Source organism: Aotus nancymaae, unplaced genomic scaffold (genome assembly GCF_030222135.1).
Source record: "Aotus nancymaae isolate 86718 unplaced genomic scaffold, 86718_ANA_hifiasm-v0.15.2.pri h1tg000008l, whole genome shotgun sequence".
Taxonomy (NCBI): Eukaryota; Metazoa; Chordata; class Mammalia; order Primates; family Aotidae; genus Aotus; species Aotus nancymaae.
This window is the reverse complement of record NW_026988419.1, coordinates 46,135,840-46,264,305: the sequence shown is the minus strand read 5'-3', so window position 1 is coordinate 46,264,305 and position 128,466 is coordinate 46,135,840. Positions and strand designations below refer to the sequence as shown.

Here is a 128,466-nt window from a genome sequence, read left to right as displayed (position 1 = left end):
CTTTGGTCATTACGTAGTAATTTACCTTCATGTTATTTAAAAATACCTACTTTGTTTCAAAGTAATTAATCTCAAAGTTATTTTACTACCTTTCTCAGATATTAGAGTGTTGAAATTGAGTCTTTAGGGGTTACTGTTTAGTTAATCCTGTATTTAGAATATTAATTAGTTACCATAAGTTATTCAAAAAGTGTCAACTGATCTATATTATTAGTAGCAGTTTTCAATTTGGAGAATAATGCTCTTCACCAGAGTAATATAAATTATTTTTGATCTTGTGTAAGGTACATGGTAAATTTTTCATAGAATATTCTGGTGGCTTATACTTTTTTTCATCTTTGAACAATGCAGATAAAGTTGTTTTTGAGATTATGAAAACATAAACATCTTAAAAATTCAGGGATATTAGCACCTAGTCTGCAGACAAATCAATAATTTTGACTTTTTTGGTATACTTTAATGAGGAAATAAAAACAAAAAATTATTAAATAAGTAAATTTTCTATTTGATAGTAATACCGATTTCGACTTTCTGACTTGCACCTTGACTACTAAACCAGAACCAAGCACTTCACCACCATATGGTGCTAAATTACTAGCACCCACTGAACCAGAAAGGTCTTCTCTCAATCATCCCACAGGTATTTAATAATTCTCAACAAATAGAGATGACATACCAGTAACTAACTTTTCTTTATTTCCAGTGGACAGCCCTAGCTTTTTGAGGGAACCCTAAACAGCTGCAGTATAGTGGTGACTCAATGACAGAACTGAGAATCTGGTTTATTTACCATATAGAAATAATCCCTTCTGCTCATTTCTAATTCTCCAAATCTACTCTTCACCCTACCAACTCCCTATCCTCTCCCAGTTGCATGCTGTCTTGGTCACTGGATAAGATTCATTACTTTATCACGTACTGAATGATAAATTAGTTTTACATTGCTGCTACATCCTTGTAAGGCACTTTGGATTTTACAGTCCAAATTACATGTAAAATACCATATTCACAGCTTCTATGAATTACCTCATGGACATCTTTGGGGGCCATTTTTTTTTGTCTACTGAAACCAGGCCAATTGTCCCAAAGAACTGATATTTAGAGTTTCTTTTAAATAAACCTAGAAATTGATCCTCGCAGTCTTAAAACTTGAAAAATTTACATTTGTGTTATCTGAGTTCCTTTCTCGGGAAAGGAACCAGCAGACCTCCCAGAGAGTATCAAGGAACTGAAACTTAACAGATCATGTCATCTGGACAATGAGATCTCAGACCTCTTACTTGTCATGATGGCCTAACCAACCACCTGTTTCTTGTTGACCAACTCCTCTTCCTTACTCTTCCCTAATCCCTGATTTCCAACAAATAGTCCTATTTCTTGCCTGCTACATAACCTTTAATTTTAGTTTAGTTTTTGAGGAACTGCCAAATTGTTTTCCACAGCAGCTGCACCAGTTTACATTTCCACCAGCAATGTATGAGGGTTCCAGTTTCTCCATGTCCTTGCCAACACGTGTTTTCCATTAAAAAAAATTATACCCATCCTAATGAGTATAAAGTTGAATCTCATTGTGATTGATTTGCATTTTCCTAATGACTGTTGATGTTCAGCATATTTTCATGTGCTTATTGGCTATTTTTATAACTTCTTTGAAACAAATGACTATTCAAGTCCTTTGCCTATTTAAATATTGTTGTGTTGTTTGTCATTTTGTTTTTAAGTTGTAAGAGTTCTTTTTATATTCTGGCTACTGGACCCTTATTAGATATATGATTTACACATTTTCCCCTCATTCTGGAGGTTGTCTTTTCACTTTCATGATAGTGTCCTTTGATGCATAAATGTTTTAATTTTTATAAAATCCAATATATTTTTTTCTTTTTTTTGTTGCTTGTCCTTTGGTGTCATATCTAAGAAACTATTGCTGAACCCAACATAATGAAAATGTATCCCTATATTTCTTTTAGACATTCTATAATGTTAGCTCTTATATTTATGTCCTTGATCCAATTTTAGTTAAATTTTGTAAATGGTGTAACGTAAGGGTCCAACTTCATTACTTCATTCTCTTCCATGCAGCTATGGAGTCCCCTAACATGCACATTCCCAGCTGAGACCAAACAAGAAGATGCTCTTCCTTCTTGTTCAGCTCTTAAACTAGAAATGTGTCCTTTCTGTGGTCTATTTAGTGCAATATTTTTCACAGTTGTGTGCTTTTTTTCCTGGGGATGTTGTTATTTAAAATGGCTCTCCAGTATAGTGCTGAAGTGCTGTCTAGTGCTCCTAAGCACCAGAAGGCTGTGATATGTCTTACAGGGAAAATACAAGCGTTATGTAAGCTTTGTTTAGACATGAGTTACAGTGCTGTTGTCTGTGAGTTCAGTGTTATTGAACCAAAAATATATATAATAAACATGGTGGCTTTAAACAGAAACACACATAAAACAAGGTTATATATTGATCTGTTGACAAAAATCTTGTGACCAGAGGTTCACAGGAGCCTAATTTTGTATTTTCCCTAGGATCAGTGGTTCAGTGTTTGCTAATTCAATGTTTATGGTGACTTAATGGAATATTGACTACTGAGAAAAATGAGAAGTGATTGCATATAACACACATTTTCTTTTGTAAAATTTTTTTCTTTTTATCTTCCAATGAGCATCATGATCTAGAAATTGTATATACGTAGAAGTATATATAAACAAAACAGAACAACCATATATAAGTTTAACAAAATAAATAACAGGCAACATTTACTGAAGAGTTCCTATTTTGGGCAGATATTCTAAGTATTTCACATGTTATTTTATTTTGTTAGCTTTTTTAGGTTCTATTATTTCTCCCACTGTACAGTTGAAGAAATCGATGCCTAGAATCTCATGTAAATTATACAACTTGTGAGTGTTGATACCAGAACAGTATGATGCCATGGTCCTCCACCCTTAACCAATAGTTCTACCTCTTAAAATTATTTTATTAATTTAATCAACCAAGTCATCAAATAAGCAGTGTCAGGTATCCTGGTAGGAGCTGTTGACATAGCTGTGAACATAATGGTCCTGGCTCTTTTGGGACTAGTGGTGAGTAAATGCCCATTTTAAATAATAAGATCATAATGGGAAATATGGGGTGCCATGCAAGCTCACAACAGAGGCATCTAATCAAACCAAGTGTGTCAGGGAATGAATCCTGGAGGAAGTAATATCTAACCTGAACTCTTCAGGCCCTAGGGGAGCTTGCCAGTTAAACTGGTGAAGGAGTAAACTTCTAGGCAGAGGAAATCACATATTTTCAGGTCTAGGGGCAATTCAAATCTAGTTCAAAGGGATAGAAGAACCTCCCGTGTGTGTGTGTGCGTGTGCCTGTGTGTTTGTATGTGTATGCCGGAAAATTTAAAAATGAACCTGAACCTAGGTAGTCAGGGGACATATTGCAAAGGGCTTTGTAAGTCATGTTCAGAATTTTGGACTTGTCCTAAGAGTAATGGTAAGGTACCAGTAGGTTTTAAGTGAGGAAGAATTATATGTGTATAGTTATTGTGCTTTGCTTTCTGATGGCTCTTGGGGCATTTTTCTAAAAATGATGAATTTCTAACCTTAATGATTACATTGCATTTAGCATAAACTCTATCATGGACTATGTACCTGAAAATAACTTGTTGGATTAACTGCCTTTTTAAATTCCTTTGTAAAACACACAGACTAACATTTATGGCAAATGTAGCTATCAGCTTACATGTTTTGAATGTCTGCTTATGTTTACTCCTATCAGTTGGTTGTGCTTGTGCCAAAAGTCAGTTATATTTTTTACAAACTTTTTTATTTTTGCCAGTTCTATGTGTTATAAGGAATAGACACAATATGGATTTGAAAGAAGTAAATTTTTCCTATTAAAACTAAGTTTAGGCCAGGAGCGGTGGCTCATGCCTGTAATCCCAGCACTTTGGGAGGCCGAAGTGGGCGGGTCACCTGAGTTAAGGAGTTCGAGACCAGCCTGGCCAACATGGCGAAACCCAGTCTCTACTAAAAATACAAAAACTAGCTGAGTGTGGTGACATGAACCTGTTATCCCAGCTACTGGGGAGGCTGAGGCAGGAGAATCACTTGAACCCAAGAGATAGAGGCTGCAGTGAGCTGAATTTGCTCCATTGCACTCTAGCCTGGGTGACAAGAACGAGACTCTGTCTCAAAAATAAACAAATAATAATAAAAATAAAAACTAAGTTTAATACTAAGTTTGTGAGAAAATTCTACAAGTTTGGAGAAAAAAACTGAACATAGAAGGACTTGGCACTCTAATTGTGTAGCAGGAGTCTTTGAGAACTTCCATTTAAACTAAATAAACCTGCAAATCATAGTGGTGAATCAAAATTGTGGTTTATGACCTCAAATTCTAGGATGTGGTTGAATACGCAAAGAAAAATTCTTGGCCCTATACCAAAATATTTGTAAATGAATATATATTTATTTATTCTAGGGTAAAATAAGTGGTTTACAATACACTTAAGATGTATTGACTTTAGTCTCTTGATGAACTTTTTTGATTTGCCAACTACTAGCCCCAATCACATCAGATAATATGGCTTTTTTATATTGCACAGAAATTAAGTATAAACTACACGAATAACGAAGCACTTAAAAACCATTTACATACTCTTGACTGACACTTATCTCTTGAAACAGTCCATAGTATTGAAAGATTTGAGGTCCACCCTTTACTGGTGTCCATGAGCCAGTGGCCTTGCCTTCAGAAGGTCTGCTTCTACTATGTTAAAAATAACTTGGCTACCCCAAGGCAGGATGACAGAAATCCTGGCAGCCAGCATTCCTTTCCTTCTGATCCACCAGTCAGTTTTTTGGAGCCATTTCCATTTTCTCCTTTCTTCTCTCCAGGAGCAGAGGTAACTTGGAAGAGATTGCAATAAAAACAGCTTGATGAGACTAATGGAAACTTGCTGCATTCAGCTCTGGAGCCCCCTCCCCCAAAGGTTCCTGCTCACACAAACCAGGGAAAGTCCTGACGGAAGAATGATGTTTAGCGTGAGGGGCCTCATTTTAGCATCTACTTTTTAAAAAATTATGTGGTCCACATAGCTTACTTTTGTTTAAAAAAAATCACTAAAAAGACAATATAAACATAGAAGTTTCAAACGGTGTGGAAAGGTAAAATCACACACTATAAATGTAGCCTTTGGCAAGACACGGAGCCTCTCTGATTGCTGGTGTTTCCATTTGCAAAATAGGATAATGAAAGCTAATTTATAGAGATACTCTGAAGATATAATGAGATAATATATGCCAAATGCCTGTTGTTATTTTATTTATGGTTATTGTGTCAGTCCATTTGCATTGCAGTAAACTTTGGGTGACATAAAGAAAAGTGGTTTACTTTGAGTTGTTCTGCAGGCTGTACAATGGAAGTGTGGTGCCAGTACCTGCTCTGGTGAGGCCTTAGGAAGCTTACAATCATGGTGGATGGTAAAAGGGAGATAGTGTGTCACATGGTGAGAGATTAAGCAAGAGAGAGAGAGAGAGGAGGGAGTTGCCACACTTTTAAACAACCAGATCTCTTGTGAACTCAGAGGAAGAACTCAGTTATTACCATAAGGAGGGCATCAAGTCATTCATGACGGACCCTCCCCTATGACCCAAACACCTCCCACTAGTCCCCACCTCCAACATTGGAGGTCATATTTCAATATGAGATTTGGAAGGGATAAAACATCGAAACCATAACTTATAATACACTATTTTAATTTGGTTAATCAAAAAAATAATTTTCCAGTACTGAGAAGTTTGTTGTTTTCCAGTATATTGAAAACACTGGAAGGCACAAGGTAGGAATGATGAGGGTGGAAAGGGACAATGAACTACGATGGTAAATGGGGCGATGTCACAGCAAAGGACATTTATATTGCACTATGAGATGTCCCACAGGTACTCCAAATACAAAGAGACCACAACTGAACAAGCCGAGGCTCATTACTCCAGGCCAGTTAATCTTAAGGTCGTAAGCAGCCACCTAAGATCTCAATTTATCGACTTAGCTGTCACACTGGGCACATCTCCTCCTCTTCCCAATTAACCATATCTGCTTATTGTAGGCTTATGTACTGTGTCTCTCACTCTTTCCTTCTCCTTTTCAGTTGCAATGACCTTTGGAATCTCCTCATGGGTTTTGGCAAACACCTCTAAACTGGCATCTTCTCTTCCAATTTATCCCCCTCTAAGCCATCTACCATACTGATAGCCAGGATCAAACTTAGCCCCCTCTAAGCCATCTACCATACAAAGTGATTCTTCAAAAATGCACAACTGGGCTGGGAGCAGTGGCTCACACCTATAATCCCAGCACTTTTGGAGGCTGAGGCAGGCAGATCACAAGGTCAGGAGATCGAGACCATCCTGGCCAACATGGTGAAACCTCGTCGCTACTAAAATAAAAAATAAAAAAAAAAAATTAGCAGGGCATGTTGGCACACACCTGTAGTCCCAACTACTTGGGAGGCTGAGGCAGGGAAATCATAGAACCTGGGAGGTAGAGATTGCTGTGAGCCAAGATCGTGCTACCGCACTCCAGCCTGGAGACAGAGTGAGACTCTGTCTCAAAAAAATAAAATGCACAATTGATAGCAAGTCTCTTCCCTGATTAATTTCTTTCATTATCATCTACAGTGTAAATTTCAATTTCTTTATGCAGCATCCAAGGTTATTGTAAGGGCTGTTCTCGCTGAGTGTAAGATGAAGAAACTGAGGCCAGCACAAGAAGATCTGATGCGAAGGAATTTATTCAGGCCCCCAGACGAGGTTCTGCGGTCTGACAGGAGGGGCTGGAGAAGTTGCTCGGACTCCTCTCAGACGTGGGGTTTTATAGGGAGTGGAGGTGTTTGATTGGTTGTGCCCAAGGTGAGTGAGACAAAATGGCGGGGAGTGGGGCCCGAATGGAACAAAATGGCAGGGAGTGGGGCCCAGATAGGACAAAATGGTAGGCAAGGAGTGGGGCCCAGAGAGGACAAAATGGTAAGCAGGAAGACAAAATGGCAGGCATGGAGTGGGGTCCGGAGAGGACAAAATGGTAGGCAGGGAGTGGGGCCCAGATAGGACAAAAATGGTAAGTAGGAAGACAAAATGGCAGGCACGGAGTGGGGTCCAGATAGGACAAAATGGTATCAGGTAGGTCCCGGCGGGGCTTTTTTTCCCCCCGGGGGGGGGGGAAGGGGAGTGTGAGCTCCTGGCAAGGGAAGGAGGTGTTTCCAAGCTCCCTGTGAGGGGAGGGGGTGTGTCCGAGCTCTCCGTGAGGGAGGGGGGTGCATCTGAGCTCCCCGCGAGGGAAGGGGGTGTGTCCGAGCTGTCTGCAAGGGAGGGGGGAGCCTCCGAGCTCCTGGCAAGGGAAGGAGGTGTGTCCGAGCTCTCCGCCAGGGAAGGGGGAGCATCGGAGCTCCTGAGAGGGAAGGGGGTGTGTCTGAGCTCCCCGCGGGGGAGGCGGGGTGTGTCCGAGGTCTCCACAATGCAACCAGCCTTACAGTTATTACAGAAGTTAACAAATGTTAAGTACTTGAACAGTGCCTGGCACACAGTAAGTACTACAGAAATGCTTGCCATTATTATTTTTTAATGACGTCTCCACTCTCCTCTTTAATCTAAAACACTGTCATTCCTCTGTTAGAATCATTGCTCACACTTTTCCAAGCCCACTGTGCTATTACACACCTCTGGGCTTCACACACATACACACACACACACACACACACACACACACACTCTTCCACGTTCCTGATCCTGATTTCTCCTTTTCTTCTGTGTGGAAGTCTTGTTTTTTGTTTGTTTGTTTTTTGAGACAGAGTTTCACTCTGTCGCCCACGCTGGAGTGCAGTGGCATGATCTCGGCTCATTGCAACCACCACCTCTCGGGTTCAAGCAATTCTCCTGCCTCAGCCTCCCGAGTAGCTGGTATTACAGGGGCCTGCCACCGCACCCAGCTACTTTCGGTATTTTTAATAGAGACGGGGTTTCACCATGTTAGTCAGGATGGTCTCATACTCCCGACCTCAGGCAATCCGCCTGCTTTGGTCTCCCAAAGTGCTGGGATTACAGGCGTAAGCCACCGCGCCTGGCCAGAAGTCTTCTTCTTTTTCATATTCTACCTCCCTGGTGTTTCATTCCCCTTCACACACAAGATATTTTCTTCCATTTCTGAGACTTCTGGACGTGTAATGCTTTTCTGGTTGCGCCATCACATTGGGTTCTAATCTATTTTGGTGTATCTTTTCCCTAATATATTGTGAGCTCTTGGAATGCAGGGTCTGTATTTTACTTATTCCAAGCACCTGAAGAAATGCTGGCACAGGGTAAGCAACTAGTATTTAGTAAGTTGTTGTTTTTCTGGTTTTGGTTTTGGTTTTTTTTGGAACAAATGAAAAGTGTAGGCTACATTAGACAAAATGTAATTAAGAATATTTTAGATAAGGAAAGAAATTCCCACTAGGGCAGAGAAAGGAAGTTTAGTCAAAATCCGGAGCGCTGCAGTTTAACATCGAGCTAAGCCTATTTGGTTGAGATCCTGGCTTTTTGATCCGTTGGTGCCACGTTATGTGCTGGATGGCGGTAATCAATATACCACTTTCTCTGCTACTTTGGGCTCAGGTGGAGAGAATTTTACTCCCCTTTCTGCAGATTCTCCCAGTGCCTCAGTAGGGAGTAGAGGCTATGAGGGTCTATCAGGTCCCAGAAGGCCTCCTTTTCCTGTTTCCTCTAGGGGCCTCCACCGGGGCTTCAGCCCCAGCATCCGCGTCCTCTCCGAGCAGCCCGGCCCCAGGTGGCTGCAGCGCGCGGGGCCTCGGGCCCCGACTCGCCCCTCCCCACCCCTCCCCGCGCGTCACGTGCGCGAGGATGCGAACTCCCCCTCCCTCCTCCTTCTCCCCAACCGCCTCCCGGGCTTCCTCCTGCTCCCGGTGAGGAAGTGCTTGGCAGACGGCGCGAGGGGGAGCGAGCGAGCGGGCGCTGCCGGGAGCCCGCAGCCCTGGCGCCCGCCGCCGCCCGGAGCCCCGCAATATGCCGCCGCGGCCCTCTGGCTCTCGGCCATGGCGAGGCTCTGCCGGCGCGTCCCTTGCACCCTGCTTCTTGGCCTGGCCGCGGTGCTGCTGAAGGCGCGGCTGGTCCCCGCGGCTGCCAGAGCGGAACTCAGCCGCTCCGACCTCAGCCTCATCCAACAGCAGCAGCAGCAGCAGCAGCAGCAGCAGCAACAGCAAAAGCAGCTGGAGGAGGCTGAGGAGGAAAGGCCAGAAGTGCCTGGGGCATCCTCCACCTTGACGGTTCCAGGTAGGTCCTGGCTGCCCTGCCCGGCCTTTCAGGCCCGGCCGGTGATCTCTTATGGCCTCGCTGGCTTCCTCGCCCCTTCCTTAGCCATCCCCATCCCCATCCACTTGCTCGTCTCTGTCACCATCCCTCCTGATCTCTCTCCCTAGACTGGCTGCCCAGCCTTTGGTCCTTAGATCTGGTGTAGGGAATCTTCCCTTTGGGTAATGAGCTTTCTGGGCAGCTCAGCACTGCAGTGGGTTGAAGAGGGTTGGAAAGCTGGGGGTGGGTGACTACCTGGGTTGATTTGATGATCTTTTTCGTCTCCCTCCCTTCTTCCTGAATTCTGCCCTCCGCCCTGGGAATGACTATACACACACAGACACACACGGTTCTTAAATCCCTTACGCATTTTGTTCTCTATCCTTTTCTCTCCTAGAGACTGAGAAATCTTGCCATGGACACCCACACACCCCTTTCACCATTTCTCCATGCCTGCTGTATTTAAATTTAGCCATGGAGAGAGAAATCTTGATGTATTTTATTATTTATTTCTCTTTTTCCTTATCCCAGGAAGGTTTAAGGGTTCATCTTATTGCAAAGAATGCCTTTAGTACAATAAGATGAAGCAAAACACAATCAAATAGGAGTTTGTAATTGAAGAAAAGGGAAAAGGAGAGGAGGACACATGAGGTAAAGTCTGGAGTGGCGTTCCTACAGCAAAAACCTATGCCTAAAGAGGGAAATCTCCTTACTCGTTAGTAGAACTTACATGAGGCAGATTCTTGACACTGTTCAATGAAGGTGTAGAAATACGGCGGCTGCAGTATAGGTGGCTATCACAGTTCCCCGGTTCCTGTTTCCCACCATTAAAGCTCCATGGCTAAGCAAATAGTGGATGATCCATGTATATTGCATCTCCCTACCCCCCAACCCACTTCGCTTCCCTGCTGTAGATGCTGTCTGTTATTTGGAAAGAAAAAAAGCCTTCAATTTTCTGGCACGAGGGCTTAGATTTTGTGAAACCAAAGTGAATTCTATTATGACATTTGTTTTTGTTTTAAAATCCTGCCTGGTAATATTATATGAGTGCTGAAAATTAGATTTTAAAGAGTAGAGTCAGCATCACATTTTGTATTGCTTGCTCATCATCAAAAAGCAGTACATAGGCATGCCAGCTGTGATTCATGACACAGCCAGGATGATTTAATTTATCAGAGTGCTCTGAGCATAGGATGAAATCACCAAAGTGTGCAGGAAAGCATGTGTTTCTGACACCCTCTTACACCAATTAATAACACTCAAGTATGGCTAAAAGTCTTGAAGGGTATGCAGTGTATGATGGTTTTCCTACCCAGCTTTTAATAACTGAAAGTGATAACAACATGGTTTGGGTGAGGCTGCTTTTAGACATGCTGTTCACTAAACTGAAGGAAATTGGATATAGCAGATTGATTGACCTCATTAAACGAGATACTTCATAAATTCGCTATGAAGCAGAAGTCTAGGAGAGTGTTTGTGGGTTTTATGGTTTGCAGTATATTTTTATTTCCATTTGCTTTTCAGGAATATTAAATGGGTTTTGACTACTGTAATATATATGTTATGATTAGGGTTATGAATAACTGCAATAATATTAAACCTGAATCGAGTATGCAAATTAAAATGTTTGCTTTCCAATGTTTGTGAGGGCATATTCTGAAAAGGATGATTGTCTGGGAAATTAGCAGTTTTTGTTTTATTTACCTATTAGATTGAGATAAAGGAACCACTATTCAATAGATCAAGCTAGAACCTGAAAAGTAACCTATAATGACTCTTCTTCCTCAAACACTCTAAATTACCCAAGCCAATGGCAAATGAGAGAGGAATTCAACTGACTGCTGTTTTAGTTATTGTAATACCGAGTCTTATAATGCAACACAGCTTATAAACAAATGAAGTTAAAATATTCCTCTGAATGCATTGTGATCTCTCCATTGAACTGGTCTTCCTGTTTCAACCTTTGTTTGCCTACTGTCTGTTCTCCTCACACAGCTAGGGATCTTTTAAAGAGACATTAAATAGGATCATTTCTGCTCACAATCCTCCAATGGCTTCCCGTCTCTCTCATACTAGATGCCCGGATCCTGAAAATGGCCTACAAAGGTCTGGATCCTTTGTATCCTCCTTTCTCTCTCGTCTCATTTAGCCCTTACCCTAATTCACTCCACTTGTAGCCACACTAGCTCTGTTTTCTTTGGCTTGCAAGAGGACCCAAGTGTTTGGCCTTTGCACTTGCCATTTTCTGTGCTTGGAATTCTGGAACTTCATATTTTTCAGGTTTGCTTAAGTGTCTCAGTAACTGAGTTCTTGACCAGGTGTTTAAAATGGTAATCTGCACACCCTTTTTGCCCTTACCCTGATTGATTTTCCTCCATGGTACTCACTATTCTCAGCTGTTCTAATAAGCCTGTTTTCCCTTGGTAGAACATAAGCTCTGGGAAAGCATGGACTTTGTTTTGTTCACTGCTATATTTCTAGTATCTGGAAGAGCACCTGGTTGGTACCCATAGACATTCAACCATTTGTTGAATGGATGTATGAATGAATGAATCAGTCAATCAATGTGCTGGCATCAAGGATCACTTTCATTTTCTTAGTAGTTGCTCTTCTTCACTGAATAAATTCTCCATTGGAATTTAGCTGGGGATGTATAAAAATAAATGTTATGTAAGAAAATTTGTAATTAGAAGTTATAAAGTATGTAAATTTTGGATCTTTAATTTTAGTTAATTTCAGTGTTTATCTTATGCTGACTATAGAAAACTGATTGATACCAGTACTTGGGCCTACTTACTAGGTTCTGTCAAGAATTTATTGTTTTTTGTTTGTTTGTTTGTTTGTTTTGAGATGGTGATGTGATCATGGCTCACTGCAGTCTCAACTCCTGAGCACAGCCTCCTGAGTAGCTAAACTACAGGTGCATGCCACTGCACCCAGCTAATTTTTTTTTTTTTTGTAGAGATAGGGTCCTGCTTTATTGCCCAGGCTAGTCGCAAAGTCTGGAACTCTGGGCTCAAGCAATCCTCATGCCTCAGCCTCCCAAAATGTTGAGTTTACATGCATGAACCATAATTTGTTATCTGAATATACTTAATCCTCTTATGACATAGGAGGGTTTTAACATGTTATACCTTTAAATTGCTGTGATTAAGCTTGAGTTCATTCTTTACCTCTGTATGATGCTTCCGATTCTTTGGACATACCATATGAAAAACTGTAGGACTTTTCTCAGGCAAAATTTAGAAAACGAATATGATACATTCAGTGATTGATATATGACTAAGCCTTATCAGTCCATAGTAGAGAAACTGACCATTGCCTTTGCTTAGTATTCTCTGGATTTTATCATTCTAAAAATGTATGGCTCTTTGTATTGCTGAGAAACAAGAAAGCAAGATTTAAAAAAACTTGAATGTGAAAATTTTAAAAAATCAGTATTTTTAAAAAGTACATTTCCATTTTCTCATTAACTTATTGAAACACCATCTTCAGAGAGCAGTGAAAATAAACAATAAGGTTGGTATCCATCAAATCAGTTGTTTTCTTCAGTGTATGCAACAGCTCTCATTTCTCCATCTGTACCAGTATTTGTTAGAAATAAATATTTGAAGGTCCTGAGAATTAATTTGGGGGCTGGTGGTAGTTGAGACAACCATATTATATTCATTCTGATGGCCTATTAGATGGGAGGCATGCTGGGGTTGGGGGCGAGAGGAGCTGGGGAAAAATAATGAGCTCCATTTAAAATTCTCTATGTGAAGCAGAGACACAGGGGATCTCCAGGGATCATAGAAATGTCTTTTCAGTACAGAGAGAGCTTCTTGAGAGTCATATTTTCATGGTATGAAAATTTTTGATTGCATATTTCAGTGATATCTCTTTTTAAACTTTTTATTTTGAAAAATGTTAAATATATAGAAAGTAAACAGGATAGTATAATAAAAGTCTGTACCTGTCACCCATCTTGAACAATAGTCAAAATTCTGCCGTTGTTTTTTTCACCCATACTTCTACCTGTTTCCACTACATGGTATTTGTTTTTAATTTTTAATTTTTATGGGAATATAGTAGGTATATATATTTATGGGGTACATGAGATATTTTGATACAGACATAAAATGGGTAATTATCACATCAGGGTAAATGAGGTATCTGTCACCTCAAACATTTCTTATTTGTGTTATAAACATTTCAGTTATACTTTCAGTTAAGTTAAAATGTACAATAAGTTGTTGTTGACTGCAGTTACCTCGTTGTGCTATCAAATAGTAGATCTTCTTCATTCTACCTAACAAAATTTTATACTCATTAACCAACCCCACTTCCTCCCCCATCCCAATACCTTTCCCAGTCTCTAGTAACCATCATTGTAATCTCTATCTCCATGAGTTTAATGGTTTTAAATTTTAGTTCCCACAAATGAGTGAGAATTTGCAAAGTTTTCTGTTTGTGCCTTGCTTATTTCACTTAATGTTCTCCTGTTCCATTTATGTTGTTGCAAATGAGAGGATCTCATCCTTTTTAATGGTTGAATAGTACTCCATTGTGTATATGTATCATATTTTTTTTTGTTTGTTTTGTCCACTATCTGTTAATGGACACTTAGGTTGCTTCCAAATCTTGGCGATGGTGAATAGTGCTGCAATAAACATGGGAATACAGATATGTCTTTGATATACTGATTTGCTTTCTTTTGGGTATATACCTAGCAGTAGGTATTGCTGGATCATATGGTACCTCTATTTTTAGTTTTTTGACGAACCTCCTGCTGTTCTCCCTAGTGGTTGTACTAATTTACATTCCCACCAGCAGTGTTCAAGGGTTCCCTTTTCTCTGCATCCTCATCAGTATTCGTTATTGCCTATCTTTGGATAAAAGCCATTTTTAACTGGGATGAAATGATATCTCATTGTAGTTTTGGTTTGCATTTCTCTGATGATCAGTGATGTTGAACAGTTTTTCATGTACCTGTTTGCCGTTTGTATGTTTTCTTTTGAGACATGTTTATGCAGATTATTGGATTTTTTGCCTACTGAATTGTTTGAGTTCCTTATATATTCTGGTTAAAAATCCCTTGTCAGATGGATAGTTAGTAGATATTTTCTTCCATTCTGTAGTTTGTCTCTTCACTTTGCTGATTGTTTCCTTTGCTCTGCAGAAGATTTTGATGTGATCCCATTTATCCATTTTTGCTTTGGTTGCCTGTGCTTGCAGGGAGAGTTTCCTCAGTGTTTTCTCATGAGAGTTTCCCTAGTGTTTTCTTGTGATGGCTTCCCCAGTGTTTTCTTGTGATGCTTTCATAGTTTGAGGTCCTAGATTTAAATCTTTAATCCATTTTGATTTGATTTTTGTATGTGGCAAGAGATAGGGGTCTAGTTTTATTCTTTTGCATAAGGATATCCAGTTTTCCCAGCACTATTTATTGAATAGACTCTCCTTTCCCTAATGTATGTTCCTGGCACCTTTATTGAAAATGAGTTCACTGTAGATGAGTAGATTTATTTTTGGGTTCTCTATTTTGTTCCATTGGTCTCTGTGTCTGTTTTTATGACAGTTACAATGCTGTTTTGATTACTATGTCTCTGAAGTATAATTTCAAGTCCAGTAATGTGATTCCTCCAATTTTGGCTTTTGTTTTTGCTCAGGATGGCTTTGGATATTTGGAGTCTTTTGTGGTTCCATATAAATTTTAGGTTATTTTTTTCTATTTCTGTGAAATACACCATTGGTATTTTGGTATAGATTGTATTGAATCTCTAAACTGCTTTGGGTAGGATGGACTGGGCTTTTTTTTTAATAGGCCCTTTTAGAGGTAAAATGTACACATATAAAATGTACATATTATATTTTAGTCTCTTGACAAATAGATATACCCATGTAAATATCACCCTATTAAGATGTAGATGTCTATATCACTTTAGAAAGTTTCCTCGTACCCCCTTCCCAGGCAATTCCTGTCCCTCACCCGGAGATGCCTGCTGTGTTTATTTCGTTTTCATCATAGATTAATTTTGCATTTTATAGAACTTCACAAAACGGAATCATATAGCATGTGTCCAGCTTCTTCAGTTTAGCATAATTTCCATAGATTTAATTCATTTCGTAGCACATTTAGTAGTTTGCTGAATAGTATTCCATGGTATGAATTACCACAGATCAGTTTATTGATTCTTCTGTTGATGGATATTTGGGTTGTTTCCAATTTTAGCTATTCTGAATGAAGCTGCTACATTCTTATATAAATCTTTGTGTGAACATGTTTTCATATCTGTCGGATAAATGCCTAGGAGTGGAATTGCTGGGCCAACTGATACACTTTTGGAGTTAAAAATGTTTTTTTCCCCAATATTCTAAGTAGCTGAAACCTACCTATCTTAACAAAATAATTACTTAAAAAATAATGAAATTTAATATTTGGTATTACTGTATACTTTTTCTTAAAATAACTTAATTTAAACTTCTTTTTAACTTTTTTTTTTTTTTTCCCACATGGACTCTTGCTCTGTTGGCCAGACTAGAGTGTAGTGGAGCAATCTCAGTGCACTGCAGCCTCCACCTCCTGGATTTAAGTGATTCTCCTGCCTTAACCTCATAAGTACCTGGGATTATAGGTGCCTGCCACCATGCCAGGCTAATTTTTGTATTTTTTTTTAGTAGAGACAGGGTTTCATCATGTTGACCAAGCTGGTCTCAAACTCCTGACCTCAGGTGATCTGCCCACCTCGGCCTCCCAAAGTACTGGGATTACAGATGTGAGCTACTGCACCTGGCTAACTTTATTTTTTAATTGTATATATTATAGTAAAACAACATGATGTTTTTATAGGCTTATACATAGTGAAATAGCCACCATAGTCAAGCAAATTAACATATCCATCCTCTCACATAGTTGCTTTTTTTGGTGTGGTAACAACACCAAAATCTACTCTCACCAAGTTTCCAGTGTACAGTACAATATTCTAACTATAATCCTCACTGTACCTTAGGTCTCTAGTCATACACGTCTAACATATCTGCTACTTTGTACTTCTTGTCCTACATCTCACCATTTTCTCCTGCCCTTGGCAGCCACTTAAATCTCTCATCCATAAAAGCACTTATTTACTTACTTTTTTCTTTTCAAGGAATTTGAAAAATCAATAGGAAAAGTGGGATTAGAAATTAACTAAGTAATCATGCCTCAAAGGCCATATTCCCAGATGGGGTAATTATGATTTCTTTCCAGGATTTTAATAACCAAAAGGAGTTATTTCTTGGTGTTGATAACAGGTTGAAAAACATATGCCATTGTGTTGAATTTGAGTCCAGTTTGTTTTAGTAGCAGTTTTACAGTGTTCTTAATGTGACTAAGTAGAAACTGTACCAATTATTTTTCTGAAACAAAGCTCTTTCCCCAAGTATATAAATATTGAACTTGATTCTCTTTCAATGTTCTGTCTGACTAGGTTAGCTCTGGTATTGTTGTCATTCATTTACTTGGCTTAATGTAATGTTTCTTAATTTTCTTTTGTCCAAGTTGCCTTAGCTAGGAAATGGATACACTGTTTTCCATTCACTACTGGTAAAGTTTGCTTTGAAATACTTATCAGGGGCTGGACGCAGTGGCTGACACATGCAATCCCAGCACTTTGGGAGGCTGAGGCGGGTGGATGACAAGGTCAGGAGTTCAAGACCAGCCTGGCCAATATGGCGAAACCCTATCTCTACTAAAAATACAAAAAAAAAAAATTAGTCAGGCATGGTGGCACATGGCTGTAATCCCAGCTACTTGGGAGGTTGAGACAGGAGAATTGCTTGAACCCAGGAGGCTGAGGTTGCAGTGAGCTGAGATCACGCCATTGAACTCCAGCCTGAGCAACAGGGTGAGACTCTGTCTCAAAAAAAAAACAAAACAAAGAAACTTACCTGGAAGAGTCTAAAACCATGAGAAGTATGTGTGGTAGTGAAATGCAGTCCCACATTCTTGAACTACAAGGACATTTTCTGAGAAATGCATCATTAGGTGATTTGGTTATTCTGTGAACATCATAGAGTGTACTTACGCAAACCTAAATGGTACAGCTGCTACACACCTAGACTATATGGTATAGCCTGTCACTCCTAGGCCATAAATCTGGACAGCACGTGACTATACTGAATATTATAGGCAATCGTAACACAATTTTAAGTATTTGTGTATTTAAAGGTAGAAAAGGCAAAGTAAAAATGGTATTATACTCTTATGGGACCACTGTTGTCATATATGTGGTCTGTTGACCAAAACATTAATTGGTATATAACTGTGTACGCTTAAGAAAACAGCTCAGTTTGCTTTGAAGATTCTGTCTGGAGATTCTTTAATTGGCCTTTTGTGTCAGCACAATTCACATGTCCAAGACATATCAGATTCTGTGCCATTTAATTTTTTTTTCTTTTATGATTGTTTGTGTCACAGTGACTAGGCTGTATTCTTACATACTTGTTAATAATGTCTGTGAATATAAGGCCAGTTCATTTGGGCCTAAAATGAGTGAGTGATTCAGAGTACCATTTCATGTAGGGCAGCAGGTGTCAGGGAAATGGTAATCACTTTCCATCATGATTAATGTGTCAAATATGCCTCAGGGACCTAGTGAACCAGAACTGTAACATGCCTCAGTAATGTATTACTCTTCAAACCTTGAGTTGATAATGCCAGAGTTCTTCATATTAATGTTCTATATCTTACACAGAAGGTAAGATTTAAAATTAATTTCATTTATATGTGACATTTCAATTTCTATTTAATATGGTTTTTTTCCTTAAGCAGATTTCTATATCATAACAATTTAGGGGATAATTTAAGATTTAAGTAAATGTTTAATTTGTCAGTATAATCACTTCTTGTACTTAGTTCAGTTTTTTCCTGTTCAGTAAAGAAATATTATTTATAAATTATATATATCTTTATATATATATTTATGTTATATACATCTATATATAGTTATAAATTATAAATAAATCTTTATATATATTTATAAATTTTATATATATATATATATATATATATATTTTTTTTTTTTTTTTTGAGATAGAGTCTCACTCTGTCCCACAGGCTGGAGTGCAGTGGTACAGTCTTGGCTCACTGCAACCTCCGCCTCCTGGGTTCATGCGATTCTCTTGCCTTAGTCTCCCAAGTAGCTGGAATTATAGGCATTGAGCCACTGTGCCCAGCCAAATTACATATTTTTAATTCACTTGTTAGTTCTGCTGAGAGGTAGAACATTTACTTGGCTACAACAATAGCAATTTTGTATCTGTGGATCCCAAATACTAGCTGGGTTTTAGGTGACCAGTTGACTGGTCAACTGGTGGAAATGTTCAGCTTCAACTCATAGCTCATGCCGTGAGGTCCCTGGGCTCCAAAGACACTATAGAATTCCATATCCTTTGTCTGTTCTAAAATAAAATAAAACCAGTGTTCATGCTTTTATTCCCACTGACCTATTTCTCTGCATTTTAGTAACAGGAACGTGATACAAACAGAAACAGGATGGGTAGATACGTGATTTGTTTTTCCTAATGGATTAGCTATAACCAGGAGTTAGAGACGGCAGATGTCCTGGAGTTTGACGCATTCCACCCTTGCCTCCTTTCCTGTGTTTTGGGAAAGGGTAAAAAGATGTCAGTTATAGCTCAGTATAATTAAATGAATTATGTTTCTTTAAAACTTGAAACATGCTGCTAATGTTCTTTGACATTTACATGAGTAGTGTTTGTTTATAAATGTCTGGATGACTGAAACAAAATTACCAGAAAAAGCCATTTATTGTAAGAATGAAATAGATGAAGAACATGCTTTTGTGTAAGGGGAGAAAATGTCACCAAAATAATGGGCATAGTAGAATAACAAACCATTCATGGATCAATGATCAGGGTGTGTCATGCAAGGGATTATGGTTAATTCAGTTTGTAAACTTGAACTTAAAAAACCCATCTACTTATTTATATTTAAGTGAACTGGTACTTTCCAAGTATTTGTGATTAAAGACAAATAACTTCTCTTCATAAAATAAGTACTTCCTAGCATATATTTTTCAGTATATTTGTGCTGTTTGATTCTGGAGGTTTAGCAGAAAAGCTATGACTTAATACTTCCAAAAACTCCAGTTTCTTTATATTAATCAAAATTTGACTATAAAAATTTTATACTATTATATGAAACAACTAATCTAATCCTATTTACAATGAAGCAATGCCTAATATTGATTAAAATATATAATAATTTTTTAAAAACAAAAGTATTCCCTTCCTAGGTTATACTATTCTTTATAATAAGCTTTCTTGGAATCATAGGCTCTTAAATTGAGAATGAGGTAGAAATGGCCTTCTCTTATGTGCTTTTCTCTGGCAATGTTAGAAAAAGAATGTCCTTAAAAGACATTCTTTTAAGGTAGACACCCTTAAAAGAAATTGTGGTAACACTGGCAGTTACAAAGTCTGATAAAACTGTTAGTTAGGGATAATTTGCTGATTTCCTTCATAGCAAATATGATAGGGTGAGCTTGTTCATAATTGAAAACTTTCACTACCAATTGCTTCAAGTTTGAATCACAGAAGTCAAAAGAATGTGTATTTTAAAATTGCTTCTGTACCCTAGTATAATATTTCAAATAGGAAAGAAGTCTATGCACCAATAAAGCTGGGCAAATGTAGGGTGTAAAGATGTTGGAAATGAAGACTTTGGAGGCTCAAGAGAAGAGAGAGGGAGTCAGGTAAGTCAATAGTCCGTGGAGGAGGAAGGGCCTCACAACTAGTGAATCTTTTTTTTACCCCATGTATATGTAAAGGACTCTCATTCCTTTCTACTTTATTGCTGCAGGGGAGGCAAGCCCCAAAGTGGGGCTTAGCCTGTGAAGGTTCTTGGCTTTGTGCAGGAAAGAATTCAGTGATGAGTCAGTGGTAGGGTAGAAAACAGCAGTTTTATTAAAGCATCAGTGTTACAGCTCCTATGGTGTTATAACTCAGTGACTGCTCCTGCAGTGCAGGACTACCCCATAGGCAGAGAGTAGCAGCTCTGGGCAGTTTTGCAGTCATATTTATACTTACTTTTAACTACATATATATTAAAGGATGGTTTATGTAGAGGTTTCTAGGGAAAAGGCAGTAGCTTTTGAGTTGTTGGGTCATTGCCATGGAAAGGAGCGGTAATTCCAGGGTGTTGTCATGGCACACTGGTGGGCATGACTTATGGAAAGCTGCTTCTGCCCTGTCCCTGTTTTAGCTAGTCCGCTGTTTGGTATGGTGTCCAAGTCTCGCCTCCCTACCTCATGGCAACCCAGAGGTTCTAGGGAGCCAATAGAAGGGTGTAGGGGGTGTCCTGAGAACCCTGAAATTAATTAGACAATCTGCAATTATCTAGTGTTCAATGTGCTTTGAGATTTTCAAAGGCATCTCTGACCTGTGAAAGGGGTCAGAAAACCTACCATGGTTAATTAAGCCTTTGTAAGTGGACTCAATAAGAGAACAAAGGTAACATTCAGACTCAAATAACAGATCAAAAAACATTGTATTTTCCTAACATGTGAAGGGTTTTTTTGTTGTGATTGTGCAGCTATGATGGGTAAAATTAGCAAGCAGGACAGCAGTATACCCAGTCCAACCAGAAGGCTCTAAACCCTTAAAAGATGTGATTGCTTAGAATGCACATATCTCAGTCACTTCTTTCAATGTTGGTTTCTCCATTCTGTTGGTGGAATGGTTGCCAATATGTAATAAATATCTTCTGATAATCATATGACTTGGAATTGTCTCATATCCAGGTTTTGTTATATAATAAACAGGTGGGATACCTTATACCTGAAAAAACCCCTTTGTTCAGAATTCATTGGCAGTCACTCCAGAAACTCTCTGCATCTTGGCTTTTGACTCTTCCACTGAGAGATAGTCACTGAGATTAAGTTAATAATCTTAATATGGGCTCTGATGATTTTCCAGTCATCTACTCCCTTCAGGCCTGATTATATAAACCTCAGTCAGTTTTAGCAGATGAGGGCATACTCTGGTTGTTAGTAATTCCCAAAGAAGGCATTTAGAAAAACCTAAACCTTTTCCTCCCTCCTGAGATAAGTATTAATCTTTGGTCTCTAAGCTGTTTTGGGGTCAAAATAGTAACTTCAGCCTATAGTGATTTAAATCTGTAATTTAACTTGCTATTTTTATTATCAGTGCTGTTCTAGGATTTTGGAATTAATATCATCTCTAAACTCAGTGAAACCCATATGTTTCTTTTTTTTCATTCACACCTCTCATGGTATCATTAATAACTGATTACATTGGAAATGCAAGAGACTATCAAAATAGCAGAGAGCATTTCTGTACTTTAAGGCCTAGCTCTGTCTTACAGAATTTGTCTTTCACTTGGAAATCCAAAAGGAGAAATTTGTATCTCAGCACATTCTGATGTTCCAAAGATAAATAATAGCATGTGTTGAGCTTGGAAAGCTTCAGCTTTAGAGAAGAAGCTAGGGCATAGAAATGAAAGTGAAAAAGATATAGACACCCCTGATAAATCCCAGCCCTGCTCTGGTGATTGTGCTTTCTGTATGTGAGGACTGGCTTAAAGATCAGGACGCTATGCAAGGACTGTACGTTGACTCATCATGGATCTAACAGCTTTGAGATAGGTTTGACAAAGACAGATGAAAATATGTTGGCCCAATTTACTCTGCTTTCTTCCCTATCAATACTCCTTATCAATAGTACAGTAGAAAGTCTTATAACTCAAATAATTTGCAATTTAATTATTATATATCAAAAATTATATATTAATATTATAATCTTAACATTTGAAACTATAATATACGGGTCATTAAAGTATCCTTACATTCTGAAACATGAAAGTAGAAAAAAAGTTGTATTTCTATTTAACATTCTCTGACTCTATTCAGTCTCCTTTCCCCGAGGTGATCTCATCCACTCCAGTTGCTTTAAATACCATCTATACACTAAGACTCCTTAGAGCTCACTACTGAAACTATCTACCAATTATTTTTATATCTTTATGTGGATATATCACAGGTATCTGAGTTTAATGTCTAAAACTGGACTCTTGATTGCCAGAATAAATATTTCCTTCCTTATTGTTATTAAAAACCAATAAAGTGCTCCAGCAGCCAGTGAGTGAGAGTAGTGGGTGCTGTGCTTGCTACTAACTTTATAATCCTCTTCATCTAATCAATCACCAAACTCCATTTAGGAGTCTACATCCTAAATATATTCCTCATCTGTTAATTTTTTCCCATCTTCACTGTCTCTGGTCTAGCTCAGGATACTCTTAGCACTAGCTCATATTAGCACATCAGCCAGCCTCCTTATGTCCATTCTTGATGCTCTGAAATCCAAACTCCCTAGAGAAGCCTTGGGGGGAATTGTTCCCCACCCTGCCCTCCCATAATGATTATTTTAAAGTACACATTTAATCAGGTTTCTAGTTACATTGAGAACCAAGTCAAAAATCGTAATGTGATCTGTAAGGCTTTGCATGATTTACCACTGCAGTCTCAACTCCAGCGTCTTTCCCACGTCATCACTGCTCGAGTTCTCTGTACCTCAGGAGTGACAGGTTTTGTGCCTCAGTGCCTTAACACAGGTTGTTTCTCTGTTTGTAACACTAGCCACATCCAACATAGGTACCGCCCACCCCCCACCCCGATCACCTGGCTAATTACATTCAAACTTCAGATACTAACTTAAATACCACTTTTTTTAAAAAAGGTTTTTCATTGACTTTCCAGTCTGAACTAGGGTCCTCTCACAAGCACCTCCTACCCTACTTGCACGAGGTCTGTAATTAATTGGGGGCTAGGCACCTGTTCCATATTTCCATATTCATGTTTTCCTTTGGTTTGGAAGCCAGATCAGGCCAGGTGCAATAATTGCTTTGCTTGGGGCTATATCCCTGTATAAATATTTATTGAATGAATAAATGAAGGTCTCCATATAGATAACTATTTGGGTAACTGAATATGTTTGTTCATTCACATGCTTGAGCTGGCTTCTCCAGACAGGGTATATATGAAAAGGATCTTATGTAAGGAAAAGGATGTAGGACTTTAGGACTGACGTGGTCAAACTATATGGTTTTGGATGAAGGTACCTGCTTTGAAAAACAAAATTTGATGTTTACTCAAATTTAGCACATTGTATGCTGGTTTATCTATGGGGTTGGTGATAATTTACAAGATTCCTACAAGACTAACTTTACTATTTCTTTTTCTTTTTCTTTTTTTTTTTTTTTTGAGACGGAGTTTCACTCTTGTTACCCAGGCTGGAGTGCAATGGCGCGATCTCGGCTCACCGCAACCTCCGCCTCCTGGGTTCAGGCAATTCTCCTGCCTCAGCCTCCTGAGTAGCTGGGATTACAGGCACGCGCCACCATGCCCAGCTAATTTTTTGTATTAGTAGAGACGGGGTTTCACCATGTTGACCAGGATGGTCTCAATCTCTTGACCTCGTGATCCACCCGCCTCGGCCTCCCAAAGTGCTGGGATTACAGGCTTGAGCCACCACGCCCGGCCCTTCTTTTTCTTTTTAAACAAAATTCATTGAGTGTCTATTATTTGCCAGGCACTATGCATGGTGCCAAATATATAGCAATAAAATAACATTGTCACTGCTTGCAGAGAACATTCAGTGGGGACATAAATAAAAAGACCACAAATAATTAATAGAGTATGATAAGTATATTTGAGCTTTGTATAGGCTACTGTGGAAACAGGTTTGGGGGAAAGTAATTTGGGCTGAGTTTCCCAGAAGAAAGCACACTTAAAGTGAGTCTCAAAATTATGTAAAACGGCAGAAAAAGGAAATTATTTTAATTTTTGACTGAGATCTATTTTTTCTTTCTGTGACTGTAATAAAGTGGCAGACTTAAGCTCTGACATATTATCAATTATATTAAGTATCAATAGTCCAAATACAGCACTTAAATTACAGATTGGAAGACTGGACAAAAACCAACCAAAAGAAACATAACCAAACAACACATTGTCTGAAGGAAACTACTTCAGATATAATGATATACTTAGGTTGAAAGTAAAAGGATGGAAAAAGATACACCATGTGTACTAAACCATTCTTGCCCTGCTATAAATACCAGAGACTGGGTAATTTTTGAGCGGGAGGTTTAATTGGCATATGGTTCTACAGGCTGTACAGGAAGCATATTAGCATCTGCTTCTGGGCAGGCCTCAGGGAACTTCCAATCATGGTAGAAGGCAAAGAGGGAGCAGGCACCACCACCTAGAGGAAGCAGGAGCAAGAGAGGGAGAATGAGAGGTGCCACACTTTTAAATGACCAGATCTTACAAGTACTGACTATGACAAGAACAGCACCAAGGGGAGGGTGCTACACTATGCATGAGAAATCTGCCCCCATGATCCAGTCATCTCCTCCAGGCCCCATCTCCAACACTGAGGATTACATTTCAACATGAGATTTGGGTGGGGACACACATCCAAACTTCATCATGTAGTCTCTAGAATTTTACATTTTATTTCCTGTTTTTAGGGCTTATCATTTCCTATTAGAAAAGAAAAAATAGCTTCTTCCATAGTACCCACATTTCTTGAAGAAACCAGGCTGGTAATGCATCTTCCTTTCTTAAATAAGGAAACTCAATTCAGAATTCAGACATAAGCTCCATTTCTATCAATTTATTGGGAGATCCCCCAATGAGCTAGCAATTGGTACTTTTTGCCTTTACATTGTTATATAATAGAAATACTTTCCCCTGCCACAAAAACAGTGAGAGTGTCACCATCTTGGCCAGATTGTGGTTTCCTGAACATGTCAATCCTCAACATGAATACAACACAGACCAGTTGGGTGATGATGTCTCCTATAACCTCTCTTTCCCACCTGCGCCAGCCTGCTGGCCATTTTCCCCAATCTATCATGAAACGACTTCTCTTCTTTCCTTTTCAGTGACCTCAAATTTAATTTCCAGACCCTACCACAAGGCAGTGAGTGATTTAAAATATGTTAATTATTGTGGTTGCAACATCTGAATTGAGACTTTTAAAAAATATAATTGCACATAGCAGTTGCCTGGGCTTCTGTTGAATTGGAAAGTTCATGAAAACTAATAAATATCAGGAATTTTGTATATTCATGAAATTTTGTTTTTTTCAGATTAGCCTAGAGATGTACTTATAGCAAGAGGCTGCTTAACTGGAAATTACCGAATCAGAAGAAAGGGCATCACACTTACTTTAAGCTATATGCATTGATGTATTTTTGTAGATACAGTTGAAGTTTGTTCTTATCACATAAAGCACCTTGTCATGCAGTTTCTGCATTTTTAAAAATCCCTGAAATCCTGTAACTATTCCAGGCTGGGGGAACTGAGACACTGAAACAGGTGGCTTAATAGGAGAAGCATATGGGCTGACTATGGCTGTTCTCCCTCGGGCTCTAGCCCAGTGTTCTTAGGGTACTTGTGTGGTATGCTGTGTTTTTGGGCTTTTAGAGACTAAGCAAGAGATTATACCACGTGCACCACCATTCAGAGTGTGAATTGTATTTATATGGAAGAGGCAACATATATTAAATCTGTTTAATGAAAGGCACTGTCTTAACCCAAAAGATTTGCTTCCTCTTCCTCTTTAGACCTTATTTATTTCCACCATTTCTCTACTCACCCAACTTGGAGGGCATGGAATCTTCATTGATTCTGTCTTCTTCCTCTTTTTTAAGTGTCCAGTGACAGTGTTTTTAGTGTCTGTTCCTGCTGTTTGGTTCTTATGGCCACTCTCCCTGTCTAGGCCCTAGCACCATCTGTTTGGATGATTACAGCAATTTGTTAGGGCTCCCCGTTTTTTCTTCCTTCTAACTCAAACCATACCCTTGCTACATGCTTCTTGCTGAAATATTGTTTTTCCTAAATTTTCATTTTTTTGTAATTAAAATTTGAAGTTTCCATGAGGATTCTACCTACCTCCAATTGTTTATAATGAACACTTTGAAATATACTGAAAAATTGAAATTGAGTAATGAATACCATATGCTCTCCACCAAGATACAACAGTTGTTAAAATTTCATCATATTTGCTTTATCTCTATTACCATCTTTCTACACACACATACACACACACACACACACACACACACAATATTGCAGAACAAATTGAAGCTTACTTATATACACATCCTGAGTTTTCATAGAGCTTCAGCATACCATTCTTAAGATCTGGATAATTTTCAGTGAACAAGTCATATTTATTTTTTGAAATGGTAATGGTAAAACAATTATTAAAAACTTTTAAATAAGCGATGTAAAAATGAGAAGAAAGTATAGATCTTCAAGTAATAAATGAATACATGAATCTTATAGACGGGTCTGGGGCAAAAAGGTTTACTTTGGCCTGTTTTATTTGTGCAAATAGCATACTTTATTAATATTATATGTGCTCCGGATTGTGGTAAGTCCAGGTGTTGTATGAAGGTAATAATTTAGCTACAGACTCTTTTCTAGGCTTTCAATTTATTTTGTTCTTTGGTCATTTCCTACCAATCTGGGGTCATTTCCCATTGGTCAACATTGCTCTTTGGCTGTAACTTTTATGGTGAATGTATATAGCATTGCTGTCGGGTACTTCTTCCAACTTTATTCTGATTATACTATCATCATCCTGCCAAATTATTCCATCATCATCATATCAAATTATTCCATCATTTGATGATGGAAACAGTAAGATGTAAAAACTAGGAGTTGTCATCTGCCATAGTCCTCATCCTGCAGAGAAAACCAGCCAGACTGTTAATGGAAAGGATGAAGCCAGTACACAGAAATGGAGTTCCTGATTCCAGTCATTTCCAAGATCTGAATGGATAATAAACTTCCCCTAGTCTGCTTATATAACCCTTCTTTGTATTCCATGACTTGATTAAAAAAAAAAAATTTTTTTTAGACTCAACAAATTCTGGTTGGATTTCCATAACTTTAAACCAAAAGTCTTACTAGCTCTATATGTTATTTCTTAAGCTAAGCCCTAACTTGAAGCAAATTTTAAGTTTGTTGACACTTTTAAGTGTCAGACAAAGTTTAAGTTCCATTGACACTGCCCTACCTCCTCTATATTCCAAACTTCTATATTCCAAGCAGCAGAAACCAATTTAGCTGTGCTTTCTCCATGAGACTTTTCTGGTCAATGATTATCTTTATCTAACTGTATCACTTGTAAACTCTATTTGGTGAGTCAATATTTGATAACATGGCATTTTAAATTAGTTTCTAATTGTTTCTGGTGTGTTTATCTTATCTTTCTCTTGAGCTTTTGAATTCCTTCAGGGCATAGGTACTTTATTCACCCATTTTATGTCCCAACATGCCTTGTGCTTAGTAAGTGCTCAATAAAAGCATGTTGGTTTATAATATGTTATGAATATATACATTAAGGGAAGTATCGAAGGAATTAAGTGTCTTTTGTTATTTATGTATTTACTCCCAAAATGTTCAGGATAATTTAAACAATACTTACTTGACTTGTTATCTTCCTTATTTTGCTAATTTTCCTAGAATTTTCTAATGTTTAATTATCTAAGTGTACTGTTATGAGACATAATCTCTCATTCTGCCTTTTTCTTTGTACCCATAGTATGTCCCAACATATGTTTAAATGGGCCTAATTGATAGCTGTCTGTCTCCTTGTTAGAGTAAGCTCCATGGACTGTAATCTCTTTGTTCTTCTGCTATATCCTCATGCCTCTCATAGTGCCAGACACCTAATAGGTATTCCAACATTCTTTTTCATTAAAAAAATGTTTAAGAGGTATGAGTTGGAGGTAAATGTTGATGGTATTAAAATGAATGGGAAGATGATGACTTGAGTAATACTGTAAGATGCTTTGAGTTGAAGAACTGTCAGTCAATCATGATATTAATATACTGTGGTACAATTCTTAAATCTGGAGCACTTTTTAGAGTCACTTTCTTTCCCTGTTCTGTATTTTTGTTTCTTTCCATTTCTTCTTCTATTTTTGTCTCTTATTAGCACTGAATTCCCTCATGCCTTCTCACTCCTGCTCACATCCTTTTTCTCACCTTTGTTTATTCATTCACTTCACAGCACTAATTTAAATGTCTTTGGATTCTGTCTTCCCAACATGAACCTTTTTTTCCTCTCCTCAAAATACTGCTCAAGGGGCTCTGATTTACAAAAACACATTTCTAAATCTATATTGCAAGCAAGTACATTTAATTAATCAGTTTTCAATAATTATCAAATAAAAGTTCTATTTTCCACACAAAAAAAGCATAACAAACGAGAGCAATCGATAAACTGCTTTTTGGCACTTTAAAAAACTGGGTGACCAGCTAAACATCAGTTCATGGTTGTATTGTTGGACAAAAAAGACCTTGGTGAGTTTGAGACTTGAAGGAAGGCCTGTGTTACTGCCCTGGAGAGCGTGAAGTGAAAGGGTGGTGGTCTGAAGGGTTGTCAAGGGAGGCAGGACTCAGATCAGGGTTCTCTGCTGCTTATATGAACCAGCAGGACTGCCATTCATATACCTAGCAGAACTCATTCTAGGGCTGCATGGTTTGGTGGCTAGAGCATGGGTTTTAGTGTGATGGCAACTGTAGTTTGAAATCTATTCTTCCCCTTCTTGGGAGTGATCTTGAGCAAACTCAATAAACTTCCTCTGGGATAGAATTATACCCTGCAGAATTATTGTTACGTATTAGAGATAATATGTGTAAGTATAAGAGATAATATGTGTAAAATACCTAATTCAACAGATACTTAACATTAAGTATTAGAGATTACTTTTAGTAAATCAAATCAGAAGTACAAATCTTTTATTTTATTAGTTTATTTACTATCAGTAAGGGTTGAATAGGTAGAGAGAAAAGGCATAGAGCCGTCTTATAACTTTCTAGTAAATGAGGCCAGATTTGTTTTTAATGAAAACAAATTTTACTTCCTCTATAACAAATTGTACTTCCTGTAAATTCACTTTAAAAAATGCATATGTTTGTGTAGTAAGAAGTATTAAAGCATATTGTGGAATAAAATTACTCTTTTTCTTTTAAAACAACCTAGAAACAATATTATCTTTGGAACATTACCTAAAACAAGAAAGCAAGAAAAATGTATTTGAACGCCAAAAATCAGTGAGGTATTCATTCGAGCTTTGACTTTTCACTATTGTATTGATGCCTTTTGTTTTGAATTCAAACAGTAGTTTTTATTCTTCTGTCCAAAAAATCTTAACATGAGCTAAAATATTCCCAGCATACTAATAAGCTAACAAATACTGGCTGTGGTCCTGTGGAAAACTTTTTGTTGAAAAGATAATGTTCTTCTTTATGGGAAAAACAAGAATGTTTTACAGCTCTCTTTTTGCTTTGCTATTCTTGGCATTGTGGCATGGTGGTGGATAGCATTATTTGTCCATTAAAATGGTGTGACTTTGAACAGTCTTTTTAGAATTCTGCTGTGGAGCAGATGAAATCTTTTTTTTTTTTAATACCTCAAAGGAGTAGTAAATTATGTTTCTCTCTAGTATTGCAGTTATCACTCCACAACAGAGAAAGGCATTAACATCATAATGGAGGCAGCCGATTGATTAATATATTGATTAAATCTAGAAGAATGTGTTCTGTGATATTTGAGGCTGGTTGAGTTCTCAAATTGGTAGGGTATTTGCATCTAAATAGTTAAAAAAATTCTAATGTTAACAATATTCACAAGTAAAACAAACTTTTATGTGATTTTTGTTAAAAGATGAGATGAAAGAAACTACACATTAAGAGAAAAGTGTCTGGAAATTATTTACTATTTATTCTGTGCCTACAAGTAGGAAGCAGAAGAAAGTCATGAATTATAAAGGCCAAACAGGATCCGTCAGGAGTTTACCAAAAATTCCTAATTATATTATAAATTGTGTACAAATTAAAGTAATACATCAAATGAAAGTTTAGAATTGACGGGACAAAAAAGAATCAGAGTGTTATTTAGGAATTATTTTTAGTTCACTTTGGTTGTAACTGAAAATAGAGGATTCAGTCACTTTAAAATGATCTTTTTTGCTCTGTGCTTTCAGAGCCCTGCTAATGGCAGGAAAGCATCATCCCTGTACTTGTGTTGGGTTCACAGTAATCACTTCCTGAATAGTTAGGTTGCTGGATAAATGTTTGCTTCTTGATCAGTTAGGTGGAAATGATTGACAGGTGTAGCAAAGGCTAATAAGACAGCTGTGTCTAGATAGCAGCTAAATAAAAGGTTTGAAGATCGCTCAGTTCTTAACCTAAAGCAGTTTGTGTTATTCCCTCAGGCTTTGTCAGAAAAGCAAGAATTAGAAAAATTTATTTCAGAAGTGGTAATTCCTTAAAGTCTATAATATCCAATAATTTAAAAAATATGATATGCCAAACTGCAAAATGGAAAATTATTCAATAGTCAAATAGAGAGATAGGCATAGAGTACAAATCTCACATTCAGTATGACAAGGGCAGGTAAACATTTATTATGCTCAGAATCTCTTTGGCTTGCTCTTTGAAGGAACTGGTGTGTGTGTGTGTGTGTGTGTGTGTGTGTGTGTGTGTGTTAGGGGTGGGGGTTGTTTGTTTGTTTGTTTGCTTTCTGAGACTGAGTTTTGCTCTGTCACCCAGACTGAAGTGTAAGTGGCACAATCACAGCTCACTGCAGCCTCAACCTCCTGCACTCAAGCCCTCCTCCCACCTCAGCCTCCCGAGTAGCTGGGACTACAGGCACATGCCACCATGCCTGGCTAATTTTTAAATTTTTTATGGAGACAGGGACTCACCATGTTGCCCAGGCTGGTCTTGAACTCCTGAGCTCAAGCAATCCTCAGGCCTCACCCTCCCAGCATGATAGGATTACAAGCATGACCCACCACACCTGGCTGGGACTGAGTTTTTTGGTTTCAAGATACTGTTTATAAAGGCAGAGAGGACATAAACACAAAAATATAAGGCAGGATTTCATAATATGCTCTGTTAACATTTAAAAGTGCTGTGGGAACTCAGGGAACAAGAGACAAACTTTCAATTATAAAGGAACTGATTTCCCAACAATTTACTATGTAATTACCTGCTTTTTGATAACCATATTTTGATCACCTACATGAAAGAGGGTGGCTGGAAAGTAATAGAAATTTTCTTTGCTATTTGTCTCTAGATAGAAGTGTAGCTAATAGAACTTAAGCAGGAAATAGGAACTAAGATTTCAGTTTGTATTTTTATATTTATTCACATATGTACCATAGTAATGAATTCTTCCACTTCTATTTTGTTTTTATTAAATTTTTAAATCTTTGAGATTTCAAACATAGAAGAAAGTTTTTATGTGATGGGTACCCATGTGCTCACCACTGAGATTAATCAAATATTAGCTTCTTGCTCTCTTTGCTTCACCTTTGTCTCTCCTTCTCGTTAAAATCTAAATTTAAGTTTAAATTGTTTTTTAGAGACAATCTTGATCTGTTTCTCAGGCTGGAGGGCTCACTGCAGCCCCAAACTCCTGGGCTCAGGGTGTCCTCCCACCTCAGTGTCCCTAGTACCTGGGACTATAGGTGTGGCACCACCATGCCCAGCCAATTTTTAATTTTGTTTTTTTAGAGATAGGGTCTCCCTATATTGCCCAGGCTGGTCTTGAACTCCTGGCTTTAAGGGATCATCCTGCCTTAGCCTCCCAAAGCACTGGGATTACAGGCATAAGCCACCTTGCCTGTCCTGTCTTTTAAGCAATAAAAATCAAAGATGGAATCAAGCCTTCATTTTCATCCCTTTTCCTTCCTTACCCAGAATTAATCACTGTCTTAAATTGGTGTCAATCATTTTATGTTTAAAAAACTGTAATAGATGTATATACATATTATACATATCCTTTTGCAGTTTTTTTCACTTCATGTTTGAAGGACTTACCTCACTGATAGATTTACATCTCATTAACTTGCTGTAATTACTGCAAAATACTCCATTGTATAAATAAACTACACTGATGGACAGGTAGGCTTTATTTTTTGGTTTGGTAGTATATAGGGTGCAATGATCTGTTTAGTAGGTATCTCCTTTTAGAGATGCATAACAATTTTATATAGAGTTCATACAAAGAAATGGAATTGCTGAATTACATGGTATGTACATTTACAACATTTCTAGGTCTGTGTAAGCTCCCTTCAAAAGTAGTTGCACAGTTTGCATTTTCCTGGTTAATAACACAATATTTTTCATGTTTTTCCTCTTCTATTTTTCTGGGAGTTGTTCTTTTGTTGTACTTACTCTAGTAATACTTCAGGGCCAGTTGCCGTTCTAAGCACATTGAGAATATTATTTTATGCAATCCTCTGATAACCCTGTGAGGTATATCTGTTAGTTAGGTGCTGTCATTGGGCCCATTTCAAAGATGAAATTCAGGCAGACAGGTAGCGTCACTTGCCATAGTGACATGGGTAGTGAGAGATGGAGCTGAGTTAGAACCCTGGCTGTTTGGCTCTTCAACTGTACAGTGTCTCTGTAAAAAGGGCCCATCCTTACTTGTGAAGTCAGAGCACATTTTTGAAAATAGCAGTGGTACTTAATTACTCTTTTAAAAAATGTAAACAAAGGAGCATGATTAAAAATAAAAATAAATATTTAAAACCTGAGTTTATGGGAATCTCTGAGCCTAAGAAATTGCATGCAGAATTTTTGTGTATTAATGAGTTCATGCTTTTCTTTGCTAGGGGTTATGGGGGCAGTTGGGATGGGAGTCAGGAGAGATCCATACATAAATAAGGTTCTCAAAGGGATTACGTAATAACTGTTCTGGTATTAAGAGGAGAGATCTTTTACATGGAGTTACATTGTTGAATCGCCAAGATGGGCTGACTTTAAAAGTTCATTTATGTTTCTTTCCAGGAGGACAGTAGATGAGCCTGCTGTAATGGATGCTTCTGATCAGATGCCCCTCCCATTTCTCTGTCTCCTCCTCTCTTGCATTCCATGCCCTAGTCAGGCTTTCCTGTCTGCAGTTCCTGCTGGCTGCTATCTTAAGCCTCAGTATTTTTTTCTCTCTATCTGGAAGTCTCTTTTGTCTGGATAACTTCTGCTTTTAAGGGGAGCAGAGACTTTCTGGTGTCACCTTTCACTTCTATCAGGAATCTTTCTGGAATTTCCCAGTCTGGGCTTACTGTGTGTTTCCAAAGCACATGACTTATTAAAGCAAGTTCTCTTCACGCTCAGTTGTAATGACCAATGGATTTGTCTGCAGCCTCCTGCTAAACTATCCAGTCCTATGGAGTATGGTCTATTGCTATTTTGCTCTGTTTGGCTGACGGTCAGTGCTTGTCACCTTGATTGACAATTACTAGATTCTCAATAAATGTTACCATAAATAAATGAATATTATTTCTGTTCACCTGGTTATTGAAACTCAAAAATTTTAGTATCATTTAAAATTTCCCCAATCGCAATATTGTGTCACTTGCCAGATCCAAAATGTGTTTGCTTCGGATCCTCTTTTATCACTGCCTCTGCTCTAATTTTGATTTTCTTTTCTTGCTCCTAAACTATTTCAATAGCTATACCCAGTTCTGACTATCTAAGGCCGTTTTACAAATTACTGCCAGAGATACCTTTCTATTCCAAAAAGGTCTTGTTGCACACAGTTCAACCTTCCTTACGTCAGCAGTGGAATGAAATACAGTCCTCTGCATTGTTCCCAGGCTTTTTTCTTGCTACAGCTGACTGTCATTCCCTTAACATGGCATTTATTTTTTTCAAACTTTTGTGCCTTTTCTCATGTTATTCCTTCTTCCTGATGTGCCTTTGACTCAACTCTAGGTTTTTAAATCTATCTACTCTTTCAAATTCAGTCTCAATTATTTCCTACTTGAAAATGTCTCATATTCCCTCATTTAGAATTCATATTTCCCTTTTCTTTATCCCTATAATACTTTGTTCATATCCTTTTGTATGCCTTTTCCCATTAGATTTTGAATTAATTCAGGCTTGAAATGGGGTAATATTAAATATACTTACATACACATCTAACACAGCTAGCTGCTAACACAAAGGAAGTGTTGAATAAATAGAAGCTGTTATGCCGTATACTCCCACTGGACCTGGCATTTTACTTAATGCCTGGTCAGTGTTCAGGTTTACTGAAGCAAATTTAATTGATATCTTAATTTTTAAAAAACACTGAGATGCTACCTATGGGCTTTTCTTTTGTACGAAATGTGTACTGCACATGCGTTGTATCATATTTGCTTTTTCTTTTACGATATTTCAATTTAATATTTTTCTGATTTTGCTTAGAATTTCCAGGTCTTCCTGGCAGTATAGTAGCTATCTACTAGTGTTGCAGACTGCATCCCATTCATGCTGTGCTATTCATGCTGTGCTATGCTTTAGGCCCTCAATGTTCTCATAGCACCTGAATTTCTATTTACTGGTCAGCATTCCTTTCAGATGTTAAATTACAGGGAAAACACTACAATTTACTAAGATGTCAGAGAAACATTGGAAAAAATACTCCAATTAATTGTTTAAATCTAACCACTTTCCCCACTCTCCCAGCATGGTGTGTCCAATCTGCTTAAATGAAATGCCGACAGTAGGTTCAAACCCTTTCTAAGGACATGCTGAAGCATGTGTCTTGCAGTTTCTGAGTTCCATATTTTCCTTCATTAATCTAAACATACTTTGCACATTGATAGAACAAGGAGAGAAGGCCTTCTGTAAAAGGGAAAAATGGATATTTCATTAAGTTTTCCCTACTTTATTTTACTGTAAATAAATTATGTGAGTTCACCAATGGAATCCCAAAACAACAAAATAGCGTCTGTTGAACTGTTATTGCTCTCTGTCAGGCTATTATTTGTGTGTTTAATTTTCTTTATAAGAAGCTCTTTTAACCTATCAAGAGACTATTGTGAGAAAAAATAAAACAACAGTCTTGGGAATGAAAGGTAAGCTAAAAGAAAATATAATGATTTGAAAGCATATTCAACATTCTTTTTCCTGTTAACTCCCTAGGGAGACACGAGCAGTCACATTGATTTATTGAGTACAGTAAAATAAAGTAGGAATACTCTCCTGCTTACAGTATAAATTAGTATCACATTCTGGAAAGCATTTTAGCAATGCATATCAAGAAGCTATGAATAGTTCACAGCTTTGACCTATTATCTTTCCTCCCCAGGAAACAATTGAAAATTCAGACAAAGGTATATGAAAATAGATTTTGATTAAAGTGTTGTTTGCAAATGTGAAAAGTTAGGACTAAACATACACTAATAGGAAAATAGTTAAATAATCCATAGAATTTTCTTAAATAAGAAACAAGATAATTTTAGAATTTTTTTAATACCATGGCGCATGTTTGCAATATAATCTTAACTGAAAAACACAGCACATATATATATATATATATATATAATTTTTTTTTTTTCTTTTTTTTTTTTTTTTTTGAGACAGTCTTGCTCTAGCCCAGGCTAGAGTGCAGTGGTTCGATCTCAGCTCACTGCAATCTCCGCCTCTCGGGTTCAAACGAATCTTCTGCCTCAGCCTCTCTAGTACCTGGGATTACAGGCACCTGCCACTATGTCTGGCTAATTTTTATATTTTTAGTAGAGACAGGGTTTCACCGTGTTAGGCTGGTCTTAAATTCCTGCCTCCCAGAGTGGCAGGATTACAGGCATGAGCCACTGTGCCTGGCCATAATATTCCTTATTGGTTAATTTTCTTTTCCCCCTCCTACTTAATACATGCTCACTGTAGTTGTCATGTCATACATTTTGGAAAGTCACACTCCCCACAATGGCTCCTACTGACATAGTCAATATTAACAATTTGGTGAGTTTCTTTAATACCTTACCATGCTCATACAAATATAGACACAAGTAATCACAGGGACAAAATATGATCTGAATTTTATAGGTCTATTTTTTTTCAGTATGCTTTTAAAAGTAATAGATGGAAATCAAGTTACCTCTGAAAATGAGATTAGGAAATCTTTTTATTTTTCTCTATAGTTTTTTGTATTTTCCAAATTTTCTGTGGAGAGCATTTAAAAAAAAAACTCTGATGAAACATATTAATTGTACCCAAACCCTGAGTTAACCAGATATTTCCAACATGGGAAGGATGCAGAAATAAATGAGCAGAAAATGGCAGATAACAGTAATTTGTTTATAAAAAATAATAACTATCTGCAGATCTGGTAGCCACCAAAGGTCAGCTTTCATTTTTGTCAGTATCCTTTATCTCTGATTCTCTGGGGTGCTTCAGGGGTAAGCCATGGAATATCAATGATATTGAAGATAAACAATTTCAATTATTATTCTTATAGTAAGAGAAACAGAACAATTAAATATGAACCGAAGAAGATGACTTTAGATCATATCCCTATCCCTTCAGGATATTACCTATTGATCATTTTAGGTCAATGTGTCAATCTTGGCTGTGCACTAGAATCATCTGGAACCTTTTTAAAATACGCTTCTCCAGATGCCATCTGCAGTGATTTTGACTTAATTAGTACTGGGGTGAGTCCTGGGAAGGTAGCAAAATTTGAGTTTCCTAAGTAAGTCTAATGTATAGCCAGGATTGAGAATTGCTGTTCTAGGCCAAGAGAGTTAAGCATTCTAGAGAAGGTTAACAATAGTAACACGTTATGAAAATTGATAATCTTGAGGTTTTATAAGATTCTCATTTAATATTTCATCATTTACTCAAGCAATCAGTCATGCATTCAGAAAATAAATGTGTATTTTGAATACTAAATGTTTTTTACAAAGAAAACATGTTTTCTAGAATATTCTTACAAGACAATACAGTGAACAAGCACCTTTTAGATGTACACTGAGTTCATAAATGATTTCTTAACATTGTTAACTAGAATAATTTAATTGTACAATTCTCTAAACTCTCACGTTACCTGTAATTTTCTTGATACTACCACTCTCTCCAACTGACTTCTATACATATTAAAGGCAACTAACTTATTTGTGTCTCTCTTAGTGCCTAGTACAGATCTTGCATAAAGTAGGTGCTTAATAAAAGTATGTAGCATTAAGATTGCACATAAAAGGCTCCAAAACTTTTTTTTTTAAATTTTTTGCACTTTAGGTTCTGGGGTACATGTGCAGAACATGCAGGATTGTTGCATAGGTACATACATGGCAATGTGGTTTGCTGCCTCCATCCCCGTCACCTATATCTGGCATTTCTCCCCATGTTATCCCTCCCCAACTCCCTACTCTGCACTGTCCCTCACCTAGTCCCCTGCAACAGACCCCAGTGTGTGATGCTCCCCGCCCTGTGTCCATGTGTTCTTATTGTTCAACACCCGCCTATGAGTGAGAACATGTGGTGTTTGATTTTCTGTTCTTTTGTCAGTTTGCTGAGAATGATGGTTTCCGGATTCATCCATGTCCCTACAAAGGACACAACCTCATAGTTTTTTATGGCTGCAGAGTATATGTGCCACATTTTCCTTGTCCAGTCTGTCGTTGATGGGCATTTGGGTTGGTTCCAGGTCTTTGCTCTTGTAAACAGTGCCACAATGAACCTATGTGTGCATATGTCTTTATAATAGAACGATTTATAATCCTTTGGATATATACCCAGTAATGGGATTACTGGGTCAAATGGAATTTCTATTTCTAGGTCCTTGAGGAATCACCACACTGTCTTCTACAATGTTTGAACTAATTTACACTCCCACGAATAGTGTAAAAGTGTTCCTATTTGTCCACATCCTCTCCAGCATCTGTTGTCTCCTGATTTTTTAATGATCGCCATTCTAACTGGCATGAGATGGTATCTCTATATGGTTTTGATTTGTAATTCTCTAATGACCAGTGATGATGAGCATTTTTTCATATGTTTATTGGCCTCATATATGTCTTCTTTTGAAAAGTGTCTGTTCATATCCTCCACCCAGTGTTGAATGGGTTTGTTTTTTTCTTGTAAATCTGTTTTAGTTCTTTGTAGATTCTGGATATTAGCCTTTTGTCAGGTGGGTAGATTGCAAAAATTTTCTCCCATTCTGTTGGTTGCTGGTTCACACTAATGATTGTTTCTTTTGCTGTACAGAAGCTCTGGAGTTAAATTAGATCCCATTTGTCTATTTTGGTTTTTGTTGACAATGCTTTTGGTGCTTTAGTCATGAAGTCCTTGCCTATGCCTATGTCCTGAATGGTTTTGCCTAGGTTTTCTTCTAGGGTTTTTATGGTGTTAGGCCTTATGTTTAAGTCTTTAACCCATCTGGAGTTAATTTTAGTGTAAGGTGTCAGGAAAGAGTCCAGTTTCTGCTTTCTGCACATAGCTAGCCAGTTTTCCCAACACCATTTATTAAACAGGTAATCCTTTCCCCATTGCTTGTTTTCGTGAGGTTTGTCAAAGATCAGATGGTTGTAGATGTGTGGCATTGCCTCCGAGGCCTCTGTTCTGTTCCATTGGTCTATATCTCTGTTTTGGTACCAGTACCATGCTGTTTTGATTACTGTGGCCTTGTAATATAGTTTAAAGTCAGGTAGCGTGATACCTCCAGCTTTGTTGTTTTTGCCTATAATTGACTTGGCTATATGCGGGCCTTCTTTTGGTTCCATATGAAGTTTAAGGTGTTTTTTTCCAGTTCTGTAAAGAGGGTCATAGGTAGCTTGATGGGGATAGTGTTGAATCTATAAATTACTTTGGGCATTATGGACATTTTCACAATATTGATTCTTCCTAATCATAAGAATGGAATGTTTTTCTATCTGTTTGTGTCCTCTCTTATTTCGTTGAGCAGTAGTTTGTAGTTCTCCTTGGAGTTACTTTACATCCTTTGTTAGTTGTATTCCTATGTATTTTATTCCCTTTGTAGCAATTGCGAATGGCAGTTCGTTCTTGATTTGGCTCTCTTTAAGTCTGTTATTGGTGTATAGGAATGCTTGTGATTTCTACACATTGATTTTGTATTCTGAGACTTTTCTGAAGTTGTTTATCAGTTTAAGGAGATTTTGGGCTGAGACAATGGGGTCTTCTAAATATACAATCATGTTGTCTGCAAATAGAGACAATTTGACTTCCTCCTTTCCTAATTGAATACCCTTTATTTCTTTTTCTTGTCTTATTGCTCTGGCTAGAACTTCCTATACTATATTGAATAGGAGTGGTGAGAGAGGGTATCCTTGTCTAGTGTCAGATTTCAGAGGGAATGCTTCCAGTTTTTGCCCATTCAGTATGATACTGGCTGTGGGTTTGTCATAAATAGCTTTTATTATTTTGAGATACGTTCCGTTGATACCTAGCTTATTGAGAGTTTTTAGCATAAAGGCTGTTGAATTTTGTCAAAGGCCTTCTCTGCATCTATTGAGATAATCATGTGGTTTTTTTCTTTGGTTCTGTTTATGTGGTGGATTACATTTATAGACTTGCGTTATGTTGAACCAGCCTTGCATCCCTGGGATGAAGCCTACTTGATTGTGATGGATAAGCTTTTAGATGTGCTGTTGCAATCAGTTTACCAGTATTTTATTGAAGATTTTTGCATCTATGTTCATCATGGATATTGGTCTGAAGTTTTCTTTTCTTGTTGAGTCTCTGCCAGGTTTTGGTATCAGGATGATGTTGGTCTCATAAAATGATTTGGGAAGGATTCCCTCTTTTTGTATTGTTTGGAATAGTTTCAGAAGGAGTGGTACCAGCTCCTCTTTGTATGTCTGGTGGAATTCAGCTGTGAACCCATCTGGATCTGGGCTTTTTTTGGGTGGTAGGCTATTAATTGCTGCCTCAAGTTCAGCCCTTGTTATTGGTCTATTCAGGGTTTTGATGTCTTCCTGGTTTAGGCTTGGGAGGGTGCAAGTATCCAGGTATTCATTTCTTCCAGGTTTACTGGTTTATGTGCATAGAGTTGTTTGTAGTAATCTCTGATTGTAGTTTGTATTTATGTGGAATCTGTCATGATATCCCCTTTATCGTTTTTTATTGCATCTATTTGATTCTTCTCTTTTCTTTTTTATTAATCTGGCTAGTGGTCTATTTTGTTGAGCTTTTAAAAAACCAGCTCCTGGATTTATTAATTTTTTGAAAGGTGTTTTGTGTCTCTATCTCCTTCAGATCTGCTCTGATCTTAGTTATTTCTTGTCTTCTGCTAGCTTTTGAGTTTTTTGGATCTTGCTCCTGTAGCTCTGTCAATTTTGATGATAGAGTGTCGATTTTAGATCTTTCCTTGCTTTTCATGTGAGCATTTATTGATATAAATTTTCCTCTAGGCACTGCTTTAAATGTTTCCCAGAGATTCTGGTACATTGTGTCTTTGTTTTCGTTGGTTTCAAAGAACATCTTTATTTCTGCCTTCATTTCACTGTTTATCCAGTCAACATTCAAGAGTCAGTTGTTCAGTTTCCATGATGTTGTGTGGTTCTAAGTTAGTTTCTTCATCCTGAGTTCTAATTTGATTGCACTGTGGTCTGAGAGACTGTTATGATTTCTGTACTTTTGCATTTGCTGAGGATTGATTTACTTCCAATTATGTGGTCAGTTTTAGAGTAGGTGTGATGTGGTGCTGAAAAGAATGTATATTCTGTGGATTTGGGGTGAAGAGTTCTGTAAATGTTTTATTAGGTTTGCTTGGTCCAGATCTGAGTTCAAGTCCTGGATATCCTTGTTAATTTTCTGTCACGTTGATCTGTCTAATATTGACAGTGGAGTGTTAAAGTCTCCCACTATTATTGTGTGGGAGTCTAAGTCTCTTTGTAGGTCGTTAACAACTTGCTTTATGTATCTGGGTGCTCCTATATTGGGTGTGTATATATTTAGTATCCTTAGCTCTTCTTGTTGCATTGATCCTTTTACCATTATGTAATGCCCTTCTTTATCTCTTTTGATCTTTGTTGGTTTAAAGTCTATTTTATCAGAGACTAGGATTGCAACTCTTGCTTTTTTTTTTTTTTGTTCTCCATTTTCTTGGTAAATCTTCCTGCATCCCTTTATTTTGAGCCTGTGTGTATCCTTGCACGTGAGATGGGTTTCCTGGATACAGCACACCGATGGGTATTGACTTTTTATCCAATTTGTCAGTCTGTGTCTTTTGACTGGGGCATTTAGCCCATTAACATTTAGGGTTAATATTGTTATGTGTGAATTTGATCCTGCCATTTTGATGCTAGCTGGTTGTTTTGCCCATTAGTTGATGCAGTTTCTTCATTGTGTTCATGCTTTTTTTGGAGTGGTTGATACTGGTTGTTCCTTTCTATGTTTAGTGCTTCTTTCAGGAGCTCTTGTAAGGCAGGCCTGGTGGTGGTGAAATCTCTGAGCAATGCTTTGTCCCTAAAGGATTTAGTTCTCCTTCGCCTATGAAGCTTAGTTTGGCTGGATATGAAATTCTAGGTTGAAAGTTCTTTTCTTTAAGGATGTTGAATATGGCCCCCACTCTCTTCTGGTTTGTAGGGTTTCTGCTGACAGATTGGCTGTCAATCTGATGGGCTTCCCTTTGTGGGTAACCCAACCTTTCTCTCTGGCTGCCATTAGCATTTTTTCCTCATTTCAACCCTGGTGAATCCAACGATTATGTGCCTCAGGGTTGCTCTTCTTGACGAGTATCTTTGTGGTGTTCTCTATATTTCCTGGACTTGAATATTGGCCTGCCTTGCTAGGTTGGGGAAGTTCTCCTGGATAATATCCTGAAGAGTGTTTTCCAGCTTGGATTCATTCTCTCAGTCACATTCAGGTACACTTGTCAAACATAGATTAGGTCTTTTTGCATAATGCCATATTTCTTGGAGGCTTTGTTTGTTTCTTTTTACTCTTTTTTCTCTAATCTTCCCTTCTCATTTATTGAGTTGATCATCAGTCTCTGATATCTTTTCTTTCGCTTGATCAATTAGGCTATTGACACTTGTGTATGCCTCACAAAGTTCTTGTGTTGTGTTTTTCAGCCCCATCAAGTCATTTATATTCTTCTCTAAGCTGTTTATTCTCATTAGCATTTCATCAATCCTTTTTTAAAGGTTCTTAATTTCTTTGCATTGAGTTAGAACATGGTCTTTTAGCTCAGAGAAGTTTCTTATTACCCACCCTTCTGAAGCCTGTTTCTGTTGATTCATCAAACCCATTCTCTATCCAGCTTTGCTCCCTTGCTGGTGAGGAGTTGTGATTCCTTGGAGGAGAAGAGGCATTCTGGTTTTGAGTGTTTTCATCCTTTTTGCACTGTTTTCTTCCCATCTTTGTGATTTATCTACCTGTGGTCTTTGTAGTTAGTGACTTTCGGATGAGGTCTCTGAGTGGACATTCTTTTTGTTGATGATGTAGTTATTTGTTTGATTTTTAGTTTTCCTTCTAACAGTTAGGCCCCTCTGCTGTAGGACTGCTGGAGGTCCACTGCAGACTCTGCTTGCCTGGGGATCACCTGTGGCAGCTGCAGAACAGTAAGGATTGCTGCCAGTTTCTTCTTCTTCTGTTATCTTTGTCCCAGAAGGATACCTGCCAGATATCAGCCTGACCTCTCCTTCGTGAGGTGTCTCTTTGGATATATGGGGGTTGGGGAGCTGCTTGAGGGGACAGTCTGTCCCTTATAGGAGCTCAAGTGCTGACCTGTGAGCTCCATTGTTCCATTCAGAGCTGCTGGGCAGGTACGTTTAAGTCTGCTGGAGCAGAACTCATAACTGCCTTTTTTTCCCTGGTGCTCTGTCCTGGGAAGGTGGGGCTTTATTTATAAGTTCCTGACATGCTGCTGCCTTTTTTCACAGATGCCCTGCCCAGCGAGGAGGTAGACTAGTCATAGTCTGCCAGCAGAGGCGTTGCTGAGCTGCCGTGGGCTCTGCCCAGCCGCTGTGTGAACTTCCTTGTGGTTTTTTTTTTTTATAGAGGTATAGTTAGAACTGCCTCTATAATGGCAGTCTGTCTCAGTAATGGCGGACTGTCTCTGTAATGGCGGACTGCCTCAGTAATGGCAGACTGCCTCAGTAATGGCGGATTGCCTCGGTAATGGTGGACTGCCTCAGTAATGGCAGATTGCCTTTGTAGTGGTGGACTGCCTTGGTCATGGTAGATGCCCTTCCCCCCACAGAGCTGGACCATCCTGGGTCCAGCTGCGCTTGCTGTGAAACTTTCAATCCAGAGCATTTCAGATTACTGGTCTTTGTAGGGGTGGGACTGCCGAGCCAGATCACCTGGCTCCCTGTTTCAGCCTACTTTTTTTCAGTTGATTGGGTAACTCTGTCTCCCAGGCATTGCAGGCACCAGTTGAAACGGCTGCCCAGATTTGTGTGAGTTTTTGTGCAGAGACCCACTGCACTGGCTGAAACAGCCATGCTGGAGACTCGTGGTGCTTTTCCACCCAGGAATCTCCTCGCCTGTGAGCAGTAAAAACGCATTTGGAAATGTGGTGATCACTCACCCTCTACGTTCTCGCTGGAAGCTGCACTCCAGAGCTGTTCCTATTTGGCCATCTTCTCCAAAACTTTCTTGATTTACAGTCCCCTTATGGTCTCGGTAGTTTTTTGTTGACCAGACAACTTAACCTCTAACAACTTAGTAGTAATTTGAAAAAAAAAATATATATATATATATATATATATATATATATATATATATTTGCTGATTACTTAATGTGATGTATGTGCCGCAAAACTTTACCAATGTTGGAATAAGATTGAACATTTCCACCTTCATTTCCTGCTCAAATTTATTTTCATGTGGTATTTGCTTTCTATCAGAGTAGTCACTGAAAACCCAACTTTATAAGGAAGACTGTCATTTAATTGAACATAGTATTATCTAATGCTGAAATTGTAGACTCTGGAATTTGTATGATATCTAACATATGTTAGTATCATTGTGCTTGCATGAAAATTTTAAAATACCTTCTGGCACTCCTGTGGGTTCATTGTGCCACCTTTGGTAGCTTCGAGCATAGTTTGGGACTGTGGCCTCAAATTTCAAGCTTTTGATGATTTTCTGTTCTAGGTATGACACAGAATTTATTTACTAAGTTTTTGTTCATTATGTTGTTCATTTTAGATGTTCAATTGACAAGCCTATGTATATATTCTAAGAAAAGACTGATCATACTGTTTTGTTTCAGCATTAAAGACATGGAACCACTAAAAATAGGTACTTTAAAAAAAGGACTTAACTAGATTCAAGGCACTGTGCTCATATATACATTACAGTACCAAAGTTTTTGATTCTGTGATCAACTTTTTCACATTTTAATATTTTTGAAACTTGAATGCATGATATACCAGTGATCAAGTTTTGAATGCATCATGCACCAATGGTAAAGAAAAGTTCTCTGCTCCAGGATACAGAGAACTGAGTTGTTCGGTTGCATGGGGCATAGACAGAGATGATGGCCTTTGGGCTGTGCTAGACAGTTCTCTTGGGAGGAGGTGGAGGCCACTGGCCATCCCAGTTGGTACAGATACCCCTGTCTTAAAGTTCATTCTATTGAAAAGTGTTAACATGGACTCCAATAATCAGTTCCATTTTACCCCATTTCCCCTGGCTTAGAGTTATGCAGCTTAAGATAGTAATCACACTTTACAATTATTTGGTGGTGTTTGGGGATATTGCATCCTTTTCAGGAACTTAGGGGGAATAATTTTTTTTGTGGCATTTTCAGTTTTGGACAATAAATCCTTTTCAGAGTATTAATTATATAAACAGCAATAACTTGATTCTCCTTTTGGCCTAGAGATAATATAGTCCTCTCCAGACTTCATTCATCAATTATACTAAATTGGGAATACTTAAGGCCATTGAGTCATTAAGTTGCAAAGGAGGCTAGGGTACTCTGTATCTAATTCAAGTAGTTCACACTTAATTCATCCCCAAGGGGGTATTGTACCCTAGCAGATGGATCTAACCAGGTTTCCATTGTTACATTCGTGAGAGGGAACATTCAGTAATTGTTGATTCCATTAAGGTCTTTTTGGCTCTCAAATAGCATTATCAATGATTTTAATCACCTGGAGGATGAACAATACTGTTAAGATTCCCAGCAAATGATTCTTTAAGTAGTAATTTATTAGAAACAGTCTGTATGAAATAGATTTTATAATTCTATATTCGAAAATTTGTTTTCTTAAATGAGACTTTTCCCCTTATGTCTGGTGTGGTTTTTTTTCAACTGTATTATTTATTCTCATTTTTATCGCCAACTTCAATTTTGGTTCTAGTATTTTTCCAATTAATTACTTAAAGTTGGGTAACAGATAAATGATGAATTTAATCTTCATATATTTGTTTTTCTAAGGCAAAGTGACAATGGTTGTCTTAATCTTGTGTTTTAAATCCTTTTTTAACATCAAAAGAATTAATAAATTTATTGAAGAAGTTGCTAAAGAAAGAAATGGTAAAGAATCAAAGAATTTTGTACTTTGCTTAAAGTACAAAACCTATAAATGTTCTGTGCACAGAAATAGTTGCTTATACCATCTTCTTGTCCCACCCTCTACTTCAAGGCCTTCTACCTCATTTCACACATTTGCATCTTTCCTTGCAAATATTAAGTGGTTTTGAGCCAGTAGTCCCATCTACTGGTACAAGAGTAAGGAGTTCATTCATTAAGTATTCATTCATTCAAAAATAAGTATTGGTATTTGAGGATACAGTAGTAAAATGAGAATGTCCATGACCTTATAGAATGAACATTCTAGTTGGGGAGACAGAAAATGAACCTAATAAATAAGTTATATATGTGTTAAAAAGGTAGTATGGAAAAATATTATGGAAAAAATAGATGAAATTTGAGAAGTGCGTTAGCACAGTAGGTTTGGTTGCTCTACCCTTGCTTGTCATGGAGCCTGGAACTATAATTGTTCTTGGCTGGCTTCTGGGAATGTGGCCCTCAGAGTGTTCTTTATTTTATTGATTGATGATGACATTTTATGTACCTGGAGCAACAGGGTATGCTGTTCCAGCTTGTCAAGACTTCTTAGAATTATTTCGCAAGATCATGATATACACTTGATATTTATGCTGAAAGTCCTGTGTTTTTGCTACTCTGACTAATCTTGCTGAAATTATTATGTAGCAGAAGTGTGTCTACATGACCAATGCCTTGACAGCTTTGGACCCTAAGACTCAATTGGCTTCCCTATGCAGAGACACTTTGTGTGTGTCCCTGCAGCTCATGGCTAGAAGAAATATATTTTTTCCTGTTGTTTTATTCTTCATCCTTTGCTATAATAAAGCATAGTTGTGAGTATAACCTGTCAAAGGACATTTGAGTCCTTTTGGTGAATTACCAACCTTAAGGTGGTCATGGGACCCCCGAAACACAGGAATGTCAGATTGGGAGGACAGGAGTAATGGGAAGTGTCATTTTGACAAAGACTTTTAGAAAGTGAAGGAGTAAGCCATTTGGATTTTAGGGAGAAGACAATTCCTAGGAAGAAGGAATTACCTATGCAAAGACCTGGAGGAGAACTGGCATGACTGGCATGTTCACGGAAGCGTAAAGAGGCTGTTGTGGATCAGAATGGATGAAGATAAAGGAGGGGAAATGAGCTCAGAGATGCAGTGGGCTCAGAAAAGGACATTGAGTGCAGAGGGTGATGTCAGTCAGCACATGCTTAATGAATGAATTGCTAAATTCCCATCTTTCCTCTAAGGAGGAATATCTTATGTTTCATCAGCTCATGTATTTCTATATTTGGCAGAGCCTTTACATATTATTCTTAACCTCTTTGTTCTTTCCTCAGTTGTTAAGAATTTTTGCTGAGTAACCTCGGAAAAAAAAATACTTTCTTTGTCTTTTCATCTGTGATGCCAAACATGACCCTGATTTTAGGTGATAACTCAGTTTGTGCTGTATCGGTTCAAAAGAAGGGGAAATCAGTCATACCATGCCTCAGTGCAGAGGGGATATCTGAACTGAGTCTTAAAGGATAAGTATCTGTGATTGAATTTCCAGGTTTAGGGAGCTATGCTATTCACTCCTTCCCTCCCCACCCCATTTTCAAAACTCAATTCTGATTTTGTCTTCACAGAGGAGTGCTCTCACCTTAGTCTGAGTTAGGTGCTCAGTACTTACATGGCAGTAGTGACTAATGCTTTTTCAAACATTTAAATTAAAATGATCTTGAGCTTTCCTCACTGGGCTGAAGGCTCTTCTGTCTCTCTGTACCTAGTGCCATCACATAGAGTATCCTTAATAAATGTTGAATAAGTGGCTGGGCAAGTGAATAAATGCTTGTGATTCTAAGGAAGGATGAAAAATTGGGAAGAAAAAACAAGTCAGGATGATAAATGCCTGTGGAGTGAGCTTGGACAATCTGTTTTAGGAGCTTCAGTCAGATTGAGTGATTTCCATTGAGGAAAGGGGTCCTTTAGGTAGGCAAGAAGGGTCGGAGTCCAAATAGTAATGGCTCAGCTCTCATTTGTTCCCTGTTGAGTTCTCTATTGTGTGCTAGTTCTTAAGTTGTAAAGGCCCTTTTTATGTTATCCATTTCATTAGTGTTGGTGAATCACACTTATTTAAGCCTTCAGTCCTAACGGATAAAAAGTGTATTTTATTTACTCTGTAACATTTTATACCTTTGGAGATCATGTCTTTATTCTATCTCATTAATTTATTCTTAGAGTTGAGATTTTTCTCTGCAATAAATATTAGCTTACAGCAAGTAAATTTGTGCTTCAAACACACACAGTTCTGTTTCTTTTAAACCTCAAAGCCAATGAGAGTTGGGATCCAATTTGGGGCTTAAGCAATGAAAAGGAGGCTTTTCTATTTTACTGATTTTTTTTTTTTTAATTTAGCACTCTTTTGTTTCTTTAAAAGAAGGAGGCTTGTGTGTCCATATTTGAAATGCTGTAGAGAGTAAACTGATTAAGTCCTTTCCTCCCTACTTTTCAGAATGTATAATAATATGGTCCTTTTTCTTTATAAGCTCCTTCGTTGTCTTCTTTTCTGAACTTTCAGCCCTCATTCCGATTAAATACGGAAATTGTGCTAGTAGCTTGGGAGAAAGACTCGTAAAACTACTTTGCTGATATTGTTTTATAGAAGTAAAAATAAAAATTTTAATTTACTCTTTGCTAGGATACATTTGCCTTATATTTAGGAAGTTTTGCTACTCCCTAGTAGCATTCTTTGGTCAAAATTTTTTTTCTAGTCAAAATTTGCAGGTTAAATATTCTTATGAGAAAACATTGTATTGATTTCTGAAATGAAGAGTAATGTTATTTATTTCTTGCTTTAATTATTACAGTAATGTAAAATATTTTTCACTATCAACTGTGGGATTAAGCTTAAAATTTTGTACCCAATACTGGGGCTGGAGAGCTGGCTGTAATTTCCGGTGGCCCCTACCAAAATCCTGCAATTATCATTACTGTTTTCAGATGATTGGCCACTTCTGGTCTCTATCTTTCTCCTTTTTCTACCTCTCTCCCTTCATTCCTTCTCTCTCTACAACTCCTCTTCTTCCCTCTCTTCCTCCCATCCCTCTCATTTAGTAAGTATCCACATGCTAACTCTTATTAAGCTTAAGGTTTAGTATGACTCAGGGCTGAGTTGGAAACAATAGGGGCTGTCAAGAAGCTGACGTTTGCTGAGAGAAGACCCACAGAAAAGGAAAACATACCAGAATATATCATGTGTCATTAATCTGGTCAGTACAGAAGAGGAGATCCTATTTGGTTGGGCTAAAGGCACATTTATTTGAGAAGTGGGCATTTGACCTATACTATGAAGGATAGGTTAGAATTTTGACAGATAGAGATTTTTAAAAGGGTATTTCCGATGGAAGAAAGATGAATAATTATGTTGTAGCAGGAAAGTGGGTTCTCTTGGTTAGCGACCAGTGACCCATTTATGAGACAGTATAGAACAGGGTTCTGCAAACTTTTTCTGTAGAGTGCCAGATATCATTGTAGCAAACTTTGCCATTGTAGCCAATGTAGCCATAGGGAATATATAAATGAATTAGCATGACTGTGTTCCAGTAAAACTTTATTTACAAAATCAGAGTGGATCAAAGTTGGCAAGCAGGCTGTAATTTGCCCATATCTGGTATGAGTATGATGAGTGGGGGAAAACTGGAAAGGGAGGTGGTGGTCAGATCTCAGAGGATTTTGAATGCCAGACTTAAGAGTTAGAAAATAATTGATATTCTGTTTAGTGACCATGATGGTTATGTTTCTACTAATTGTTTAAATACCCAGACATTTAAATTTGGAACCAGATGGTTTTTGTTCATTTCTTCACATATTTGTATACCTACCTCTAAACTAAGATTTCTCGGAAGCTGAATATTTTGTGTGAAAATGGTGGGTAGAGAGCAAACTAGGCCTCTGAATGACCCCAAAGCAGCCTGATTTGGGAGCTAAGCAGAAGCTTGGCATCTTTTGGGTTCTTACCATAAAGTTTCCACAGAAGTAGATAAGAAAGTCAGATCATGAAAAACAGGTGAGAATTCATGGACAAGCTCTCAGATGATCTAGACTCAAAATGTTGACATTCTTCCCTGTTAAAAAAAGAAAGATAGTGTAAACTGATATCGAAGTAGATATTAGAGTTGTATGTTTGGATACTTATAGAAATTTTTATATATATTCTAAATTAATTTCTACATGATTTCTAGAAGATTGTGTTAGATACTATAAAAAGTTTTCTTGTCTGTTTCAATATTGCTTTTCTACCTCCTTTGTCATAATATCAGAAATTCTGTATTTTCACATATTGTTTCCCCTCAGAATTATATATCAGGTAAAGCCTGTGTTCTATTACTGTCTGTATCCTCAATCCCCATCTCATGCAGATTTGAGCAAGAGTAGGTAGTCAGTAAACATTCATTGAATGAATTCATATAAATGAACAATTTCCATTGTTTCCAACCAACTATTTTATTCCACTATATTTTTGTGTTCTTTATTGTTCCTAGTTCTCAGGATACATAAACCTCAATAAAGTTTTTTGAATTTATTTCATTAAAATATTGTTTTAAAAATTTGACCTATAATTTGTTTATAAAATCTTTTATTTTAGCAATGTATTCCTATAGGAGATAAAAGTTGTCACATATGAAATGAGATTATTATAGATACTTGCTTTTGAAACATAATGGAAAAGAAGTAGATGAGTTTTTGTACTTGAGAAATCTGCAAAGGAGGTGGCTTCTCCATGTGTACAGTTGTAACCTACGTAATGGTGACAACAAAATAGGATGATGTCAGATTCTCTTGAAAAGAAGTGGGATTGTGATTTTTTTCAGCCCACCTACATAAAGACATAAATGTCACTCAAATTTATATAGTTAGCAGTATTTTTAAAGCTCTTTTGGACTTTTAATTACCTATTTGTCTTCTATAAGAAAACCATAATATAGTGTTGGTTCAAATATGTTTTTTCTAGAAAATATCTTTTTACATATTTATTATTATTTGAATTTTAGTGATTCTCACTACTTAACAATGCTTGCAATCATCTGCTAAATAGTTAAATCTTCTTCAGCAACCTCAGGACCTAGCTCACTGATATGTATTTTATTTTTACTTGTCTCTTTCAATATTTAGATTATATGTTTTCTAAGGGTGCAGTTGAAATCATTTAATATTGAACTATTTTAAAACTGATAGTGACATGTTGAAAAGATGATTATGTGGGCAGGATATAATGATTATAATTAAGTGACAGAGAAAATAAATATGCTCATGGAAAGCTAAAAAAATACACTGGAGAAGAGTAGGTAGACAAAAGCACCTCCGACTGAAAATCATGTATTTAATCATGGATTCTGCTCTGTCTAAATGCCAGAGTATTTTTGTTGGAGGAGAGAACTAGTAGGCAAGTATTAGGGATATATATATTGCTTCTGGCTGACTGTGCTGCTGGCTTGATCAAGCTGTTGGCACCAGAGAAGTCAGAAGCATCCTGTTTAAGTCATTAGCAGGTTAAAGAAGGAAAAAAGGGAAAAAAAAGTTGTTCATGCCTCATTAATTACTTTGACCAGGCTTTCAGCTGAGGTTTTTGTTGTTGTTGTTCGTTTTTTTTAAATGCTGCTTTTGCTGTGATTTGTGCTGGGGTGAGAGACAAACCAAGGTTGACGATGGGAAAAAGAGGCTGAGAGAGTCAGTGAATGGGCATTTCCTTCTGAGCATTGGTTGTGAGATGAGAAAATAAGTTAGTAAATATGATGAAAACCAAATCCCTAATGCTTTTCAGTAAGAGTTAATGTGGAGCATGGGACTTGGAGTCAGAGGAACTTGTCTGTGAGTCCTGGTTATAACGTTTGTAGCTATGCAGTTTTAATCTCAATTTCCTTGCCTTAAAATTGGGAAACGTCTTACAGGTGTGTGTTAGGATGAAATTGGATAATATGTGTAAAGTTTTCAGCACTGGGCTAGATGTGTGTTGTGTGTGTGTGTGTCACACAAGTAAACATGTATGTATAAAACCTGTAACTTACGATGTCAGCTTTAACTGAGTGGGATTAGAGAGGAAACAACTGCAAGTTGGTTGTTTCCATGTTGAGCTAGAGAAGACCTGTTGGTCAGGCCTGTATTATGCACTAAGTCTACTAAGCATTTTAAGATACAGATATAGGTGATCTCATCAGAGAGGGGGATTGTGATTTGGATCATCAAGATTTGACCTTTGCAAATCTTTTTTTTTTTCTAAGTATGTTTTCTCATCAGATTTATATTAACATTATTATTACACGTGAAAACATAAAATCATCCATTCTGGATTAGAAAACAAATCAAATCAGCTTTTATAAATCAAATCCAGCTTCAGAATGTCAGGAGGGTTTTAATGTGTCTTATTTTGGCAACGACACTTTTACAAGGATGAAACAGATGGAATATGCAGTTTTTTTTTTTTTTTTTTTTTGCAAATTTCACTTAAGATCTTACCACACATTGGGATTTGTCTGTAAATCCAAAGGCTCTGAGAATTTCTGAAATTGATTATTGAACCAAATGAATTAATAAAAATTCACTATTGAATATGCTGTTGAAGGAGCCATTGTAGGTACATTAGGTTTGAACAAGATCTCTTACTGAATTTGAATAGGGGATCCTAATTCCCTTATGCTGTAGTTATGTTCAGTTTGTCTCTCATATGGTTTATCATGTTTTTGGTACTTGGCATTATCCTGAATTCCTTCACATTCCATAAAAGATAGAGTGGCCTATTAAATATTGTCTTTTATTTACAGTTGTACATATTTAATGTGCTTACTTAAGGAGCAAGCAACAGAAACCAACTATGGCTACAAGAAATAAAATACTTTCTAGGAAAGATTATTATATAGTTCATGGATCAGCTGGTAGGGCTGCACAACCCAGTTTCTGGAAGGAGAGGGACCAGGGAAGAACTAGAAAGCACAATGGTAGGGCTTCATAGACTTTCCAAGGTAATTCAGTTTCAGCAACCATTAGCATCCTGAGATGGGACCATCTAGTGGCAAGAAAACAAGCTCAGGGCTCCCACTGAGGGGAATTGTATAATTATTTCATTGTATGTTACAATGTAATAATAATGAATTATACCATAAATGTAATGCATTTGAATCATCCTGAAACCATCCCCCTAATCTGGTCCAAGGAAAAGTTGTCTTCTACGAAACCAGAGCCTGGTGCCAAAAACATTGGGAGCCACTGATATATATTACTCTTATAACCTTTTTTTAAATTTTTTTAACCCAAGCGTTATATTTTCCATTTGAGTTTGAGGACATGGTTTGGCATGAGTATGTGTGTATATGGCCAGGAGATGCTTTTTCTTTTTAATTGATGTTAAATAAGAATTTAAGTTCTCAGTGATGATTGCAATCATATATTACTTGAGTTAATTTAGTAGTGTCACCCCAAGCACCACTGTTCCATGGTGCAAAGATGGCTTTGGAGTCCTTCATGGCGTTAGCAGTGTTGAATCCATATGGTCTGCATGGTTTGATTTTTGACTTGGGGTCTTTATGTTGGCAGCTTGCAGGGTTGCTTTACTTCTCAGATTCTTCCCTCAGAGTGGGCTGTCTGCATGTGCAGTGGCCTGCCAGCACTTGGGAGTGGCTGCATGTGCAGTGTGTTTACTCAAGTAGTACACATGCTCACCTGAGGCATTTTTCCCTTACCAGGCACGTGTTCCTAGAGGAAGGTCATATGTCAGTTAAACTGAAGTATGAAGAGGTAAATTTTGCCATTTTACTTCTTAGTGCACATGCTTGAGCCCACTCACCCAACTCCTGAGATCTTATCAGGAGGCTGCTTATCACCAGTTTCAGGTTTTCTATCTTTTGGGAGACTGCGTTTCCCTGGTGCCAGCTGTGACCGATTATTATTATAGAGAGATAGTTTAACAACTGCCTAACCATTGCCTGATGTTTGCCTGACATTCCTGGTGGGGTTGAGTCCTCTCCTGCCTTGCTCATGTCTGACTTCTGACTATAACAGTGGGTATATTTGAAGGCTGACTTACCATCCATGAGACTTTGGTCAATTTTCATGACGTATCTGAATCTTCATTTTTTTAATCAATAAAATGGATTTGATGTTACATATTTTACAAAGGTATATTGAGATTTTTGTGATCTATGCCTACAAGCATGTATGTAACTGCCCATGGGTTGGCATGTAACTGACAAATGGGTTCTTCTTGCCTACTTCCCAGATAAAGCTGATTTATCAAGGCAGGGGAATTGCAATGAAGAAAGAGTTTCATTCATGCAGAGCCAGCTGAACAGGAGACCAGTTTGTTTATTACTCAAATCAGCCTTTTCCAAGAACTTGGAAGTTTTTCAAAGGTAGTTTTGTCACAGGATCCTTGGAGTGTCACTTTGCCAGACAGAAACCTTTGTGGCTGGTAGCTCCTTTACCTGAGTTTTGCTCAGGCCTACTGGGCTCATTCTTCCTACTTGGCTTGGCAGCCTGCACTTGGCTCACACTCCTAGCCTGGATCCCATGCTTACCAAGGGTGAGCCAGGCAGGCACAGTACATTGAGGGGGTGTGTGAGTGAGCATGGGGTCCAGCCACTGCACACAACTATACATGCTGGCTGAGACAGGGCAGACAGCTCCAGGTGCCGGCATGGGTGGTGGCTCCCTGCAAGGCTGTGGCTGGAACAGGTGTACCTCAAGTGGCTTTCACTACAGGCGTTGGGGAACATGGTGGCATCCAGAAACTGCAGAGCCTCAAAGAGAGTGTCTCAGCCTTGGCTCAGGGAGCTCCTAGGTCTGGGCTCCCTGAAGGACTGCAGTTCTTTTCTTTCTTCTTGTCACCTGCAATGTGGTGAGTAGAGGGGCATGTTTCAGCCCTGTATGTGTTACAGCTTTTTCAGTCCCACTATTCAGTGGGTCCTCAGTTCTTATCCTGCGTCCAGGAAGAAGGAAGTACACAGACAACTAGAGGGTGAGCAAGGTGAGGAGGTGCTTTATTGAGCAAAAGTAAGGCTCTCAGGAGACTGTAGGATGGGTGTTATCAGTGTAAGTATAAATGATACCCCAAAGTGGGTAGCTCCTTTCCATAGGCAGGTCATCCCAATGAGTACCCTCAGCAGAGAGGAGACCCAGAGCGGGTAGCTCTTATCCACAGACAGGTCATCCCAACCCAATGAGTACAGCTCTCAGGGGAGAGGAGACCTGGAGTGGGTAGCTTCTATTTGCAGGTAGGTCGTCTTGATGAGTGTGCAGCCCTCAGCAGAGCGACAAGACCTTGAGTGTGTAGCTCCTATCCATGGGCAGGTCATCCCAACATCTCTGTGGCCCTCAATGGAGAGGAGACCCAGAGTGGGTAGCTTTTATCTGCAGGCAGGTCATCCTGTCCTCTGCTTGACTCTGGCTGAGTTTAGGGGTTTTATGGGCTTCAGAGGGTAGGAAGTGCATGCTGATTGTTCCATGGGTGGCCATGTGTGGGGCTGGAAAATGCGCCATAGTTTTCATTCTGGTCTGTGGAACTGGCAGCCCGGCCCCATGCTTCAGGCCATCCCTAGCTTGAAGGTGGGGCTTCACTGGGTACCCACCCCTTTCTGCCCAGGAACCTGTCTGACTCCTGCCATCAATCATATTGTCCATGGTGCACAGGTTGTTTATCTGAGGGGGTACCTGCAAGCCCACATGGAGCCACCCTCAATCCCCACTGTTTCCCTCCTGTACCCGATAGTGCCCGAAGTCCGGAGGGGGCCTAAATGGCAGGGGGCTGGCCTAACAATGCTGCCCCAAGTGTGTGCACATCCAGCTGGCTTGTGACAGTGCCTGTTCTTGGCCACAACTTTGCTTTGCCCCAGAGCTGGCACTGGGAGCAAGGAGAGGCCAGACAGTGGAAGCAGGCACTTTAAAGCCTGAGGGGCAAGAGGGACTCCTGGGACCCTGAGAGCAGAGGGATTCCAGGGTCTGGAGCCACAGCTGTCAGGCTGCAGCTGTGCCTGGGAGTGCAGCCTTCTGCCCCACCAACTCAGTAGAGGCAGGGGTCCCTCTGGTCCTGTGGATTTTGTAGCCCCAGCTGTGCCTTCCCCACCGCAGCTGGCACCCTCACAGTGGCTGCTCCACACAAGCCGTCACTGCTATCAGTTTGGGGGAAGTGGGGAGGGGGGACAGTGGCAGTGGCTAGACAATGGGTGCTTTCTGTTGATTGGGTGGGTCAGAGATGAAATCATAGGGAGTCAAAGCTATCCTCTTGAGCCAAGTTGCTTCTGGGTGCTGCCACAGGAGTGGTAGAGCCATCAGTTCAGATATGCAAAAAACTTGAAAAGACATCTCAAAAGGCCAATCCTTAGGTTCTACAGTAGTGGTGTTATTTGTAGGAGTAATTGGGGAAGTTGTATATCTTGTGACCTCCAGAATAATGGCTGGCAGTCTACACCTTAGAATTCAGCCTCCTCACATTCTTCTAACCTGATGATCTCATTAGCTTTACAAAGGCAGTTATGTTTGGAGGAAGGGCTATTATTATTTAAACTATAAACTAAATATCTCCCAATGCTAGCCCAGCCTTAACCCAGGAATAATTAAGGTAACTTGAAGGCTACAGGTAAGAGGAAGGGGGTTGGCTAGGTCAAATCTCTCCAACCATTTAAATTTTCTAATTTTTGCAAAGGCAATCTCAGGCACATATATTTATTCTTTACCTTCATCTTTTGAGTTTTAAATTGTTACACATATATTTATTTTATAAAAAATACTATTAATGGGCTGAATTTATGATACAATGGAAAAATAGTTTGATGAACAGCTTAAGACCCATGGCTTATTTGGCCTTTTATAACTGAATGTTCTTCAATTTATCTCTTAAAAGTAATAATACTAATGACTACTCAAAGTAACTTGACCTCTCATAAGGTTATCTGTTATTAAATATATCAAAGCAGATGTATGGATAAACTTTACTTATCTCTGTATTATCTTGGAATCTCTTCCCCATATTAACATTTAAATATATATGAGATTGTTGTTAAGGAAATTCAGTGTTTCAGACAGACTAATGAAACCTCAATTTAAGGTATGATTTGATATAATCATCTCTTTGCTTTTCTCAATCAATTCTTCCCAACTCCACACTCTAAACTGAGATAATAATTGCTTTTAAGAGAGTAACCAGGCAGATGTAGGGCAATGGTTTACAAGCATAAGCTTTAATGAGAGGTGTCCTGAGTTTATGTCCTGTTTCCTCCATTTACTGAGGGTTAGTCATGGTTCATTTTCAAACCTCTGCAACTCTCAGTTATCAATATGTATAAAATAAAACAGCATCTCTCCAATGAGGGTTTTTTGAAGAGTAAGTAGAATAGTGAACTTAAAAACTAACACAATGCTTGGCTCATTACCCCCAGAACATTTTAGTTCTTATTATGGTTAAAATCTTTATAAGAGGAGGTATCCTGAAATACGTTTGTCTCTCTGTCTCTCTCTGTCTCTCTGTCTCTCCGTGTGTGTGTGTGTGTGACTGTGTGTGGAGAGAGAGAGAAGTGTTTGGATAACATTTAACTTTTTAGACTCTAGAAAGGATCAGAGCTATTTTTTCTTCTAGCTTGGTGTATTGTACCTTCCCTAGGACTGAGTGATTATTACAAACATTCTATTTATATTTGAAAATGTCTTTGTTATGATCCAGAAGCAATTTAAAGTCTAGTTTAACAAAGCTAGAATGGACAAGGTATAACAATATTTTGGTAGCAATATTGAGGCTCAGTCAATATTGACTAGAATTTTAATCTGATATGCTGTTCTTGATAAAAGTTTTGATTAAAAATAGGTTTATGCAGATGCAGTGTAATCAATGTTTATGATATTTCTTATCAGTGTACTGTAATGTTTGTGAAGTGCTTTCTAATTGTGGAATAATAATTTTTGTTACTAATCACATGAAATGATACACAAGCTCTGTACTGGACTTATCATTTCATTTTATTATCTCAAAGTAGTTAACTATTTTCCTGATTTTACATATGAGTAAATGGATTTTGAGACCTAACTTACCCAAAGTCACACGTCTCAGGAATGGCAGAGGTGGATGGTGAATGACTCCAGAGCTTGCTTACAGGGGAAAAGAAAGCATCTTTCACAGAGATGTGATACATGCTTGCAAAGACACTTTCATGGTGGTACAAGTTTTTTCTTAGGCAGACGTTACCAAGATTTGTACTTAAACAGTAAGACCAGAGGTTTAGGTAGAAACAGGCTTTAGTTTTCATTTTCCTCAACATATGTTAGTTTCTTTTCTCCTTTTTTTTTTTTTTTTTTAGGAGACAGGGTCTCAGTGTGTTGCCCAGGCTAGAATGCAGTGGTGTGATCATGGCTCACTGCAGCTTTGACCTCCTGGGATAAATGATCCTCCCATCTCACCCTCCCAAGTAGCTGGGACTACAGGCACATGCCAGTACACCCAGCTAATTTTAATATTTTTGTAGAGACAGGGTCTCATTATGTTACCTAGGCTGGTCTTAAACTCCCAGCCTCAAGCAGTCCTCTTGCCTTCGCCTCCTAAAGTACTGGGATTACAAGCATGAGACATAATGCCCAGCCTTGTTTTCTTATATACCTAATGGATAGTACTTTTTTATATTTTAAAAAAGGATTTTTGTTTGATATTTTGTATATTTGGTACTGAAAAAATCTGCTTTTCAGACAACAGAAAAAAATAAAAGAGCTAGCCATGCAGTAATGGCATTTTATTCTAAGAGCTTTGACTACATTTGGAACGTGTTAAATCTATATAACTTGATAGTGTTACAGAATTTGTTTGGTGCTGCTTTGACAGTTAGAAATGTCTGCAGCCACTACTGTCTTGGTCTTGCTCAGCCCAGCAAGCTGAGCTTGGCTCATGCCTGCTCAGATCCCGTACCCGCTGTGGCTCCACGCTCAGCCTGTGGCTGGACTGGGCATGCCACAAGTGGCTTCTGTGTTGGGTGCTGGTGTCTAGACTAGAAGAACGTGGTGGTACCCGAAAATTCAGAGATGCCAGTGATCATGGAGCCCCAAGGGGTGTGACAGCTCTTGCTTGGGGAGTCCTGAGGTTTCATCTTCCAGAAATGTTGCAGCCCTCTACTGCTCTAGCTTGGTGAGTGGGAATACAGCTATTTTATTCCTACTGTCCACAGCCCAGTGGGCAGAAGTTGGGTTACAGCTTGTTCATTTCTGCTGCCTGCAATTTGGTGAATTCCAGGTTCTTGTCCCATGCCCAAGAGGAATAAGGTACACAGACACTAGAGAGTAAGTAGGGGAGAGAAAAATTATTGAGCAACAGAAGGAAAGCTCTCAGTGGAAAGTGAACCCTGAAAGCAGGGTAGCCATCTGTGAGGCTAGTCTGGGGTTTTTGTGGGCTTAAAATGGGAAAGTACATGCTGAATAGTCCATGTGTGGTCTTGGAAAAAGCACCATTCAATTGGTTAAAAGGCATCATCCAAAAGGAACCAATCAAGAGAGTGTAAGACTAGGATAGAAGTTCTCACTCTGGTCAAGGACTTTGTCCAGAGCTGGCAGTTCAGTTTTCAGGTTTCAGGCTTTCTTTGGCTTGAAGGTTGGCACTGAAAGGGGACCCATTTCTGACTTTCTAGGAATTTGTCTGTCTCCTGTTGCTATTGATAGCATTAGAGTTAGTGAGACACAATAAAAATGTATTTTCCTTAAGAGAGAACCTCTACCTATTATTTGCTGCTGTCCTTTCTTCTCCTTTTTTAATTGATAGGAAAAAATGGAGTAATATTGTGCCTTAATAACAAATACAGCCATATATAATTTAACAATGACAATACACTATGAGAAATGCCTTGTTAGGTGATTTTATTGTTTTGTGAACATCATAGTATACTTTCACAAACCTAGATGGTGAGGTCTACTGCACAACTAGGCTATATGGTATAGCCTGTTGCTCCCAAGCTACAAACCTGTACAGCATGTAACTGTACTGGATACTGTAGGCAATTGTAACACAATTTTAAGTGTCAGTGCATCTAAACATATCTCAGCTTAGAAAAGGCACAATTAAAAGACCATACAAAAGATTTTTTTAAACTAGTACACTTGTAAAGGGCACTTACCACGAATGGAGGTTGCAGGACTGGAAGTTGCTCAGGGTGAGTGTGAATGTGATGCCCTAGGATATTACTGTATACTACTGTAGACTTTGTAAACACTGCACAGTGGTGTACTTAGGCTATATTAAATTTAGAAAAAAATATTTTTTTCTTCAATAAGTTAACCTTAGCTAACTATAACTTAACAAATTTAAAAAAAATTCAAACTTTTTGATTCTTTTGTAATACTTAGCTTAAAAGAAACACATTATACAGCTGTACAAATTTTTTTTCTGTCCTTATTGATAAGCTTTTTTCTATTTTTAAAATTTTTTACCTTTTACTTTTTAAACTTTTTTTTTTGTTAAAAACCAGATGAATCTGGAGACCATCATTCTCAGCAAACTGACACGAGAACAGAAAATCAAACACCACATGTTCTCACTCATAGGCGGGTGTTGAACAATGAGAACACATGGACACAGGGAGGGGAGCATCACACACTGGGGTCTGTTGGGGGCTGCCAAGGGAGGGACAGCATGGGCGTGGGATGTTGGGGAGGGATAACATGGGGAGAAATGCCAGATGTAGGTGACGGGGGGATGGAGGCAGCAAACCACATTGCCATGTGTGTACCTATGTAACAATCCTGCATGATCTGTACATGTACCCCAGAACCTAAAGTACAATAAAAAGAAAATAACTAAGACACAAATATAAACATTAGCCCAGGCCTATACAGGGCAGAATCATCAATATTACTGTCTTCCACCTCCACATCTTGTCCCACTGGAAGGTCTTCATGGGCAGCAGCACACATGGAACTGTCATCTCCTAAGATAACAATGCCTTTATTTTTTTTGGAATACCTCTTGAAGAACCTGCCTGAGTCTTTTTACAGTTAACTTATTTTCATATGTAGAGGGACTGCATTGTCAAAATAATGATTAAAAAGTATAGTAAATTCATAAACCAGTAACATAGTCATCTATTATCGAGTTTTATTATATATGCTATACTCTTATACAACTGGCAGCACAGTAGGTTTGTTTACACTAGCGTCACCGGTAACACGTGAGTATGCATTGCACTGCAACACTATGATGGCTATGATGTCACTAGGCAATGGGAATTTTTTAGCTCTGTTATAATCTTCTCGAAGATTATATATGTGGTCCACCATTGACTGAAATGTTGTTAGGGAGCACTTGACTGTATTCAAATTTATTTTGTTTTAGGAGGAATAATGAATTCTTGATTATTATGTGTATTTATTTGTAGTTCTTAAATTTAACAACGGTTTTGTACTGTTATTTAGATATGTTGAATGACATTTAAAGCCTATGACCTATGCATTCTAGGATATAACATGCTGCAATTTCCACCTTTTTCTCTTCCAGTGTCCGTATTTATGCTGAAAGTCCAGGTGAATGACATCATAAGTCGTCAGCACCTGAGCCAAGCAGTTGTAGAAGTGTTTGTAAACTACACGAAAACAAATTCCACAGTAACTCAAAACAATGGAGCAGTGTTGATAAAAGTACCCTACAAATTAGGACTTAGTTTAACTATTATTGCTTACAAAGATGGCTACGTGTTGACCCCTCTGCCTTGGAAAATTGGAAGAATGCCAAGTAAGCAATTAAACATGTTTTGTTTTTGCTAAATGTAAATGAATTTTTTTCTCTGTTTGGGGAATATCTTGTTCTGGTAAGCTGAAAATGAGAATGCTTAGTAAAGTCAATATAAGGAGGTTAGAAGGGAGTGCCAGTTTGAATAAAACATTGTCTTAAGTCTTTTCAGGCTACTATAATGAAATACCCTAAGCCGGGTAGCTTGTAAACAAGAGAAATTTTATTTCTTGCAGTTCTAGAGTCTGGGAAGTCTAAGATCAAGGTGCCAGCAGATTCTGTGTCTGGTGAGGGCTTGCTTTTTTGGAGATAAGATCTTCTCTCTGTCCTCACATGGTAGAATGGGCAAACAAGTTCTCTTGTGCCTGTTTTAGTTCTGCTTGCAAGCAAGGGTCTTATGTCCTAATAGGTAAACTGTCTGAAACCTCCCTAACATGTAGGTCTTGTCTCTGTCCTCCACAACCTGCAAGATTAACCCTGTGTCCTCAGGGGAGCCCAGGTAGCCGAAACATGGCTGTGTGTGATAGGAATGGCCAGTAGAGAGCTACATGACCAATACAGGGTCTCCATGCGACCTCAAGGTCTCTCCTGCACCTGGCATTTGTTCTGGGCTTCATAACTGTTACTTCGTGAATTACACTTTAGTGAATCAGGTTGAGTTCATTGAAGAGAGGGACCCATTTCCATCTTTGTCCTATTGACCTAATCGCCTCCCAACCCTACCTTACCTTGGAAGTTAGGATTTCAACGTATAAATTTTGCAGAGATGTCAACTTTCAGACACCATAGCAATCGTGAAGGCATTTTTCCTTCTAGAGGTGTTTGAAGTAATCCTGAGCAAGAGCTCTGCTCTGGACATAGCTTGCCTGTGGTAGAGGGATTGGCATGCCCAAAGAATCAGCGAGAAGCAGGGTGGGCCAGGTAAAGTGGGGCCAGATGAACAAAGGATGTTCTTAAATGATGAGACAGACAGGACTTACGAGCTGAATAATACGGCAGTTGTTATAGTGGATTCTTGAGCACAATGAGTGTAGGTTGTTTGGAAACTGGATTTACTCAACAGTGTGTAATGAAAGCCAGCAGCTGGGCTAAAATGGATTCAGGGAGCCTGGCTAGGAAGTGGTGGCAGTGCTCGTGGCTTATGGTAACAACAGACTAAAGCAAGAGAGCAAATGGAAAGGATGGGGTGAGTATAAGAGATGTGTTGAAGGAAGACTTGGTAGCACTTAGTATGACTAACTGAATATTGGGAACGATGTGCCCTACGAGATATTAGAATGCAACCCTGACTCACTGGAAGGATGATACATCAGGTTGTCCATCTTTTTCAAATCATTATGGTGGCTCTTGTTAGAATTTAGATGTTTTATTTGGTTTCATATTGGAAACATTTGAATTCTTGGGCCATTATTTCAATTTAGAATGAGAAATAAAAAATGAATTAAATAAAATTCATATGAATAAAACTGTAATAAGTCATAACTAGAAAATCAGAATACGAATGTGTTTGAGGCGAAGTCATTGTTTAAATAATTGTTCTCAAAAGACAGAAATTAAGCACAACTATTCATTCAATAAGCTAGAAAATAAGAAAAAGGAAATAATAAAGATCAAAGTGGATTAGCATACACTGGAAGATTTAAAGAACAGATAATTGACAAAATGCTAGTTTTCTGAAATAATAAATTATACATACATCTGCTAATTAAATAAAAATGAATGAAATAGACAAGGAAAAGATGAGAAATATATAAAAGCTTTAAAAATGTCATGAAAATGTTCTACACCAAATTAGATGGCAAGGATCTTAAAAAGTTCTATAAAATGAGTAATTTTCTGATATATAATATATATTGGTAGTAGATGGTATAGACTAATAACCATTGGATAGAACGTTTCAGGTACAAATAACCCAATTCACAGATTTTAAAAGTACTCCAAATCATTTTACAAAACTAGCATAACCTTGATTCTAAGACCTAACAAAAGTAATAAAAATGTTAAATGCCTTTATATGTACTTTTTCTCCTATACACACACACATCCCTGTATAGACCCATCTTAGTTTGTAACTCTAATAGCAAAAATCCTAAAACAGAGGAGTAAAAAGAATTTTGCCATTATTTAAATGTAACATTCTGTCAAGACCAAGTAGGACATCTTTTCTTTGCAGGACTGAAAAGGTGTCAAATATGTGTCAAAGTCTTTATATATCATATTAATAGAAAAAAATTACAGCTACCGTATGCTATTATCAGTAGTTGTCTGTAAGGACTTTATACATTTTCTATCCATGTCTAATTAAGAAAAAACTCTCCTGGGTGCAGTGGCTCAGGCCTGTAATCCCAGCACTTTGGGAGGCTGAGGTGGGCAGATCATGAGGTCAGGAGTTCAAGAACAACCTGGCCAGCATGGTGAAACCCCGTCTCTACTAAAAATACAAAAAATTAGCTGGACATGGTGGTGTGCACCTGTAATCTCAGCTACTTGGGAGGCTGAAGCAGGAGAATCACTTGAACCCAGGAGGCAGAGGTTGCAGTGAGCCAAGATCACACCATGGCACTCCAGCCTGGGTGATAGAGTGAGACTCTCAAAATAGAAAAGAAAAAAGCTCTTTAAAATCCATGACAACAAATACATACCTAACGTGGTAAATATCTCACAATCATACTTAACTATAAAACATTAGAGATGATCCTACTAAAATAAGCTGAACACAGATATCCATATTATTTTACATTGCAGTAGTTCTTTCTTATCAGAGCAAAAAGATATTAAGAGATGCAAAAAGATATTAAGAGACAAAAAAAAAAAGATAACTATTAGAAAGGAAGATCCAAACCACTGTCATTTCCTGATGGTGATCATATGATGCTCTGGAAAACTACAGAGCATTGAACTTAAAACCCTTAAAATTGATGGAATTTCAACAGATCTATTGATAACAAATTAGTACATGTTCTTATAAACCAGCAGTAGTAACCAGATAGGACAACCTGACTGGCCAAAAAGTAAAACAGCTGTATATGTGGGGACACTAAAACTTCCAAATGTTATTAATAGACCTAAAAAACCAAACAAACAAACTAAAGCCCTGGACAAATGGCAAAAAAAAAAAATATTTTTTCTTAAGAAGTCTGAATATTGTAAAGATTTCATTTCTTCCACAATTTGTAAATTTAATTCATTTTTCAAAATAGGCAAAAATAATCTTTAAAGAATACATGTGTAAAGATACATGGGAATATTTTTAAAATACATCTCCTAGGGGCAATTTGCCATTACAACTAAAATATTATATATCTACAAAATTAAGATTGAGTTTTATAATTTGTATTGTGGTACATATTGGACACTTAGTATTTATAAAAATGTTATCTATGATAAGATGCCATTAGAAATCATTGAAAAAAGGTTGAATAGTCAGTAAATGGTATTGAGATATTTTGGTTAACTATTTGGAATAAATTAACTGAATTCATATATGAAAATATATTGCTTAGAAAGATCAAATGTAGAAAATAATTGTATTAGATATAAGAAAATTATCTGACCTTTCAGTTAGTATGGTCTGTTTAAACTTAAAAGCAATAAAAGCTAGATATGACCTTATTTTAATAAACTCCTGTATGTCATAAACATAAAAGACAACTGAGGTTGGAAAAATATTTGAAACAGTAAAGGCATGATAGTCTTAATATGCAAAGAATTCATCCAAATTAATAAGCAAATGCCAAGGCCATAACTAAATAAGGTAGATGGACAAAATCATGGCCTAACGATTTTCAAAACAGGAAATACAAATGATTAGTAAATATGACAGCATGTTTTATCTCCCTAATAATCTAAGATTAGTACACCAAAGAAATACACACTTCTTAGATTTTTTTTACCTAAAAAAAGTTGATCTTTAATGTTGTCAAACAAGATAGGACCAGCATTCTGAAACATTCTTGACAGAAGTACAAAGTGGCAAAATTACCTGGGTAACAATTTTGAAATGTGTGTATCAAAGTCTTCAAAGTCTTCATAAACTTTGACCCAGTATTCCACCTTTTGAATCTGCACAAAGAAACATGTATTAAAATATTAAATACAGTGGACAGGTATTCATGCACCAGGATGTTGATGCAAATATTTTTGTAATAGTGAAATGAAGCATTCTATCAGATTAATGCAGTAAATACATAAATCTTGATACCTTAATAAATGAAATATGTGTGTTAAAAATGTTATGAAAGTGTCTTTTGAGAGAAATGCTTATGTTATTAAATGAAAAAGGCAGGGTAACAGTATTCTGTATACAATATCATAACTTGCTGTCTTTTAAAAAAATCACAGGAATAACCAACAAAGAACTATAATAAAATATTATTAATGATTGTCCCTGTGGTGGTGTTGCGATGAGCATCACTTTTATCTTATTTTCTGTGTTCAAGTTTTTCGCAGTGGGTATTACATCCATTTTGTAATAGGAAACAATTTTCACGTGAAAAGAAATCTGAATGTGTTTGTGAGGTTCAGAAAGATTCTCCTCGTGTTTAGTAGATGTGTGACTGAGAAAGTATCCAAATATGGGATATTGCCTTACTTATAATCACCTTGAGGTTCAAACTGTAACCCTCCAACCTCTCCAATTTAATAAATCCATTAATCAGTCTATATATTCTGAAATTGAAATTACATTTTTATTTGGCAGTTCGCTTTTCCTGTGGAAGGAGAAAAGTGTATTTTATTTTACCTCCATCCATCATTGTATACTTTTTATATTTTACTTTTTTCCATATTTTTAAAAATTATTTGAAATATCTCAAAATAATAGAAGGATTTCCATGCAATTGTGTTTTCTTTTAAGAGATTTGAGGATGCCATGCTATTTCTGTTAATTTTAAATACACAGCACAAAGGAAGAATATCAAACAAGAACTCAGGCTTTGGGAACTCCTCAAAACTAATTTTTCTTTTGAAGGATTGATAAGTTTGCTTTGATCTTGCTTATAAAATAGTCTTTTGTCCCAGCTTCTTGCTCCAATATTGAAATAATTATCTTTCATGTGAACTGCACTTATTCATCCCAACAGGTATTTCAGCTGCCTACTCTTGTAGGCAGGTTTAGCTCCATCCTGCATTACTACTAAACACTGCCTTTGAATCATTTTGTGTGCTAAATTATTTCCTTCTCTGCCAACTTTTGGCAAACCACACTGTGTGCAGAAGAGCATTGTGCTCTTATGTGGGAAGGAAAAAATGAAAAGTGGATAGAGTTTCTATCTAGAGAACTCTGAATCATGGAGCCAAGAAAAAAAATTTTTTAATCTTAAGAATAACAGGTAACAATTAGAGAAAATATATCAGGGGGTTATTCAAGCATTCAACTTGATCATTTACATCTGGGGTTAGTTACAGAACATCATTCATCACCTTGGTATAGACAGGTATCTTTACTTATCAGATAGAAAAGATTAGTAAAATAAATAGTGATAACCAATGTTTTCTTTTCACTTTATTGTGACCTTTTTTCCTCCATCATATTTTATATTCATCCTTCCTTTGTTTTGAATTGCTCTTCCCATCAATTAGTTTTTTCCCCCTACTTTTTAGGACTTGCTGTGACAGAACTGTATTTATTCTAGTTTTTTCCCCCTTGCATTAAGTAAAATATTCTAATTGTGCTACATTTCACAGTATATTCATCAGTTACACTTTCACTGTTCCCGCAAAGCCAAGCAAATATATGGCTATTCGAAGACACTGTTTTAATTACTGGAAAATTAGCTGGTAAGTACAATACTTCTTACTAAGTAAACACTTAAAGTTATTGTCATATAACTGTAGTTCTTCACTAAGAATCAGTGTGAATTATAACTTGAGAAAAATCTAAATTGATCAGTATGATTAGTACTTACTATAAGTTGATCTGAACTGATTCTTATTTTACTATCAAATTAATGGTGTAGGTTTTTTGTATAGCAGGAATCATTTTTTCCTTTATTATTTTAGCCCCTCAAATATGCACATTATAGAGAACTTCTGTTCTTTCCAAATCACATTTCTTACTGGGGCTTCCGTGGTGGGTGAAATTGAGGAGCAGACAGGACACATGTTGCTCAGGCCTACAGATTGCCTCCTTCCTGCCTCCAGCATTAATTTTGTTGCTTTTGTGGAAGATGCGTAAGACTCGGTAGTTAAGTGTCTGCTCTGTAGACGTGACTTGCCTCACTTGCGTATCCCAAGGGGAAGAATGCAGAAAGCATATTCTGGCTAGTGATTCAAACTGTGTCCTCCAATTCTGCTTTACCAATCATGAAGATGATAGTTTCATTCTTATCTCCCCACACCCCTTAAAACCTCAGAATTCTGTGGCTTTTATTGCATATTTTAGGAAACTTTCATAAGTGACAAAAATTGGCTTGTCTGTTTTGTATTGGTGAATTAATGTTTAGGTCTACAGCATAATATGAATGGCTGATAAAGTGAGAAAGCCCTCCGGGTAGAGCGCAATAAGAGCATCATGGTCAAAAGAACTGTCTGTGAAAGTTCTTTTCATTTTTAGATGCTATCTTTTTTATCCCTAAAGTCTTAAACCAGAAAATTTACTATTATTTGGGACAAAAATAAACTAGAGCTTGATGAATCTTGAAGCAGTTTACTGAGGCTGTAGAATCTCTTACTTATGAAATACCAAGTCATTTGCCAGGCTTTTTTTTTTTTTTTTGAGATGGAGTTTCACTCTTGTTTCCCAGGCTGGCATGCAATGGCGTGATCTCGGCTCATCGCAACCTCCGCCTCCTGGGTTCAAATGACTCTCTTGCCTCAGCCTCCCAAGTAGCTGGAATTATAGGAATGCACCGTCATACCCAGCTAATTTTGTATTTTTTGTAGAGTTGTGGTTTCTCTGTGTTGATCAGGCTGGTCTTGAACTCCCGACCTCAGGTGATCCGTCCGCCTCAGCCTCCCAAAATGCTGGATTACAGGCATGAGCCACCACCATGCCCTGCCAGATTTTTTGAGACAGGGTCTGGCTCTGTCACCCAGGCTGGAGTGCAGTGGTGCAATCTTGGCTTGCTGCAACCTCCACCTCCTGAATTCGAGTGATCCTCCCACCTCAGCCTGGGACCACAGGCATGTACCACCACACTTGGCTAGTATTTGTATTTTTCGTAGAGATGGGGTTTCACCATGTTGGCCAGGCTGGTCTCGAACTCCTGACCTCAAGTGATCCAGCCACCTAAGCCTCCCAAAGTGCTAGGATTACAAGCACGAACCACCATGCCTGGCCTTGCCAGAATTTTGAGCTAGTGATTTTTGCTGTGTATGGCAGAATGGTGGATGTGGAGCTGTGTGTGAAAGAATGGAAAGTAAATAAGAACCACAAGTAAACAGAGAAGCTATGTTTAATGCTGCTGGGGCCTTAATGAAATTAGATTCTTCACAGTCTCTCTTCAGTGTTTTGTTTTGATGCAACTGTACCCCTTACTGGCATTTTCAAACCCCATTAAAAGTCATAGTTTCTGCTGGAATATGTGAAGTGGATCTGTGTGACCATGTACTGTACCAAACCTTTGCCACTGTCCCAAGCAATGGTAAGCACTCATTTGTCTAAAGTACTGGCCATGCCTTGGCAGGTTTCTGTGAGAACACCGTGAGTCCTCTTGAATTCTCAGATCACTTCCTTTTACTGTCTCATTTTCCTAAAAGGTGACCCATTTGTAAGGCCAGACAGGAAAGTATGAATGTTTCATAATGATGCTAAATCTTTCTGTAAAAAATATACATCCTTACTGCTAAACTTCCATAAAATGTTACATCAGGTTTGTACAGTGGAAATGAAGCCCGTACATTCATGTATTTGTGGCAAAAGGAGAAATTAGAAAATTTAGGAATGTACAAAACCTTACAGAAACTCAGCTAGACATTTTGCTTAGTGTGCATATTCAGTTGTAAGAAATTTGGATCTTCAACATAATTAAGCCACATATTTTAAAAGAGCAAGTTGTAGGTAGTACCTGTAAACGATCAGAAGGCATCAGATTGCATCCTCAGCAACCAAAGAAGAACATATAATGATGTTACTTTTCTTGACTATTTTCCAGGTATTATTTTTCTAGCTTTACACACTCAAAAACTATACACTGAGAACTCTTAACATTGTTTTATTTATCATTTATTATCATGCAGCTCTTTAAAAACTGATGTCTTTTCTATTCTAATAATTTAAGTGATTGCTTCTGTCTTCGTTAGTGACCTTACTAAAGTCCAAAGCAAAAGCTGATGTTTCTAATAATTTTCAGGTATAAGAATTGATCTTTGAATTGTTAAATTCAAAATCTGTTGATTACAAAGATATCAATGTTGTCACTGAAGTCTCACTTGATAAATAATGTTAGAAGATAATGAGATATTTATACTTAGGAAAAATTCAGTTACTGAGATAATTATAAATTGAGTACCTGGCATTTGAAAGACGTTTAATGCATGATTAGTTAACTGATAGAGAAAACTACCCACTTAAATATGTGGCTGAATATTATTAGAGACACTTTTTTTGTTGCAAGTTACTGAAAACCCATTCCTAATCTAGCTTAAGCCCATAAGAAGCATTTATTTATGTCTCTTATAAATAAGTATAGGAATAGGACCAACTTTAGACATGGCTCGATCAGGACTTTAGCAGAAATAATTGAAGATTGGTTTTTCTCTCTCCATTTCTCAACTGTTCACGCTTTGAATATTGCCTTGATTTTTAAACAAGCTTCCATTTTTGATTGCAAAATGGCTGTTACAACCCCTGGATGTATACCTGCTCAAATGAAATCCAGTCCAAGCAAAACTCACATTACATCTCATTAACTGTGCTTAGGACAGGGCCCATCATTGAACAAATCACTGTGGCCAAGATGAGATGCTTTTAATTGGTTTCAGCCCATGCTGGCATGCACCATCAACTCCAGTACTGTTATAGAAATGAGACCCCAAATGAACCACATGGGCTAAAAATGGAAAGTGTGGTGTTCCCCAGAGTGGGAAAAACAAGGTGAGAAAATTCTGGGCAGCAGAATCGATCAAGTACAAAGGTGCCTCGTGTCATCTCAAGAAAGGAAAATTTCTGAGTTTTGAATTTAAAATAATTACATGAGAAGATGCTAATGATGTTTAGCAATAATTGTAATTGCTTCTTTTAAAGAAGAAAGTCCTGACCAATGCTGCTATGCTTAACATGGCTTTATCTCTTTGTTAATGAGGTTTCCTTTTTCCAGATGCCAAATCTCAACCAAGTGTTCAGTTTTCAAAAGCCTTAATTAAACTTCCTGACAACCATCATATTAGCAATGTTACCGGCTATCTTACAGTTCTACAACAGTTTTTAAAAGTGGACAATTTTCTATATACAACTGGAATTACACTCAGTAAACCAGGTATTATCTACTTTTTGCATAATGTAGTATAAGAAACAGTACATAAATCTTTCATCAAATATTTAGCTATTTAGATAGCTATTAAATATTCGATATTCATTTAAGCTATGGATAATACTGAGACATAAATCTAGTTATTAAAATGTAAATAATAAAAATTTCCCTTATGAAATAGAAATTCAGCATACATTATTTCAAGTGAAAGGAAATTTTGATTTCTTTTAAATTTGTTAAATTTGATTTGATCCAAAGCAGGTAAGGTATAGAAAATGGTTATGATTATTGTATAGCTTTGAAAATTTAATACATTTAAAAACTAAAATTTAGTTTGCATATTTTTTAATTTGACCTATTCATTTTTATCAAACTGATGAGAAGTAACAGTAATTGAGAAATAAACAAGTTTATTAAGTTTATAGATTGGAGTAAGCTATTGTAAATATTTCCTATTCTGAATAAAATATAAATATTGAAAATATGTATATTCCAGAATCAACAGCACTCATATTTATATAAGGCTGTCATAATATAAAAGTTAAGGGAGCAATGGAATTTTACATTTAAAAATACATTCATAAATAACCCCCTTAAAAACATCATTTCCCTTTGTACATCCACATTTGTTCCACCATTTTTTTTTCTTTTGAGATAGGGTCTTGCTCTGTTTCTCAAGCTGGAGTGCAGTGGTATGATTTCGGCTCACTGCAGCCTTAATCACTCATGCTCAAGTGATTCTTCCTACCTGAGCTCCCAAGTAGCTGGGACTATAGGTGCACACCAATGCATCCAGCTAATTTTTTTTTTTTTTTTTTTTTTTTTTTTTTGTAGAGATGGGGTTGTGCATGTTGCCTAGGCTGATCTTTAACTCCTGGGCTCAACAATCCACCCACCTCAGCCTCCCAAAGTGCTGGGATTACAGGCATGAGCCACCTCACCAGGCCTGTTTTACCATTTTTGCCACTTGTTGCAACCTAAGGGAAAATCCACTGTTTAAAATCACCTCAGACTATAATGCTGATAGTTTCATTTTTTATTTCCAGATTTTTGGTTCATTGCATTTGGGGAGCAGCCAGCAATGAGTGATAAGAGCAAATACGTATTTTGGTTAGATAGAGTTTTGCGTGCTGTAGTTGATGCTATCAGTGCCCCAGCCAAATGACACTTATTCTTCTGTTACAAACCTGCTTTTCCTGCTGCACACATCTGGGACTCTTTTGTGGCTACCAGGGCGCTCCACTCTTGCCTCTCTTCCCTGCAGCCACCTTTCTTTCTTGCACCTGCCAAGATTGCTTCTGATTTGGAGCTTTGTACTTGTTTATTCTGCCTGGAAAATTCTTGGAGTTCCTTCCCATTTGGCTGCAGCTCAGATGTCCCCTCCCTCAGAAAGGAGGCCTTCCTTTACCACTTAATTATGTTCCTTTTCTAGATTATCATGCCCTTACATTTGGGTAGGGGAAGAAACTGATGAGGAATAAATACATGGGGGGGAAAAAAAGGATATTTGATAGTAATGATTGTGAAAAAAGTATTGCAGACAATATCAGAAATTTACTGTGTCTTTGGGGCCCATATGGGGCTTTGTAAATATTTGTTAAGTGAATGAACAAAATTCTAGTTTTGAAGCCAGAGATCCAAAAGTATAGGCCAAAAGCAAATAGGTAAAAGCATACTTTCTCCATCTATTTGTAGAAATACTGTAATTTTAACCTCTATAATCATATTTTTATTCTTCATAAATATTCTGGTATATATTATAACTTTGACATTGCTAATATTTCAAAAGCAAAAGAAAGGTACTTTCTGCTCCCTCTCTCCCTCCAGAGTAATAGACAGCTATAGATAGTTCCTGATATTTAAGAAAGCATACTATAAATTGTATAATCAAATCTCTAACACCTTAGGCAAAACAATATAACCAATTCTGTTTTCTCACTTTCTCCTACTTTGCAAGTTTTGAAGTCTAGTATCATATTTGAATTCTAAGTTTATATTTTTTCAGTTGTATTAATAAAGTATATTGACATAATTTTTATCAAGTAATGATATTACACAGTGATTTTGTTTCATGTTTAATTGCCAAACCTATTCATTAAAAATTATACTTTTAATCTGAATGCTTTTTATGTAAGGAGTGCAGCTGGATCTGTGGGTTCTAGCACTCCTTGAAACAGATGGTCTTGGAAAAGGGAGGGCCAGATATTTCAAATCCACATCTGCATTAATGGTGTATGATGGAGCCTTTATTTGAGTATGATGCTGTAATGAGATGGGTTTTTTTGGTTGTTGCTTTTTAGGTTTATAAAAATATTGAATTGGATTCTAGCACCCTTAAATTAGATGACTTTAGTTAGATAACTTAGGCTCATATTGACCTGTCAATATTAACATTGCACAGCCTGTATTTATACAATATTTTAAAATTACATTTTAAAAATCCTTGATGTGTATTCAGTAACTTTTGATATTAAAATACATAACCCTTGGTGAAATAGAGGAGTTCCTTATTTTAAACCCGTAATAATTTATTAGGTAACTACCACCTCTGTTTACATATGATTTTAATAAGCTGTCCTCTTTTATAGGTTTTGAAAACATTGAATTGACTCCTCTAGCTGCAATATGTGTGAAAATATATTCTGGAGGAAAAGAACTAAAGATCAATGGCTCTATTCAGATTTCTCTTCCCCTTCTACGTCGGAATGATTTAAGTGCAGGAGATCGCATACCTGCTTGGACATTTGATATGAACACAGGTATGTGAGCTAGGTTAAAATATTCTGAACATTTTGCATATTTGTCAGTTGAGTAGCTGAATGTCTTGTCTTAGAACTTGATACAGCTCTAGTTTTTCAATAACATCACAATTTTATTTACTTTGTTAGTGACCAAAATTGACCTCACTTTGATTAATATATTACAACTATTGGGGGAAATGATAGGAATATACATGTCAAAAATAGCATTATTTATTAATTCCCTTACCTTTTTATACCACCATTTTGAGGCAGAAATAATTTTTTTAAATTATCTCTCCTCTTAGAAGTTTGTTTTTGTTTTGATAAGCTCATAATACCTATCTAAAAGCATGGTTCAAGGCAATTGAGAAATGTATGCTAGTTTCATGAAAATAAATAACATTAAGTTATTAAGAGATAGAGTAATTGTTTTTCCAAAGAAAGCCCTTAGATACTAGTTTTGTTCTCTGGGTTTTGCCTCCTAAATAGCAGTTGGAATTATATGTATATTTTCTTCCTCTGCTTCCCTTTGTTTTGTTTTTGGGTTCCCATGTAAATAAGGTAGGAGTGTAAGTTACCAAAAAAAAAAAAAAAAAAAAAGGAAAGAAAAACAATCAGCCCATAACTGAAAAGTTCAGAGGTCGGACTTCCTTGGGTGAGTCATGCTATAGTCTAGACAGTTTCACAGGGTGTGGGCTTGGTTTCTCTCCTCCTTCACTCTCATCTGTTTCCTCTGTGTTAGCACCTTTCTAGGATAGGATTTCCCTTCAGAGTGACAAGAGTCTGCAGGTGCTCTAACTTTAGACTTAGCCAGGTTGAAGGCCGGTGGAGAGATTGTCTTTGGAGCTATGTATAGCTCAAGCCAGTGGACTCACTGTAGTTGTAGAATGGAGTTTGAATGCCTTTCTTAGAACTTGCCTTTGTGACCTGCAAATTGACTGCACAGATTTATTTAGACTTCAGGTCACAAGTTGAAGCTGGGGATGGAACCCTAAACTGTCATGTTGACTGTGAATATGGAGCAATAGATCCTCAAAGGAGTCTTGGAATGGGATTTTATGTGGGTAATTAGGCCAAAAAAACCACATATATTTTTACTGTAGAAGATAAGCAGTAATATATCTATGTTTTAAAGAGTGGAAACTATGTAACCATGATAGTGTGCACTGAAATCATTAGATTAAGAACTCTAGGATTTGGAGTCTAGTCCCTTTCCCAGCAGTACTGTTTGAAACAAGTCATTTAACTTATTTGGACCTCAGTTTCCAGATTTGTTGAATGAGAAAGTTGTGTTAAGGCACTTTAAAAACAGGTATCTGCTGTTTGAGTCCTGGTTGCTGATTGTTCTCTCTGGCCAAGGCCTTTCTCTAATGTACCTTTCAGTGGCAGCATTTTCAAATTGATTTATCACTGATGTCACACTTGTGGACTATTTAAAAGCAATAGATTAAATTACTGTCATCATTTTTAAGTTTCTCTACCTTATTAAAATACTTTTTTACATGTTGCAGATAATTCACTATAATAAATCAGTAAACCAATATACACCAAACTCAAATAGCTTTGTTATGCTATTTATAAATACAACTTCATAAAAGGCATAGGTTTTGCTAAATTATTTTTTCTACTGACAGCAAATTTTGCTGGATGAAGTAGGATTTATTGAAAGTTTAGAAGATCTAGTTCTGTAAGAACAATACCAACAGCACTAGACCAAAACAATATTTAGTAAAAAATTAAGGCCGTAAGAGGTATCTTAATATGCACGGTTTAAATAGTATCTGGAGAGTCATGATTTTTGTGAGTATGTCCTTAAGTTTATTTTTATTGTTTTTTTTTTTTTTTTTTTTTTTTTTAGACAGAGTCTTGCTCTTGTCACCCAGGCTGGAGTACAATGGCACACTCTCACCTCACTGCAACCTCCATTTCCCAGGTTCAGGTGATTCTCCTGTCTCAGCCTCCTGAGTAGCTGGAACTACAGGCAATGTGCCACCATACCTGGCTAAATTTTTGTATTTTAGTAGAGACTGGGTTTCACAATGTTGGCCAGGATGGTCTTGATCTCATGACCTCGTGATCTGCCCACTTTGACCTCCCAAAGTGCTGGGATTACAGGCATGAGCCATTGTGCCTGGCCATCCCTAGTTTATTTACAATGTTTTTTTTTTTTTTTTGGTCTTAACAAATCATTCAAATTATCCTATTTATTATAATATATGCTATATATTATGATGTGATATATTTTATCCTATATTGTTCCAGTTTTCATAATCTTTGAAAAAGTCCCATAAAGTATTCTATGCATGACCATCGGCTCTTAAGATATGTAACGGTGACTAACTAGTACTTTTTACATACCTTCCTTTTTAGGTGCCTGGGTAAATCAAGGTCGGGGAATGGTCAAGGAACATAACAATCATTTAATGTGGACATATGATGCACCACATTTGGGCTACTGGATAGCAGCTCCACTTCCAGGAACTAGAGGTATAGCAAAATATGAAAGTAATTAAAACTTACAATTCAAATAGTCTTGGAATTGATAGCAGCAGACCTCAGTTTTATTTTAAGCACTGCCACTTACCAGCTGTATGGCAATGGGAAAGGATCTCAGCTTTTTTTTTTTTCGTGTGTACAAGATTAAGCTCCATGAACAATAAGGTCTCTTACAGTTATATACGATGAATCTGAAGAATGAAGTTTGTTCAAATTTTTTTATGAATAAATTCTGCCCAAACCAGTTAGAGTTTTCGGTTGTAAGCAACAACAGAAAACTATTTTGAGTAATTTTAAAATATGCTGTATTAGAAGGATATAGGCAGTTCACAGGATCCTAGGGAAGGCTGAAGGAACCAGCTGCTGAAAGGCAGGAATCCCTGCCGTGCCAGATGGCCTAGTTAGCAGGCCTGCTTTACTACCTTTGCCAGGTTGCTGCTGTGTGTTGGCTGGCTCCAACCCTTTCCAGTATTTTTCTCACATTCTAGGGCTGAAAAATGATCATCCCATTGGCCCACTCTTAGGTCATGAACACACATGTTACTTGGTGGGGATGCAGGAGGAGAGGAAGGGCTCTTGGAAACAGTCTGTGGACACTATCATTCAAGAAAAGATTGGGGATGCACTAAATCAAGCTTGTCCAACCCCCGAACCCACAGGCTGTATGCAGCCTAGGACAGCTTTGAATGAGACCCAACACAAATTTATAAACTTCCTTAAACCATTGAGTTTTTTTGTGATTTTTTTTTAAAGCTCATCAGCTATCATTAGTGTATTTTAGGTGTAGCCCAAGACAATTCTTCCAGAGTGGCCCAGGCAGCCAAAAGATTGGACACACCCCTATAATCAATGGAAATTGGTCTGATATTTTGAACTGAAGGAAGATGGAGTCTGGGGAGCAAAACGATGAATTGTTCACTAGGGAAGATCTGTTCATATTCTAGGAGAAATGAGCATTTTGTTTCCTTATATTTAACATTATCAAAGTATCTAGATAGTTTGTACCTCAGGAAACCCTACATCCATCTCAAGTTGTGTACATTCGTCAGAATATTCAAACATTGCATATTTTAGCCATTAAATGTTGAAAAAAAAATTATCTGACCTCAGTAGTCTAGAATGGTTGCACTGTCAGTCTGCTACCACTTCCTGGGCCTTTTGAATATGCGTTGGCATAAATCAAATTTCTTCTTGGCTTTCCCTACCACCAGCTTTGCTAAGTCAATTATGTTAGCTTATTTTCCTTTATTCTTTTAGGTTTGTGTTTTTACAGAATAAAAACAAAGCAAAACATTTAGTGTTATTTTAGTGGAGATTTTAAAGTGAAAGTTGAATGCAGGTACATCACAATCTTCAATCATGTGTCAGAGATAATTCTTTTGGTTTATCAAGTGTTTTGGCTTACAGCTGAGGGGTAGTTGCTACCTGAGTATTTCATACTGATTAGGAATTGTCCTATCCAGAACATGAGTGATATTTTACGTATGTTTATCTGCAACATTCTGTCAGCTAACATTATTATGACTGTCTATTACTTTGAAGGCTGTCTATTTTGTCTAGTTTTTAAAATCCAGTTTGATTTTTATTTTTATTCTGTGTTGGCAAGTTTGAATTTTCTTTCTTGATTGAGTCTTGCTGTGTTGCCTGCTCAGGCTGGGCTCAAACTCTGGATCCTCCCACCTCAGCCTCTTGAGAAGCTGAGACTAATTAGCCATATATAATTAAGAGAAATGTTCTTTTTATTTCTGTTTGAACTTAGTGCTTACAGAATTATTTATTCAGAAACCAGAGGGTGGTTACTTTTGCTTTTCATGATGCAAAATGTACAGTCTTGCCAGCTGTCTGGCCTTAGCCCATTCTGTATTTGCAACTATAGTGAAATATTGATGAAAAACAATATTTAATTTCATACTTCAACTCATTTCATTTTTAATAAAAATAACCTAAGGAGTATTTGAGTTTTATAGAGAAATGTACTTACACTAAAAATATATCTAAAATGACTGAATTACATAAGATAGCTTTATGAATTACAAAAGCCAAAATTATTTTCTAAAGCCACATGGAAGTTCTGTTCCAGATTATTTGTTGGAAAAGATGTTGTTTGGATGAGTACTAAAATAAAAGTATGGGATTCTTGTTTGTTTAGTTTGAACTAGAGACCTTCTAGTGATACTACATTGGAATATGAGTAACTTGATGATAGCCCTTACTCTGCCTGTAATTAACTGAGTGAGCTTGAAATAGGTACTTACCCATCTGAGTATGAGTTTTCTTATTTCTAAACTGAGAGAATCGGATATTGTATTAGTCTGCTCAGGCTTCTATAACAAAATAACTTCAGAGTAATAACTGGCTATTAACAGAAATTTATGTTCTCACAGTCTGGAGGCTAGCAGTCCAAGGTCAAGGTGCTGTCAGGGTTGGTGAGGCTTCTTGCAGGTTTCTATCTAGATGGCCACTTTCTCAAGATGTCTTTACATGGCCTTTCCACACACCAACCAATTCTCCAGTTTTCAGTGGATGTTGATTTTATCCTATAATTCAGTTTAGTTCTGACATTATCTACCTACAGTTAGCATTAGACCCCTCTGGTTGAGAGTTTAATCCTGCAGGATTACCCCCATTTCAGCTGCCCATTGCAAGCAGTAGGTTCTCAGTTTACCCATACCATCTGACTTGGCTTCAAATCGGGGGTTTGCACAATTTTTTCCTTAGTTTTGATAATTTGCTTTGATGGCTCACAGAAATCAGGGAACACATACTTACATTTGCCAGCTTGTAATAAAGGAATTGGTAAAGGATACAGATAAAGAGCCCAGTGAAGAGGTACATAGGGCAAAGTCTGTAAGGGTCCTGTGTACAGGAGCTTTTTCCCCATAGAGTTGGGGTATACCACCTTTCTGGCCTGTGGATGTGTTCACCAATCTGGAGGCTTTACAACCTCTATACTTGAGGGATATTGATGAAGGCCTTCTTTTGTAGGCATGATCAATTATTAACTTAATCTCCGCCATTCTCCTTCCTGGAGAATGTGGGGTGGTGCTGAAAGCTATAGGCTTCTAATCATGGCTTGTCGGTCACCAACCCCCCAGCATGAGCCTGCCCAGAGTCAAGTTAGAACAAAAGATACTCCCAACACCCAGAAAATTCCAAGGAATTTAGGAGCTCTATGTTAGGAAACACTTCCAGCACCCCTGTTGCTCAGGAAATTCCAAGGATTTTAAGAGCTCTGTGCCCAGAACTAGGGGCAGAGACCAAATAAATATATGTTGATTATGACACAATCCCTGATGTCCCTAAACATTTTAGGATTATTACTATAAAATCAAAATTTTTCCTATGATCAGCTGATTAGTGTTTGGTGTGCTGGAGCTGCATTAGTTATAATGTGGTTAATTTGTTTTTTTAAAGTTTAAATAGAATTTTAGAATTCCTTGGAAAAAATATTAAGTACAAGAGATTAATTTTTCAGATTGCTGTAGGAGAGTAGGTGGTTGAGTACAGAGTTTAATAAACAAATGTTTTAAATTTGCATTTATTTATTTATTATACTTGAAGTTCTGGGGTACATGTGCAGACTGTGCAGGTTTGTTACATAGGTATATATGTGCCATGGTGGTAGTTTGCTGTATCTATTGCCCTTCACCTACATTAGGTATTTCTCCCAATGCTATCCCTCCCCAATTCTCCCACCCCCTTCGCCCCAGTGTGTGATGCTCCCCTCCCTGTGTCCCTGTGTTCTCATTGTTCAATACTCACTTATGAGTGAGCACATGTGATGTTTGGTTTTCTGTTCTTGTGTCAGTTTACTGAGAATGATGGTTTCCGGTTTCATCCATGTCCCTGCAAAGGACACAAACTCATCTTGTTTAATGGCTGCATAGTATTCCATGGTGTATATGCGCCACATTTTCTTTATCCAGTCTATCATATCCAAGTCTTTGCTATTGTGAACAGTGCCGCAGTAAACATACCTGTGCATGCATCTTTCTAATAGAATGATTTATATTCCATTGGGTATATACCCAATAATGGGATTGCTGGGTCAAATGAAATTTTTATTTCTAGATCCTTGAGTCACCACACTGTCTTCCACAATGGTTGAACTAATTTACACTCTCACCAACAGTGTAAAAGCATTCCGATTTCTCCACATTCCACCATCTGTTGTCTCCTGATTTTTTAATTCTAACTGACGTGAGGTGGTAACTCAATGTGCTTTTGATCTGCATTTCTCTAATAACCAGTGATGATAAGCATTTTTTCATTGTTTCTTGGCCTCATCGATGTCGTCTTTTGAAAAGTGTCTGTTCATATCCTTTGCCCACTTTTTGATGGGGTTTTTTTCTTGTAAATTTGTTTAAGTTCTTTGTAGATTCTGGATATTAGCCTTTTGTCAGATGGGTAGATTGCAAAAATTTTTTCCCATTCTGTTGGTTGCTTGTTCACTCTATTGATAGTTTCTTTTGCTGTGCAGAAGCTCTTAAGTTTAATTAGATCCCGCTTGTCTATTTTGGCTTTTGTTGCCATTGCTTTTCGTGTTTTAGTCATGAAGTCCTTGCCTAGGCCTATGTCCTGGATGGTATTGCCTAGGTTTTCTTGTAGGGTTTTTACGGTGTTAGGTCTTATGTTTAAATCTATAATCCATCTGGAGTTAATTTTTGTATAAGGTATAAGGAAGGGATCCAATTTCAGCTTTCTGCATATGGCTAGCCAGTTTTCCCAACACCATTTATTAAATAGGGAATCCTTTCCCCATTGCTTGTTTTTGTCAGGTTTGTCAAAGATCAGATGGTTGTAGTTGGGTGGCATTCCTTCTGAGGTATCTGTTCTGTGCCATTAGTCTATATCTCTGTTTTGGTACCAGTACCTTGCTGTTTTGATTACAGTAGCCTTGTAATATAGTTTGAAGTCAGGTAGCGTGATGCCTCCAGCTTGTTTTTTTTTTTTTTTTTTTTTGCTTAGGATTGTCTTGGCTATGTGGGCTCTTTTTGGGTAATGATGGATCGTATCTCAAAATAATAGGAGTTATTTATGACAAACGCACAGCCAATATCATACTGAATGGGCAAAAGCTGGAAGCATTCCCTTTGAAAACTGGCACAAGGCAAGGATGCCCTGTCTCACCACTCCTATTCAACATAGTATTGGAAGTTCTGGCTAGGGCAGTCAGGCAAGAGAAAGAAATAAAAGTATATGAATAGGAAGAAAGGACATCAAATTATCCCTGTTTGCAGATGACATGATTGTATATTTAGAAAACCACATTGTCTCAGTCCAAAATCTCCTTAAGCTGATAAGCAACTCCAGCAAAGTCTCAGGATACAAAATCAATGTGCAAAAATCACAAGCATTCCTATACACCAGTAACAGACAAACAGAGAACCAAATCATGAGTGAACTCCCACTCACAATTGCTACAAAGAGAATAGAATACCTAAGAATACAACTAACAAGGGATGTGAAGGACCTCTTCAAGGAGAACTACAAACCACTGCTCAGGGAAATAAGAGAGGACACAGATAGAAAAACATTCCATGCTCATGGTTAGGAAGAATCAATACTGTAAAAATGGCCATACTGCCCAAAGTAATTTATAGATTCAATGCTGTCCCCGTCAAGCTACCTATGACCCTCTTCACAGACTGAAAAAAAACACCTTAAACTTCACATGGAACTGAGTGTGCATTTTTAAATATACTTGAATGAAAAGACTGATTTTCTACCTTTCTAACTTCTAGGCATGTGCACACACACACATGCACACGGACAGATGCATTCTCTTGCTACTGCCATACATATAGGATTTGGGGCAAATTCAATATGTCAACCTCCTGTTTCCAAATGTGAGTTTGGTTGGATTCCTGTGGAGTAAAAATTGTGAGCATTACTCCATTCTGGAAACATATTCATTTATGCCCAGTTATAATCAAAGCAATCCTCCATACAAATCTACAGAGAACAGAAAGTTACTCTCGTTTTTTGACAAAATTTCATATTGTATAGTGCTGTACTTATTTGCCTATTAAATAAGATAGATCAGTCACCATCTGTGAAATCATGGCCAACATTAGAGTGCCTGTTTTAATACAACGTTAAAGCTGCATTCAACAGTAGTGTGGTATAGCTAACACTGAGTGCTTATCATGAGCCAAGCACTAGTCCAAGTATTTCACAAGTATTTACTGATTTAAGCCTCAACAGCTCACAGGGTTAGATATAACTGTTACTGCTCTGCAGATGAGAGAACTAGATACAAAGAAATGAAACCTTCCCAAGACTACATAAAAATACATGGTAAGGCGAGAATTACAATTCAGACATTTTGACTCTAAAGTCTACATGTGTAACTGTAATGCTGTTTTTCCTAATATTTTATTATTATTACTTTACTTTTATCAAATTAGTGCAAAATTTGAAAGCTAAAGAGGTAGTGGTCCCTCAGTGTCCTCAATACAGGTGGGAGTGCCATTCTGGATGTTTTTTCATGGTAGAGATAGATGACCAGAAACCAGTTGCCCCACCACCCGTTCTTCTTACCCTATCTCCCTGAATACATATTAGAATCTAATTGATACTGATAAGTAGACTTATTATATACCTTTTTGAGCACAATGAAGTCTTTGTGATATTGAAACAGATTACCTCAAGGTTGGCTGCCCAATGGCATTCATTTTTATCAAGTTTTTAAATTTTTTATCTTTATGGGTACATAATAGGTGTTTCTGTTTCTGGGATACATGAGATATTTTGATACAAGCATATAATGCATAATAATCACATCAGTATAAATGGGGTCTTCATTACCTCAAGAATTTATCATTTGTGTAATAAACTTTTTAATTATACTTTTTTAATGTACAATTATTGCCTATATTCACTCTGTCCTATCAAATACTAGATCTTATTCACTCTAACTAGCTAATTTTTTGATTAACCATCCCTACTCCCCTCCAACCCCACACTACCTTTCCCAGCCTCTGCCAGTTGTTTTAATGTTTAGCTCCCACAAATGAATGAGAACATGCTAAGTCTGTGTTTCTGTGCTGGGTTTATTTCACTTAACACAATATCCTCAAGTCCCATTCATGTTGTGGCAGATGACAGGATCACATCTTTTTTTTAATGGTTAAATAGTACTCCACTGTGTGTGTGTGTGTGTGTGTGTGTGTGTGTATATACACACATATATACCATGTTTCTTTTATTCATTCATCTGTTGATGGACTCTTAGCTTGCTTCGAAATCTTGGCTATCGTGAACAGTGCTGCAGTAAACATGGGAGTGCAGATATCTCTTTTATATACTGACTTCCTTTCTTTGGGGTATGTATCAATATATCAAGCAATGGGGTTGATGGGTCATATGGTAGCTCTGTTTTTTTGTAGGAAAATTCTAAATGTTCTCCATAGTGGCTGTATTAATTTACATTCTCACCAACAGTATATGAGGTTCCCTTTTCTCCACATCCTCAACAGCAAGCATTCATTATTGCCTGTCTTTTGGATACAAGTGATGTGAACTGGGATAAGATGATATCTTATTGTAGTTTTGATTTGCAGTTCTCTGATCAAAGATGTTGAGCCTCTTTTCATATACCTGTTTGCCATTTGTTTGTCTTTTTTGAGAAATCTTCTATTTAGGTCTTTTGCTCATTTTTTAATGGGATTATTAGAATTTTTCCTATTGAGTTGTTTGAGTTCCTTATATATCCTGGTTATTATTTTCTCCCATTCTATGGGTTGTCTCTTCACTTTGTTGATTGTTTTCTTTGCTCTACAGAAGCTTTGATGTTATCCCATTTTTGCTTTGGTTGTCTCTGCTTGCAGGGCATTACTCAATAAATCTTTGTCTAGATCAATATCCTGGAGAGTTTCCTCAGTGTTTTCTTTTGGTGATTTCATAGTTTGAAATCTTAAATTTATGATTTTTATGTATAGTGAGAGATAAGAGTCTAGTTTCATTCTTCTGCATAAGGATATCTACTTTTGCCAGCACTATGTATTGAAGAGACTGTCCTTTCCCCAATATACGCTCTTGGCACCTTTGTTGAAAATGAGTTTGCTGTAGATGTATAGATTTATTTATGGGTTCTCCATTCTGTTTCATTGGTCTATATGTATGTTTTTACTAGTAGCATTCATTTTTATGTTGACATCATCCCAGTCAGCATTTACTGCAGTAAAACTTATCACAATGGTATTCATACATGTATGTTCTCATAGCAGGAGGACAGTGGGTCAGTTGTGCTCAGTTTACTCTAGAGCCAGGTAGAAGGAGTTGCAATTCTTAATCCTTCAAGTCTTAGCATTTTTGGATTCTATTTCTTTAGATCCCTGCTTGCTTTGTAAATACTTTTGTGAATTTGCCTTTAGAATTTTTAAAGATTAAATAAATGCATTTGAATATCAACATTCTATCTCAAAAGCTCTTTGCACAAAGCTCAAATTAGTTAAAATAAACTGGGAGAAAGTATTTCTACCAAATTTTTGTTAGTTGGGTCACCAGTTTTACTGCCTCTTGAAACAGTTTTCTCACTGCCTAGCCTGGAAGCCAATGTTAAATGTTTTAAGCTTTCTATAGCAGCATCTCAGCATATTCTGTAATAGCCATTGCTGCAGTAACAAACAACTCTGCTGTCTCAGTGGCTAACAATGTCAAACACTTATTTGCTACTTACATTTCATGAGTGTTTCAGGTTATCTGCTGTACCATTGGACTCGGTTTCATTCAGTTCAACAGATATTCTCATTCCAGACCCCAGGTTTAAGGAATAGCAACTCTCTGGGATATGCTATTCACATATTAGAAGGCATGAGCAAGAGGGAAGAGCCACACCATGCAATCTCACTTCAGATGCTCACGTTTCATTGGTTAAAGCAAGTCAGTCAATTGAGCCAAAGGATAAGGAAAGTTTACTTCATCCACAGGGAAGTCTGTCACAGAATGAGAGCAAAAAAATAGAAGTGTGTACCCTTATTCAATTTGCCTAACCTAGGATGTGACATAGTTGAGACTTTGATCTAAAATAACATGTTCTCTTTGTTTATATTGAACCATGTAGGTTCAGGTATCAATGAAGATTCCAAGGACATAACTGCCTACCACACAGTGTTTCTTACAGCCATATTAGGAGGAACAATAGTCATTGTCATTGGATTTTTTGCTGTACTACTTTGTTATTGCAGGTAAAAAACATTCTAACACAGAAAACTATCAAGTTATTCTATCATTTCAGTATATTCTGTAAATTGAAAAGTTTAGTTGTAGAAATAAATTGTTTCATCTTATATCCATTATTTTTAATCTACATATCTTAAACAGTAGCATTGAATATATGATGTGCAAATTGTAGAGTGATTTTTTTTTGATGAACCATTTGTGTCATAACTTTTAAATATTTTTTGCCTTCCCTTCTACTCAAGGGATAAATGTGGAACTTCACAGAAAAGAGAAAGAAATATCACTAAACTTGAGGTCCTCAAGAGAGACCAGACAACTTCAACAACACACATAAATCATATCAGTACAGTTAAAGTTGCATTAAAAGCTGAGGACAAGGCACAGTTATTCAATGCCAAAAATTCCTCATATAGTCCTCAGAAAAAGGAACCATCAAAGGCAGAAACAGAAGAAAGAGTTTCCATGGTAAAAACTCGAGACGATTTTAAAATCTACAATGAAGATGTTTCATTTCTATCAGTCAATCAAAATAATTACTCAAGAAATCCAACACAGTCTTTGGAGCCCAATGTAGGGTCCAAACAACCTAAACATATTAACAACAATCTATCTTCATCTCTAGCTGATGCTCAAGATGAAAAGAGGTATCTCACAGGTAATGAGGAAGCGTATGGGCGTTCCCATATTCCTGAACAGCTTATGCATATTTACAGCCAGCCCATTGCCATCCTTCAAACATCTGACCTTTTCTCCACGCCAGAACAGTTACATGCTGCTAAGTCAGCTACTTTGCCAAGAAAGGGACAGTTAGTCTATGGCCAATTGATGGAACCAGTAAATCGAGAGAACTTTACACAGACCTTGCCCAAAATGCCAATTCATTCTCATGCACAACCCCCAGATGCCAGGGAAGAGGATATCATACTTGAAGGTCAACAGAGCTTGCCATCCCAGGCTTCAGATTGGAGCCGATATTCAAGCAGCTTACTGGAATCTGTCTCTGTTCCTGGAACACTAAATGAGGCTGTTGTAATGACTCCATTTTCATCAGAACTTCAAGGAATTTCAGAACAGACCCTTCTGGAGCTGTCCAAAGGAAAGCCCTCCCCCCATCCCAGAGCCTGGTTTGTGTCTCTTGATGGAAAACCGGTTGCGCAAGTGAGGCACTCCTTTATAGACCTGAAAAAGGGCAAGAGAACCCAGAGCAATGACACCAGTCTGGACTCTGGTGTGGATATGAATGAGCTTCACTCAAGTAGAAAGCTTGAGAGGGAGAAAACATTTATCAAAAGCATGCATCAGCCCAAGATCCTTTACTTAGAAGATTTAGACCTAAGCAGCAGTGAGAGTGGAACCACAGTCTGTTCCCCTGAGGACCCAGCTTTAAGGCACATCCTAGATGGAGGGAGTGGAGTGATCATGGAGCACCCTGGGGAAGAGTCCCCAGGAAGGAAAAGCACTGTTGAAGATTTTGAAGCTAATACATCCCCCACTAAAAGAAGGGGCAGACCACCACTAGCCAAAAGAGATAGCAAGACTAATATCTGGAAGAAGCGAGAGGAACGCCCACTGATTCCCATAAATTAACTCCAGCAGGGGTTGTGTGTCTGCTGTGTCGTGGTGTTTATTCTTGCTTCTTATTGTAAATTGCAGTATGAACATAAGAAGTTGAGACTGAGAAATCTCATGGTTCTTGGACATGTCTCAAGCAGAGTAAATGGTAATTTAGTAATCAGAGAGAAAGATACCAAGGAATGCTTTTTCTGGCCTATTCATTTATTTTTGGTGATGAATTTATAATATCCAAGTTTTCAAAATGTAAAATAGCATCAAGATATTAGTTATCTGAAAATGTTGCTCAGCCAGCCAGTTTGGCCTTGACTCTCTTAAGAATAACAACAGTGAAATATGTACTCCTCAAGTTGCCTCCAAAAATGTTGCCTCTACCATGGTGACTACCCCATGGAACATTTAAAACAAAACTGTCTTCAGGCATCATATTCTTTTAAATGTTACTATTATGTCCTCTTCTGCCTATACTCAAAAATAACTTGATAAATGACCTCGACTGATGTTACTCTGGAGTTATCTCAAAGAAAATGTTGTTTGATCTTTAAACAGCATGTGTATTGTATCATCCCAAATATAAATCATACGTTCATGTAAGATGGGAAAGAAGCTACTTGATCATTAGAGAGGGATACACCAGCTACTTGGTTGTTTTTGGATATAAATTCACAAAATAAGGTGATAATTTTTAATTTAGAAATTTGAGAAAGTAATGCTCTAATGCTGAGTTTTTAAAAATCATTTTTTCTTTCCCTCAACAATGAAGCAAGTTAAGCTGTCAAGGAAAACTTTTTTACAAATCTGAAAAAACAATCTGTGACTTTGGTTTAAGGCTCACGGGTACTTTCAGGCTAGATTGGATTTAATATATTTCTTCTATTCTAGAAACCAGAACTCAGTCACTTAAAGGCTATGAAATAAAAAAAAATCAACAATGTGAAAGTTTTTTTAACACTAAAATTTAATAAAATATGTGGAGATAAAATAAACATTGATTTTTTTTTTTCTTAACTATTGATGAGAAGAAAAAGAAATGCCATTTTCCTGAGGCTCAAAAATACCTTCAGGATAGTAGCTGTATATCCAGATACTGATTTGCATAAAAGATGTTTGAGGAAAAGTTTCAATTTCAGGGGAAAAGTAAGTTTTTCCTTAAGTCACTTATAGCCTTTGCAACTTCTTTTTTCAGTTTGCAAGTAATATAGCTCTATTCTTTTCATCATAGCAAGTGTTCAATGTGAACTGTTTTTAATTGTTTTTAACTCTGAATTATCGTTTATACATCCTAAAAATCAAAGCTTATTATTCATTAAAATCACCTGATCCCATTTTTCTTAAAATTTCCCTGAAGGCAAATGTCTGAAGCACCTTTCCCTTGAGGGGGGTGGGGAATTCTAAATTGCTTCATTTTTCATTCCCTACTCTTCAATATGGGAGCAACATAGAGACCCAAACCACGTAAACAAATTCAGTGAACCAAAATAGCCACATTAGCTTCAGTAAAATTGTGGCTAGATGTGCAATAACAACAGACAACAGCTTTTGTCCCCAAGATCTTAGATGTCCGCCATTTTTTTTCCTGCAACATCTAACCTGTCAATATTCTACTGTTCTGTATAAACCCAAAGAACATAAAGACCCTAGGAAAATATTTGCCATATATTACCCCAATCCATAGAAGAAATAAATGTCATGAGTAATACCTAGGCTTCCTTTTTTTTTTTTTTTTTTAAGTAATAAGGCTCATAACAATTAGAGAAGACTTCTTATTGGTCTTACACAGAAAGACATCAAAAGCAGCATGAATAAAAATGATTTGGAAAAGGTTAAAGTTAGTGCTCTGCTGAAGTGCCTTTGATACAGACTTGCATTATTAGAAGGATATAATAACATCTTTTTTAAGTGTGCATTTTCTTTCAGTTAGCCAAATCAAACAGATGTGCAGTTTTATTAAATATAGACCTAGTGTTTCATGTTGGAACAATAAATTTTGCATGTAAGTAGTATTTCTCTCTTGTTTAACCTTTTTTGAATACAGTATATATTGATAAATTATGTTGGAATGAAGTTAGAAAACTATATAGCAAAATGTTATATTTTAAGTGTTTATTTTTCCCACCTTTAAATAAAAATGTTTCATCTCAGCTTGGTAATGAAACACACATATTGGTATAAAGGTATACCATTCAGGTATGCCACTTATTTTATTCATTTTTATGTAAGGGAAATGAGATGATGTATTCCAAGGGCTTTTCTAGAACTACTTGTCTGGTTTCAAAATAAAACCTTATTATTTTTTACACTGCACATGCTGTTCTCAATTGGGAATTATAGGCAATTTATCTTTTCTAATGATCAAAAGAGTGTGACTTCTCATTTGTGAGTAGTTCACAAATTTCCTGTTAAAAAAGCTGAAGCCATCTACTTTTTCTTAACCCAAGTAATAATAAACAATATTCACAACTTTCTTAAATTTTTAAATTGAAAACCAAGATTTTTTCAAATATAAACCAGATGATTTTGGTCACAAATTGTAAACATTTGTGGATCCTTTGTAGATACTTTGGATATATATTAAAGGCAAAACTATCTCTCAACTGATGGATTCATTTACTAAAGCACAGCTATATGTATTTTTAATACATATGATCTTGAGACTTTATAAATCAATTTTTATGACTTTATGCAGTTGTATAGGGATTATGCCCTTTTATAATACATAGTATACCACAAAGATCACAAATGTTGAGGAATAAAAGCACTTCTTTGCTTTGGCAATCATTTTCAGATCACTATGTGTTTGAATCCTCTGGTATCAATATTTATAGGGTTTTAGAGATCCGTGGGTCAAATGATGTCCCTCAAAACTTCTCAGAAAGGTGAAGCTCAAAGTCACACATTTATTTATAAGGCATGAGTTTCTCATTTCCCCATGTACCAGCGTTGTAAAGAAATTCAGCTGTATTAATTTATATTTCAGATCTAGAATTGACATTTTGCCTTCTCATTTCCAGGTGTTACTATTTTTTGTATTCTTTCAGAGAAATCTCATATTTCAGTGTATTTATTGCTGTTACTACTATATTTACTGCTGAAAACTGTAACCACCTGAAGATTTGTAAAATGTTAAACATAGTTCATTAAAAATAATAAAATAAATCTAAAATGTACTTGGTGCATTGTTTAATTTTTGGTAACTAGAAAACATTCTTCCCTATATTGCCATTTAGTCTAGTAAATATTCAATTATTACTTTTTACTTATTATATCTCCTATGTTAAAATAAACCTTTTGTTTGTTTATATAATGAACTTCATATATCTTTGTACTTCATGTCTCCGAAGTTCTCATTTTGACTATTAGAGCTGAGTATAGACACATAGTTTTCCATCCATTGAGGAGACTTAAGACAATCAGATCGAATCTAAAATAAATTACAAATCCCAAAAAGCTAAGTGAGAAAATGATACAGTAAACCCTCAACCCCTCTTTTAAAGTATTCTTTGAACTCTTAAACCTGAGTCTAAATAATAACGTAAAGGCTGTTTATACTTAAAGGGTTAGATCTTCAAGAACCTTTCTGCTTAATCAGTTGAATAATATTTAAGTTCAGGCAGTTTGTATTTGGGGACTTTAGAATACTTTGTAGAATTACTTTGACTGCCATGTTTTTAGACATTTCCCGTAACTTTTATAAATTAATATGGTACTAGAAATAGCTTTGGTCAGTTCTAATGGGAATTGGACTCTGGATCCACTCACAAGTATAGTAGAAATTTTAATTCCCAACACTGGCTTTATGATAAATACTTTCACTTTGATCCCTGCATGTGCCAGCCAAGCTATAGCTACCCTTGTTAGGGAGCCTGGTCTCCATCTAGGAGAGTCTTAGTCTTATCAGGAATGATACAGCCCCTGGAGGAGCCACAGGGGAACTAACAAACACGATACTGGTTTGTAACAAAACTATTCATAAATCAGAAACAGCTGCCAAACAGATGATGTTCATGAACTGATCATCACATTCTCATTTCAAAAGAGAACCTAATATGGGAAGACTGAGATGTAAGAGCTGTAAGAAAAGTAGTTGGATTGAATTAAGAGACATTTTAATCAGTTTATCAAAAGGGATTCACCTATTGGTACTTCATAACTGGCAGATGATCGGGACTCTTTCTTTGAAGTAAATGTTGGAAAAATATTTAAACTACACCACAGTGCTTCTTTATCTAGTCCCCATGAAATCACCCTGTGGACCTCTTTTTATAGGTGGATTTCTTGATAGATGGATACATAGGGAGACAGCTTACTTATATCAGTAAGCTCTCTCTAAATCAACTGGAGGGCTAATTATTATGAGAAAACTGCCCTATTAAATTTGAATTTGTTTGCTCCATCTAAATATTCTTTCTTTGACTTGTCTTTATCTTTTCATTTTGAGCCTCCGTTTATGTGGGGGCTGTAGATTTCTGACTATTAAGATTTTCTTTTAAATTACATCTTCAGAGTCTGACTAGAAAAAAGTAGTCTGGAAGTCAACCACAATTTGCCATATTAAATGCTGAAAAGCTAATAAACTCAATGACAAATTGTGAAAAAACATTTTCATCAATTATATAATGGTACATGTCTTAGAAAAAAATTAACTAACTAAATAAAAAAAATTAATTTCAAAATAGCTAAGCTTAAAGATCACATTTTAAAACCACCTGTGATGTTTGTTAAAGTATTGAAATAACAATTTTCTGTACTTTGTTAACTATAGTAGATGAATAGCTTCCTATTTCTTTTGGGAAAGTTCACATGTTGATGGAAACCTACAGATTATTTTTTAAAAAAGAAAGTTCACATCTTGAGAAGCATAAGCTATTTTATCCATCTAGGCAACAAAGCCTTTCTTAATTGAAACCTATATTTCCTGGTTTTCAAGCTTACCCTTGCTATGGTTCTGAATGATATTCCACAGTCTTGCAAGAGTACCACGTTTTTCCTGTGAGTTGATTTTTTTTTTTTCTGTTCTTCAGATTGACTAGGGGTTTCATAATTCATATGTTGACTAGTTCTAATCCTTGTAGACCTTATTAAAACACTAGACTAACTGCAGACAGTCTGATTCAAAACAAATAAGATAATTACATTCCCAAGAGTTTCTGGACCTATTTCACTTGAACAGCTTAGTTAGAAACATTTTCTAAATATTATACTGAAAAGAGTAATAGTGGCTATTAAGCAGTGTAAATATCTCAGAATTTTTATTGTACATATTTCCATATTTTAGTTCAAAAATATAGATTTTGTTTTTCATATAAAAATACTTTTAAAAATATTCAGCTTAAATTTATCAGTATCCAATATTTTATAATAAAAACAATTTCAAAACCCTTATTTCCAATTTAGATAACTTCTAAAAGATTTGTGTCCATAAAATATAAAAAAGTATAATTATTAACATACTTTTGCAGATATTTTCTCATTGTTTTAAAAATTTAGTGTTTATTTCTGATTTTTAAAAGAGTTGCTTGCCATTATTCCATGGATTATATAACAAAACACTACTGATGTGAATATTTACCATTGAAGAAGATGTTAGTGACAAGTAGATGAGATTTATAATTAAGGAGTTTGCCCAATTATTTCTAGGGAGTGCTTATACTTATAAAAGGAAGGGACAACTTAGAGAGGAATATAAGTGAAGTGATGGAGCCAGAAAAAAAAAAAAAGGGAACAATTATTTCTCTGAATAGGTTTTTCTCCCTTAATGTGTAAATAAAATGACAAGAACAGAACCTTGAAAGGGAATTTCATGCTAACAATCCTTAGCACATACCTGTTTTCTGAAACTCTGGTATCTCAAAAAATAATGCTTGCTGCTGTTCTGTTATTTTCTTTTTTCGTAATGAGATATAAGAGCAAGCTGTAATGAATTAGTGATGAGAATTGTACTTACTCTTCTTGAAATTGGGACCTGTATTTCCTGCCTTTTTTTTTAAGTCAAGGCAAGATTTGATACTATTAAAATTAGCCTTAGTAAGAAACTAATCTGAATCAGGATATTTCAAAAATTTCATCTGTCTCAAGATGAGCTCATTTCACTTCTAAAGAAAGTACTGCCTGATTGCATGTACTGAATTACTATGTTAATATCTTGATATCTTGTTTATGTTTGTCTCCTTAGATCATAAGATCCTTACGGACAGAAACCATGCTTTATAATTCCTCCAATTCTTAACAATACCTTTATTATAGTATGTACTCAATAAATATTGATTAATGGAGTTACGAATTAGATGGATGATAATGGATTTTGTTCAATGGAAAAACTGGAAGTGTTTTGAGACAAGGAGGCAGTGACATCAGCAAGATGGTAAAATAGGAGATTTCTCTGAGATATCCTCTCAAGCAACAAAGGCAAAATTGCCTTTAAGGGAGCGCTGGAATTCAGATAGGAGTTTGTGAAAGCCTACCGGAGCTCAAGACCTAGGAAGGCAATTCTAGAGGGTAGAACTGTTCCTATGTGGAAGGCTCACAGGCTATGGTCCCTTTTCCCACCTGGAAATGACTGTGTTATCCTGAGGACTCAGTTGCAGGTATGGCCTTAATCCTGCTACCAGAATCACCCACCAAGGAACCCAGGTACAGTCACATCCATTTATGCCTGAGTGACAGGCCTGCTGACTTTGTTTCTTCCTGTGGACCCTGAAATGGCTGTGAGACTTGTCTTCAGATCTGTCAGCTGCAGACTGCAAGCAGTCCTGCCCCATGAAGTCTGCAGGGGGAGACATGCTTATCTGAGTTCCTGGAGGCAGGCCTGTCAACCTTAGTCTTGGCTCTGGAACCTGAAGCAGGCCTGCAACTATTTTAGTCCCTCTCATCTGTGGGCTAGGGCCAACACTGCCTGTGCAGAGAAATACCTGGTGACCCAGGGGGAACCTTCCCAGAAACCCACAGGAAGCCACACCAGTCTGTGCAGCTGGTGATAGGCTGTTGTCTGAGCAAACTTTAAGACAGATAAGTTGAAATTACCCAATTATAGGAAGAAAAAGAATGAGGGAAGCATAAGGGACTTATGGGATACCATCAAATGTACAAATATATTAATTTTGGAAGTTTTTGTAAGAGAAGAGAGAGAGAAAGGTGCAGGACGTGTATATAAAGCAATACTAGCTGAATACTTCCAAAATATTGCAAGGATTATAGACATCCAAATTCATAAAGTTCAAAAAACTCTAAGCAAGATTGACCCTGTATTAGTCTGTTCATACATTGCTATAAAGAAACACTTAAGACTGTGTAATTTAGAAAGAAAAGAGGTTTAATTGGCCAATGGTTCTGCAGACTTTACAGGAAGCATGGTGATGGCATCTGCTCAGCTTCTGGTGAAGCTCCTCAAGGAACTTTCATTCGTGGCAGAAGGTGAAAGGGGATCAGGCATGTCACATGTCAAAAGTAGGAGAGAGAGAGACAGAATGGGGGTGGTGGTGCACATACTTTTAAGTGACCAGACCTTGTGGGAACTCACTATCATGAAGATAGCACCAAGCCACAAGGGATTCGCCTCCATGATCCAAACATTTCCCACCAAGCTAAGAATTATAATTTGACATGAGATTTAGGCAGGGACAAATATCCAAACTATATCAGACCAAAGAATAATATTCTGAGACATATTATGATCAAATTGTAAAAATCAAAGACAAAGAGAACTTTGACAGCACCAAGAGAAAAGTGCCTTATCACATACAAGAGAACCTTCATAAGACTATCAGCAGACTTCTCAATAAAACTGTTACAAGCCAGGAGGCGTATTCAAAGTGTAGAAAGAAAAAGACAAACTTTCAACAAATAATACTATACCTGGCAAAGCTGTCCTTCACATATGAATGACAGAGAGACATTCCCTAACAAAGAAAACTTGAGAGAAGTCATCACCAGTAGACCTGCCTTACAAGAAATGATGAAGTTCTTAGAGTTGAAACAAAAGGATGCTATATAGCAACATGAAAATATGAAAGTACAAATGTTTCTCAACTTATGATGTGCTAACATCCTGATAAGCCCATTATAAAGTCAAAAAATTATAAGCCAAACCAGTGTAAGTTGTGGACCACCTGTACAAAATTCACTGGATTTAGTCAAATCCAGTATACTCTAATAGGGTAATAATGGTGTGTAAATGACTTTTAACTCTAGTACAAAAGTTAAAAGACCAAAGTATTAAAAATATAGCTACAATTTGTTGATAAATAGACAAAATAGAAAACTGTAAAATGTAAATCAATAGCCTAAAAGGTGGTGAGGAGAAAAGTAGAAGTGTGGGTTTGTATGCTATTGAACTTAAATTATCAGTTCAAAATAGAATGTTAGAACAAGATGTTTCATATAAGCCCCATGATGAACACAAAGAAAAAATAAACCTCTAGTGGATACACAAAAAAGAATCAAAGCATGCACTCCAAAAATTTAACAAATTACAAAGGAGGAAAAAAGAATGGTATAAAGGAAAAAAGGGATAATGAAACAGTAAGTAAACAAAATGGCAAAAGTTCTTACATGTCAACTATTACTTTACATGCAAATGAATATATTTTCCAATCAAAAGACATAGTGTTAAATGGATTAAAAAATATGATCCCAGTTGGAAATAAATGGCAGATAGGAGGCAGGACTAATTTGCAGCTCCCACTCAGACAGAGAGAGCAATTTGTGGAGACTCACACTGTGAACTTTTGCTCCAAGAACTAGTGCAGTAACATACCAAGTAAGCCAGAGAATCCACAGACCCTTTTGATAAAGCAGACTTTTGCTGCAGGCTCTGTGAAACAGCCAAAAAACCATGAGTGTTCAAAGTGTAAAAGAGGAAACATCCACCCCTGAACACACACGGTAACTGGGAAACCTGAAGGTCCATATAAGAGGAGAATGATTTGATCTTACCTGGAACTGAGACAAATTTAGAGAGCTGAGCAAAATATGGGGGTAGAAGCAGCACAGGGTAGAGCCCTGTGAGTACTCTCAGTCCCCAGGGAAGCCATTTCTGACTTTATCTCATAGGGGTCCTTGGGGAGGGCTGCCAGTGGAATTGGGGAAAGACAACAGGAGGAAGGAAACTTTCAGCTGAACTTTGTAACAATTTTGACTGAAGGTGAAGTTTTCTGGACAGAAACTGGGGGAGGGAATAATCTGGAGTACAGGTATGAGCATAGAACCTGCAGAAGGTGGGAGGCAAAAAAACCAAAAGCTCTGTTTGCTTTCTCAGCAGGAAGGCTTGTATCCTGGGGCAATTCTTAGCCCTGCTCACTGGCTGCCTGGAAATAAACTCATTGTGGTTGTGGGGACACCATGGGAATGAGACCAGCCTTTCCAGCTGGGTGGGAATTGGGTGAGGCCTGATCCTCTGGCTTTCCCCCACTTCCCTAGTGAACTGCATGATGCAGCAGAGGCAGCCATAAACTCCCTAGGAATGTAATTTCATTGGCCTGAGAACCACATCCCCATCCCCCACAATAGCCAAAGTTTGCCCTGTCCAAGGAGAGTATGAGCTCAGACACACCAGACCCTGCCCCACCAGATGGTCTTTCTCTACTTGCTCTTGTAGCTGAAGACAAAGGAAATAATCTCTTGGAAGCTCTGTCGCCCCTACCCACCACCTGAGAAACCTGAATACTTAAGAAGGTGACCCTAGGGCAATCTTGTATACTCCTTGTAATACTGCAGCTAATACTCTCTTAAAAGCACCACCTCCTGACTGGAGGCCAACCAACACAAAACCAGCACACTAAGCAAAAGTACAACCAAGGACTCTCACAGAGTCCACACTTCACTCCCCTGCTACATGCACTGGAGCAGGTGCTGGTATCCATGGCTGAGAGACCTTAAGATGGATTACATCATAGGATTCTTTGCAAACACTCCACAGGACCAGCCCAGAGCCCAGTAGCTCCTCAGGGTGACTGGATCCAGAAGAGAAACAGGAATCACTGTAGTTTGGCTCTCAGAAAGCCCCATCCCTAGGGGATCACCATGAGACAAAAGAATCTAAACAGCAGCTCTTGAGCACTACATCTTCCCTTTGACGTAGTCTACCCAAATGGAAGAAACAAACAAAAAAAGAATTCTAGTAATATGACAAAGTTATGTAACACCCCCAAAAGACTTCAATAGCTCAGCAGCAGTGGATCCAAACCAAAAAGAAATCTCTGAATTACCAGAAGAATCATTCAGAAGGTTGATTTTTAAGCTACTCAAGAAGGCACTAGGAAAAGGTGAATACGAACTCAAAGAAATTTTTTAGATGTTACAGGATATGAATAGAAAAATATCTAGACAAACAGCATAAATAAAAAATAGGCCATGTGTGGTGGCACACACCTGTAATCCCAGCACTTTGGGAGGCTAAAATAGGTGGATCACAAGATCAGGCATTCGTGACCAGCCTGATCAACATGGTGAAACCCCGTCACTACTAAAAATACAAAAACTACTCTGGAATGGTGGTGTGCACCTGTAATCCCAGCTACCCAGGAGGCTGAGGCAGGAGAATCACTTGAACCCAGGAGGCAGAGGTTGCAATGAGCAGAGATCATGCCACCGCACTCCACCCTAGTCAACAGAGTGGGACTCTATCTCAAAAAAAAAACCAAAAAAACAAAAAACTAAAACTTTTGGAAATGAAGGGCATACTTAGAGAAATGTAAAATGCACTGGAACAGCTCAGCAATAAAATGGAACAAGCAGAAAAAAGAACAGCAGAGCTTGAAGACAAGGCTTTTAAATTAACCCAATTTAATACAGAAAAAGAAAAAAAATTAAAATGAGCAAAACCTTCAGGAAGTTTGAAATTATGTAAAAAGATCAAACCTGAGAACAACTGGTGTTCCTGAGGAAGATAAATCTAAATGTTTGGAAAACATATTTGAGGGAATAATCATTTCACTATGGAAAACAGTGTGGCGATTCCTTAAATAACTAAAAGTAAAACTACTATTTGATCCAGCAACCCCACTCCTGGGTCTACCCAGAGGAAAAGAAGGTATTATGTGAAAAACATACTTGCACATGCATGTTTATAGCAGCACAATTCACAATTTCAAAATTATGAAAGCAGCCTAAATGCTCATCAATGAGTGGATAAATTGTTCTGTATATATGTATGAGTCCATTTTCACGCTGCTGATAAGGACACACCTGAAACTGGACAATTTACAAAAGAAAGACATATAATAGATTTACAGTTCCACATGGGTGGGAAAGTCTCACAATCATGGCTAAAGGCAAAGAGGAACAAGTCATGTCTTACATGGATGGCAGCAGGCAAAGAAAGAGAGAGCTTGTGCAGGGAAACTCCCATTTTTTAAAACCATCAGATTTCATGAGACTTATTTACTATCACAAGAACAACATGGGAAAGACCTACTCCATGATTCAATTGACTCCCACCAGGACCCTTCCACAACACGTGGGAATTCGAGATAAGATTTGGGTGGAGACACAGCCAAACCATACCATGGTATGTTCAGCCATAAAAAGGAATGAAATAATGGCATTTGCAGAAACCTAGATGGAATTGGAGACCATTATCCTAAGTGAAGTAACTCAGGAATGGAAAACCAAACATTTTATGTTCTCAATGATAAGTGGGAACTAAGCTACGAGGATGCAAAGGTGTGGAAATAATACAATGGACTTTGGTGACCTGGGGAAAGGATGGGAGCAAGGAGAGGGCTAAAAAACCACACATTGGTACAGTGTACACTGCTCCAATGTTTGGCACACCAAAATCTCGGAAATCACCACAAATAACTTATTCATGTAGCCAAACACCACCTGTTCACCAAAAACTGATTGAAATTTAAAAAAAAATTAATAAGTCAAAAAATATGATTCAATGATATTCTGCATACAAAAGACTCACTTTAGGCTTGAGGATACATAGAAAGTAAGTGAATGGAAAAATATATTCTATGCAAATTGTAACCAAAGAGAGCAGGGGTGCCTATACTTAGAAAAAACAGACTAAGTCAAAAACTGTAAAATTAGACAAAAGTGGTCATTATATGATAAAGGTATCAATTTGTCAAGAGATTGTAACAATTATAAGTATATAGGCACCCATCATCAAATCATCTGAATATAATAGGTAGATATTAACACAAGGAAGAAATACATAGCAATATAACAGTGGCAGACTTTAATATTCCACTTTCAACAATGGATATATTATCTATACCAAAAAGAAAAAAATAGTCAATAAGGATGAAATAAACTTGAATAATAAAACAAAGGTTCCTAGCAAACATATAGAGAGAACATTTCATCTAACAGCAGCAGAATACATATTATTCTCAAACACATATGAAACATTCTCCATGACTAATCATATGTTGTGTCACAAAACAAAACAAATTTAAGAAGATTGAAATAATCTCAAATCTCTCTTCTGACCACAATAATATGAAACTAAAAACCAATGAGAAGATTGGAAAATTCATAAATATATGGAAGTTAAGCAACAGGTTTCTGATCAACTAATGGATCCAAAAAGAAATTAAAATAGAGATTAATACAAAAGAAAATGGAAACAAAATGTATGAAAACTCGTGGAATGCAGCAAAAGCAGTAAATGCCCACATTATTAAGAAAAAACTCCAAATAAGCAAACTACCATTACACCAAAAGGGTCTGAAAAAAGAAGAACAAATGAAGAAAAAGTTTGTATAAGAAAGATAATAGTGCTCGCTTCGGCAGCACATATACTAAAACTGGAACGATACAGAGAAGATTAGCATGGCCCCTGTGCAAGGATGACACGCAAATTCGTGAAGCATTCCATATTTTTAAGCAACTTCAGCAAAGTCTCAGAATACAAAATCAATGTGCAAAAATCACAAGCCTTCCTATACACCAATAACAGACTTAAAGAGAGTCAAATCAAGAACAAACTGCCATTCAAAATTGTTACAAAGAGAATAAAATACCTAGGAATACATAACAAGGAACATAGAGGACCTCTTCAAGGAGAACTACAAATCACTGCTCAATGAAATACGAGATGACACAAACAGATGGAGAAACATTCCATGTTCATGGTTAGGAAGAATCAATATTGTGAAAATGGCCATACTGCCCAAAGTAATTTACAGATTCAACGCTATCCCCATCAAGCTACCAATGACCTTCTTCACAGAACTGGAAAAAAACACCTTAAACTTCATATGGAACCAAAAGAGAGCCCGCATAGCCAAGTCAATTCTAAGTAAAAAGAACAAAGCAGGAGGCATCACACTACTGGACTTCAAACTCTACTACAAGGCTACAGTAATAAAAACAGCATGGTACTGGTACCAAAACAGAGATTTAGACCAATGGAACAGAACAGAGGCCTCAGAGGCAACACAACACATCTATAACCATCCGATCTTTGACAAACTTGACAAAAACAATCAATGGGGAAAGGATTCCCTGTTTAATAAATGGTGTTGGGAAAACTGGCTAGCCATGTGCAGAAAGCAGAAACTGGACCCCTTCCTGACACCATACACTAAAATTAATTCCAGATGGATTAAAGACTTAAACATAAGACCTAACACCATAAAATCCATAGAAGAAAATCTAGTCAAAACCATTCAGGACCTAGGCATAGGCAAGGACTTCATGACTAAAGCATCAAAAGCAATGGCAATGAAAGCCAAAATAGACAAATAGGACATAATCAAACTCCACAGCTTCTGCACAGCAAAAGAAACAGTCATCAGAGTGAATCAGCAACCAACAGAATGGGAAAAAATTTTTGCAGTCTACCCATCTGACAAAGGACTGATATCCAGAATTTACAAAGAACTAAAAAAGATTTACAAGAAAAAACAAACAAACAAGCCCATTCGAAAGTGGGCGAAGGATATGAACACACAATTTACAAAAGAAGACATACATGAGACCAACAAACATATGAAAAAATGCTGATCATCACTGATCATTAGAGAAATGCAAATCAAAACTACATTGACATAACATTTCATGCCAGTTAGAATGGCGATCATTAAAAAATCTGGAGACAACAGATGCCGGAGAGGAGGTGGAGAAATAGGAATACTTTTACACTGTTGGTAGGAGTGTAAATTAGTTCAACCATTGTGGAAGACAGTGTGGCGATTCTTCAAGGACCTAGAAATAGAAATTCCATTTAACCCAGCAATCCCATTACTGGGTATATATCCAAAGGATTATAAATCATTCTACTATAAGGACACATGCACATGAATGTTCACTGCAGCACTGTTTACAATAGCAAAGATCTGGAACCAACCCTAATGCCCATTGATGATAGACTGGACAGGGAAAATGTGGCATATATACACCATGGAATACTATGCAGCCATCAAAAACGATGAATTTGCGTCCTTTGTAGGGACATGGATGAGCCTGGAAACCATCATTCTCAGCAAACTGACACAAGAACAGAAAATCAAACACTGCATGTTCTTACTCATAGGTGGGTGTTGAACAATGAGAACACATGGACACAGGGAGGGGAGCATCATACACTGGGGTCTGTCAGGGGGAAATAGGGGAGGGACAGTGGGGGGTGGAGAGTTGGAGAGAGATAGCATGGGGAGAAATGCCAGATATAGGTGATGGGGAGAAAGGCAGCAAAGCACACTGCCATGTGTGTACCTACGAAACAATCTTCCATGTTGTTCACATGTACCCCAAAGCCTAAAATGCAATAAAAACAGAAAGAAAGAAAGATAATAAAGATCAGGCCAGGAAAAATAGAAACTAGGAAAACAATGGAAGAGATTAATAAACCTAAGAGTTGTTGTTGTTGTTGTTTTAAAGATAAGTTGATATATCTTTCACTAAGAAAAAAACAGAAGACTCAAAATCAGAAATGAAAGAGGAGCCATTACAACTAAAGCCACAGAAATAAAAAGGTTAATAAAAAGACTTACCAATTATACACCAACAAATTGGATAACCTAGAAGGAATGGATAAATTTCTAGATATATACAATATACTAAGACAGAATTATGAAATAGAAAATCTGAGCAGATCAATAACAAGCAAGAAGATTGAATTAATAATTTTTAAAAATCACTCACAGGGGAGGAGTTCCAAGATGGCTGGTTAGATCCAGCTCAGGATTGCAGCTCCGAGTGAAAGTGCAGAGGGTGAGTGGACGCCACATTTCCAGAAGGATTTTTATTGCCCACAGACCAAGAGATTCGAAGGCGGAGGAGCCCCACGGGTCACTAGCGTGGCTGTTTTGGCTGGCGCGGCTGTTTTACCTGTGCCCCGGCGCAGCCGCTCCCAGTGCAGAGTAAACGGGACTGTGTTCCCACTTAGCCAGCAAGGGGAGCTGAAACAGGGAGCCAGGCAAAAAAAAGTGCCATGAGTCTCAGAGCTGCAGTTTCAGTGGCTCAGTGGGTCACCGCACGGGAAATCACACAGATCCTGGCACCTATTCAACAGGCGACCAGGATACCTGGGAGAGGGCTGACCTTTCAACGAAAAAATAAAAGGCTCTGAGGCAGGGAGCCAGGAGATCAGGCCCGGCTGGTCCCACCCCTACAAAAACAAAACCAAAAACAAAAAAACAGCAATTGGAAATGCTCTGGGTTGAGAGTTTCACAGCAAGCACAGCTGAACCTGGGATGGTCCAGCTCTGTGGGGGAGGGGTGTCCACCATTACTGAGGCAGTCTGCTGTTGCTGCGTCAACCCGCCATTACAGAGAAAGTCCGTGATTACAGAGGCGGGCCAACATTGCAGAAGCAGCTCTAACTACACCCATATAAACAGGACTGCAGGGAAGTTCACACAGCAGCTGGGCAGAGAACACAGCAGCTCAGTGAAGCCTCTGCAGGCTGAGAGTGACTAGGCTGCCTCCTTGTGGGCAGGGCAGCCCTGAAGGAAAAAAAAGGCAGCAGTACAGTGGAAACTCATAAAGCCCTAACTCCCTGGGACAGAACACCTGGGAAAAAAAAGGGGGTGGTTATGAGTTCTGCTGCTGCAGACTTAAATTTACCAGCCCAGCAGCTCTGAATGAACAACGGGGCTCACAGCTCAGCACCTCAGCTAATATAAAGGACTGTTTCCTCAAGCAGCTCCCAACCCCCGTATAGCCAAAGAGTCACCTCATAAAGGAGAGCTCAGACTGACATTTGGCAGGTATCCTTCTGGGACAAAGCAGAAGAAGAAATTGGTAGCAACCTTTACTGTTTGGCAGCTGCTGCAAGTGATCCCCAGGCAAGCAGGGCCTGAAGTGGACCTCAGCAGTCCTACAGCAGAGAGGCCAGACAGTTAAAAGGAAAACTTAGAAACAGAAATAACTTCATCAACAACAAACAGAACGTCCATTCAGAGACCCAACCAGAAAGTCAATAACTACAAAGCCGACAGGTGGATAAATCTACAAAGATGGGAAGAAACCAGCTCAAAAACGATGAAAACACCCGAAACCAGAACACCTCTCCTCCTACAAGGGATCACAACTCCTCACCAGCAAGGGAACAAGACTGGATGGAGAATGAGTGTGATGAAATGACAGAATCAGCTTTCAGAAAGTGGGTAATAAGATACTTCCATGAGCTAAAAGAACATGTTCTAACCCAATGCAAAGAAACTAAGAACTTGAAAAAAGATTTGATGAAATGCTAATGAGAATGGACAACTTAGAGAGGAATATAAGTGAATTGATGGAGCTGAAAAACACAACACGACAACTTTGCAAAGCATGCACAAGTTTCAACAGCCGAATTGACCAAGCAGAAGAAAGGATATCAGAGGTCGAAGAGCAATTCAATGAAATAAAACGAGAAGGCAAGATTAGAGAAAACAGAGTAAAAAGGAATGAACAAAGTCAACAGAAATATGGGACTATGTGAAAAGACCTAATCTACGTTTGATAGGTGTACCTGAATGTGACGAAGAGAATGAATCCAAGCTGGAAAATACTCTTCAGGATATTATCCAGGAAACCTTCCCCAACCTAGCAAGGCAGGCCAATATTCAAGTCCAGGAAATACAGAGACCACCACAAAGATATTCCTCTAGAAGAGCAACGCCAAGGTACATAATCGTCAGATTCTACCAGGGTTGAAATGAAGGAGAAAATGCTAAGAGCAGCCAGAGAGAAAGGTCGCGTTACCCACAAAGGGAAGCCCATCAGACTCACAGCAGATCTCTCAGCAGAAACCCTACAGGCCAGAAGAGAGTGGGGGTCGATATTCAACATCCTTAAAGAAAAGAACTTTCAACCCAGAATTTCATATCCAGCCAAACTAAGCTTCATAAGTGAAGGAAAAATAAAACCCTTTGTGAACAAGCAAGTACTCAGAGATTTCAACACCACCGGACCGGTTTTACAAGAGCTCCTGAAAGAGGCACTACACATAGAAAAGAACAACCAGTACCAGCCACTCCAAAAACACACGAAATGGTAAAGAGCATCAACACAATGAAGAATCTACATCAACCAACGGACAAAACAGCTGGCTAGCATCAAAATGGCAGGATCAAATTCACACATAACAATATTAACCCTAAACGTAAATGGACTAAATGCCCCAATCAAAAGACACAGACTGGCAAATTGGATAAAAAGCCAAAACCCATCAGTGTGCTGTATCCAGGAAACCCACCTCACATGCAAGGATACACAAAGGCTCAAAATAGAGGGATGGAGGAAGATTTACCAAGCAAATGGAGAGTAAAAAAAAAGCAGGAGTTGCAATTCTCATCTCTGATAAAATAGACTTTAAAGCAACAAAGATCAAAAGAGACAAAGAAGGACATTACATAATGGTAAAAGGATCAATGCAACAAGAAGAGCTAACGATCCTAAATATATATGCACCTAATACAGGGGCACCCAGATACATAAGGCAAGTTCTTAATGACTTACAAAGAAACTTAGACTCCCAGACAATAATAGTGGGAGACTTGAATACACCATTGTCAATATTAGACAGATCAACGAGACAGAAAATTAACAAGGATATCCAGGACTTGAACTCAGACCTGGACCAAGCAAACCTAATAGACATTTACAGAACTCTCCACCCCAAATCCACAGAATATACATTCTTCTCAGCAGCACATCACACCTACTCTAAAATTGACCATATAATTGGAAGTAAATCACTCCTCAGCAAATGCAAAAGAACGGAAACCATAACAAACAGTTTCTCAGACCACAGTGCAATCAAGTTAGAACTCAGAATTCAGAAACCAACCCAGAACCGCACAGCTTCATGGAAAATGAACAACTTTCTCTTGAATGTTGACTGGATAAACAATGAAATGAAGGCAGAAATAAAGATGTTCTTCGAAACCAACGAGAATGAAGACACCACATACCAGAATCTCTGGGACATATTTAAAGCAGTCTCTAGAGGAAAATATATAGCAATAAGTGCCCACATGAGAAGAAAGGAGAGATCTAAAATTGACACCCTATCGTCAAAATTGAAAGAGCTAGAGGAGCAAGATCAAAAAAACTCAAAACCTAGCAGAAGACAAGAAATAATTAAGATCAAAGCAGAATTGAAGGAGATAGAGACACGAAAAACCCTTCAAAAAAATCAATAAATCCAGGAGCTGGTTTTTTGAAAAGATCAACAAAATAGACAGACCACTAGCCAAACTAATAAAAAAGAAAAGAGAGAATAACCAAATAGATGCAACAAAAAATGATAAAGGGGATATCACCACAGATGCCACAGAAATTCAAACCATCATTAGAGATTATTACAAACAACTCTATGCACATAAACTAGAAAACCTGGAAGAAATGGATAAATTCCTGGACAGTTGCCTCCTCCCAAGCCTAAACCAGGAAGAAGTCGAAACCCTGAATAGACCAATAACAAGGTCTGAAGTTGAGGCAGCAATTAAGAGCCTACCACCCAAAAAAAGCCCAGGTCCAGATGGGTTCACAGCCGAATTCTACCAGACATACAAAGAGAAACTGGTACCATTCCTACTGAAACTATTCCAAATAATCCAAAAAGAGGGAATCCTTCCCAAATCATTTTATGAGACCAACATCATCCTGATACCAAAACCCGGCAGAGACTCAACAAGAAAAGAAAACTACAGGCCAATATCCATGATGAACATAGATGCAAAAATCTTCAATAAAATACTGGGAAGCCAATTACAACAGCACATCAAAAAGCTTATCCACCATGATCAAGTAGGATTCATCCCGGGGATGCAAAGCTGGTTCAATATACGCAAGTCTATAAATGTAGTTCACCACATAAACAGAACCAAAGACAAAAACCACATGATTATCTCAATTGATGCAGAGAAGGCCTTCGACAAAATTCAACAGCCCTTTATGCTAAAAACCCTCAATAAACTAGGTATCGACGGAACATATCTCAAAATAATAAAAGCTATTTACAACAAACAAACAGTCAATATCATACTGAATGGGCAAAAACTGGAAGCATTCCCTTTGAAATCTGGTACTAGACAAGGATGCCCTCTCTCACCACTCCTATTCAATATAGTACTGGAAGTTGTAGCCAGAGCAATCAGGCAAGAAAAAGAAATAAAGGGTATTCAATTAGGAAAGGAGGAAGTCAAATTGTCTCTATTTGCAGACGACATGATTTTATATCTAGAAGACCCCATCATCTCAGCCCAAAATCTCCTGAAACTGATAAGCAACTTCAGCAAAGTCTCAGGATACAAAATCAATGTGCAAAAATCACAAGCATTCCTATACACCAAGAACAGACTTAAAGAGAGCCAAATCAAGAACCAACTGCCATTCACAATTGCTACAAAGAGAATAAAATACCTAGGAATACAACTAACAAGGAACGTAAAGGACCTCTTCAAGGAGAACTACAAACCACTGCTCAATGAAATAAGAGAGGACACAAACAGATGGAGAAACAATCCATGTTCATGGTTAGGAAGAATCAATATTGTGAAAATGGCCATACTGCCCAAAGTAATTTACAGATTCAATGCTATCCCCATCAAGCTACCAATGACCTTCTTCACAGAACTGGAAAAAACCACCTTAAACTTCATATGGAACCAAAAGAGAGCCCACATAGCCAAGTCAATTCTAAGTAAAAAGAACAAAGTGAGAGGCATCACACTACTGGACATCAAATATACTACAAGGCTACAGTAATCAAAACAGCATGGTACTGGTACCAAAACACAGATATAGACCAATGGAACAGAACAGATGCGTCGGAGGCAACACAACATATCTATAACCATCTGATCTTTGACAAACCTGATAAAAACAAGCAATGGGGAAAGGATTCCCTGTTTAATAAGTGGTGTTGGGAAAACTGGCTAGCCATATGCAGAAAGCAGAAACTGGACCCCTTCCTGACACCTTACACTAAAATTAACTCCAGATGAGTTAAAGACTTAAACATAAGACCTAACACCATAAAAACCCTAGAAGAAAACCTAGGCAAAACCATTCAGGACATAGGCATAGGCAAGGACTTCATGACCAAAACACCAAAAGCATTGGCAACAAAAGCCAAAATAGACAAATGGGACCTAATCAAACTCCACAGCTTCTGCACGGCAAAAGAAACAGTCAATAGAGTGAATCGGCAACCAACAGAATGGGAAAAAATTTTTGCAGCCTACCCATCTGACAAAGGGCTGATATCCAGAATTTACAAAGAACTAAAACAGATTTACAAGAAAAAACAAGCCCATTCAAAAATGGGTGAAAGATATGAACAGATACTTTACAAAAGAAGACATACATGAGGCCAATAAGCATATGAAAAAATGCTCATCATCACTGGTCATTAGAGAAATGCAAATCAAAACTACATTGAGATACCATCTCACGCCAGTTAGAATGGCGATCATTAAAAAATCTAGAGACAACAGATGCTGGAGAGGATGTGGAGAAATAGGAACACTTTTACACTGTTGGTGGGAGTGTAAAGTAGTTCAACCATTGTGGAAGACAGTGTGGCGATTCCTCAAGGACCTAGAAATAGAAATTCCATTTGACCCAGCAATCCCATTACTGGGTATATATCCAAAGGATTATAAATCGTTCTAGTATAAGGACACATGCACACGAATGTTCATTGCAGCACAGTTTACAATAGGGAAGACCTGGAACCAACCCAAGTACCCATCGATGATAGACTGGACAGGGAAAATGTGGCACATATACACCATGGAATATTATGCAGCCATCAAAAACGATGAGTTCGCGTCCTTTGTAGGGACATGGATGAACCTGGAAACCATCATTCTCATCAAACTGACATAAGAACACAAAATCAAACATCACATGTTCTCACTCATAGATGGGTGTTGAACAATGGGAACACATGGACACAGGGAGGGGAGCACTATACACTGGGGTCTGTTGGGGGGGAGTGGGAGGGACAGCGGGGGATGGGGAGTTGGGGAGAGATAGCATGGGGAGAAATGTCATATATAGGTGAAGGGGAGGAAGGCAGCAAATCACACTGCCACATATGCACCTATGCAACAATCTTGCATGTTTTTCACATGTACCCCAAAACCTAAAATGCAATAAAAAAAATCACTCACAAAAAAAATGCCTAGAACCTGATGACTTCATTGCTGAATCCTATGAAATATTTAAAGAACTAATACCAATCCATCTGAAAGTCTTCCAAAAATCAAAGAAAAAGAAATAATTTCCAAGTGAATTATATGAGGCTAGCAATACCCTGACACCAAAGCCAGAAACCATTACAAGAAAATTACAATCCAATATCCCTGATGAACACAGACGCAAAAATCCTCGTCAAAACAATAGCAAACCCAACTTAACAGCACATTAAAGGGATTATTCACTGTGATAAAGTGGGATTTTTCATGGGATGTGAGGATGGTTCAACATGTGCAAATCAACAAATTGATATACCACTTAACAGAATATAGGATAAAAATCATATGATCATCAAAACATCAAGAAAAATTGTGTAACAAAATTCAACGTTCTTTTACAATAAAAACTACCAATAAATTAGTTACATAAAGAATGCACCTCAACACCATAAAAGCCCTATGTGACAAGCCCACAGCTTACATCATATTCAATTATGAAAAGTTGAAAGTGTTTCCTTTAAGATCTGGAACAATACTCACTCCCACAACTTCTATTCAAGTAGTACTGGAAGTCCTAGCTAGAGAAATTAAGCAACAGAAAAAAATATATTAAAATCACAAAGGAAGTAAATTGTCTCTGCAGATGCCAATCTTATATATTAAATTTTTTTAAAGCTTCAAAGAACTTTTAGAACTAATAAATAAATTCATTAAAGTTTCAGGGTACAAAATCAATGTACAAAAATCAGTTGTCTTTCTAAATATGAACAATGAATTATCTAAAAAAGAAATCAAGAAAATAATCCAAATAACAATAGCTATAAAGAAAACAAAATGCTTAGGATTAAATTTAACCAAGGAGGTAAAAGATCTATGCACAGAAAAGTATATAAGATAATAATAAAAAGAAGGCACAAATTGAAAGATATCTCATGTACAGGAATTAGAAAAATATTGTTATAATGTCCACATCACCCAAAGAAATCTACAGATTCAGTACAATCCTTATCAAAATTCCAATAACATTTTCTACAAAAATTTAAAACATTCTAAAATTTGTATAGAAACACAAAAGACCATGAAAAGCCAAAGCAATTCTGAGCAAAAACAAACCTGAAACCACCATACTACCTAACTTTAAAATATACTGCAATGCTATAGTAACCAAGAGAGCATGGTACCAGCACAAAAACACAGACAAATAGTAAAAAATGGAGACTGCAGAGATAAACCCAAGCATTTACAGTCAACTGATTTTTTATGAAGCCACCAAGAATAAACAGTGGGGAAAGGAGAGTTTACTCAATAAGTGGTGTTGGTACTACTGGATAGAAACATGCAGAAGAATAAAATTAGATGCTGTTTTATATCAGAAAAAAATTAACTCGGGGATCCCGGGCAAGATGGCCAAATAGGAACAGCTGCAGTGTGCAGCTCCCAGTGAGACTGATGCAGAAGGCAGGTGATTTCCACATTTCCAACTGAGGTACATGGTTCATCTCACTGGTACTGGTTGGACAGTAGGTGCAACCCAAGGAGGGTGAGCTGAAACAGGATGGGGCACAGCCTCACTCAGGAAGCACAAGGAGCTGGGAACTCCCTCTCCTAGCCAAGGGAAGCCATTAGGGACTGTTTCCTTCACTCTAGCCCAGATATTGCACTTTACCCATGGTCTTCAAAACCTGCAGACCAGGAGATTCCCTCTGGTACCTACACAACTACCAGGGCCCTGGGTTTCCAGCACAAAACTGGGTGACCGTTTGGGCAGAAACCAAGCTGCCACAGAAATTCTTTTTTTTTTGTTTTGTTTTTTGTTTTTGTTTGTTTTTCAGACCCCTGTGACACCTGGGACACCACCAGTGAGAGAGAACTGCTCACTCCTCTGAAAAGGGGGCTGAAGCCACAGAGCAAGTGGTCTGGCTCGGTAGGTTCCACCACCACAGAGACCAGCAAGGTAAGATCCTCTAGCTTGAAATTCTCACAGTCAGTGCAGCAGTCTGAGCTCAACCTGGGTCATTAGAGCTCAGTGTGGGGAGGGGCATCCCACACTATAAGCAATCCTGGTGGGAAATCCGAACTGGGCAGAGCCCAACATATATCAACAGCTGCAGACATTTTGTCACTAGATGTCCTCTCTGAGAAGAGCATCTCTGAAAAAAGGTGATAGCCCATCAGGGACTTATAAATAAAGCCCCCACCTTCCTGGGACAGAGCATCTGGAAAAAGAGGCAGTAGTGGGTACAGCTTCAGAGGACCTAAATGTCCCTGCTGGGCAGCTCTGAAGAGAGCAGCAGATTTCCCAACACAGCATTCAAGCTCTGATAAGGGACAGACTGCTTCCTTAAGTGTCTCCCTGACCCCCATGTATCCTGACTGGGAGAAACCTCTCAGTAGGGGTCAACAGATACCTCATACAGGAGGGCTGGCATCTGGTGGATACCCCTCTGGAATGAAGCTACCAGAGGAAGAAACAGGCAGCAATCTTTGCTGTTCTGCAGTCTCCCACTGGTGATTCCCAGGCAAGCAGGGTCTGGAGTAGACCTCCAGCAAACTCCAGCAGACCTGAAGCAGAGGGCCCTATTAGAAGAAAAATTAACAAACAAAAAGAAATAGTTTCAACATCTACAAAAAAAAGTCCATTCAGAGACACCATCCAAAGGTCACTGATCTCAAGACTAAAGAAAGATAAATCAACAAAAATGGGAAGAAACCAATGCAAAAAGGTTGAAAACTCCAAAAACCAGAACACCTCTTCTCCTTTAAGGGATTGCAGCTTTTTGCCAGCAAGGAGAAAAGAGTAGATGGAGAATGAGCTTGACAAATTGACAGAAGCAGGCTTCAGAAGGTGAGTAATAACAAACTTCTTGAAGCTAAAGGAGCATCTTCCAACCCAGTGCAAGAAAGCTAACAACCTTGAAAAAATGTTAGACAAAATGCTAATTAGAATAACGAATTTAGAGAAGACCATAAATGACCTGACAAGAGCTGAAAAACACAGCACAAGGACTTCGTGAAGCATGCACAAGTTTCAATGGCAAAATCAATCAAATGGAAAATAGGATATCAAAGACTGAAGATCAACTCAATGGAATAAAGCAAGAAGACAAGATTAGCGAAAAAAAAAGAGTGAAAAGAAACAAAACCTCCAAGAAATATGGGATTATGTGAAAAGACCAAATATACTTTTGATCAGTGTACCTGAAAGTGAAGGGGAGAATGAAATCAAGTTGGAAAACACTCTTCAAGATATTATCCAGGAGAACTTCCCCAACCCAGCAAGGCAGATCAACATTCAAATTCAGGAAATACAGAGAACACAACAAAGATATTCCTCAAGAAGAGCAACCCCAGGACACATAATGATCAGATTCACCAAGGTTGAAATGAAGGGAAAAAGGCTAAGGACAGCCAGAGAGGAAGGTCAGGTTACCCACAAAGGGAAGCCCATAGGACTCATAGTGGATCTCTCGGCAGAAACCCTACAAGCCAGAAGAGAGTGGGGGCCAACATACGACATCCTTAAAGAAAAGAACTTTCAACCTAGAATTTCATATCCTGCCAAACTAAGCTTCATAAACGAAGGAGAAACAAAATCCTTTATGGACAAGCAATTGCTGAGATATTTCATCACCACCAGGCCTGCCTTACAAGAGCTCCTGAAAGAAGCACTAAACAAGGAAAGGAACAACCAGTACCAGCCACTCCAAAAATGTACCAAATGGTAAAGACCTTCGACACAATAAAGAATATGTGTCAACTAATGGGCAAAACAGCCAGCTAGCATCAAAATGGCAGGAATAAATTCACACATAACAATATTAACCCTATATGTAAATGGGCTAAATGCTCCAATCAAAGACACAGACTGGCAAATTGGATAAAAAGTCAAAACCTATCAGTGTGTTGTATTCAGGAAACTCATCTCATGAGCAAGGACACATATAGGCTAAAAATAAAGGGATGGAGGAAGATTTATCAAGCAAACAGAGAGCAAAAAAAAGCAGGACTTGCAATCCTAGTCTCTGATAAAATAGACTTTAAACCAACAAAGATCAAAAGAAACAAAGAAGGGCATTACATAATGGTAAAAGGATCAATGCAACAAGAAGAGCTAATGATCCTAAATATATATGCATCCAATACAGGAGCACCCAGATACATAAAGCAAGTTCTTAATGACATACAAAGAGACTTAGATTCCCACACAATAATAGTGGGAGACCTTAACACTCCACTGTCAATAGTAGACAGATCAACGAAGACACAGCATACCAGAATCTCTGGTACACATTTAAAGCAGTGTCTAGAGGGAAATCTATAGCAATAAATGCCCACATGAGAAGGAAAGATCTAAAATTGACACCCTATTGTCAAAATTGAAATAGCTAGAGGAGCAAGATCAAAAAAACTCAAAAGCTAGCAAAAGACAAGAAATACCTAAGATTAGAACAGAACTGAAGAAGAAAGAGACACAAAAACCCTTCAAAAAAAATCAATAAATCCAGGAGCTGGTTTTTTGAAAAGATCAACAAAACAGACAGACTGCTAGCCAGATTAATAAAATAGAAAAGGGAGAAGAATAAAATAGATGCAATAAAAAATGATAAAGGGGACATCACCACTGATTCCACATAAATACAAACTACAATCAGAGATTACTACAAACAACTCTATGCACATAAACCAGTAAATCTAGAAGAAATGGATAAATTCCTAAATACTTACACCCTCCCAAACCTAAATCAGGAAGAAATTGAAACCTTAAATAGACCAATAACAAGGGCTGAAGTTGAGACAGCAATTAATACTCTACCAACCAAAAAAACATCCAGGTCCAGAGGGGTTCACAGCCGAATTCTACCAGAGGTACAAAGAGAAGCTGGTACCATTCCTCCTGAAACTATTCCAAACAATCCAAAAAGAGGGAATCCTTCCCAAATCATTTTATGAGACCAACATCATTCTGATACCAAAACCCAGCAGAGACTCAACAAAAAAGGAAAACTTCAGGTATATATCCATGCTGAACATAGATGCAAAAATCTTCAATAAAATACTGGCAAACAGACTGCAACAGCACATCAAAAAGCTTATCCATCATGATCAAGTAGGTTTCATTGCGGGGATGCAAGGCTGGTTCAACATATGCAAGTCTATAAACGTAATCCACCACATAAACAGAACCAAAGACAAAAACCACATGATTATCTCAATAGATGCAGAGAAGACCTTCGACAAAATTCAACAGCCCTTTTTGCTAAAAACTCTCAACAAACTAGGTATTGAAGGAATATATCTTAACATAATAAAAGCTACTTATAACAAACCTACAGCCAATATCATACTGAATGGGCAAAAACCGGAAGCATTCCCTTTGAAATCTGGCACTAGACAAGGATGCCCTCTCTCACCACTCCTCTTCAATATAGTATTGGAAGTTCTAGCCAGAGCAATTAGGCAAGAAAAAAAAGGGGGTATTCAGTTAGGAAAGGAGGGAGTCAAATTGTCTCTATTTGCAGACGACATGACTGTATATTTAGAAGACCCTATCATCTCAGCCCAAAATCTCCTTAAACTGATAAGCAACTTCAGCAAAGTCTCAGGATACAAAATTAATGTGCAAAAATCACAAGCATTCCTATACACCAATAACAGAATAACAGAGAACCAAATCATGAGTGAACACCCATTCACAATTGCTACAAAGAGAATACGATACCTAGGAATACAACTAACAAATGATATAAAGGACCTCTTCAAGGAGAACTACAAACCACTGCTCAACAAAGTACGAGAGGACACAAACAGATGGAGAAACATTGCATGCTCATGGTTAGGAAGAATCAATATTGTGAAAATGGCCATACTGCCCAAAGTAATTTATATATTCAATGCTATCTCCATCAAGCTACCAATGACGTTCTTCACGGATCTGGAAAAAACCACCTTAAACTTCATATGGAACCAAAAGAGAGCCCGCATAGCCAAGTCAATTCTAAGCAAAAAGAACAAAGCGGGAGGCATCATGTTACCTGACTTCAAATTATACTACAAGGCTACAGTAATCAAAACAGCATGTCACTGGTACCAAAACAGATATATAGACCAATGGAACAGAACAGAGGCCTCAGAGGCAACACCACACATCCACAATCATCTGATCTTTGACAAATCTCGCAAAAACAAGCAATGGGGAAAGGATTCCCTGTTTAATAAACGATGTTGGGAAAACTGGCTAACCAAGTGCAGAAAGCAGAAACTGGACCCTTTCCTTTCCTTACACTAAAATTAACTCCAGATAGATTAAAGATTTAAACATAAGACCTAACACCATGAAAGCCCTGGAAGACAATCTAGGCAAAACCATTCAGACATAGGCATAGGCAAGGACTTCATGACTAAAACACCAAAAGCATTGGCAACAAAAGCCAAAATAGACAAATGGGATCTAATCAAACTCCAGAGTTTCTGTACAGCAAAAGAAACAATCATTAGAGTGAACCGGCAACCAACAGAATGGAAAAAAATTTTTGTAATGTACCCATCTGACAAAGGGCCAATATCCAGAATCTACAAAGAACTAAAACAGATTTACAAGAAAAAAACAAACAAACCCATCCAGAAGTGGGTGAAGGATATAAACAGACACTTTTCAAAAGAAGACATATATGAGGCCAACAAACATATGAAAAAATGCTCATCATTACTGGTTATTAGAGAAATGTAAATCAAAACCACATTGAGATACCACCTCTCGCCAGTTAGAATGGCAATCATTAAAAAATCAGGAGACAACAGATGCTGGAGAGGATGTGGAGAAATAGGAACACTTTTACACTGTTGGTGGGAGTGTAAAGTAGTTCAACCATTGTGGAAGACAGTGTGGTGATTCCTCAAGGACCTAGAAATAGAAATTCCATTTGACCCAGCAATCCCAATCCTGGGTATATATCCAAAGGATTATAAATCATTCTATTATAAAGATACATGCACACGTATGTTCATTGTGGCACTGTTTACAATAGCAAGGACTTGGAACCAACCTAAATGCCCATCGATGATAGACTGGACAAGGAAAATGTGGCACATATACACCATAGAATACTATGCAGCCATAAAAAATGATGAGTTTGTGTCCTTTGTAGGGACATGGATAAATCTGGAAACCATCATTCTCAGCAAATGGAAACAATAACAGAAAATCAAAAACTGCATGTTTTCACTCATAGGCGAGTGTTGAACAATGAGAACACATGGACACAGGGAGGGGAGCATCACATACTGGGGTCTGTAGGGGTGGCCAGGGGAGGCACAGTGTGGGAATGGGGATTTTGGGGAGGGATAACATGGGGAGAAATGCCAGATATAAGTGATGGGGGATGGAGGCAACAAACCACATTGCCATGTGTGTACCTATGCAACAATCCTGCATGATCTGCACACGTACCCCAGAACCTAAAGTACAATTTAAAAAAAAAAAAGACAGAAATCAAGAGGTTCTTTGAAACTGAGAACAAACGAACAATGTACCAGAATCTCTGGGACATGGCTAAAGTAGTGTTAAGAAAGAAATTTCCAAATTTCCACATCAAAAAGCTGGAAAGATACCAAATTAACAACCTAACATCACAACTAAAAGAAGAGAACCAAGAGCAAACAAAACCCAAAGCTAAAAGGTAGGAAATAACCAAGATCAGAGCAAAATTGAAGGATACAGAGACACAAAAATGCTTCAAAAAATTACTGAATCCAGGAGCTGGGTTTTTAAAAATCAATAAATAGACCAGTATCTAGATTAATAAAGAAAAAATCAAATAGACACAATCAGAAATGATAAGGGGGATGTCACCACTGACCCCACAGAAATACAAGCAACCATCAAAGAATACAATAAACACCTCTATGCACATAAACTAGAAAATCTAGAATAAATGGATAAATTCCTGGACACATACATCCTCCTCATACTGAACCAGGAAGAAATTGAATTCCTGAACAGACCAATAATGAGTTTTAAAATTGAGGCAATAATAAATAGCCTACCAACTAAAAAAAGCCCAGGACCAGATGGATTTACGGCTGAATTCCACCAGAGGTACAAAGAAGAGGTGCTACCATTTCTTTCTTTCCTTCTTTCCTTCCTTCCTTCTTTGTTTCTTTCTTTCTTTCATTTTACTTTAAGTTCTGGAATACAAGGGCAGAATGTGGTGGCACCATTTCTGCTTAAACTGTTTCAAACAACTGAAAAGGAGGGACTCCTTCCTTACTCATTTCATGAGGCCAGCATCATTCTGATACCAAAATCTGGCACAGATACAACAAAAAAAGAAAACTTCAGGCCAATATTCCTGATGAACACTATGCAAAAATCCTCAATAAAATATTGGGAAATGGAATCCAGCACCACATCAAAAGCTTATCCACTATGATCAAGTTGGCTTCATCCCCAGGATGCAAGGTTGTTTCAACATATGTAAATCAATGAACATGATTCATCACATAAACTAAAAACAAAAGCTGCATGATTATCTCAATAGACGCAGAAAAGGCTGTCAAGTTAAAAACTCTCAATAAACTAGGTATTCAAGGAACACACATCAAAATAATAAAAGCCATATATGACAAACCTATAGTCAATATTATACTGAAAGGGCAAAACTGGAAGGATTCCCCTTGAAAACCAGCACAAGATAAAGAATGTCCTCTCTCACCACCCCTATTCAACACAGTATTGGAAGTTCTGGCCAGGGCAATCAGTCAAGAGAAAGAACTAAATGGTATTTAAATAGGGAGGAAGGAATTCAAATTATCTTTGTTTGCAGATGACTTGGTCCTATCTCTAGAAAAAAAATCCCATCATCTTAGCCCAAAAGTTTCTTACGCTGACAAACAACTTCAGCAAAATCTCAGGATAAAAAAAATACATGTGCAAAAATCACTAGCATTCTCATACACCAACAACAGGCAAGCATAGGGCCAAATCGTGAATTACTTTCCATTTACAATTGCTACAAAAAGAATAAAATACCTAGGAATTAACCTAATAAGGGAAGTGAAGAACCTCTTCAAAAAGAACTACAAATCACTGCTCAAGGAAATCAGAGAGGACACAAATGAATAAATATTCCATGCTCATGGATAGAAAGGATCAATATTGTAAAAATGGCCATACTGCCCAGAGTAATTTATAGACTCAATGCTATTCCTATTAAACTACCATTGACATTCTTCACAGAATTAGAAAAAAACTATTTTAAAATTCATATGGAACAAAAAAAGAGCCCAAATAGCTAAGACAATCCTAAGCAAAAAGAGCAAAGCTGAAGGCATTATGCTACCTGACTTCTAGCTACACTACAAGGCTACAGTAACCAAAACAGCATGGTACCAGTACAGAAACAGACACACAGACATTGGAACAGAATAGAGAACTCAGAAATAAGACCAGACACCTACAACCATCTGATCTTTGACAAACCTGTCAAAAACAAACAATGGGAAAAAGATTTCCTATCTAATAAATGGTGCTGGGACAACTGGCTAGCCAAATGCAGAAGACTGAACCTGGACTCCTTCCTTATCTCTTAAACAAAAATTAACTCAAGAGGAATGAAACACTTAAATGTATAACCCCGAACTATAAAAACCCTAGAAGAAAAATCTAGGCAATACCATTCAGGACATAGGCATGGGAAAATATTTCATGATGAAAGTGTGAAAAGCAATTGTAACAGAAACCAAAATTGACAAATGAGATGTAGTTAAACTAAAGAGCTTCTGCACAGCAAAAGAAACAATCATTAGAGTGAACAGAAAACCTACAGAATGGGAGAAAAAAATTGCAATCTGTCCATCTGACAAAGGTCTAATGTCCAGTTTTTACAAGGAACATAAAGTTACAAGAAATAAAAACAAATAACCCTGTTAAAAAGTGGGCAAAGGACATGAACAGACACTTCTCAAAAGAAGACATTCATGTGGCCAACAAACATATGAAAAAATGCTCAATATTAGTGATCATTAGAAAAATGCAAATTAAAACCACAATGAGATACCATCTCATACCAGTCAGAATGGTGATTATTAAAAGCTCTAGAAATAATAAATGCTAGTGAAGTTGCAGAGAAAAAGGAACACTTTTATTCTGTTGGTGGGAGTGTAAATTAGTTCAACCGCTGGGGAAGACAGTGTGGTGATTTCTCAAAGATCCAGAGGCAGAAATACCATTTGACCCAGCAATTTCATTACTGGGTATATATGCAAAGGAATATAAATCATTCTATTATAAAGATACAGGCATGTATATGTTCATTATAGCACTGTTCAAAATAGGAAAAACATGGAATCAACCCAAATGTCCATCAATGATAGACAGGATAAAGAAAATGTGGTATATATATACCATGGAATATTATGCAGCCATAAAAAGGAATAAGATCATGTGCTTTGCAGGGATATAAATGGAGCTGAAAGCCATTATTCTCAGGAAACTAACACAGGAATAGAAAACCAAACACTGCATGTTCTCACTTACAAGTGAGAGCTGAATGATGAGAACACAAAGACCCCTGGTGAGGAACAACACACTGGGACCTGTCAGGGGAAGGGAGAGCATCAGGAAGTATAAGGAATGGATGCTGGGTTTACTGCCAAAGTGATGGGTTGACAGCAAACTACCATGACATATGTTTACCTATGTATCAAACCTGCATATCCTGCACATGTACACTGGAACTAAGAAGTTGAAGGAAAAAAATTGAGAAAGGAAATCACAATATATTACAAAATTTAAAATCTTACACATAACACAAACATCACAAGTTCCTGACAAACAATATTAAATTCCTGACCACATACACTCTCTGTCTCTCTCTATTTCTTCCCTTGGCCACACAAGTGTTGGGTTATTTTGTTTGTTTTGAAAGATTTTTCAAGTATCTTTTTCATGTCTGTTTTTTAAAAATTTTAGTTATATTTAAGCCAGCAGACTCAAAATATCATTTCAGCATACAATCAATATAATAATTGAATTCTTTTACATTTTTTTCTTCTGTACTATATTTTCAACAGTTGATGTGAATTTTACACTTATAGCTCATCTCAAGTTGACCTGATCACATTTCAAATGATCCACAGCCATTGGTGGCACATGACTTCTCTAGTGCACATTGCTTCTCCAGAGCCCGGCCTACTAGGACAGCTGGTCTCCCTATGAATATAATCAAGTGTTATGTTTTAAAAACTGTACTGCTGAACAACAATAGCCACAAAACTACTCTACTGCCCCCACTGAAAAAAAAAAAAAAACAAAAAGCAAACAACCAAATAAAAAACAAAGACAGTTAGCTTGATTCTCACCAAACTTGAATTCGTTTCAATGGGGCTCAAAGGTGGGCCTTGATGATAATTGCAATCTTCACAAAAGCTTTAGTAAGAATTTTGTGACTAACTGTACAAACCAGTTCAACCTTCTATGCATGCTCCAGGTTAACAAAAGCAATGCATTAATTTATTGCTGGTTAGAAGTTCCTCCAAGTGAGGTAGAAAAAGCCAGTTCGTGTTTTCACATACCAGCACACACATAGATTCCTCACACTGAGACAGACAAATGGAAGAAGAGCTAATTACATTTATTTTATTTATTAAATTAACTTTTATTTTAGTTTCAGGGGTACATGCACAAGTTTGTTCTACAATAAATTGCATGTCATGGGGGTTTGGTATACCTATTATTTAATCACCCAGGTAATAACATAGATTTCAATAGGTAATTTTTCAATCTTCACCCTTCTCCCACCATCCACCCTCAAGCAGGCCCTGGCGTCTATTATTTCCTTCTTTGTTTCTATATGTATTCAATGTTTACCTCTCACTTATAAGTGAACAGGTGGTGTTTGTTCTTCTGTTTCTGCATTAGTTTTCTTAGGATAATGGTCTCTAGCTCTATCCATGTTACTGCAAAAAATATGATCTCATTCTTTTTTATGGATGTATAACATTACATGGTGTATATGTACCACATTTTCTTTGTCCATTCTACTGTTGATGGGCATTTAGGTTGATTCCATGTCTTTATTATGTCAATAGTGCTGCAATGAACATATGCATGCATGTGTCTTCATAGAACAATTAATAATCCTGTGAGTATATACCTAATGATGAGATTGCTGGGTCTGATGTTAGGTCTGTTTTATGTTCTTTGATAAATTACCAAACTGTGTTCTATAGTGGCTGAACTAATTTACATTTTCACCAGCAGTGTACAAGGATTCCCTTTTCTCTGTAGACTTGCCAGCATCTGTTATTTTTTTTAACATTTTAATAATAGCCATTTTGACCTGTGTTAAAAATTAACTCCATGGATTAAAGATTCAAACATAAGATCTAACACCATAAAAACCCTAGAAGAAAACCTAGGCAATACCATTCAGGACATAGGCGTGGGCAAAGACTTCATTGTGGTTTTGATCTGCATTTCTCTAATGATTAGTGACAATGAATATTTTTTTCATATGCTTCTAGGTCACATGTATATTTTCTTTGAAAAGTGTTTGTTCAAATACTTTGCCCCCTTTTAAACAATTTTTTTTGCTTAAGTTCCTAATAGATTCTGGATATTAGACTTTTGTCAGATGTATGGAATTTGCAAATATTTTCTCTAATTCTGTGGATTACCTAGTCTGTTGATGGTTTCTTTTGCTGTGCTGAAGCTCTTTAGCTTAATTAGGTTCCATTTGTCAACTGTTTTTCCCCCTAGTAATTGCTTTTGGAGTTTTTGTGACAAAATCTTTGCCAGGGTCTATGTATAGAATAATATTTCCTAGGCTTTCTTTAAGTATTTTTATAGTTTTAGGTTTTACACTTAAGTCTTTAATTCATCTTGAGTTGATTTTTGTATATGGTATAAGGAGCAGGTCCAGTTTAAATCTTCTGCATATGGCTAGCCAGTTATCCCAGAACCATTTCTTGAATAGGGAGTCCTTTTCCAATTGCTTGTTTTTGTCTACTTTGTCAAAGATCACATGGTTGTAGATGTGTAGCTTTATTTCTGGGCTCTCCATTCTGTTCCATTTGTCTATGTGTCTATTTTGTGTCAATACCGTGCCATTGGGTTACTGTATCTTTGTAGTATAGTGTGAAGTCAGGTCATTACCTGACTTCCAGCTTTGTTCTTTTTGCTTAGGATTAGCTTGGCTGTTTTGGGCTGTCTTTTTGGTTTCATATGAAATTTTAGAATAGTGTTTTTCTAATTCTGTGAATGATGTCATTGGTAGTTGGATAGAAATAGCATTGTGTCTGTACATTGCTTTGGGCAGCATGGCCATTTTAAACAGTCAATTATTCCTATCAATGAACATGAAATGTTTTTCCATTTGTGTCATCTCTGATTTATTTCAGCAGTGTTTTGTAATTCTTGTTGTGGAGGTCTTTCACTTGCTTGGTTGTATTTCTAGGTATTTTATTTTTTGTCTGTGCCTATTTTGTATTGCATTGTATTCTTTATTTGGCACTCTGCTGGGATGTTTTTGGTATATAGAAATTTTACTGATTTTCACACATTGATGCTGTATCCAGAAACTTTGCTGAAGTTGTTTATCAGATCTAGGAGCATTTGGGTTGAAATTATGTGGTTTTCTAGGTATGGAATCACATCATCTGCAAACAAATAATTTGACTTTCTCTCTTCCTATTTGAATTCCTTTTATTTCTTTCCCTTTCTTGATTGCCTTGACTAGGACTTCCAGTACTATGTTAAATAGGAATGGTGAGAGTAGGCATTCTTGTCTTATGACAGTTTTCAAAAGGAAGGTTTCTAACTTTTCCCATTAAGGATGATACTGGTTATGGGTTTATCATAGAGAACTCTTATTATTTTGAGGTATATTCCTTCAATTCTTAGTTTGTTGAGGGTTTTTAACGTGAAGGGATGCTTAATTTTATTGAAAGCTTTATCTGCATCTATTGAGATAATCATGTTTTTTTTAATATGAGGAATCACATTTATTGATTTGCATACATTGAACCAACACTGCAACCCAGAAATAAAACCTGCTTGATAATGGGGAAAGAATTCCCTATTTCATAAATGGTGTTGGGAAAACTGGCTAGTCATATGCAGAAAGCTGAAACTGGATCCCTTCCTTAGACAAAACTTAACTCCAGATAGATTAAAGATTCAAACGTAAGACCTAACACCACTAAAACCCTAGAAGAAAACCTAGGCAATATCATACAGGACATAGGCATGGGCAAGGACTTCATGACTTAAACACCAAAAACAATGGCAACAAAAGCCAAAATAGACACATGGGAGCTAATTAAACTAAAGAGCTTCTGCACAGCAAAATAAACTATTATTAGAGTGAACTGGCAACAAACAGAATGGGAAAAAATTTTGCAATTTGCCCATCTGATCAATGGCTAATATTCAGAATCTACAAAGAATTTAAACAAATTTACAAGAAAAAAACAACCCCATCAAAAAGTGGGTGAAGGATATGAACAGACACTTTTCAAAAGAAGACATTTATGCAGCCAACAAACATGAAAAACAGCACATCATCACTGGTCATTAGAGAAATGCAAATCAAAACCACATTGAGATACCATCTCACACCAGTTAGAATGGTAATTATTTAAAAAATCAGGAGACAACGGATGCTGGAGAGGATGTGAAGAAACAGGAATGCTTTTACACTGTTAGTGGGAGTGTAAATTAGTTCAACCATTGTGGAAGACAGTGTGGCAATTCCTCAAGGATCTAGAACTAGAAATACCATTTGACCCAGCAATCTCATTACTGGGTATATACCCAAAGGATTATAAATTATTCTATTACAAAGACATATGCACATGTATGTTCACTGCAGCACTTTTCACAATAGCAAAGACTTGGAACCAACCCAAATGCCCATCAATGACAGACTGGATAAAGAAAATATGGAATACTATGCAGCCATAAAAAATGAGTTCATGTCCCTTGCAGCAACATGGATGAAGCTGGAAACCATCATTCTCAGCAAACTGACACAAGAACAGAAAATCAAACACCGCATAATCTCACTCATAAGTGGGTGTTGAACAATAAAAACACATGGACACAGGGAGGGGAAAATCACACATTGGGGCCTGTTGGAGGGCGAGGGGCTAAGGGAGGGAGAACAGGGGGTGGGGGGATAGGGGAGGAATAGCATTAGGAGAAATACCTAATGTAGTTGATGGGGTGATAAATGCAGTAAACCACCATGGCATGTGTACACCTATGTAACAAATCTGCATGTTCTGAACACGTACCCCAGAACTTAAAGTACAATAATAAAAGAAAAAAAATTAAAAATTGAAAAAGCCTGCTTGACTGTGGTGGATTAGCTTCTTGATGTGCTATTTGATTCAGTTTGCTAGTATTTTGTTGATGATTGTTGTATCTATGTTTGTCAACGATACTGGCCTGAAGTTTTCTCTTTTTTTGCTGTATGTGTCTTTGCCCGGTTTTGGTATCAGAATGATGCTGGCCTCATAAAATGAAATAGCAAAGAATCCCTCCTCCTCCATTTTTGGGAATAGTTTCAGTAGAAATTGTACCAGCTCTTCTTTACATGTCTGGTAAAATTTGACTGTGAATCTATCTGTTCCTGGGCTTTTTTTCTGGTTGGCAGGCTTTTTATTACTGATTGAATTTCAGAATACGTTACTTGTAAGTTTGGGGTATAAATTTCTTCCTGGTTCAGTCTTGGGAGGTTTATGGTTCCAGGAATTTATCCATTTCTTATAGGTTTTCTAGTTTGTGTGCAGAGAGGTGTTCATAATAGTCTCTGAGGGTTTTTTGTATTTATGTGCATCAGTAATGTACCCTTTTTCATTTCTGATGTTTACTTGGATCTTCTCTTTTTTTTAATTAGTCTAGCTAGTGGTATCTTATTTATTCTTAAAAAAAACAATTTCTGGTTTTAGTCATCTTCTGCATGGTTTTTTGTGTCTTAATTTTATTCAGTTTGGCTTTGATTTGGGTTATTTCTTGTCTTCTGCTAGCTCTGGGGTTGTTTTTCTCTTGTTTTGTCCTAGTTTCTCAAGGTGTGATGGTAGACTGTTAATTTGAGATCTAACTTTTTGATATGAGCACTTAGTGCTATAAACTTTTTTCTCAACATAGTTTTAGCTGTGTCCCAGACATTCTGGTATGTTGCATCTTTGTTCACATTAGTTATAATTTTTTTAAAATTTCTACCTTAATTTCATTATATAGCCAGTATTTTAATTATTTAGCCAGTAATTTCATTATTCAAAAGGAGGTTGTTGAATTTCCTTGTAGTGGTATGGTTTTGAGTGAACTTTTTGTCATTGATTTCTAATTTTATTCCACTATGGTCTGAGAGTGTGGTATGCTTTTTTTTTTAATTTGCTGAGAATTCTTTTATGCCTAATTATGTAGTCAATTTTAGATTATGTGCCACGTGCAGATGAGAAGAATGTACATTCTGTTGTTTACAGGTAGTTTTGTAGATGTCTGCTAGGTCTATTTGGGCAAATATGGAGTTCAAGTGTTAAATATCTTTGTTTTGTACCTTGATGATCTAATATGGTCAGTGTGGTGTTGGAAGTCTCCCACTACTATCATATGGTTATCTAAGTCTCTTCATAGGTCTTTAAGAACTTGTTTTATGAACTTGGGTGGTTCTGTGTTTGGTGCATACATATTTAGCATAGTTAGGTTCTCTTAATGAATTGAACCCTTTACCTTTATGTAATATTCTTGTCTTGTTTAAGCTTCATTGGTTTAAAATCTGTCTTTTCTGAAATTAGAATAGTAACCCTTGTTCACATGTTTGTTTGTTTCCATTTGTTTGGTAGATTTTTCTCCATCCCTTCACTTTGAGTCTATGGGTATCAGGGCATGTGAGATGAGTCTCTTGAATACAGGACAGAGTTGGGTCCTGCTTCTTTATCCAACCTGGCACTCTGTGTCTTTTAATTGGGGCATTTAGTTCATTTACATTCAAGGTTAATATTGATATGTACAGATCTGATCCTGTCATCATGTTGTTAGCTGGTTATCTGCAGACTTGGTTCATGGCGTCGATGGTGTATATATTTAAGTGTGTTTTTGTAGTGGCTGGTAAGGTTTTTCCTTTCCATAATTAACACTCCTTAAGGACCTCTTGTAAGGCAGGTCTGTTGATAATGAATTCCCTTAGCATTTGCTTGTCTGAAAATAATCTTATTTCTCTTTTGCTTATGAAACTTAGTTTGGCTGCATATGAGATTCTTAGAGTTTCTTTTCTTTAAGAACACTGAATATAGGCCTTCGATCTCTTTTGGCTTGTAGGATTTTTGCTGAAAGGTCCACTGTTATCCTACTGGGGTTCCCTTTGTAGGTGATCGTCCTTTCTCTTTCACTGCCTTTACTATTTTTTTCTTTTTCATATTGACCTTGGAAAATCTGATAAATATGTGTCTCGGGTATGGTCATCTTGTACAGTATCTCACTGGGGTTCTCTGCATTTCCTAAATTTGAATGTTGATCTCTCTAGTGAGGTTGGGGAAATATTCATGGATGATATCCTCAAATATGTTTTCCAAGTTGCTTGTTTTCTGTCCTCTTTCAGGGATGCTGAGTTATAGATAATGGTATCTTTACATAATCTCATGTTTCTTAGAGATTTGGTTCAGTTTTACTGGTTTTTCTTTATTTTTATCTGATTGAGTTAGTTCAGGTAACAAGTTTTTGAGCTCTGAGATTCTTTCCTCATAATCTATTCTGCTCAGGATCTATTCTGCTGTTAATACTTGTGATTGTATTATAAAATTCTTATAGTGTGTTTTTCAGCTCTATCAGTTTGGTTCCTTCTTAAAATGGTCATTTTGTATTTCAGTCCCTGTACTGTTTATTGCAATCCTTAGATTCTTCGGATTGGGTTTTCACTTTCTCCTGAATCTCAATGATCTTTGTTCCTATTCCTATTCTTAACTCTATGTCATTTCAGCCTGGTTAAGAATCATTCCTAGGGAACTAGTGGGGCTGGAGGAAAGAAGACCCTTTGGCTTTTTGAGTTGCCAGACTACTTACATTAGTTTTTTCTTACTTATGTGGGCTGATGTTTCTTTAACTGTTGTGCCATTTGAGTAAAGTCAGTTGGGTTCATTTCTGGATGTTTTCAGAGAGCCCATTGTACAGGGTCTTTGTTCGTAGCCAAATTCTTGTCCTCAGTTTCATGGGGTTGTATATTAGCAAAGTATTTTTGGTATTGAAGTTTGGGCTGTGATCCATTATGTGGCACTTAAGTGTAGTTATCAGTAGGTAGGCTCTTGCTCAGCTACGTGGTTCTTTTTTATTTCCTAGAATTTGCAATTGTACTCCTTTTCGGTGCTCTGAGACTGTGGGCTTCTCTTCCACTTCAGTTCTGGTTGCACTCTTTGTACTCCTGTGATGCACACTGCATCCCTGGGGTGAGCTTAGGCTTGTTACCTCCAGCTTGGAGGTAGCAGGGGCAGAGACCTTAGCAGTGGCAATGGCAGAAGGCCTTTCACTTGTTTCTTGGTGCTCCACCCCAGAGAAATGCTGAGTCACTACCAATTGGAGTGACCAGCCTGGGATGGGACTGCTGTGTTGTGGACCCAGGCTGGGGGGCCCTGCCTAGTGATGAGCATGGGGGCTGTAGGGGGCTCGCAGGGAAGACAGACTGGTCTCTTCTACTTGGGTGGCTGCAATGTGCTGGAAGAATGAATAAAGCACTCAGGGTCTTTGCTTCTTCCCCAGTCTAAGGACAGCAAGGACAGAACCACTACAATGGCAGAGGGGCTGTCAGGTGCCTCTGGGAGCTCCATCCTAGGGAAACACAGAGCCACTACTAATGGCTATGCTCAGTGGGAGGTGGGAAAACTGCTCTGCAGTCACCAGCCAGGGGCCCTACCTGGTCAAGAGTAGGGGGTGGGAGATCACTGTAAAATGAGACTGGACTCCTCTCTATATGGTGGCTGCAGTTTGCTGGAAATGCCAGAAATGCAACCAGGCCCTTTGTTCCTTCCCTAGCTGAAGGGCAGTAATAGTGGTACCACTGCAGCCGCACTAGTAGAGGGACTGTGGGTTATCCCTGGGATATCCTCCCTAGGGAGATGCAGAGCTGCCTCCGCACTCAGGTGTTCAGGCCAGGGCAGAGTGGTTGTGCTGGGGGTCCAAGTCAAGAGGCCCTGCCCAGTGAGGAGTAACAGGGACAGGTACCGGTGTGGAAAACAGTCTGGCTGCTTTTCTGTAAGGCAGTTAACTGTATGTGCTGGAGGCCCGTGTTAGTCCTTAATCACTTTTTTCCCTCCTGAGTCTGAGGGCAACAGGAGCAGGAGCTGTGGGGCAGCAAAATGGCCGGCCTTCCTGCTACCACTGGGAGATCATCTCAGGGAAGTGCAGAACTGCTACCAGCTGAAGAGTTCAAGCGGGGCTGGGGTGGTCATGCTAGGGTCTCAGGCCAGCTGGCCTCATGCAGTGAGATGCAATGGAGGTGAAGACTGTAATCCATCACTCCTTGGCCCTGTGGTTTCAGCCCTTGTCCTGGGATTGTGTGAGGGAGTCTGGCCTCCTCTGTTGCTGGAGTTCCAGTCACTGATGCCAGGGTTCCTAGGGGTTTAAGGCCCCTGGGACTTCATGTGTACCTGAGCAGTGGTTCTGCCCAGACTCCACACAGGTCTCCATGTCAGTCTGGAGGTCCTGGTTGGAGGGGAGTTCACAGGAGATCTCCTGAGCCCAGGATTGCAAAGGTTCATGGCAGAACTGGAGGTCCTTGGGGGCTCTCATTCATTCATCATTTCCCCATGCTGGTGAGCCTCCACTGGCTCCAAGCCAATCCCAGGGGGGCAGCTGTCTTGTCTTGTTTGTCTCTGTTCTCCGTGGGTTGTGCTGCTCTCTTGATGAATCCCAGCACGTTCACCTGGACAATCTAGTTCAAGAGCCGGTGTTTACTCACTCACCACTCTTTCTCCTCCCCATGAGAGCAGCACATACTAGCTGCTTCTATGCAGCCATCTTGGCCAGGAAACCCACTTATATTTTTTTCCTTTATTTTTAGCAGTGCATTTCATGTGAAAATTTTGTAATACATTCTAC

At 37.7% G+C, this 128,466-nt stretch overlaps 1 protein-coding gene and 1 non-coding gene across 2 annotated transcripts; both read left to right on the top strand.

Annotated features, from left to right (window-relative positions):
- Positions 1–9,079: 9,079 nt before the first annotated feature.
- Positions 9,080–88,528, top strand: FAM171B (family with sequence similarity 171 member B). Its single transcript, XM_012473917.2, has 8 exons — positions 9,080–9,317; positions 61,152–61,385; positions 67,068–67,160; positions 70,640–70,798; positions 73,381–73,551; positions 75,904–76,020; positions 85,097–85,220; positions 85,458–88,528. Exons 1-8 carry the CDS (start codon positions 9,080–9,082, stop codon positions 86,800–86,802), a joined length of 2,481 nt encoding a protein of 826 aa, XP_012329340.2. The 3' UTR covers positions 86,803–88,528.
- Positions 88,529–99,512: 10,984 nt separating this feature from the next.
- Positions 99,513–99,619, top strand: LOC135273798 (U6 spliceosomal RNA). Its single transcript, XR_010341599.1, has one exon. It is a non-coding gene; the product is annotated as a U6 spliceosomal RNA (small nuclear RNA).
- The last annotated feature ends 28,847 nt before the right edge of the window (positions 99,620–128,466 follow it).

What these genes read in the sequence shown, in the direction of transcription:
- FAM171B (XM_012473917.2), top strand. Translation starts at nt 9,080, where the DNA reads ATGGCGAGGCTCTGCCGGCGCGTCCCTTGCACCCTGCTTCTTGGCCTG. An exon ending in GAAAATTGGAAGAATGCCAA is followed by an intron (nt 61,386 to 67,067) that starts GTAAGCAATTAA and finishes TACATTTCACAG; the next exon opens with TATATTCATCAGTTACACTT. An exon ending in GACATTTGATATGAACACAG is followed by an intron (nt 73,552 to 75,903) that starts GTATGTGAGCTA and finishes CTTCCTTTTTAG; the next exon opens with GTGCCTGGGTAAATCAAGGT.